Source organism: Talpa occidentalis, unplaced genomic scaffold (assembly GCF_014898055.3).
Source record: "Talpa occidentalis isolate TD23 unplaced genomic scaffold, MPIMG_talOcc4v2.1 talOcc4.11, whole genome shotgun sequence".
NCBI lineage: Eukaryota > Metazoa > Chordata > Mammalia > Eulipotyphla > Talpidae > Talpa > Talpa occidentalis.
Window position 1 is genome coordinate 100,859,570 of NW_023601104.1, and position 121,896 is coordinate 100,981,465.

The 121,896-nt window shown below is 55.8% G+C and overlaps 1 protein-coding gene across 1 annotated transcript; it reads left to right on the forward strand.

Moving 5' to 3' along the window:
- The first annotated feature begins 38,772 nt into the window (after positions 1 to 38,772).
- RCOR1 (REST corepressor 1) lies at positions 38,773 to 112,698 on the forward strand. The gene is made up of 12 exons (XM_037504050.2): positions 38,773 to 39,040; positions 39,208 to 39,267; positions 83,986 to 84,069; positions 92,959 to 93,011; positions 94,426 to 94,587; positions 95,229 to 95,347; positions 97,660 to 97,738; positions 100,295 to 100,489; positions 105,693 to 105,770; positions 105,980 to 106,037; positions 106,575 to 106,804; positions 109,490 to 112,698. Exons 1-12 carry the CDS (start codon positions 38,773 to 38,775, stop codon positions 109,529 to 109,531), a joined length of 1,428 nt encoding a protein of 475 aa, XP_037359947.1. The 3' UTR covers positions 109,532 to 112,698.
- The last annotated feature ends 9,198 nt before the right edge of the window (positions 112,699 to 121,896 follow it).

Consider the following 121,896-nt stretch of genomic DNA (forward strand, 5'->3'; position numbering starts at 1 on the left):
ACCTCCAAACTCCTGGGCCACCTCCAAAGCGCAGATGCCCGCCTTGCTCCAGCAGGGGGCACTCAGGAGCTCCCCCTTTCAGGGAAGTGGAGACTGAGGCCCAGGCCTTTGGAGAGGGTCAGGGACCGGGTCCAGGGTGCCTCTGGGCAGGGGCCAGGGAGTGGGGTGACCATCCACGACCCAAGCCAGCGCCTCCCTCCCGCGTCAGTGGGGGCCTGGCTCGCGCTTGGAGGCCACTGCCTTTCAGGCCGACTTGTGCTCTCCGGGCTGGAGGGGACAGGCCCTACCTAGGGAGCCTGGGCTGCGTGCTCCCGCCCCCAGAGCGGGCTGCGAACCCGCCATCTCCTCCCCAGAGCTGGGCCTGGCTGGCTCTGCCAGGAACGCCCACGGGGGGGCGCACGCAGGCCAGGCCCCACCCCCACCTCCAAGCTTCCCAGCTTCCGGCTGGTCTTCCTGGGAGAAACTGGCAGAGGGAGAGTCGGGGTGACCCCTGGCCCCTGAGGACCACGAGGGGCTGTGCCTCAGCAGGGTACCCCTCCCCCAGCCCCCACCCTCTTTTTCGCCCTGAGGGGGTGGGACACAGCCAGGCCCAAGCTGGCTGGGTGGAGGGGAGCTGGCAGGGGACCGGGCAAGGGGCCGGGCTGGGAAAGAGACGAGGGCCCCTCTCCGTGCTGCTCCCCTCGCCCCACCCCTCCACGCCCGCATCTCCGGGCTGCTCTGGGGAGTCCGGTGGGAGGGAGCAGGCTGGAGCGCAGGGCCCGGACACATCCGCGCTGAGCCTGCGTGTCCCCAGCCCGCGCAGGTGGCCGGCAGGCTGACGGGGTCTGGGCGCGGCAGGCTCCGTGTGCGGGGCAGGGTGTGGACAGGGGGTTTCCACAGGGGGTCGCGCTCGGCGGCACACCCCGGGGTTCAGGATATCCTTCCTGCCCAAACGCGGCCCTCCAGCGCCTGGCCCGGCATCTTCAGGGCAGAGCAAGAGGAGGCCGCGCCCCAGCCTGAGCGGCAACTTGGACAGCGCCCAGCCCACCTTAGCCTCTCCCACTGGCGCCGCCCGGGGGTGACGCAGGTGAGGGACCTGCTCGTGCCGCAGCCAGCCAGGCTCAGGTCCCAGCGCTGCTGCTGCTGCTGCTGCTACGACTTGGGGGCATCTGTCTGCCTCTGGCCGGCTCTGCCCCTCCCTTGGGAGGCTGCCCCCAGCCTGCGCTGCGGCCCCACTCCTTCCCCAGGCTGCAGGAAGAAGAGGGTTTCCCCAGAGCCCGCCCTGCCCCGGGCTTCTCCCAGCGCCTCCTCTTCTCACCCCCCCCCAGCTGTGGCAGCAGGGCAGGGCCCGGGTGGGGGCAGGGGCACCTCCCTGCTGAGGGCCGGACCGGGCTCTCCAGGCTCTCGGGCTCTCCGTCTGTCAGGGAGCGGCCAGGAGGACAGGCTGGGACCCCGCTGGAAGGCTGGAGCAACAAGGGCGGGGCCCACTGCAGCCCCCGGGAGGCGCTGGGCTGGGGGTGGGGGAGATCTGGGAGGCTGACGGGATGTGGCGCCTGGGGGCTTGAAGGGGGGGTTCCCTGCATTTGGGCGTCTGGAGGCCCTGGAGCCGAAAACACCTGCAGCTGCAGGTCATTTTACAACAATCTGGCAGGAACTTCCCCCCATGCCTGCGCCCGGCCGCTGCGGGCCTGCCCGCCCTCCAGCCCACCCTCCAGGCCCCCTGCAGGCCTGCCCACCCTCCAGGCCACCCTCCAGGCCCCCTGCGGGCCTGCCCACCCTCCAGCCCACCCTCCAGGCCACCCTCCAGGCCCCCTACGGGCCTGCCCACCCTCCAGGCCCCCTGCAGGCCTGCCCACCCTCCAGGCCACCCTCCAGGCCACCCTCCAGGCCCCCTGCAGGCCTGCCCACCCTCCAGGCCACCCTCCAAGACCCCTGGGAGCCGGCCCACCCTCTAGCCCACCCTCCAGGCCCCCTGCGGGCAGGCCCACCCTCCAGGCCACCCTCCAAGACCCCTGGGAGCCGGCCCACCCTCTAGCCCACCCTCCAGGCCCCCTGCGGGCAGGCCCACCCTCCAGGCGGGGGCAGTCGCCCTCGGGAGCCCCCGCACCCCCCAGCGTCTGGGGGCCCCAGGGGGCCGCAGCCCGTGGAGTGGGCCGGTGGAGAGCGTCAGAAACTGCTCCCAACTGCGGTGTGGATGGTGTGGACGGCGTGGGCGGTGTGGACTGGTGGACGGTGTGGACGGGTGGACGGCGTGGACGGTGCGGAGGTGTGGACGGGTGGACGGCGCGGACGTGTGGACAGGTGGACGGCGTGGGCGGTGTGGACGGCGCAGACGGGTGGACGGTGTGGACTGGTGGACAGTGTGGACGGGTGGACGGTGCAGACGTGTGGACGGTGTGGACGGGTGGATGTGTGGACGGCGCGGGCGGGTGGACGAGCCCCTCGCCGGCCGGCGCGGGCCCTCTGCTTCCGGCCGCACCAGGGGGCGGGGGAGGGGGGCGCACAGGGTCCCCCAGGGGCTCCCGGGAGAGGCGGGCCCGGCCCCGTGTGGCGTGGGGGGCCTCCGAGGCCACCGCCCCTCGCTTCGCCCCCTCCCTACACGGGCGGCGGCCCCGGTGCCCACTCAGGTTGGCTCAGGCGCCGAGCCGGGGCTGCCACCCCTGGCGCCGCGTCCCCGACGGGCTGCGAGCGCGGGGCGCCTCCCGGGGCCGCCCCCCGGAGCCTCCCGGCCGGCAGGGACCGGGCCTGTCCCGGCCCACAGCCCAGGCCCGGAGCCGGCGCCTCGAGGGGCGAGCCCGGGCCTGGCACCAGCCCTGCGGGCCCCGAGGCGGGGCTCTTGGGGCGGGGGTGGGGGGGGGGGGGGGGGGGTGGGGGGGGCGGGGTCAGAGCTGGCGCCGCGGGAAACCCATGGGGGGGGTGGCGCCGAGTCCCGCGGGGACCCGGGGAAGCAGGTCCGGGGGCCACACGAGGCCGAGGCGCCGCGGGGGGGCGGGGGTCACCTCGGGCGGCCCGACTCTGGAAGTGGGGGGCGGGCTGGGGGCGCGGGGGTGGGGGGGGCAGGCCCGCCCCGGGCCGCGCCGGGTCCGGATGTGGCTCCCAGCCCCGCCCCGCGGGGCCCCTGGAGGCCGTGCCCCCTCCGCGCCCCCCCCCCCCCCCGCGCCCCGGCCCCCCCCAACGCCCGGTCCAACCCGTTCCGCCCGGCGCCCCGCTGGCTGCCTCACCCCACACCCTGCCACGGAGCCGGCCCCTCAGGGCGCCCTGCGCCGCCGTCACACGGCCAGGCCCCGCCTCCAGGGAGCCCCCCCCCCCCCCCCCCCGTGTTCCCGCACCCCTGAAGGTGCCCGTGAAGCCTGCACCTGGGCGGGGTGCGCAGCAAGAGGCCGGCCTCCCACCACCCCAACAAATGCGGATGTTTGGTTTCTCCTCAAAACCCGCTCCTGGCTGAGGCCTGTGCTTCGGGCCTCCTGTCCCTCTTGACCAGCCTCAAAAGCTCCAGGGAACATGACAGCCCCCATCTCACCACTCGCTCAGCCCCCGACCCCGCCCTGGGGCTGGCCTCCCCCTCCCTCTCTGCTCCCCTGGTCTCTCCAGTTGCCCGGCCAAGCCGCTCCCCTGCCCAGGGCCATCCTCGCGCCCCAGAATGCCCACAGCGTTTTCCCTCCTTTAAGGCTCGGCTTCAAAAAGTGACCCAATTCCTCTGGGCCTCGGCTTCCTGACAGTAACCGCAGGGGACTCGTTCTCTGGGTTGGGGGAGGGAAGCCGAGAGAGGGGCCCACCTGTAGGGGCCCTGGCACACAGGGTGCCCCGCCCCCCTCCCGCTGGCCAGCCCACCCATCCACCCAGTGTCTCCCCCTCCCATCACTGGGCCTCCCCAGGTGGCGACCATGTGGTGCCCCCCTCCAGAAGCAGCCCCAGAGGCCCAGCGGGGTAACATCTGGAGGAGCTGCTGGGGTGGGGGCAGAAGAGACACCCCACCCAGGGGGCAGGCCAGCCAAGGCCACACAGGAGGCCCTGTGCTGGGGGACAGTGGGAACTGGGGTAACTTGGGGTACTCAGTCCACATGGTCCAGGTGCTTTTCCCCCTCCCGTGTGGAGCCTGGGTTTCCCTGTCAGGAAAGTGGGTGCAGGGCCCAGCTCCCTGCCAGGGTGCCCTGAGGACACTTGATGTCCAGAAGTAACTGTAAGGCCAGGTCACTGGAAACTCCTCGGGGGCAGAGGCTTCTGTGACCTCCATCCACCACTGTGATGGCCTCTGTGGCCCCCACCCCTTGGAAAGCCCTAGGGAGCCCCTTGGGGAGCTCAGGCTGGGCAGGGGAACCTCCCTGCAAGGCAGCTGGCCAGACAGCTGGGAGCATGAGCCCAGGTTCCGGGCGCGGACAGCAGACACCCAGGGACTTGGGGGCCGCCTAGGGCTCCGGGGGTGGGTGCCGTAAGGTTAGAGCCCTGACCTCACGAGCCTCGGTCACCTGCCCCACCCTGGGCGCCTCCTGAGTAAGGATGCCCAGCTTGGGCCTGGGGGATGCCTGCTGCTGGCGGGACAGGCACCCGTTCGGACTCCCCAGGGTGCACAGGTGGGCGGCAGAAGCTCTGCGCCCGGGTTGGAGCTCCCCAGACCCTCTTCCTCACACCCCAGGAGATTAAGGGGGAGCTTTGAACCCTATCCCACAAGGGAAGACTAATCCAGTTGCCTTGCAAATTACTGGCCTCCCTTTTTTTTTATGATTTATTTTTTTAAAGATTTATTTATGCCTACAAGAGCTGGGGTACAGGCCAGAGGTGTGGGGGTGAGAGGACTCACCAGAGACAGAGTGGGGAGCAGAACAGACTGACTGAAACCCACTGCTGCGGGGAGCGGCGGGGAGACAGGAGGGGTCTGCTGCGCTGGGTGGGTAGCTCCTCCCTGGCCGGGATTGAACATGTGCCGCAGTGGCTGGCAAAGGCTTGACAGGGCTGTGTCTTTAACTCCTGCACCACCAGGGAGACCCCCACCCCCCCACCCCAGCCTCATTTTTTTTTTTTTTTTTTTTTTTGCAAGGCCTCAGCTGCCCTCCTCCAACTCCTCAACTCCTCCCTCTAACTGTTCCTGGGCTTGTAAGGACTGGGTTTGTTGACCCATTTTACAGGCAGCAGATGGGGTCGGGAGGCCCTGCACTGGGGAACCCCTCCTGGCTCCCTCCTCTGCATGTGCCCCAGCCCCACCCCACCTTAGAGACTCTGCTCCCCAGGCCCATCTTGCCCCAGAATCTCTCTAGTCTCACTCACTTCCTGCCTGGGTGCCCTGGGTGCCCAGCGGGGAGGGCACCCACGTGCCTGCTTCTTTCTCCCCCTCCTCAGCCCTGCTGGCCAGTGAGGCCGGAGGGCAGCCCGCAGCCTGGGTTTCCCAGCACCCTGACAGGTCTCCAGGGCTGGAACTCCTGGGACCTGAGGTCTGTTCCCCTTCCTCTGGGGTCCCCTCAACTGGAGGTCCTCACCCAACTTCCAAGGTTTCCTGGGGTACCTCCACCCCAGCCTGAGGCAGGAGGTTTGTCCTCCCAGCTCTGGGCCTGTGAGCCTGCATCCACCCCTAACTTTGGGGCCTTGAGGCTGCTGAGCTGGGGCTGCCAGGGCCGCCTCGGGCAGGAAACTTTTGGGGGTGGGGGAGGGGTGGAAAGAAAGAACATGAGGCAGAGAATGTCCTGGTGTCAGGGGAGACCTGGCCTGAGGCTAGCTCAGGGCCAAGGCCTGACTTTTCAGCCTCGGGCTTCTTAGAGCCCTCAAGGGCCTCCTACTCAGTGGCCCCCTGAGGGCTGGTGGTCTGGCTTTCTCTGCCTCTACTGATCCTTCCTGGTCTGCCAGGGGCCCATCCCTGGGGGCAGCAGCGAGGGCTTGAATCACAGGATGACCTGTGCTGCCTTGAGCAGGAGGACCTGTGGGGTGGGGCTGGCCCTGAGGGGTTGGAGGGGTGAGGGAAAGAAAGTTGTCCAAGCAACTGACCCCGGGAAGGAGAGGACTGGGGGGTGTGGGGGTGGGGTGGGGACTCGGCACTAGGGCCTTTGGATTTGAGTCAGCGCAACTAGGAGTCTCGGTGGACCTTCCGTAGGGGTGCGCCAGGGCTAAGTGGCATCTTAGTAGACCCTCTGGTCCCCATGCCAGCTTGGGAAGAGCGTTCTTTGCTCGGTCAAGCCATGCCCCTCACTCTGGAGTGGCTTCCTGGAGAGGACACGGGAAAAGGAACCACATCGGTTGGCAGGTGTTGCAGATGTGAGGTCCTGGCTGAAACAGGTTGGGCAGGGAGAGACCAGCTTCTCCTTGCACCAGGGAGAGACTTTGGGGGGCGGCGCCCCAGGCTACCAGTGCATGGGAGCCACCTGGGCAGTGCTCCAGGAATCTAGGAGGCAGAGGGGCAAGGCCCCAAGGGAGGGGCCAGCACGTGCCAGGAAGGAAGCGGCTGGCATGCCTGGAAGAGTCCTTTTTTTTTTCTTTTTTTTTTAAAGATATATTTATTTATTTATACAAGCACTGGGTACAGTCAGAAGCACAGGAGGGCGAGAGGATTCACCAGAGCCAGAGAGGGGAGCACAACAGGAAGACTGATGAAGTACACTGCTGAGGGGAGCAGCGGGCGAGACAGGAGAGGTCTGTGCACCATGTGGGACCCTCGCCAGTGGCCGAGGATTGAACTCAACCGCTGCACTCAACCGCTGCGCCACCAGAGGAGGCCCTGGAAGAGTCCTGAACAGAACTTGGGTGTCAAGACTTCGGGGTCAGTCTGCCCATCTGTCAGGTCTCTCTCTGAGGCTGTTAAGGTACCAGCAAGGAGCCAAGAGAGGCCTTTGTGTGTCCTAGGGGGGCTTGGTGGTGGCAGGAGGCGCGCGGTGGTGCGGGTGGGCAGGGAGAGGCAGGAGCCACATGGGAGCTCAGGCTGGGGACAGAGGGAGGAGGCAGCTGGCAGGGAGGAGGAGAAGCTGTCTCTCTCCTGCGACCTCTGCTTCCTCTGCAGGAGCCAGAGTGACACAAAGAAGGGCGTGGACACAGGAGACCGGCCATGGGGGGAGGGGGAGCAGCACCTTTGAGGCAGATAGAAACCAAGGGGACTCAGTAGAGGACTCAGCCTCTTGGGACTCCCACGAAAAGCACCCCTAAAGCACAGGGCCCAGGGGCTCTGGCTGGGCTTGGGGAGGCAGGGTGGGGCGGGAGCCCAGGGTCACTCCAGTGATTTCCTGCCCCCTCCCCCACCCAGCTCAGGCAGGGCCTGTGACTTGCTTTTAACCCACCCAGCACCGCAAGGAGCGGTCCCTGGGCTGGCGAGTTGTTTAGACTCTGCACACACTGACTGGAGTGAGGCGCTCCCCGCCGGCTGTGGAGGAAGCCCCTGGGACAAGGGCCTGCGGCTTCCGCCAGCCACAGGCCACTAGAAGCCGGGCCCCGGGTCACATGGCCACAGGACAGGGGCCTGCCAGCAGTCATGTGGCCTAGTGACGTGGTGATCCCTAACAGGTATGTACTTGACGTTTGCGCCCCCACCCCCACCCCCTGGTACAGCCCTCCTCACCCCTTGGGGTTCCCTAAGGGAGAGCAGAAAGGTGCGTGCTGTTGGGAGTGAATGACTGGGCTTTCAGAAGCCCCTAAAGATGGGGGCTGGCAGGGGATTCCAGTCCCTCCCTCCCGGCTTCTAGGGCGGGGCCGATGAGATTGCATCAGTTGTAGAAGGCCAGTGATTTCATCGGTGCTGGAGGCCTGTTTTACGCATCCTCCATAAACCCAAAAGCAAAAGGAGGAGGTTGGTAGAAATCCCTGGTGGGTGCACAAGAAGCCGTGCCCTCCTCACCCCCAAACCTTGCCGTGCTTCCACCTGGGTGTTCCTGAGTCAAATCCTTTTATTTTTTATTATTTTTAAAAAGATTGATTTATTTATGCATACAAGAACTGAGGGGTGAGAGGTGTGTGGGGGTGTGAGAGGATTCACCAGAGATTGGGGAACAGAACAGGCAGATTAACTGAAATACACTGCTGAGGGGAGCAGCGGGCGAGTCAGGAGAGGTCTGCTGTGCCCTGTGGGTAGCTCCCTGGCCGGGGATCAAACTCATGCTGCAGAGGCTGCGGATTTCTTCATAGGCTGCGTCTTAACCCCTTGCACCACCAGGGAGGCCCCTCAATTCAAATCCTTTTTTTTTTTTTTAAAGATTTATTTATTTATTTATTTATACAAACACTGGGTACAGTCAGAAGAGCCAGAGCGGGGAACAGAACAGGCAGACAGATGGAGGGCACTGCTGAGGGGAGCAGCGGGCGGCAGGAGAGGTCTGCACACCATGTGGGACCCTCGCCGGTGGCCGGGGATGGAACTGGCACTGCAGAGGCTGCGGGCAGCTTGGCAGCCCCGCGCTCAACCACTGTACCAGCAGGGGAGGCCCTCAAATCCCTTTAGAACAAAGTAGTGATCTAGTAAGTAATAGGCTTCTCAGAGTTCTGTGAGCTGCTGCGGTAGCAAATTCATCAAATCCAAGGACGGCTTGAGGGCACCCCTGATTTGTTGTCAGTACATCAGAAGCAGAGGGGGCAATCTGGGCTTGCAGTTGGCATGGGGGGCAGTCCTGTGGGGCTGAGCCCTTTAACCTGCGGGATCTCACACGTCTGAAATGAGTTGAATCATGGGACACCCAGCTGGTGCTGGCGAATTGCTAGATTGTGTGGGAACCCTCACTTTAGAATTGGTTGAGCAAAACTAGGTGCAGAAGCCTTTAACTTGGAGGCAGATTTTTCCCCTGCTGGCCTTCCAGATGAGCCCGTGGCTGATGACACCTTGATGGTAGCCTCGTGGGATCCTGAGAGAGGGCAGCCAGCTGGAAGTCTCAAGCCACCAGGCTAGGCAGTGCCTCATGCAGCGTGGGGAAGAGCACTCCCAGGTCCTCCTGCAGCGCCTCAGCCAAACAGGTTCGTCCACTTTCCCAGCTCTGTGCTCTGGCCTAATCTCTGGGGAAAGAGTCCCCAATCCGGGCTCCAGGCATGGCAGGGGCAGGGAGGAGCGAGGGGCTAAAAAAGTGCTGGAGAGATTGCGGCTCCGTGGCCCTCCCCGGCCCTGCTCTGGGCATGTCGGGAGCCGAGCACACCAAGGGGCCTGCTATGGAGTCCCCTGAGCAAATGAAATACAGGGTGGGAGAAAAAGGGACTCCCCTGAAGAGCAGACCTTAATGACCAGAACATAGAAAACAGGAGCGGAAGAGACAGCAGAATCAGAGGATGAGGCCAGGAGTGCGGAAGTGCCAGTGCTGGTGCCAGAGTTTTGGAAGGAGGTTCCCAAAGGGCGTGATTCCCCGTGGTGTAGAGGCCACTGCTCCGGCACACACCCCAGGCACAGCGTGGTGCTTTGTGGGAGCCTTTTCCAGAGCACAGGGATAAGCCAAAGATTCTAAACGCTTCCTAGGTGGAAAGACAAGTTTGATGGAAAAGGCTGAGGGTGACAAAGGCCATGGTATCGCAAAGACAGCACTGGAAGCTGGACGGTGGAGGAGATGCCTTCAGAACGCCAGCACAAGTAACTTCCAAGCTGAAATCTTATACCCAACCGAGCTATCCACAAGCGTGAGGCCGGACGAGGATCTGGCAGACAGGCAGGGTTACATCCGTGTCTCCCACAGCTTTTTCTCAGGAGCTGTTGGAAGATGAGCTCTAGCAAAAAGAGGAATTTAAGAAAGAGAAACACACGGGATCCCTGGAAGCTGAGCCAGGACCCGGGCAGCAGGGAGGTGCAGGTCGAATCTCACTGTGCCAGGGCGAGGAGAACAGCCAGCCAGCAGGGTTCCTAGAAGGGCACTTCAGGGTGGAAGTCAAGGGTGCGATACTCGGGGTGTGTAGGAAATGGTACGGAGAGATAGCCGGAGCACTGGGAAGTCTTCACGGTTGGAACAAAGAAAGTTATTAGTTATCTATTGTTGCAGAACCAACTACTACAACTTGTCTTATCATTTCCACGGGTCGGGTGGGGAGTCTGGGCGCGTAGCTGTGTCCTCTCTATAGGGTTTCACAGGCTACACCCAGGGTGCCTGTTGGGACTGCAGTGTCCCCTGAGGCTCCACCAGGGAAGATATGCCTCCAAGATCTTGGAAGCTGCTGCTGCTTTCATTCCTGGCCACAGGGGGCTGAGGGCTTCTGATTCTTGCTGACTGTTGACCCAGGGCTGCCCTCAGCTCCTGGGGAGACCACGCGTGGCTCCTTGCCACAAGGGCCTCTCCACAGAGGCAGCCTGAAGCACAGCAACTTGCTTCTTCCAAGCCAGGGAGGGAGCAACAGCAAGATGGTTACCGCAGTTTTACGTCATGTAATCGTGGATATTCCTTGCCAGGTTCCCCAGGCCAGGCCTGCAGGATGCAAGCGTGAACACCAGGTGACAAGGTCATTTGGGAACCATGTTTAATGCAGCCTTTAAAAAGGTAATTATTAACTTCATACTAAAAGTTAAACCGAAAGGAAAGACAGGTTTCCTTCACTCTCTGAAAATAGAACATTCCTAGGAAAACTTTTGTAACCTGAAATGGCATGAGGAAGCAATTTAGGGCCTCCCTGGTGCCCTGGGGTTAAGTCTCAGGCCATCACACGGCCTGAGTTCGACCCCAGGCCAGGGAGCTACCCACAGTGTACAGCAGACCTCTCCTATCTCCCCGCTGCTCCCCTCAGCAGTGGATTTCAGTGGATCCACCTGTTCTGCACCCCACTGTCTCTGGTGAGTCTCCCCCCTCCCCCGCCCCGCACCTCTGGCCTACTTACACCCTGGTTCTTCACACACACACACACACACACACACACACACACACACAAAGAAGTAACTTATTTATACGGAAATTGTTTGAGCATTCCAGACACAAATAACACCTATAACCGGAACTAGCCCTAAGTCACAGCAAACCAGGAGGCTGCCCCAGGCACACAGCTTCTGGGAGAGGCCAGGCTGGTGCCACTGGCTCTAGTCCAGTTCTGCAAAACCAACACATAAAAGCAAAAATCCTCTTGGAGTTTCTTGTGGATAGTGAAAACAGGCACTAATGTAGGACTTTTTATTTATTTATTTATTTATTAAACTTTTTTTTTTTTAATTATTATTGTTTTTTTAGAGGCATGTATTTGTTTGTTTGTTTTGTTTATACAAGCACTGGGCACAGTCAGAAGCGCGGGAGGGTGAGAGAATTCACCAGAGCCAGAGCGGGGAGCAGAGCAGGCAGAAGGACCGAAGTACACTACTGAGGGGAGCAGCGGGCGGCAGGAGAGGTCTGCGCGCCATGTGGGACCCTCCTCCGGTGGCCGGGGAGCAGCCGGGGATCGAACTGGCACCAAAGAGGCCGCGGGCAGCTTCGCAGCCCAGCGCTCAACCGCTGCGCCACCGGGGAGGCCCTATTTATTTATTTTTTAATTTATTTATGCATACAAGAACTGGGGTGCCGGCCAGAGGTGTGGGGCAGACAGACTCACGAGAGACAGAGTGCGGGGCAGAACAGGTGGATCCACTGAAACCCACTGCTGAGGGGAGCTTTGGGGAGACAGGAGAGGGCTGCTGCGCCCTGTGGGTCAGCTCCCCGGCCTGGAGTGGAACTCAGGCCACCGTGCTGTGGAGAGCTTCATGGTGCTGAGACTTAACCCCTGCGCCACCAGGGAGGCTCTAATGTAGGACTTCTTAAAACACCAGGCGACTCGCGTCCCTGCACCGCCGAGCGGGAGGCCCCAGCCCGAGAGTGGCGGTGGGAAGCCGAGAGCGCTGGTGGGAGCAGGAGGTGCTGCGCGCAGGCGAGGAGAGGTGACACAGGCCGAGAGCGTGGTGTGGGCGCGTTGCGGGGGCGGTGAGGAAACCAAACTCCGGGTTCCACAGGAGGAAGACCCCAGATGACGGCTGCATCAGGTGACGGCGCGGAAGCCCGAAGCAGCCAGAGAACTGAACGCGGTGGTCTCTGGCGTGGGGTGGGGGTGTCCTCTGGGGTGGGGTGGGGGTGTCCTCTGGCGTGGGGTGGGGGTGTCCTCTGGCGTGGGGTGGGGCAGGCCTGAGGCTTCTCACCCGGCCTGTTTACCTTCTTAAAGTCTGCGCGGGTCGTGCGCTCTTTAGACCACTGCGCCGCTTGCATAGAAGTACACGCTAATGGAGAAAGGCGGGGCCCAACATCCAACATCCCCAGGACCCAGCGGCCAAGTCCCCAGCAACCCCGGACCACCTCCCTGGGGAGGGGCTGGGGGACGGGACCGACAGACACACACACACACACACACACACACACACACACACACGAGGGAATATGGTGGCGGCACTTCCCCCGGGGGAATAGGGCAGCTGCCAAGGGAACCAGGGATGGGGTGGGGAGCCACCCCTCTCCAGGGTGGGGGAGCCACAGGCTCAGGTGAATGGACGTGGCCTGGCCACCTCGGGGCAGGGCACATTGGCCTGGCCACCTCCGGGCCGGGGCGCATGCCTCTTCTCCAAGCCTCCGTTTCCTCAACTAAATAATGGGCATGGCAGCCTCGTCCAGAGGGTCGTGGTGGTCAACTGACAACCAGATCATCCCTACCCTGTGAGCCCAGGAGCCCCTGGAGCCCGGGGCAGAGGCGGGGGAGTGGGGGGGGCGGGGGGCCCCGCTTACTCCGCCGGGAGAGTCCCAGTGTCTCTTCCTCATCCGGAAGCCCAATTCTGACAAGGGGCACGTCTCCAGAGCTGAGGCATGTGACCGGGCCCTGGCCCCTGTGGTTAGTGTCCTGGTTGCTCGTTTGAAAGCTGCTGAGAGTAAATCTTAAAAGTTCTCTTCGCAAGAAAACAAACCGTGGGGATGGATGTTGGCTCAAAACGACCACTTTGCAATACGCACAAAAAGCAAATCACTCTGTGGTTCGTGCAGGTTATACCTCCATATAAAACCAATCAAAATAGAGGCCTCTCTGGGGCGCAGGTGCTAACTCTCAGCACTATGAAGCTATCGATCTACAGCCACCTTGGCCTGAGTTTGATCCCCAGCCAGGGAGTTACCCACAGGGCACAGCGGACCTCTTCTGTCTCCCCTCTGCTCCCCTCCGCTGTGGATTTCAGACAATCTGCCGGCTCTGCGCCCCATTCTGTCTCTGGCGAATCCTCTTACCCTCCACACCTGTAGCCTACACCCCAGTTCTTGTATGCATAAATAAATAAACCTTTAAGAAATAAATAAAATCAATCAAAATAAAATACTCCCAATGAACAAAGATGTGTCCCCAAGTCTGAGCGCTAGGGAGTGTCTGGCCTCTGCCCCCATCCTGGCTCAGGCCCTGGCAGGGGGGAAGTTCTGACTTTATGTGGCTCTTTAGCAGCCCTTCCCCCACCTCGGATTCCCTGGCCCTACAAGGAGCCAGGGTCGGGTGTGGGGGCTCCGAGCAGTGACAAGCAGACACCCACCCAGGTCTCTGGGCCATAGTGGAGATTTCCTTCTAGGCCAGGCCACCTCCCCACTCCTGCCCTTGCTCAGAACCACCTGGCGCGGACCGCATGTCCCGGCCTGAGCTTCAGAGCTGGGTGCTCCCAGGAGGGCAGGAAGGGTTCTCTTCAGCCCAGCACCCCATGCACATACCCAACTGCAGAAATGAAACTGAACTTACGGGACAGAGCTTACCCTTCCCAGGCGTGATGGTCTGGCCTATCTGATTTAATTTTTTTAATGCCCATAGCTTTATTCGTAATTGTCCCAGACGGAGAAACAACCCGGCGAGCATCGCTGGCCAACGGATCAACAAGCGTGGTGTGTGGGTGAAAAAGCGCCACTTTGCAGTGCAGTAAACTGGGGTGCACAGTGTCGCGGGTGAATCTCACAGACGTCACAGTGGGTGGAAGAATCCTTACACAATGACTGCAGATGGTGAGCATCCATTCGGAGGAATGGATGGCAGTTAATCTATGGTGAAAAAGTGGATCGGAGGTTGCCTGGGACGGGGGTTTGGCTGAAAGGATGAAAATGTTCTGTTGGGGGGAAAAGGCTGTCCTAAAGCTGATTCCGTGCAGGCTTCGTGGACTCCACCCCCACCCCAGGCCAAAGCCAAAGCCACTGGGAACTCCAAATCCCGTCACCACCCAAGGGAAGGTGGCTGGGACCTGAGGGTGGGGTTCAGCAGCCAGGTGGATAGAAAAGGCAGACACGTAGGCTTTGGAGGATCCCCCATTTTGGCTCCCCGCCAGCTCGCAGCGTCCGGCCAGCTCTGAGAGTGCCTTTGGGTTTCCAGGTCGGCGGATTGGGTAGGACGCATGAAAGACTTTATTTCCCTATTTTCTCCCTGAGTTGTCCATTTTCCTTATTTCCATTTCCCTTGTGAATAAACCTTTTATGAACCTGTTGTGTGTCCTGCCGTGGAGTATTCATAAGTCCCTTGTAAGCACGCGGGTGAGGACCCACAGCCAGGAACCCGTTCAATATCGGGGCTGCCCTATAACAGTTCTGCCTCATGACTGATGCATTCACTGGTCAAGACTCTAGAACTAGAGACTTAACCTGGGTGCATCGCACTGCATGATGGTTTTGCACAAAGGGTTTTGCACAAAAGGAAGAAAATGCTGGTCGTTTGGTGGCCACCGTGGGGCTATGCTCACAGCTGCGGGAAGAACAGCAGGAAAGAGCCACGTGCACAAAAGGGCACGCCTTGCTGGCTGGTGGGGACTGCTCTGGGGAGGAGGAACCTGAAACTTCCCCCTTTTCGTGGGGACCACCCTATTACAGTTTGAGGCTGGGAGCATGAGAAAAATCAAAATGCACAAGGGAAGCACTCCGGGGGCGCTGGAGGTCCTGGGAGCCTCTGGCGGTGACTCCTTGTGCTTCTTCCTGTGAAGTCCTGTGGCCAGAGGTGTAGGTGTGTACTGGGGTGAATGAGAGAAGGGGTGCGAAGGGAGGGAGGGAGTGGGGCGGGGTGGGCCAGGCGGGAAGGGCTCCAGGCCACTTGGATCCCACTGGTTTGTTCGTCCTGGGACTCTGGAACCCTCGCTGGACTGGCTGCTCTGGGTGGTTTCTCCTCCTCCTCCTGACCCAGTGTGGTATTAGGGTGCCTCAGCTGATCACTGAGGCCTGATTAGTTGGAAGGAGACCCACCCACCCTGGGGCTGAGGTCACTCCCACCCCCACTGCTGCAGCTACCTCCTCTTGCCAGGCCCCACCCCACTCTGAGTGGCATGGACCTTGTGACAGGCTTTGAGCTCCTCCACATGCAGAAAGCAGAATGAAGCAAATAAAACACCCCAGGATGGCTCTGGGTGGCCACTGCTCCCTGCATGGCCCCCCACCCCCAGGCCTGAGAGTCTGCGCCCATGTGTGGGAACATGCTCTAGTTCGGCTGGAAGCTGTCAGGTCCCCAACAAATTGGCATGCCTTGCCTGGGGGTGAGGACTGTGACGGGTTCCCCCAATTTTGAACCTTGAAGCACAAACAGACTGGAGGAAAAGCCTGCACCTTGCTGGCACAGTCCCAGGCAGCCCCGGGGGCCTCTGCCCTCCTGCCAGGGTGGAGCCTGTGCAGTGGGGCAGCTGTGCCCAGCCCCTCCACAGAAAGCCCTGCCCAGCGGCCTTTGCTTCCACCCCTGCTCCCCACCTCCACAGGGTCCAACTTCTCCCCAACAAAGGTCCCAATCCTGGAATAACAATGGACTGATTGCAGCCTGCTCCAGCTGCCCTGAGGCTCCCTGCAGTAATCCTTTAATCCCCTGAAACAGCGGGTTCTAGTGCAGTCACTCCCACTTACTCAGGGCTCCCCAGTCAGGGCAGGACTGAGTTCACCCCAGACTCTGGTCCCCAGTGGAGGCTCCCACCACCACCACGGGGCTATCAGCCTCCCTGGCGACTGCCTCCAGCCAGGAGGTCTGCTGGACTCAAGTCCTGCTCGCTGGCCCGCTCACTGACCCGCTTGCCTGGCGCTCTCCTGCTGGAGACTCTCCTGGACAGAAATGCCTCAGGACCCAGCTGTTCCGCCTCAGGGTGGCCACCCCCAGGAACTGAAAGCAGGGACATGAGCTCTGCACCTGTGCCACTGGCGGCATTACAGCAGCCCAAAGGTGGAAAAAAAAACCCCAAACGTCCAGCATCAGATAAACGGGTAAACAGGAGTGGCCAGCCACACAAGGGGGTGTTTTCAGCCTTGAAAAGGAAAGAATTCTCACACACGCGCTGCGTGCTGCAACACGGAAGAACCTTGGGAGCAGCGGGTTGAGGGAAATGAAAACCAGCCACACAGGACAGAACTGGGGTTCTGCTTGAGGCTCTGCCCCGATATAAAAACGGGGTGCCTGGCTGTGGGTCCTCACCCGCGTGCTTAAAAGGGACTTATGAATACTCCACGGCAGGCACACACAGAAGGTTCATAAAAGGTTTATTTACAAGGGAAAGAGAAATGAGGAAATGTACAACTCGGAAAAAATAGGGAAATAAAGTCTTTAATGCGTCCTACTGATAGCGGAATTGTCAGGCCTAGTCTCCCAGCCAGGGACGGATCCCAGGCTGCAGGGGCCGCGCTGAGCCCCGGCCACGAGACCCCCACGGGCTGGTGCCCCACGGAGCCACAGCAGGAACTTCGCAGACGCTCAGGCCAGCAAGTGAGAAGAGGCAGGTTTGTTTAGAGAAAGAAAAAGTTTATTGAGGAGAAAAAGAAGAGAAATAAAGCGGGACTCCCAGGCCAGGAAACTGTTAGGGAGAAATGATGTCCTGAGCTAATCCCATACAGGCTTTGTGGACGCCACCCCCACTCCAGACTAAAGCCATCAGGACACTGGGAAAGACAAATCCCATCACCACCAAGGGGAAGGTGGCTGGGACCCGAGGGTGGGGTTAAGCAGCCAGGTTGGGTATAAAAACCAAACACGTGGGCCTTGGTGGGGGGCTCGCTGTCGCTCGCCTCCTGGCTTCACCGCTCCTGGCTTGCGGGCGGCTCTCAGAGCGCCTTTTGGGATTCCAGATCGGCGGATCGGGTAGGACGCATTTAAAACTTTGTCTCCCACTTTTCTCCCTGAGCTGTCCATTTCCTCATTTCCCTTCCCTTGTCAATAAACCTTTTATGAACCTTTCGCGTGTGCCTGCAGTGGAGCATGGATAAGTCCTTTTTCGGCGCAGGTGAGGACCCACAGTCAGGCACCCCGTTTTGTATCGGGGCTGCTCTACAACAAAACCAGGCCAGGGAGGGGCAAGGAAGCCAAAGTGGAGTCGTGTCCCAAGGAATATAGACCTTCTTTCCCTCATTATTCTGAAGCCCCCTCAGTCTCTCTGCGATGGGTTAGTTCTCAGCTGTTTCACTTAATTTGCTACTGGGCGGGGGATCTTCACATTCCTTATCTAACAGCTTTCTCTTTCCCCATTTGTTGCATCTTTATCTTTATGGCCCAGTCCTTGGATGCGCATCTCTGCATTGAAGTTAAACAGCTGCCCTTTTAAGTTGTCCATAAATTAAACCATTTCTCCAATCTCTGCCTCCCTTTACCATCTGAGGGAAACCAAGGCCAGCGTTAACAATGTTGTCCTTGGTCCTGGGATGTTTGTTTTTCCAGGTGGAATTAGTTACACTCCTCTTGCTGCCTGTATCTCTGAAGCCTTCCTCAATTCTCCAAGGTCCCCTCCTGCAGTGTCCCTAAAACTGCCTAATTACCCTGATTTGCCCTGTGTCTCACTACCCAATCTGCCGACCTGGAAACCCAAAGGCACTCCGAGAGCTGGCCGAGCTGCAAACAGGCGGAGAGCCACAAAAAAGGGACCCCCCAAAGCCCACGTGTTTGGTTTTATACCCAACCTGGCTGCTTAACTCCACCCTCAGGTCCCAGCCACCTTCCCTTTGGTGGTGATGGGATTTGTCTTTCCCAATGTCCTAATGGCGTTGGTCTGGCGTGGGGGTGGCGTCCACAAAGCCCGTATGGAATTAGCTTTAGGACATACTTTTCCCCTAACAGCCCTAGTTCCTTACCTAGAGACAGAGTAGAACGGGGTGCTGCGGGGCTGGCGAGTGGGGAGCTGTCTAGTGGGGTAGAATTGTGTTTTTGCAAGGTGAGAAGGGTTCTGGGGATGGGCAGCGATGGCCACAGCGCATATTTCACACCCCTGAGCTGTGCACTTGGATACTAGTGTGTTTGAAAAACAAGGGGTCTCCCTGGTGGTGCGGGGGTTAAGTCTCAGCACTATGAAGCTGTCCGCAGCCACTGTGGCCTGAGTTCCATCCCCGGCCAGGGAGCAGCCCACATGGCGCAGCAGACCTCTCCCCTCTCCCCACTGCTCCCCTCAGCAGTGCATTTCAGTGGATCTGCCTGTTCTGCTCCCCACTCTGTCTCCGGTGAGTCCTCTTACCTTCTCCCCAGCACCTCTGACCTGCACCCCAGCTCTTGTATGCATATATAAATAAAAAAAAACAACAAAAAAGAAAAACAATTAGTCCTGGCTGAGCCAGTGCTGGGGGTGGTATTAGGCCGCCCTCATGCTGCAGACGCCTGCCCTGGACCCCTAGGCGCCTGGGAACGCTCCCGCAGTCACCACATCGTCCTGGTGAGGACCTCGAGGCCGCCAGGTGACAGGCTCAGGCTGACAAGGTAACAGGTGGGAGAGACAGCCAGTTTACAATGGACGCGGGGCCATTCACAGGCCGGGCAACTCAGATACCGGCCGGCTGGCCAAGGTGGACGGCAGGCCTCTCTTAACCCCTGAGGGAAGGGCCATGGATGGGGAATATTTGTCATAAACAAACAGTGAAAAACAAGTTGAAAAGTAAAAGGTAAATAAACTCTCCCGGCCCGCATGGCCCCTGGGCAGCACCAGCTACTTATGATGGTGCTTGACTGGTGGGGCTTAGGGTAAAACAATACTGTGGGGTCCCTTGTTCAACAATTAAGAGTTGCAAGAAGTCAGCAGCCTCTGCTGGGCTCAGGTCCCTTGGAGACCAAGCAGGGGCAGCTGGAGGCTCCAGTGGGGGTGGGCTGCGCAGGGGCAGGGCCCCCGATCCTGACCCTGGGACTGACTGTCCCCTCAGAGCAGTTCCGGGCCCAGTGCCCAGTCAGTCCCCCAGGGGTCAGTGTGGGCCGGTCTGCTTGGGCGGGGCCGCTGGGGTTCTCCGGCCGCACCCGCCTGGGCCTGGGCCTGCCGGCTGCCTGGCCTTGGACCGAGACCCCCGCCCCACCCGCGCCCCACCCGCACCTCCGGCGAGGCTCTGCGCCCTTGGGGGGGGGGGGAACGGGGGCCGGGGGACTCGCCCGTGGGCGAGTCTGGCCTAGGGTGGGTGCCCGCCGGGTGCCCGCGGACCGCCCGGGCCCCTCTCCCCTCCCGAGGCCGAGGCCGGGCGGGGCTGGGCGCGACTGGACAACACGCCCGGCGGGCGCCGGGGGCAGCGCCCCGACCTCGCAGGCGCCCCGCCCCCCACCCCCTCTAGCCCCCCCCACCCCCTGGGTCCTCGGGGCCTCCTCCTCCAGGCCCGGCCTCCGGCTGCCAGAAACCCGGTGGGCAGCGGAGGAGGAGGAGGCCGGCAGACGCCAGCCGTCGTCATGGCGACCGCGGGAGCTCCCGCAGCCGGGGCGAGACAGCCGGGCCGGGCCAGGGCCGCAGGGCAGGGCCCCGGGGCCAGCGCCGCCCGCCCGCCTTGCGTTCTCTGAGCCTCAGTTTCCCCAGCCGGACAGGAGGGCCGGGTCCGGCAGCTGCTCCGCGCTTGGCTGTTTTTTCCTCCTCTACGTGCCCCGCGCGGAGGGTCCTCCTAAGGGAGAGCTGCTGAGCTCTGGGGCCCGCTCGCCTTTCCCCAGAGAGAGGAGGCTGGGAGGGGTGCGCTGGGAGGGGGGCAGCGGCTCTGGCCCTCAGGGGCCCTCCCAGCTGGGGACTGGGGTCCTGGAACAGACAGGGATGAGCCCCGCGCCCCTGTCTGGCTTCAGCACCCCACCACCCTGGGGCCCAGGACCAGGCACCGTTGCCCTGGTGGTCGAGGCCCACGGCACCCTGCTCCCCTGACACTTGTGCCCTCACCTGCTGGTCTGAGGTCGCAGGGCCAGGCCTCATGGGCTGCGCCTGTGTGGGGCCTCTGCACTGGGGTCCCGGGGGCTCATCTGCGGGTGCAGGAAATCTCCTTAGGCAGGACTCACCCAGGGTCCGCGGCGCGGGATGGTCCAGCCCCAGTGCCCAGAACCCATGGGCCCTGGACCAGGCCGGTAGGCCCACTTGTAGGTGAGCCAGCTCCTCAGCACCCTTGGGGGTCTGGGGTGATCTCCTCGGTGACACTGCTGTGGCCCCAACTCCTCCCGTTGGGTAGCTGAGCAGGGGCGTGGAGTGGGCCTACTGAATGGGGCAAGGAGGGGGTGCCCCACTGCAGCCTCCTCCCCCAGCCCGCCCTCCCCAGTCAGGTGTGAAGGCCTGATGGCCTCCCTGGGGGCGACCTCGGGACCTCTGGCCAACTGAGGCACTGCGTGGTGTCGGTGTGGATAAAACACACCAGACGGTGCTGTGTCCTCGCCCTACCGACTCCCCGCCCACCCCGGCCTGGCTGGGGAAGCTGGGGGCTTTGTGGGGAGAGGAGCGTTTCTCCACCTGAGCCTGAGGCCCGGAACAAGACTGGTTGGAAAGAGCCAGAAGACGCTGAGGTGGGAGCACGGCCTGGGCTGCGGTGCCTCGGTCCGGGGTCAGTGGCTGGGCGTCGTGTCCAGTCGGGCTGAGCCACAGGATGCAGGGCTGTGGGAAGGAGGGTCTCCTGCTGCTTCTGCCCTGCTCAGCCAGGCAGTTCCGGAACTTGTTTGGGGGCTCAAATGTATCTGTTGGGTTTTCCTCATGGATAGGTTGTGTGTCACACCCCTGGGCCTTCTGAGGATTCCCAACAGCCCACAGGAAGTCGGAAACCATCCACTTAGGGCCTTGGGGAGACAGGACACAGAGCAGTTGTGCGGCTTTGCATTCTCCCCCATCGGGAACATTCCAGAGCCTCGCTGGGCCTGGGGGTGGCTCTGCTTCCCTGAGAATGTGCTGAAGGACCCCCTCACCCCCCAACCCCCACTCCCCCAACCCCCAACCCCCACCCAGGGGCCATAGGAGACCTACTTTTAGGCCCAGAAAGAAGCTCTCCAGTGAGCTTCTACTCCAGAGCTGGGCAGCAGCTGTTTCTGCGGGAGGGTCTTGGGGACAGGCCAGAGTCAGCTGTGCACTGGGCAGGCCCTCGGGTGGCGGACGCTGGGTGTCCTGCCCTCTCTGGGCCTCTGGGCCAAGGCTAACCTACCTCACAGCCCCAGGAGCTCAATGGTAGGTCAGGAAGGGGGGCCTGGCTCTCACAGTCACCCCACTCCACCCCTACTCCCCAGTGGCTCTGGGGGAGGTGTCTGGTCTCAACCCCCACCTCCCACCTTGCATGTGCCCTTCCCCCCTTGGGTGCCCTTCCCTGCCTTGTTGGCCCAGTCCTCCATTGTTCCTCATACAAGCTGGCCCCTCCTCCAGCCTGGGAGGGGACACGCCTCTGGGTGGGGACAAGGTCTCTGTTCCTCTAGGTCCCAAGCTCAGGCCAGGCTGCCCCGGGTCAGCTATTTGTGGAACATCTGGTAGACAGTGTCCTCTGAACAGGAAAAGACCCTGGGTTCACTGGCCTTATTGTGCAGGTGGGAGACTGAGGCTCCACCTTGGAAAGTGATGAGGCCCCAGGCAGCCCTGGAGCCAGAGCTGGGGCTGCAGCCAGGGCAGCCCCCCCCACCCCCCACCCCATTGCAGGGAGTTCACGGAGGGTCAGGGGCAGCTCAAGAGTCTGGCTCTGGGCTCAGTCCTTGCTCTGACCCCCAGTAGGTCACTTCTGCCTCTCAGCCACCCACGAGCCTGCAGATGTTTTTATGCGCTAACCTTGCTGAGATATGATCATTGTGTTGAGACGTGACCCGCATGTCCGGGGACAAGGAGGGACGGTGGCTCTGTGGGAGCTGAGGGTTTAGTCCATGGCATCTTTGGCACGTGCTCAGCTGGGTCAGTCTGATTCTAGAGCCTTGTTACCACCAACTTGACCTCCAGCCTCCTCCCCCGGCCAGAGCAGGGCCCAGAGTGGTGGGAAGTGGGGGAAGATGACCTTGGCTCCTTCCTGCCTTGGCCCCGCAGCAGGGACTTGGGCCAGTCAGAGAAGCAGGGGAGGGGCACTCCAGGGGAGGGCTGGTCGGTGCCAGGCCCTTCCTGAACAGGCTGGGATGGGGTTCCTTCTTCAGGGGTCCCAACATCCAGATGGTGGGAGAAGCTGGCAGGGACCATGCAGGGTCTGGGCTTGGGTGTCAGACTGAGGAGCTGGTCGTTAGCCCGGAAGTAGCTGGGAGCCGAAGGAGGGTTGGTGCTGGCCTGGCTCTAGTCAGGCGGTTTGGGGGCTGGACTAGAAGCGCTGGTGAGGATGAGACTCCCGGCCAGGAACAAGCTGTAGTCCTTGCTGTGAATGCCCCCAGGTGGGGGTGTCCACAGCAGCTCCCAGGACTGGCCAGGCAGGTTCGTGCTGAATGAATGAATGTTGCAGGAGGAGCAAGGCCTATGCTCAGGACTAGAGCCACGTAGGAGGCAGGCCCGGTCCTGCGTGTGCTGCTGATGGTCAGCCTGGCTGGGAAGGGGCTCTGCATGTGGGCCTGCCTTGGCCGGGAACTGGAGAGGGAGGCTCTGGGGCCCTGGCTGAGCTGGGGAGTCCCCGGGGCTGTGTCCTAGCTGCACTTGTGTTTGGGGAGTCAGCTGTCCCCTGCAGTAGCAGCTACCAGGCAGCCTCTCCGGGACCCCACAGTTGTCCTTCGGGGGAGACAGGTGGAGTTGAGGAGCAGCTGTGCATTCAGGAGCCCTCTGAGACCACCAGGCGCCCTGGACCCAAGACCCATGAAGCCAGGATCTTCCAGCACACGGCCAGGGCGATGAGGCCAGGGGTGGCTGGACACCTGCTGCCCGCTGACCGTATGGCTTGGGCTTCCTCTCTGAGTTAGAGTGCACTGGATGGGCTAGGAAATGTGGTAGCAATGGCACCCCAGGATCTTTTCTAAATTTTAATTGTCTGCAGACTTTTTATACACTAACCTTATTGAGATATGATCATTGTGTTGAGCTGTGACCCACATGTCCCAAGCCCGCCCGCTTGGAGCACCCGGTCAGGGGTTGTGAGTGTGCTCACGGGGCTGAGCAACTACTCCCCAGTTTTAAAATATTTTTATTACCCAGAAAGGAATGCCACACCTAGAGACACCCTGCATGTCCCCGCCACCCGCAGCTGCTGGCCTTTCTGCTTCTACGGGCCTGTCCCTTGCGGTGTTTCATACCCACGGAGTCATGACACGTGGCCTCGCGTCACAAATTTCTTTCATTTACTGGAAGGTTTTCAAGGTTCGTCCACATTGTGCTTCATTTCTTTGTATGACGGAAGAATATTCCAGGGAAGGACAGACCACCTTCTCCAGTGGACGGGTTTAAGCTGTCCGTTTCCTGGCTCTTAGGGGACATGCTCGTCCGGCCTCTCGTGCGCGTGCTTCTGGTGGGCAGAGCCTTCGGTTCTCTCACGTGGACACCTGGAGGTGGGATTTCTGGGACTCTGGTAAGTCTTTTTGGGGAGTGGCCAAAATGCTTTTCAAAATGCTTCACAGCCCCAGCAGCGGGGGGAGAGTCTCTGTTTCTCCACCTGCTGCCAGCCTGTTGCTTGTCCGTTGTGGACGGCCCCCCGGCTGGCGGCCTCACTGTGGTCTTGCAGCACCCTGCTGCCCAGTGGCGCCAAGTGTCTTCTTGTCAACTTGTTTGTCATTATGGGTCTTCTTAGGGAAATGCCTGTTCAGATCCTCTGAACCTCTTTTTAAAAATTGACTATAAGGTTTCCATGGTGGTGCGGGGGTTAAGTCTCAGTGCTATGAAGCTGTCCACAGCCACTGTGGCCTGAGTTTGATCCCCGGCCAGGGAGCTGCCCACAGGGCGCCGCAGACCTCTGCTGTCTCGCCCACTGCTCCCCTCCGCAGTGGATTTCAGTGGATCCACCTGTTATGTTCCCCACTCTGTCTCTGGTGAGTCCTCCCACCCCCTCACCTCTGTCCTGCACCCCAGCTCTTGTATGCATGAAATAAATAAAATAAGTCTTTAAAAAATAAAATAAAAAGACTGTAGTTTTTAGGTTCACAAAAAATGGAGCAAAGGGGAGTGGTTTCTCCTAGTCCCAGTGCTCAGCCATGTTTTCATGGCACATTCTTTTGAAGGGTCATTTTCTTGCTCTTGCTTCATGTCCATCACAGGCCAGCAGGGCCTCTGCTACAAGTCCCCCCACTCCAGGACCCAGCCTGGTGGTCACCATGGCAGGACAGAGAGGAGAGGAAGCATCAAGTCACCCAGTGCTTCTTAAAGCTTTTCCCGGGGGCCTCCCCGGTGGCGCAGCGGTTGAGCGCTGGGTTGCAAGGCTGCCCGCGGCCTCTGCGGCGCCGGTTCGATTCCCGGCTGCTCCCCGGCCACCGGAGGAGGGTCCCACATGGCGCGCAGACCTCTCCTGCCGCCCGCTGCTCCCCTCAGCGGTGTCCTTCGGTCCTTCTGCCTGCTCTGCTCCCTGTTCTGGCTCTGGTGAATCCTCTCACCCTCCCGCGCTTCTGACTGTACCCAGTGCTTGTATAAACAAAACAAAGGAACAAACAAATAAATAAATAAATAAAACATGCCTCTATAAAAGAAAAAAAAAATTTAAAATTTAAAGCTTTTCCCGGGAGGTGACACACGACGCTACTCACTCAGCACGGCAAAGCAAGGCCCAGCCGCACCAGCCTCCAGGGAGACGTGCGCTCTTCCGTGTGCCTGGAGGGGGTCTCCAGATTGTGTGAACCCCAAGCGACTCAGGACAGTTCAGTTGGGCTGGCCCTGTAGGATCTCGGAGACTTCGTGCCCCAGCGCTCATTGCCCTGGTCTGGAGGGAGCAGGTGGCACCTGGCAGGAAGTCCCAGACTTACTCAAGTAACAGCATCTCGAGGGATGAGTGTTCCCTGGAATCCCCTTTGGGAACCGCCGCCTTGGCTGGTGGCCAGCTGCTGGAGCAGGGCAGGACAACTTTGGAAAGCTCTGGATAATAAATATTTTAGGCTTTGCAGGCCACAGGCCCGGCTGCTCAGCTCGGCTGTTGTGGTGCCAACAGCCTCACGTGACACACAGGGGACGGGCGTGTCAGGGCCCAGCAAAACAGCGTTCATGGACACTGACGCCTGAGTCCTTCCATATCATTTTCCTGAGTTCTCCCAGCCATTCACAAATATGAAACCTCTCTCATCTCATGGCCTGCACGAAGAGGACGGTGGGCTGGATGTGGCGGGTGGGAGTTTGCGAGCCCCTCTCCTGGCGGCCTGGCCCAGCACCCCGCCTGCCTCACCCGCGGCCTCAGGGGCCCCCCAGGCGCAGCCATGTTCTCTCACTCCAGCCCGTGCAGCGGCTCCTGCATGTGGCCTCACAGTCCTCTCAGTTTGGGGACCTTGAGGCCTGTCTCTGCCTGGGCAGAATCAGGGGGCCCCCCAGGCTGCCGACTCCTCGTGCCTCAGGAGTCCTTGCCACGCATCATATCTGATCTTTTGTGAGTGTATCTGCTTCTTCGAACTTCTGGAAAGTGGTGACCTCGGCCCCCAGACCCTGATCTCCAAGCCACGGAGGAGGACCTGCCCGGAGCAGACTCTGAGGGGTGAAGGAAACGGGAGCAGGTGGGCAGGGGTTCTGCCTGAGCCCCGCCTGGGGTGGGTGCCCAGATGGGGAGGGTGGTTTGGAACACGCGGGGACCAAGGCCAGTCTGCTGCAGCTGTGTTGGAGGAGGGTGAGAGACACAGCTGGGGCTCTCAGGGGGTGCTGGGGAAGGAAGTCCAGGCATGTCAGCAGTAGGAGGCCGTGCGGTTCTGGAGCAGAGGAGTAGCTTAATGAATTGATGTTTGGGGTGAGGTCGCTTGGGGACACCCACTCCCACCTCTGTGCCGGCCAGCGCCAGCCCCTCTGGCCACTGTCTGTGACTCTGAGCCTGGACTCGGGCCACCTGTCTGTGACTGAGAAGAGGGAGCCCTTCCCAGTCTAGAGGCCCCCTGTGTGCCCCTCAGAGGTGTCCGTGAACGCCCTAGCAGTAGTGGCAAGGTCTGGGTCGAGTTCCGGTTCTGCTCCTGCAACTTCCTGGAGTGTCTTGAACAAACAAGCCCCTTTCCCTCTGGAGGCCTTTCTGGCCACATCTCTCAAATAGGAACAGTCACCCCTACCCTCGAGGCCTCTTGGGGTGCCCTGAGGGTTGAATGCAGCCTAGCTTCGAGGGACTGGCCGACAGAGAGGTGACCCTGATGGGAAGCCCAGTGTGTGGCCCCACACCTGGCCCATCATGTGCCCCCACACCTGGCCCATTGTGTACTCCCAGTTTGTGGAGCTGCCGTAAAGCAGGAGAGCGGCCTGAGTGGAGCTGAGGGAGCACGGGCGTCTCCATACTTCCCCCAGCACCGCATGAGCCAGCAGTCCCGCCCAGGCTGCACCCCAGCCCGTTCTTCAGGATCAGCCCGGAGGATTCCTGTGCAGGTGACATTCTCCCCGAATCTGAGCCAAGTACCCCTCATTTTACAAGTGGGGAGACTGAGGCCCAGAGAGGTTCAGGGGCTCATTCAGGCTGGCCAGAGGTGGAGTCCATCCTGGCGGAGACACAAGGCTCTGCCATCCTCTCCCCTGGGGGCCCACCCGACACCCCCTTGCAGCGACCCCTCCCCAGGAGACACAGATGCCAGGACAGACAGGTGCGGGGAGTCAGAGCCACTAATTAGTCATGTCATTTTTGGCATTTCACGCAGCCGCCGGGAACTGGAGAATGTCATTGTCAAAGTATTTTTGAATATTTGCCTTCTCAGCAAGAAGATACTGTGAGTACACTCAGTCTTCTATACAGACAGATCCTAGTGGCAACAAGTGCCATCAACTGGCAGGATCTGGGAGCTTGGAGAGAGATCTGGAGGAAGCAGGTGCTGTGGTCTCAGCTGCATGCTGCCCCCAGGCCCAGGCCCTCACCCTGAAGGGCTCACTCATTGCTCAGGTATTTGTGGGTGCTCGCTGTGCACCAGGCCCCACTCTACACTCTGGAGCAAAAACGTGAACAGAATTTGGAAATCCCTGCCCCCAGGAAGCCGCCTTCCTAAGAGGGAGCTGCATGGTACCAGTCAAGAAGGTATGCAAGCAGGGCACATGTGCAAAGGAGAAAATAAAGTGTTTGGGGGTATGTGTGTGTAGAGGGGGGTAATTTTTCAAAAGGGTGGTCAGGGATGGCTCAATGAGCAGGGGGGGCCTTAGTCAGGCTCTGAAGGAGTGAGCCCAGGAGATATGGGGAAAGAGCATTCCTGCCACAGGAGTCAGCAGGTGCAAAGGCCCTGAGATCTGGGTGTGTTTGGTCTGCTCAAGGCGCAGCAGGAACAGTGGGCAAGAGCTGGGTGGAGAATGCAAGACGTCAAGCCGGTCTGAGAGGCCACTGTGGGGCCCTGTAAACCACTGGGCAATCAGTTTTCCTTTGGAGCAAAGTGGGGGCTTTGGAGGCTGCCGGCCAGGAGATGTGCACCATCAGACGTCTGTCTTAACCAGATTCCTCTGTGCCTGTGGGCCCGTGGCCGAGGCAGAGACCTCCTTTAAGTGAGCGTCTGGAAGGACGTCTGCCTTGAGGAGCCAGGACTAGGAGTAGGAGAACAGACTTCAAGTGCTCTGACCAGATCTGGGTGCGCCTTTGGGCCCAGTGGCTGAGATTTCACTTTGCTGGAGGCTGGGCATCTCCCTGGGGGCTGCAGCTTCCTGCAAGTCAGGCATGCAGATTTCTACAGATAAGATGAGGCAGGCTGATATTTTTGAGTACAGAGTGATTTTTGGAATGTAGGGAATTTCTTTGGGTTGGCTTCTGTGGAAGCTTGTCACTGCTCTGTGCTTCTGAGTGGGGCAAAAGCTAGGTAGGAAACATGAATATTTGGCTAAGTTGTAGTTTCTCTTCACAAATAAACAATTAACAGATGCAAAAAAAGAATGAAAAAAGAATAAAGCTGAGAGGTGAGGACCCCCCCACCCCCCAGGGAGCAAGGCAGCCCCCAGGGTGCTGGGCAGCAGGAGGGAGGTGCTGGGTTCCCTGTGCCTGAGGCAGAGGACGTGGGATGTGGCCTGAGGAGAGCTGAGATGAGCTTGCGGGAGAAGAGAGCCTTGTCCCCTCAATGGGGCAGGGGTGGGGTCAGCGCCTAGCAGGCCTCCTGGAGTGAAGGGTGAGTCTTGGCCAGAGACACAGTTGGGGAGTTGGGAGGTGGTGCTGTTGCTTGAAGTCACAAGCCTGCCTGTGTCACCATCACAAACAGAGAAGAGAGAAGATGCTCTGGGGCCAGAGGGGACAGGGTGTGTCTACACAGGTGGTCGTGAGTGGGCCTGGGGCCTGGGGTTGTCCAGCCCAGAGCAGTCACTTCACTTTCCTGCTCCAGTCTCACCAGGCCCCGGGTCTCTCCATCACGGGCCACTTCCTCTGCTGGGACCTTGGCTTGGGCTGCAGGGACAGGGCTGGTGCTGAGGGACACAGGGCAGGTGTATTGCTGTGACCAGATGCAGGTCCCCCTGGGCGCCCAATTGGTCCTCTCTGGTTCTGTAGGTGGCCCTGGCCTTGAATCTGAAAGCTGGGTTCCAACTTTGCTCCTTCAGTTCTGTGTGTGTGTGTGTGGGGGGTGAAGTATAAAGTCTGTCACTTTTGCCACTTGAAATTCACAATTCAGTGGCTTTAAGTGTATCACAAGGTTGGGGGGCCATCTTCAGCTGCAGAGCTTTTGTGACCCCGAGGGCTCCCTGTACCAGCCAACAGTGGCCCCAGGCCCGCTTCTGCCCAGACTTACAGCTCTCTGTGCCTGTGGATGTGCCATTCGAGGCACTTTATGATCAGACCCTCTGTGACCCTCGGTGGCTGCGTGTTTGCAAGGTTCCAAGGTTGGCCCACCTGGAGCCTGAGCCCCTACTCTGTTTGCTCCTTTTCTAGGCGTGGCCCACCGCCCTTGGCCAAGTCCGTGTTGCGAGTGGGGATCCCCCACTCCATCATGTGGTCCTCAGGACGCAGCACCAGCACCTTCCGCTCCTTTGGAGGATTTCTGAGCTTTACAAGCAGCCTCTGGGACAGGTGTCCTCTTCTCTCGGGGCCAGCAGGGCAGGGTGTCCACACCCAGGAAGAATAAGGGGGTCCCCAGGGTGGCCAAGCCCTCTGCAGGCCCTCAAAAGGCCAGGCTCATCTTAGGAGTCCGATGTTATTCCTGCCATCCCTGCCTCATAGGAGGCCTCCCACGGGCCCACCCAGGGGACACAGCCCCTACCCAGCCGCCTGGCCTGCATACGGCTGGCCCCAGGTGCCCAGAGTCAGGTGCTGGGGAGGGAGAGGCGGGGAGAAGCTGGGCTACTAGAGAGGGAGAGATAACAAATAAGAACAAAGAGTCTATAACTGTCGTGAGATAAGCTGAGCCTGGGGCCTGACAGGGAGGAGGCCCTGGGGGCCTGAGGGAGTGGGGTGTGGGGAAGGTCCCTTGAGGAGGAGTCTGAATTAGGGGGAGGAGGAGGGGGAGAGGGGCTGCAGCTGAACAACAGCCTGTGCAAAGTCCCCGGCAGGTGGGAAGGAGGAGGCCGGGAGTGGAGGTTGAGGAGGGAGGCCCGGTCAGCTGGGGGATTTGACTCTTACCCTTAGGGCAGCGGTAGCCCTTGGCTGGTGTCAGCCCAGAAGGATCCTCGGCTGAGTCCTCCTTTCAAAGGTGACCTGACCACCGACTGTCCTGAGGAGAGGGGATGGCGGAACAATGAAGCTGGGGTGGGGGCAGCCCAGGTGCGCGCTGTGCCACCCTGCCCTGGGGCAGGCCCCGAGTGACTCTCTGGACTGAATGTCAGTGCTCCCCATTGACCAGTCCAGTCTCCACTGTGGGCCTCAGGGAGCCCCCTGGCCTGCTGGCAGGCCTTCCTGGCCCAGGGGCCTATGGGGATAGAAGGCCAGGTCGTCTCTCACTGAGTCCGTGGGTGACAGTCACAGCCCTCGCTGGTGCTGTCTACAGTCATAATGGAAGGAAATGGTGGATTTCAGTTCATGAAGGCCTGTGGCCAAGGGCCAGTCCTCAGCTGGGAAACGACTCGTGAAAGCCTTCTCTCCAGGAGGAAAGGAACATTCCCCTCTCTGTGGGGCTGTAGTGGGCCGGAGGTTGGCCTGAGAGCCGCAAGCACTGCTCAGGGCCACTTGGACAGCTGAGCCAGTGTTGTTTCTGGTGGGGTCACTCTGAGCAGGTTTTGGTTAAAGATCCAGCCTAACTCCACGGCAGTCAGCAGTACGGTGTCTTGAGTCCCTGATGTGTTGGGGGGCTCTGTGCTGGGACACCCCCAAGTCAGATGCACCTCTAGGTTCACGCAGAGGTCAGACACTGGTGCTGTCACCGCGGGGCTGTGTGGGGACTGTGTGGGGATGGGCCCTGAGATGGCCAGTGGCCAGGAGGCCCTGGGGTAGAGGACCCGCTGAGAGGCCTGAAGGGCGAGCACACACGATTTGGGCAACAAGGGCTGAGGGGAGCAGCGGGGCCTGGGCCCAGCTCAGAAAAGGCCCCAACAAAGCGAGGCTTCCCTCCAGGCGCTTGGGGGTGGGGCGAGGCCTATCTCAGCGGCTCCTCCAGTGTGCTGTGGGCCCTGGAGGGAGTGATCCAGGAGGCTCCAGGCTCATCTCAGACCTGCGCTTTGAATCCTCTTGGGGAGGCTTCTTAGATAACAAGTAGCTGCTCTTGAAGGTATTGAAATGCAGGCTGGGGCATACTGCGCCTGAGGGGCCAGGGCCTGGGGTCCTCTCCCAGCTACTTTGGCGGCAGACTCTGGCCACATCTACAAAGTAGATCATGATTCCAAGGCTGGGGTTGAGGCTGATGAGACCATACAACAGGGACCTGACCTAACTGAGCTTGTAGTACTGGGACCCGTCAATGGCCTTCGGGGGGGTCACCTTGCTGCGGGCATCCTGGCCAGGCAGTAGAAGTCAGCAGCATTGCCCAGGGAGGCCAGTGTAGAGGCCCAGCCTGAAATCTCAAGACTTGGCAGGAGGCTGATGTTCCCCGCCCTGGGCAGACGAGAATGCAAACAAATGACATAGAAGTGGAACCCATGTGTGATGCCTTCTTCCTCTCAGCTCTTCTGATAATCACCTCTATTTTTATTTACTTATTTATGTATTTATTAATTTTAAAAAGATTTATTTATTTATTTATACAAGCACCGGGTACAGTCAGAAGCGCGGGAGGGTGAGAGGATTCACCAGAGCCAGAGCAGGGAGCAGAGCAGGCAGACTGACGAAGTACACTGCTGAGGGGAGCAGCGGGCGGCAGGAGAGATCTGCACATCATGTGTGTCCCTCGCCCAGTGGCCCGGGATCGAACCGGCACTACAGAGGCTGCGGGCAGTTTGCAACCCAGCACTCAACTGCTGAGCCACCAGGGAGGCCCTAATCACCTCTATTTTTAAACAGCTTTATTAAGATAGTATACGTATACCATGAACGTATACCATGAACGCACCCATTTACAGTGTGTGATTCATGGCTTGTATAGATATTCATGTAACAGGGGGTCTCCAGGAGAAGGTTCCCTGCCCCACCCAAGGGAGGGTGGAGCTGAGCTGGAGGCGAAGCTGCAGAGGAGGCTGGGAAGGAAGGAAGGGAGCAGGATGGGAGCCCAGAGGAGCCTGGAGGAAGCACGCGGAGCAGAGACGTGTGAAGAAGCTGCACTTGCTTCTGGTCCTGGACTGGCTGGAACAGACGTCGGGGAGAGACCCGTGGGCAGCTTTTATCTTGATTTTGATTTTGCTCTTTTCCTCCCAGACTTGTCTGCCTGTTTCTGACCCTTTTCTGTGGGTCCCCGCCGGAAGGTGCTTCACACTGCAGCAGCTTTCGGGCCTTGCTCTGGGCCAATCCTGTTTGGCTGGACTTTTACCCACGAGGGACGGGTAACTTCAGGTGCTTAACTTGGAAAATGTATTTTTTGTCTTCCCTGTGTTGCACACTAATTGTATTAAAGTTCCTTTCCATTAAGGTCTATATGTTTGTCTTGATGTGGCAGATGGCAGAACCTATTTTGAACAGGCAGGTTTGGGGGTTCTGGGGTGACCCTCTCCCTGCCCTGTAACATCCAGACATATGCAGCCTTCAGCACCCTCCATGCTAGGACATAGTATCTCCTTAAAGAGAAACCCGTCCCCCTTAGCAGTCACTCCTTAGTCCCCTACTCCCTCAATCCCTGAATCCAACAATCTACTTACTGCCCTGTATATACACCTACTTTGTTTTATTTTTTAAAGATTTATTTACTTATGCATACAAGAATTGGGGTACAGGCCAGAGGTGGGGGGGTGAGAGGACTCACCAGAGACAGTGGGGAACAGAACAGGAAGATTGAAACACAGTGCTGAGGGGAGCAGCAGGCGAGTTAGGAGAGGTCTGCTGCACTATGTGGGCAGCTCCCTGGCCGGGGATTGAACTCATGCTGAAGTGGCTTCATATAGCTTCATAGTGCTGTGTCTTAACCCCTTGCACCACCGGGAAGGCCCCATGTGCCTACTTTGGACGTTTCATTAAATGAGATGGTAGAAGATGAGGTTTTTTTTTTTTAAAGATTTATTTATTTATGCATACAACAGCTGGGCTACAGACCAGAGGTGCGGAGGTGAGAGGACTCCCCAGAGACAGACTGGGGAGCAGAGCAGGTGGATCCACTGAAATCCACCGCTGAGGGGAGCAGTGGGCGAGATAGGAGAGGTCGGCTGCGCCCTGTGGGTCAACGACCTGGCCAGGGATTGAACTCGTGCTGCAGTGGCTATGGATACCTCATAGTGTTGCATCTTAACCCCTTGTGCCATCAGGGAGGTCCCGAAGATGTGGTCTTTTGAGACAGATTTCTTTCATTTAAGGTGTTTTCAAGGTTCATCTATTTTGTTTTAGTACTTTGTTCCTTTTCATGGCCAAATAATATTCCTTCATATGGATACACCACATTTTATTAATCCATTCACCCTTGGTGGATGCGAAATTGTTTCTTTTTGGCTAGTGTGAATGATATTGTTGTGAACATTTATGTACACGTTTTCATGTGGACATGTTTTCAATTCTTTGGGTTATATATCTAAAAGTGGTATTGCTGGGTCATATGGTAACTATGTTTAACTTTTTGAGAACCTGCCAGACTGTCCTCTAAAGCAGCTGCACCATTTCACATTCCCACCAGCAGTGTGTGAGGGTTCCAATTTCTCCACATCTTTTGCAAACACTATCATTATCTCTTTTATTCTAGCCATACTAGTGGGCAGGCAGTACTATCTCATTGTGATTTTCATTTTTATTTCCCCGATGGCTAGTGTTGAGTACTTCATCACGTAATTATCGGTCATTGGTATAAAGTCTTTGGAAAAAATGTCTTCAAGTACTTTACCCATTTTAAAATTAGATTATTCTTGTTTTAAATATCGAGTTATGAGAAATTATATGAATTGTCTTTTTGTTACAGGGTAAGGGGTACCTGGGGACCCCCAAACTTGTCTGCTCTAATAGGTTCTGCCAGCTGCTGCATAAGACAAAACATACTGTAGTGCAGAAGGCTGTCAATGGAAAGGAACTTTAATACAATTAGCGTGTGACACAGAGAAGAGACAGAGTGTAGTTCTAAACAGTTTCCAAATCAAGCACCCAAAGTCACCCTCCTCTCGTGGGTAAACGCTCAACCAAACAGGGTTGGCCCAAGCAGGCCCACTGAGGCCTGGAAGTTGCCTCATCTAAGGCACCTTCTGGGGGGACCCACTGAAAAGGCGTAGAAGGGGCCAGGCAAGTCTGGAAGGAAAAGAGCAAAATGAAAATTACCCCAGCCAAGATAAAGGCCGCCATGGTCAGCCTCCCCACGGCTCTCTCCCGATGTCTCTGTCTCTTTTGAGTGTCTCCTTTCGTATCCCCCAAGTCCCTGGTGCAAGTCCAAGGGTGAGAAGAAAGCGCAGCTTCTGCACATGTCTCTCTGTGCTTCCTCCGGTCTTCTTGTACCCCTTCCTTCTCCCAGGCTTCTCCCATTTCTTTTCCCTACTCGGCTCTACCCTTCCTTAGGGTGGGGCAGGAACCTGAAACCCCCTCTTTCCCTGGGGACCACCCTGTTATATTTTCACTTTTTTGATGGTATCATTTGCAGCACAAGTTTTTAATTTTGATGAAGTCCAATTTATCTATTTTTTCTTTTGTTTCTCATGTTCTTGTAATTGCACCTGAGATGTCTTTGCCTAAGTTAAGGTCATGAAGAGTTAGTTCCATGTTTTTTTGAACTCATAAGAGTTTCATAGCTCTATGGTTAGGTTTATGACCCATTTTCAGTTATTTGTCGAATTTTTCAAAAAAAAGATTTATTTTTATTTACACATACAAGAACTGGGGTGCAGGCCAGAGGTGAAGGCGGGTGAGAGGATTCACCAGAAACAGAGTGGGGAGCAGAACAGGCAGATCTATTAAAATACACTGCTGAGGGGAACAGCAGGGTGACAAGAGAGGTCTGCTGCACCCTGTGGGTCAGCTTCCTGGCCAGGCATCGAACTCAGGCCACAGTGGCTAGCAATAGCTTAATGGTGTGAGATTTAACCCTTGCGCCACCAGGGATGCACTATTTGTTGAGTTATTAACATGTTAGGTTACAAGATCTGTGTTGGGGTTAATATTTTCTCTGATTTTGGAGGTGAGTGTACATTGCTATTCAGAAAATTTTTTTTAAAGATTTGTTTATTTATGTATACAAGAACTGGGGTACAGGCCAGAGGTGAGGTGGGGGGTGAGAGGATTCACCAGAGACAGAGTGGAGAACAGAACAGGCACATCGACTGAAGTACACTGCTAAGGGGAGCAGTGGGCGAGACAGGAGAGGTCTGCTGTGCCATGTGGGTAGCTTCCTGGCCAGCCGGGGATCGAACTCATGCTGCATTGGCTACAGATAGCTTCATAGTTTGCGTCTTAACCCCTTCCGCCACCAGGGAGGCCCTATTCTGAGATTTCTTCAACTGTAATGTGTCGAGACAGTATCATGAGTCTATGGGTGACAGAGTCGCAGCCATTGCTAACACCGCCTACATTCATAATTGAAGAAAATGTTAGATTTCAGCTAAACGTTAATTTCAATAAAGATGTAATTACCCTCCTAGGTTGATGGTTTCCCTGAATTCTATCCAGAGAGCAGGCTAAGAACTGCTAAAAATCCTAATCAAAGTGTCTGTTTCTCTGTAGTCTTTTTGGGGTTTCATCCCTCCCAGGACCAGCTTCCAGCCCCAGTCCACAGTCTGGCCTCTGCTTTGCTCCACCACTGGGGAAACCATTCTTACCTAGCAGAATTTTCTACAAGTCATGTAACAATAACACTAATACAAATCTAGCGGTAAGAATTACAAACACTATGTGTGGAACCAGACATTTGATGCTCGTCCTGGCCCCTTGCCTCCCAGCACTCTGAGGAGGACTCTGGCAGGGCTAGGGTGGCAGGGCTTTGCGGTTTAGACAGGCTGCTTCCTCCACTGGCCAACCACGTGGTTTACGCAGATTAGTTCGCTTACAGGTGCCTCAGTTTCCGTTTCAACAAGGTGAGGATGAACAGGTCAAAACTGTGTTCGCCTGATGGGACTATGGGGCCAAATAAAAGAGCTCACAGTTTCAGTGCTGAGAGCAGAAGCAGGCATCGTTACGCCCTAAAACATTAGTGATGATTGTTAAGTCTTTCACGGGCACATATGCCCATATACTGCTGGCACATGCTTTCCCTAGTTCTGAATCAGATTAATGCCTAATTACTAGTATCATTCAAGAGTCTTTCAAGTTCTCAGAAACTGAAATTTCTCAACTTAAAAGGCCAGGATCTCAGGTGTGGCTTGGGGGTGTGAGACAGTTCTGAGGATCCTACCAGGCTCTGCCTCCGCCTCAACCCTTCTTTTCCCACATCCGTGGGGTACAGACGGCTCCTTTTCTCACACCGGTGGGGTAGGATGGGCAGCGTGGCGAGGGGGGGGCCCTTTTTGCACATCTCAGAACCTGAACTAAGCATCCCCGGTTCTGACCCCCACCAGGAGCCCTGCCCTAGAAGGAGTCAAGTTCCCAGCTTTCCTGGCCCCTTAGAGCCTGATTTATGGAAAACAGGCTCCACCTGAGAGTTACAGAAAAAATTCCAGGGCAGATCCTGATTGGCCCGCTTAGGTCATGTGGCCACACCAGAGCCAATCACCGCAGCAGAGGGCTCAGGGACCTCTGATCGGCCAGACCTGGGCCACATGCCAGGGGCTGGGTGGAGAGAACCGCGCGGCCCCGCCCCTTCGTGGACGGGCTGCGGCTGGCGCCTCTTGCCCAGCTGTCCTGCAGGGGTGCTCAGCGGGTGATGCTGTGTGCCTGGTGCAGGAAGGGGAGGGGCCGGGGCAACCCCGAAAATTGCGGGTGGAGGGATGAGGGTGGAGGCTGCAGGGGGAACCGAGTTGGTTTGTCTGTGAGGTAGGAGGAGAACCAGGTCAAGGTGGGCATCCCGGGTGCAGAGGGGAGGGGGTTTCCGGAAGGAGGGGTGCTCCTGTGCGGCTGGGAAGGGACCTCCGCGAGGGGCAGCAGGGAGGCGGTGCTGGGGTGTCTTGGCAAGAGTGGGGAAAGAGGACCGCCGAGTGGGATGGGGAGGGCAGCGGTGGAGGGAGTAGAGGTAAGGGGGGAGGCAGAAGGGGGCTTGTGCAGAAGGGGAGGAGGCAGAAGACAGGGACGCCCCCCACTTTTTTTTTTTTGTTTTTGGTAAATGCTCCATTTTCTGGACAAATGGAGCAGAGAGGCTGATGGCACGATAGTAGCGAGTCTTCTCACTAAAGAACGAGGCGCGGCCATCGGCTGGGAAGGCGGGCGGGGGTCGAGGTGGAGGAGAGGAGGCGGGGGTCCGCTCTCCGAGTGGGAGAGCACAAGGGGGTTTGAGATCCCCAAGTCCCAATCTGAAGGGCTGTGGGCGACCCCCTCCCCACCGAGGTGATTGGCAGGGGCAGGTCGGCGGGTTTCTAGCCGGCTGGAGGGTTCCCTGTGTCGGAAGGAGCGAGGGGCCCTAACTTGAAGCTGGTAAAAGCCCTGGCCTTGGGGAGCGCCCATTGTTATGTGATTTTCAGGTGAGGCAGCTGAGAGGTTCAAGGTCAATGCAGCATCCGTGTGGCCTTGGGCTCGGACTAGAGCTGTGTCTGTATTAGATGTTAATAAATATTTGTTGAAAAACGTGAATGGTTGGAAGGACCAGGGGCCACCCCCATGCGCCCGGCGTGTCCCACCATCGCCTGCCGCCTCTGCCCTTGCGGGCGCGTCTCTCGTGGACACCGAGGGCCGGCAGGAGGCTGGGGCCGCCGCCCGCGCTCGCTCCACCCCAGCTGCGCCGGCCCCGCACGGCCCCCCGGCTCCTAGCCCCGCGCTGGGAGGTCTGCACCCTACCCGGGCCGGCAGGCGGGGTGCACCCCGGGGCTCCCCAAGGCGAGGGCCTGCCTTTTCGAAGGGAGGCCAGGAGGGGCGCCCCCGACCTCGGCCGGGCCCCTGCGGGCGGCCCGGGCCCTGCTGCTCGAAGGCCGCCTCAGCCCGCGGTCACTCCCCGAGGTGGTGACACGGCGCCCGCCGCCGCCGCCGCCGTGGACGCGCGGCCCGCGTGCTCAGGCTTCAAAGCCCAGACACTCCAGCTTTGTCCCCGCAGCTGTTCCCACCCCCGCGGGGGCGAAGGGCCCCACGCGAGGCTCAGGCTTGAAGAGCAACTTCCGAGCCCGGGCGCCGCCGCACCCACCACCCACCCACCCACCGCCGCGGCCGCCCGCCCCGGCCTCCCAGGCGTGCCCGACGGCGGGGCACGGGGGGGGGCACCGGGCGGCCCGGCGGGCTCTCCCGGGGCCGGGGCCGGGGAGCGGCGCCGGCCTCGGGGAAGTTGCTTCCTCCCCACCCGGGGCGCGGGCTGGGCACAGCCGCTTCCTCTTTACCCCCCACACCCCCGGCCCGCCCGCTTCCGAGCCCCGCGCCCCTTCCCCGAGCCGCCGCCCAGGGCAGGCCCCCCGCGCCCCGCCTCCGCCGCGCCCCGCAACTCGGGCGCGGGAGCCCCCCAATTAGCAGGAACCTCCACGCCCGACGCTCGGCGCCTGCTCCCTCCCGGGACACGGTCACCCGGGGCCCGGCCCCCCGCGCCGGCCCCGCCCCGCGCCCCGGGGCGGCTGGGGGTGCGACTAGCTCCTCGCAGCGGGTGTCCCCCTTTGTACGGCCCGCGGCCGCGCCTGTAGCCCTCCGCGCGGGCAAGTAGTCCCGGCCCGGCCTCAGGCGGCGCGCCGGGCTCCCGAGCGGGCGGGCGCGCGGGACCCCAGGGTGCGGGGGCCGCGGCGCGGGGGCGCCCAAGGCGGCGGGGCCGTGCGGCCCAGGGGGCGGGGGCGGGGGGCGGCGCGCGCCCCGCCGTCGCGCGGAGAGAGGGATCATGGGGCGTCGAGCGACGGCGCGCCTCAAACACGTACGGCGGGCGGTGCGCGTCAACCGAACCTGCCCAACGGAAGCCCGGCCCCGCCCCCGGCCGGCCGTCCCGCCCCGGCCCCGCGGATCGACGGGGCGCCGAGCCAACCCGGCGGCCGCTGGCCGGCCCGGCCCCGCCAGAGCCAATGGGCGCGCGCGGGGGCGGGGCCTCGGCCGCCGGGTTAGGCTGCGCCCCCGCCCGCGCAGCCCCGCCCTCCCCGCTCGGGCGCCGAGGAGTTGGGCCCGGGAAGTCGGGCCGTGGGAGCCCAAGTTGCGCGGGGTCGGGCTGGGGCCTGGAGCGGCTCCGCGCGCCCGCCCGCCGCCCGCCCGCCGCCCGCCCGCCCCGGCGCCGCGGGCCCGCGCCCGCCCGCCGCCCGCCCGCCGGGCGCCGCCGATGCCGGCCATGGTGGAGAAGGGCCCCGAGGTCTCCGGGAAGCGGCGCGGCAGGAACAACGCGGCCAGCGCGGCCGCCGCCTCCGCCGCCGCCGCCTCGGCCGCCTCGGCCGCCGCGGCCGCCGCCGCCTCCGCCGCCGCCTCGGCCGCCGCCGCCCCCAATAACGGGCAGAATAAAAGTTTGGCGGCGGCGGCCGCGGCCAATGGCAACAGCAGCAGCAACTCCTGGGAGGAGGGCAGCTCGGGCTCGTCCAGCGACGAGGAGCACGGTAGGGGCCCCCCGCCCCGCGCCCCGCGCCCCCCGCGCCCCAAGCCTCCCGAGCGCCCCAAGCCCCCCGCGCCCCAAGCCTCCCGCGCCCCCATCCTCCCGCGCCCCCCGCCTCGCGCCCCCCAAGCCTCCCGCGCCCCCCGCCCCCGCTGACCCCTCTCCCCGCAGGCGGCGGCGGCATGCGCGTCGGACCCCAGTACCAGGCGGCCGTGCCCGACTTCGACCCCGGTGAGTAGCCGGGGCGGCCGCCGCAACTTGCGGGGTGCGGGGCGGGGCGGGGGGCCGGGCTGCGCCCGCGGAGAGCCCGGCCCGCCGCGAGCCTGTCCGGCCGGAGCGCGCCCTGGCCCGGGGCGCGGGGCGTGGGGCGCGGGCGGCCGCGGCCCCTCCCCGCCGGCCCCGGCCCCGCCGGCCCCGCGGAAGCGCGGGGTCCGGTCCTCGCGGGGTCCGGTCCTCGCGGGGCGTGGCCGGCAGGGCCCGCGTCGGCCTGACGGGCGCGTCCACCGCCCGCGACCTCGGGGCGCTGCGGCCGCCAGACAAAGGCGCCCGCGGGGTGGGGGCGCGTTTCGGGGCCGCGGGGGCCGCGGGCTGGGGGCGCCGGGCCGGCTCCGCGGGGGAGCAGCGAGCGCCGGCGTGCGCGGGGGAGGGGCGCGGGGGGGCCCCCACTCCGGCCGCCCCGCCCCGGGGTCCTCTCCCGCCGCCCCGCGGGCGCCCCGTCCCCAGGACGTCCCCAGGCCCGCTGTCCGCGCGGAGCTGGGCGTGCCCGCGGGGGTCGGCGCCCCGCCCGGGGGCTCGGGAGGCCTCGGGGCGCCGGAGTAATCCCCCCCCCCCCGGGCTGCGGGGCCACCCGGCTCGGTCCCGGGGCGCGGGGTGCGGTGCCCGCGGGGGCGGCCGGCGTGGGGCGAGCGCCGGGGCCGTCCGCTGAGGCGCCGGGGTTCGCCTCGTCTTCGCGGGAGCTGGAACGGCCGGATGCCCCGGAGCGCCCCAGCTCTTCCCCAGCCGGGGGCGGGGCGAGGCGCGGGGTGACGGCCGCTGGGAGCCCCGCCCGCCCCGCCGCTGTGGAAGCGGGGCTCGGGCGCCCGGGGCCGGGCAGGGGGCGCCGGCTGGGGCACGACCTGGCGTTTCCCGCCGTCTGTTTCCGGCCGAAGCGGCTCCGCGGCCGCGACGGGACGGGACGGGACGGGACGGGAGGACGGGGTCGGGGCCGCTGCCCTGGCCCAGGCCCGTCTCTCGGCGTCCGCGGCTTCCCAGCCGGCGTCGCGGATCAGGGGACGCTCCCCCCGCGCCCCGGGGCCGGGCCTGGCCGAGCGGGGCCGACCCTGCGCGTCCCGGGCCCCCCGCGGCGAGGAGGCCACGGCTGGGCCTCAGGCGCGGGGCGGGCGCTGCGGGTCGGGCGCCTCGCGGGAGAGCGGCTGTCGGGCGGCTGTGAGCCCGGGTCTCCCAGAGCAGCAGCCGTGGGGCCTGAACCTCGTCTCAGGGCTTGTGCATTCGTGGGTGTCCTGGCTCAGCTGTCGCCTCAGGGGGCTTGAGCGTCCGGGCGCGGCGCTCTTCTTGGACGGGAGGGTTTAGGCTTCTCCCCGCAGGGCCGCTTCCTCGCGTCTGGGGTGAGGGCGTCCGACCTGCCCCTCCTCGCTGTCCCTGGCGGCTCCTCGTTCCTCTTGGAGCACACTGTTTTCCGTGTTTTGGTTTCATTGTGGAAGTGAAATCCGCAGGGATCCTGGGAAGTCACGGTGATGTGAACATTTTCTGAGACGGCTCAAGAGAGCCCGTTGGTGGTCCCTGTGCCCGCGGGTGGCGCGAGGGAGCGCTGGGGCGCCTCCTGGCCCAGCAGCCTGGGTCTCCTCATCACCCTGGGGCTCTTGGCGAGGGCAGGGGTCGTCTGTGAGCGTGTCAGTCACAGTCGTGCTTTTAATTTCGTGGTTTTTTCCCCAGAAGCAGTGTAGAATAGGCTGGGCTTGGCCTGTGTTGGCGGAGGAACCCGAGTTCCGGTCCTGGCCGGTCTCTTGCCCGCTGTGTGCGACCCCGAGCACGTTCCTCCGTTCTTGCCTGTGTGTAGAATGGAGAGAATGAGCTTCCTCAAGAGAGGGAGCTGACTGAGCTGCACCTGGTAGATGCCCAGCACAGGGCCTGGCACACACGGCGAGGGCAGACATTTCCTGTGTCATAATTCTGATTACCACGAGTGTGATGTGAGTTGCCAAGCAGTGACCCCTGCATCGCCTGCTTTTGCCTTGGTGACCTGAGCTGTGTGAAAGAGGAACGCCTAGAAGTTACATGTATCTGCTACACTTCAGATAAAAACCTTTTCCTGGAAGATCCAGAACTAGTCCTTATGGTGGACAAAGAACACTGAGGTCCAGAGAGAAGAACCTTGTTCGGATCAGGTTTCTGGATGGTACAAAAGAAACCTTGACTCCATTCCTGGGGCTTGAGACCTTCAGTAGGTTCTGAGTTGGGAGTGTTGGTGCCGACTCTCCAGGCCTGCCTCCCGGAGCTGAGACTGTCCAGGGGGTCTGTCCAGAGCTGGGCTCCAAGGCTCACTGGTTGAGGCTGCCCAGAGCAGCGCTGCTTCAAAAGGAACATCACAGGCTCACTCTCAGCTATCTTCCTTGGTGTTTATGTATAAAGTCGAAAAAAAAGTCTTAGTTTTGCGAGATAAAACACCGCATTCCCTCGGAGTCACTGTGTCTCCCTGGGGGGTGGTACTTTTCTATATCCTCTCTGCTCCGGGATTGCTGATTAATCTGTAGCTTGGCCCTCACCTTCCTCCCAGCCTTTCTCCAGAGGCTCCACTCAGGCTGTAGACATAAGAAATAGTGTCCTTCTCGACACTAATAGAAAACAGTGACTTTTTGCTAAAGAGTATGTATTCAGTTAATATTTGTAGTCCACGCAGAGAACTGGAAATCATTTTTGGGGAGAAGGCATCTTTAGCAAAGCAGTGAAAGTCTGGATAAGGTAGGAATTGGGGATTTAGTGCTGATTCAGTGATTTGTTATTTCTGTAACTGTTAATTCCTGTGACTTTAAATAGCAATTATGGAAACTATGACCTTGTTAGGAATGATAGAGTATAGTTGTAATAATTTTTTTTTTTATTTTGTGTTCTGGAAGTTTTATCAATACATATTATCTAATGCCTGAGTTTTATGCTTTTCTGTTGTTGATTTCTACAAGTGGAATATTTAAAAATTGGTTTAAGGTGGCACAAAGTGTTTTGCCCGCTGCTCCCTTCAGTAGTGGATTTCGGTAGATCCACCTGTTCTGCTCCCCACTCTGTCTTTCATGAGTCCTGTCATCCCCCGCACCTCTGGCCTACATCTCAGTTCTTGTATGCATTTAAAAAAAGGTCACTTAATTAAATGATAACAGAAACTCCTATTTTTCCAAAATAGTCAAATTCTTTAAAGATCTGGATTTTTTTTTCTTTAAAGATTTATTTATTTATGCCTACAAGAGCTGGGGTACAGGCCAGAGGCATGGGGTTGAGAGGACTCACCAGAGACAGTGGGGAACAGAACAGGCAGACTGATTGAAATCCACTGCTGAGGGGAGCAGTGGGCAAATCAGGAGAGGTCTGCTGTGCCATGTGGGTAGCTCCCTGGCCGGCCGGGGATCGAACTCGTGCTGCAGAGGCTGCGGATTGCTTCATAGTGTGATGCTTAACCCCTTGCGCCACCAGGGAGGCCCAAGATCTGGATTTTAATAAAATGACACACTGGACATAATTCTTTGAAGTTTCTGGGTTTTCCTTCTCTCCTAGTCATCAGAGAAAAATTGTGATGTCCATTTAGTCTAACCTTCTTGTGTTCTGGATGAAGAAAGTAAGCTCTTTTTTGTTATCTTCCATTAAAAATTCTTTGAGGTGTGCCTCCCCTGGTGGCGCAGGCTGTTGAGCGCAGCGCTGTGAAGCTGTCCGCAGCCTCTGCAGCACTGGTTCGATCCTGGCCGGTTGACAAGGGTCCCACATGGCACGCAGACCTCTCCTGCCGCCCGCTGCTCCCCTCAGCAGTGTGCTTCGTCAGTCTGCCTGTTCTGCTCCCCACTCTGGCTCTGGTGAATCCTCTCACCCTCCCACGCATCTGGCCTGTACCCTGGTTCTTGTATAAATAAATAAATCTTCAAAAAAAAAATTCTTTGAGGTGGCCTTGAGGCCATGTGCTGCCCAACTTCAGACTTCTGTTTCAGAGCTTGTTTTGATCGCAGTGATTGGGAATGGTAATGTGTGTTCATAATTTCAGAACCAGAAATAAAAGAGAAACTTTAAAAAATTGTCCAGAATGGTGCATAATTTGAATGTGTTTATAAATTACAATAAGGCAGGATGGAATTGTAAAGACAAAGTTATTAGAAAAAGTTAAGCATTTCAAATACAGCAAGATAATAGTTTTGTCCCCCACTGTCAGTCAGCACCATTACATACCTGCTGCAGGCGCAGCCAAGACTGGTCTCCCTCCTTCCCTCACCCGATGTGGTCAGTGCTGTGCTGTGATGGTTTGTGTCCTCTGCAGCGCGGATGTTGCGGTACTCTCAGAAGCGCACAGATTCACAAAGGTGAATGCTTGGGAAGGGTAAAGAGGAGGTGCTTGGCTCAGTTGCAGAAGCCTTCAGAGTGCCGCAGGTGTGGCGCCCGTGCATGAACAGTACTGGGAGAATGATGGGTGCCCTGGGCGGCTGAGATTGCAGTGCCACTGGGAGAAAGTCTTGTCAAAGCAGAGGCGGTCTGTTGAAAGAGTCCGTTGGTCTGGACTGCCCCTGCTGCAGTGCCTGTCTTCAGCCACTGGCCTGGCTGTGGCAGGGGTGCTGCAGTGGGTCCCTGCTGACGGCTCTGCTTTCAGTACTTTGTCTCTCTCTTTTTTTTTAAAGATTTATTTATTTATTTGTTTGTTTTTTATTTATTTATACAAGCACCGGGTACAGTCAGAAGCGCGGGAGGGTGAGAGAATTCACCAGAGCAGGCAGAAGGACCGAAGTACACTGCTGAGGGGAGCAGCGGGCGGCAGGAGAGGTCTGCGCACCATGTGGGACCCTCCTCCGGTGGCCGGGGATCGAACCGGCGCTGCAGAGGCTGCGGGCAGCTTCGCAACCCAGCACTCAACTGCTGCGCCACCAGGGAGGCCCCCAGTACTTTGTCTCTTGAAGGGAACTCAGTGACAGCCTGCAGAATCCCCGTGCGTGTTTTGTACTTAAGTGCATACTGTCGGGGGCAAGCGATCTGTCTTGTGATCGTCAGGGTCTTAGGAAGTGGGTTTATTTGCATTGATGCTTCCCAAACAAGTCTTCACCGCGGCATTCAGTTTTTTGTTTTTGTTTTAGATTATTTATGCGTTCATACAAGAGCATGCATACAAGGGGTGTAGGCCAGAGGTGCGGGGAATGAGAGGATGCACCAGAGACAGAGTGGGGAGCAGAGCAGTTGGATTCATTGAAATCCACTGCTGAGGGGAGCAGCGGGCGAGACAGGAGAGGTCTGCTGCGCCATGTGGGAATCTCCCTGGCTGGCGGGCATTGAACTGGCACTGCAGAGGCTGCAGACAGCTTCACAGTGCTGCGCTCAACCGCCTGCACTACCAGGAAGGCCCTTATGTGTTTTTTTTTGGCTACTTGGGTTCTTCCTATATCTTTAATTATTTTTCTGTAGGGTACTGGTCTTTTTCTTTCTGATTTGTGTGAGTTCTTTATATAATTGGATACTAAAATTGCATGTGTAGCATTTTATTTCCTCTTTAGTATGGGAGTTCACTGGTTTTCTTTGATTAGAAAGGAATAAGAATATATCCTTGACTGGATATGTGTTTCTGGCCCTGGTGCCCAGCCGGTAACACTTGTCACCTAATTTCTAACATGAAAGTCACTGAGAATTGACAGATCTTTTTTTTTTTTTTCGTTGTTTTAATGCTATTCAATTCACTTGGTGCACTATTAGCCAGTTAACCCAAATTACGGTACCAGGTGACTTGAAAAATGAAAAATTTCAGATTTAACTTGTCACATGCAGTTACAGTTGCACGCCAGAGCTTAGAGTTATGGCTTTAGTTTCCCACAGAAGGTTAGGGTGCTATGGAGTGAAACTAAATTCAGCTGTCCTAGGGATTTGCCAGCAGCCCAAGGGAGGGGTGGGGAGTATGAGGGTGGGGTGTGTGTCTTGTCATCACTAACAGAAACCTCAAGGGCTGGCCTGTGCCTGTGCTTGTGCTGGCCAGTGTAGCTCCCACCCACTGGGAGCCAGGCTGGTTTGAGCACTTTCTGGCTACGCAGTAATTTAACCCAACAGTCACCCGAGGTGGGTAAAGTTGTTCTTTGCAGATAAGGAAACTGGCAAGAGAGGCGTGTTGTTAGGGTTCAGCCTGACACCTCACCCAAGGAGACCCCGTCTAAGATGCCATCCATTGTAAGAACCATCATTGTTTTTTGTCTGTCACTAAGAAAGGACACATAGGAAGCTGCTAGGTTGCAGTATTTCAGGGAGCGCTAGTAATCTCCTTTAAGGGAAAGCCCTTAGCTAGGAGTAGAGCTTCATTGGAGCTCCCCGGTGCTGTGGAGTTACGTTCACGCTGCGGCTGCGGAGCGACCTCGGCTGCCTTCCTCTGCCCCTGCAGAGGTGGTGGAGGGCAGAGTGGGGGAGTTGCTTGGCTCTTGCAGGTGTGTTGGAGTAGTCATCTTCAGAGCTTAAAACAGAATTGTTATTTGAGGGGTACAGTTTCTTGTGACCATGTGACTTCAGGTTACGAAGGGCAGTGGCATGTTGGCTCGCCTTGGGTTGCACAGACACCGCATTTCAGCACCTCCTGGCCCCCCGTTTTTTTCTATAGAGTCACATTGGCCTTGAGCTGTGGAATGTGCTAAGTGCCATGTTCTGAGTAAGGTGTGAAGTGATGCACAAAATACTGAGTTTATTTGAAACCCTGGATTTCACCTGTGCAGCTGTTAATACTGTTGAGCCACTAATTTCCCTCCTGTGCAAGAGTTCCTCTCCTCTTCCTTCCCGGCGCAAGCATATATTTCCTGGTATTATTAGTTACTTTTGTCTTTATTTCAAAGGCCAGAGTATACCTAAAGAAAATTGCAAGCCGTATTCTGCTTGACTCAGATGTGAGACTTGTTGTTGATGTGATCATAGTGTAATTGAGCTAAGGCCTAACTTTATTAAGGACTGATTTTTGCCCAGAAGCTTGAGGCTTGCTTTGTCCTTAAACCGAAGCCTCTCCTGGGAGTCTGTTGTACCTGACGTTTGGCTGTGGTTGTCCTTTAGCAGTTTTGTGTGTGGCCAGGAGAGACGACGACCTGATGGTCTTGTTTTGGAAAAGGCCCAGCTCCGTGGGGCTGCTCAGCGGCTGGGAAGCCTTCCTGTGCTGGTGTGCGTGCACTTCCTTGCTCTGAAGGTTACAGTTCCTGTTTAACCTCTGCTGGCATAGAAGCTTTGGGCTTGGGGTATGTTCCTCTTTTAAACTTAGAATGGATATGGGGAGACCAGGAGAGCAGGGAGAGTAAGACAAGCACTCAGCCTGCCTGCACTTACTCAGTGTAAAGTCGTGGGGTAGCGGTGTTGCCGAATCCTTCCTGTGGTGGAAGGTGGAAGTTGAAGAAACTCTTAAAATGAAGCTTTAGATGAAATGGTCCTTTGAGCCAGGCCTCAAAAATGGGAGCATTTCAGGGCTTCCCTGGGGGCCTAGGGGTCGAGTCTCAGTGCTGTCACCACTGTGGCTTGAGTTCAACCCCGGCCAGGGAGCTGACCCGCAGGATGCAGCAGACCTCTTCTGTCTCCCCGCTGATCCCCACTCTGTCCCTGATGAATCCTCTCACCCCCACACCTCTGGCCTACAGTGTACCCGGTTCTTCTGCACACACAAAATTGTTTTTAAAGATTTATTTATTTATGCATACAAGAGCTGGGGTACAGGCCAGAGACGTGGGGGGTGAGAGGATTCACCAGAGTCAGAGTGGGGAGCAGAACAGGCAGATCTACTGAAATACACTGTTGAGGGGAGCAGCAGGTGAGACAGGAGAGGCCTGCTGTGCCATGTGGGTTGCTCCCTGGCCGGGGATCGAACTTGTGCTGCAGAGGCTGCGGATTGCCTCATAGTGCGTTGCTTAACTCCTTGCGCCACCAGGGAGGCCCTGCCAAAAAAAAAAAAAAAAAAAAAAAAAAACTTACAATAAGTGAATAATTCTTTTTTTAAAAGGGAACTTTCCAGTGTTTATGACTTTGTGGTTTTTCTTAATTTAAAAATTAATATATATTTGGGCTATCAAATATGAAAATTCTAATTTTAAGCTTTTTTTTTTTTTAAAAAGATTTATTTATGCAAGAACTGGGGTACAGTCAGAGGCAGGGGAGGGTGAGAGGACTCACCAGAGACAGAGCGGGGAACAGAACAGGCAGACTGATGGAAGTACACTGCTGAGGGGAGCAGCGGGTGAGGCAGGAGAGGTCTACCGCCCCATGTGGGTTTCTCCCTGGTCAGCAGGGAATCGAACCTGTGCTGCAGAGGCTGCAGACAGACAGCTTCACAGCGCGGAGCTCAACCCACTGCGCCACCGGGGAGGCCCTTCTTAAGCATTTTCAATCTAGATTTTTGAAATTGTCTTGAGCTGTGCTGTCTGATGTTGCCACGTGCAGTATGAAGCTATTTAAATTAATTAAGATTAAATAAAATGTTCCATCTTGTCACACTGGCCACATTTCCAGTGCTCAGGAGCCTGTGCAGTGACTGGCTACCAGATTCACTGGAAGCTGCTGTTGCAGAGCACAGAGCCGGGGGTTTGGTGGGCTGGGAGCGCCGTTGTTATTAATTTTTTATAACTGCTTCAGAGGTTTTGCCTCTTTAATCTGGGTGTGTGGGGAAATGTGATACTGGGACAGCTGATAAATACCTTGGTACCTGTGTACTCAGTTTCTCTGGTGGAGTGTTTGTTGAAATAGTGCTGTTAAGATACTCAAATTAGGACCTCTTGAGATGGCAAGAAAACATGGAAAACTTTGGAGAGCTTTGTTTTTCAAAGTGGTTATTAGTACCTAATAAACCAAAAAGATGATTAAGATGTATGATTATAGCGAAGATAATTGTAGGGCTTAAAAGATTAATAGTATGAAGACTCAGCTTTGTCTTAAAAGATTAAATCAGCCCTGGGCCTCCCTGGTGGCGCAGCGGTTGAGCGCTGGGTTGCGAAGCTGCCCCCAGCCTCTGCAGGGCCGGTTCGATCCCCGGCTGCTCCCCGGCCACCGGAGGAGGGTCCCACATGGCGCGCAGACCTCTCCTGCCGCCCGCTGCTCCCCTCAGCAGTGTACTTCGGTCCTTCTGCCTGCTCTGCTCCCCGCTCTGGCTCTGGTGAATTCTCTCACCTTCCCGCGGTTCTGACTGTACCCAGTGCTTGTATGTATGTATGTATAAATCAATCAATCAATCAATAAATAAATAAATCTTTAAAAAAAAAAAAAAAAAAGATTAAATCAGCCCTAGTGAGGTATAATTGGCATAAAATAAACTGGACATATTTCAAGGGTAGAGTGGGCTGCTGAAGTCCATTGCTTGCTAAAGCTCTGTTCAGTCTATATTTGCTGAATTTTGTTTTTTTTAAAGCAGTGTAACTTTTAACTTAGATTATGTAGACATACACAAAGCTAAATAAAACTTCAACTATTCTTTTTTTTTTTTAAAAGATTTATTTATTTATACAAGAATTGGGGTACAGGCCAGACGTGGGGGAAGGTGAGAGGATCCACCAGACACTGAGTGGGGAGCAGAAACACACTGCTGAGGGGAGCAGCGCGAGACAGGAGAGGTGTGCCGCACCATGTGGGTTGCTCTGTGGCCGCGGGGATTGAACTGGCACCGCGGAGGCTGCGGACAGCTTCACAGCGCGGCGCTCAACCGCCTGCACCACCAGGGAGGCCCTTTTGCTGAATTTTGAACACTTTGTTTTATATCTAGACATTTGAGTTGGGTATTTTAATTTTTTTATTCATTTTTAAGGAAGGACCATTATTCTACATCCTTGTTAATTTTTTTACAGTATAGGATGTCCCCCTCAGGTGTGGCCCCTGGAGCGCTCCCACCACCAAAGCACCCTAGTCCTTCGGCACAGCCTGTTGGGCTCGCCTCGCCTGCTTTGTTTCTTAGTGCCTGTTTCTGCACCTATCCAAGAGTTTGGTATGATTCGGTGGGCTTGGTTTTGGGTTTGGGAATGCTTCAAATTTATTCCATACAAATTAATGGTAATATTGTTTCCAGACACCCTGCATAACCTACCAACTTTTTTTTTTTTTTTTTGAGGCATGTTTATTTATTTATTTGTTTGTTTGTTTGTTTGTCTTGTTTATACAAGCACTGGGCACAGTCAGAAGCGCGGGAGGGTGAGAGAATTCACCAGAGCGGGGAGCAGAGCAGGCAGAAGGACCGAAGTACACTGCTGAGGGGAGCAGCGGGCGGCAGGAGAGGTCTGCGCGCCATGTGGGACCCTCCTCTGGTGGCCGGGGAGCAGCCGGGGATCGAACTGGCGCCGCCGAGGCTGCGGGCAGCTTCACAACCCAGCGCTCAACCGCTGCGCCACCAGGGAGGCCCCCAACTTTTTTTTTTTAAAAGATTGATTTTTGTTTACTCCTATAAGAACTGGGGTGCAGGCCAGAGGTGCAGGAGGTGAGAGGATTCACCAGAGGCAGAGTGGGGAGCAGAGCGGGCGGATCTTCTGGAATCCACTGCTGAGGGGAGCAGCAGGGAGACCGGAGAGGTCTGCAGCACCCCATGGGTAGCTCCCTGGCGTGGGTCAGACTCAGGCTGCAGTGGCTGCGATAGCGCAGACTTAACCCCTGCGTCCCCAAGGGAAGCCCATGACATTCACTCTTAACAGATAGAATTTTTTTTAGTATATTTGCTGAGTCACAGCGCTTACCACTAGTTTCGTCTCCATTACCCTAAAGGAAACCTTGTGTGTCCCAGCACTGGTCCCCCAGTGTTTTCTTCAAATGCTGAGATGATTTTTGGCAACAACTAAAGACTCACATGTCTAGCGTGCCACGCCTCCCTTCAGCCTCTGTGTGGTGAAGGCAGTCGTGCCATACTCCGCGGACTTCGCAATCCGCGAGCCGTGAGGCCCGGCGCTCTGCCACCGTGCGCTCTGGGAAGGCCTCGGAGACGGGTCCAGGCGCCTGGTCCGCGTGTTCATCAGAACGGTCACGTGTCGCGGCAGGAAGGGCCGGAGCAGGTTCTCTGTGACCCGAGCAGACGGGTGAAGGGGTTGTGCTTGGAGCCCTGGGTGGCTTCTGCAGGCTTTTATTGGGATTTACCAGGCACACGGCAGGCGGGGGTGGGGTGGGGGGGGCAGGCCTCCCGGCCCCCTCCTTCTTTCTGGGCGCCCCGGCGTTCTCTCGTGGCCTTGTTCTCTGCTCCTTTCGCTCTCTTCTGCTGGCGTCCCTGTGACGCTGCCCTTATAAGCCCAAGTGAACCCACTTACGCATGCCCACACCCCACTTCAGGGTTCGCCCTCAGGCATGCATGCAGGACCGCAGATCCAGATCCGTCATCAGTCCTCATGGTGGAGGGTGGAAAAGCCTGATACTTTATCTTACATCACACAAGTGTCGCTTAGGCGAGACACTTCTAGGCACTGTGCGCCAACTGGACACCTCACGCAGCTCTGGTGGGAGTAAGTTGTGGCGAGGGCACGCTGGGAGAAAGTGGCTCAGGAGGGGAGCGAGGACGGAGTTCTCAGGCTGTTGGGCTGCGGTGATTGCCACAACAGATTGGATGCGGGGCACCGGGAGGCCACAGCGGGTCTTGGATTTCCGGCTTCAATGACTCGCTGATTAACGGTACCGTTGGCTGCGTAGGGGATGCAGGAGTTTGGGATTCGGTGAGATACCTGCAAGTGCTAATTGGGTCCATGCTTATTGGGGATTGTGGACTCTCCAGCGTCTCCCCCAAGTTCGACTCACCTCTCCTGTCTCCCTGTTCTGTCTCTTGCTGATCTTACAACATGTCTCGTCTTCACATAATGATTAGCTTTGAGGTCATCTCCGCTGCCCGCTGAGGGTGGGGATTACCAGTATCATTTTTGTATCCCTGGCTATGGATTAGCTGTAGAAGTTTTTTTTTTTTTTTTAAGATTTATTTATTTATACATACAAGAGCTGGGGCACAGGCCAGAGGTGTGGGGGGTGAGAGGATTCGCCAGAGACAGAGTGGGGAGCAGAACAGGCAGACTGAAATACACTGCTGAGGGGAGCAGCAGGTGAGACAGGAGAGGTCTGCGGTGCCATGTGCATTGCTCCCTGGCTGGCTGGGGATAGAACTCGTGCTGCAGTGGACAGCTTCATAGGTTGCGTCTTAACCCCTTGTGCCGCCAGGGAGGCCCCAAGTTTGGAGAAGAGAATTGCTTCTCATTGCCTGCACTGTTACTATCCTCCTATAAGAAAGGCATCGTATCTGTTATTTAAATGAACACCTACTAAGCCTCCTGCTTCTGTGTATTGAAACTCAAGCCAGTCTGCTGCCACAGACCTTGCAGTGGCCTGCATTTCACTTAGGGAAAAATTGCCCCTGGCTTTTTAAGACCGCCTCAGTCTACTCTTGAGTTTTCTTTGACGGTATCGCCTCATCTTCCAATTCATCGTTCACACGTCACCTTCTCAGCGAGGCCTGCCTTGACCTCCCTCCTGTCCATCTGTAAGTGCCCTCAAGTGTGCCCTAACATCCAGCTGCGTACCGTGTGACTGCCACTATATGTCATTCTGGAAAAGGCAAAACTGTAAACTGTAAAAAAAGTGAATGGTCCCCAGGGTTAGCGTGGGAGGAGGGTGTCCAGGCTGAGCAAGGTTTTCAGGCCTGGGAGAACACACCGCGTGTGACCTTGATGCTGCGTGTGACCTTGATGGTGGACACACGTCATCCTGTCTGTGTCTAGAGCCACATGATGCGCAGCCCCCCAAATGAACCCAAGGTCAGCAGTGGACTGTGTGTTATGGTTTGTCAATGTTGATTCATCAGTGATGACAATGTCCATTTTTGGGGGGGATGGTTAAAATGGGGAGGTTGTTCATGTGTGGGTGCTGAGGGTAGGGAAGCAGAACTTCTCAGTTTTGCTGTGAATGTAAAACTACTCTAAACAATGTCTTTAAATATAAAACAGTGCCAGTTTTATATTTAAAAATTAAATAAAGGGGGCCTCCCCGGTGGCGCAGCGGTTGAGCGCTGGGCTGCGAAGCTGTGCGGCCTCTGCGGCACCGGTGGTTCGATCCCTGGCTGCTCCCTGGCCACCAGAGGAGGGTCCCACATGGCGCGCAGACCTCTCCTGCCGCCCGCTGCTCCCCTCAGCAGTGTACCTCGGTCCTTCTGCCTGCTCTGCTCCCCGCTCTGGCTCTGGTGAATTCTCTCACCCTCCCGCGTTTCTGACTGTACCCAGTGCTTGTATAAATAAATAAATCTTAAAATAAATAAATAAATAAATGCCACCTAAAAAAAAAAAATTAAATAAAGGTAATTATTTCTTAGTATAATTATATCTCCAGTCAATCAATTGATTTTTTTTTTTTTTTAAAGATTTACTTATTGGGCCTCCCCGGTGGCGCAGCGGTTGAGCGCTAGGTTGCGAAGCTGCCTGCAGCCTCTGCAGCGCCGGTTCAATCCCCGGCTGCTCCCCGGCCACCGGAGGAGAGTCCCACATGGTGCGCAGACCTCTCCTGCCGCCCGCTGCTCCCCTCAGCAGTGTACCTCGGTCCTTCTGCCTGCTCTACTCCCTGCTCTGGCTCTGGTGAATTCTCTCACCCTCCCGCGCTTCTGACTGTACCCAGTGCTCGTATAAATAAATAAATAAATCTTAAAAAAAAAAAAAGATTGAATGCTTTAAAAAAAAAAAAATTTACTTATTCATGCATACAAGAATTGGGGTACAGGCCAGAGGTGGCAGAGGGTAAGAGGACTCACCAGAGATAGAGTGGGGAACAAACAGGCAGGCGGACTGAAATCACTGCTAAGGGGAGTAGCAGGCCTGCTGCGCCCTGTGCGTCAGCTCCCTGGCCGGGGCTTGAACTCTTGCAGCAGTGGCTGCCCATAGCTTGATAGCACCGAGACTTAACCCCTGCACCACGAGGGAGGTCCTTGTTCAGATATTTTGTTTGTCATTTTGACTATTTCCAGGAAGGGTAGATCTAGCCTCTTGTGACTCTGTCTTGGCCAGGAGCACCCATGCTGAGCTTTAAGGTATTGATTTGCTTCTTTTTGTTCTTCCTGTGGAAACCACTAGAACCTGGGGTTGCCTCTTCCTCGCTATGTATTTGCTGATCGTTCTTCTGTGTTGTTTTTAAACATTTTTCTTTGCCCTCTGTATTTTTTATAAACTGGTAGTTAGACTTAGAGGGTTGATTCATTTCTGATTAACATTTATTTTTATTTTTATTTTTTTAAAGATTTATTTATACAAGCACTGGGTACAGTCAGAAGTGTGGGAGGGTGAGGGAACCCACCAGAGCCAGAGCGGGGAGCAGAGCAGGCAGAAGGACCGAAGGACACTGCTGAGGGGAGCAGCGGGCGGCAGGAGGGGTCTGTGCACCATGTGGGACCCTTCTCTGGTGGCCAGGGAGCAGCTGAGGATCGAACCGGCGCTGCAGAGGCTGCGGGCAGCTTCGCAACCCAGCGCTCAACCGCTGCGCCACCGGGGAGGCCCAACATTTATTTATTTATTTTTTTTGCAAAAATGATTCCTAGGGGCTGCTTGGCCCATCCTACTCACAAAGTCAGCCCCTGCTGCACTCCAGTTCCCCTGAGCCTCTGCTGCTGTTTCTTTTTTGCCACAATAAATTTACATGTTTGTTTAAGGTCTGTTTTAAAATATAAATCCCTAAAGGCCACAAGCAACTATAAACCAGAGACACAACCACGGGGGGTGCGGGGAGGGAAGGGGAGAGGGAGGACTAGGGTCAAAATAAGGGGGGGTGCAATTGTACGGGGAATATAACAAAATGATAATGCATACATTGTGCAAAAATGAAAAATGATGTAAGAATTATATAAAATAAAATATTAAAAAAAAGAAAGAACAAAAAAATAAATAAATAACTCCCTAAAGGCCATGGGTCTTTAGTGTATTGCTCTGCCTTGAATACATGAATGAATAGAACACAAAGGCACAACACTGGCTCGCCTCAGTACCACCACAGGAAAGGAACGTTTTCTTTTATTAGAATAGTTGCGCTTAACGGCAGTTACTAAAATCTGTAAAATCCTCTGGAATTCTGGCAGTTAGAAATTCCAGAGGTGGATTTTGGGGGCGAGACTATGTTACCGGCCCTACTTCCTCTGCGGATGGGGCACCGTGGCTCAGCTTGTGTGCTTGTTGGCCGTGAGCAGGACCCGGATCCTGCGGCTCAGGGGTCCCCTGTCCGTGTCCATTCCATCTTCACTGGAAACCTGCACACTGAGCCTTCCAGCTCCGGCACGGCAGCTTAGGAATTTCCCGTATGTTCTTGTTCTCCTCAAGAGTAGTTGTCTCCCACGAACTGCCCTCCCTGTGGCCTGGCCTGTAGGTGGGGGTCCCTCAGTTCTTTTTTTTATTTTTTTTAATTATTTTTTTTTTATTTATACATGCACTGGGTACAGTCAGAAGCGTGGGAGGGTGAGAGAATCCACCAGAGCCAGAGCGGGGAGCAGAGCAGGCAGAAGGACCGAAGCACACTGCTGAGGGGAGCAGCGGGCGGCAGGAGAGGTCTGCGCGCCATGTGGGACCCTCCTCCTGCGGCCGGGGAGCAGCCGGGGATCGAACCGGCGCTGCAGAGGCTGCAGGCAGCTTCATAACCCAGCGCTCAACCGCTGCGCCACCGGGGAGGCCCAAGGGGTCCCTCAGTTCTTAACTGCCATCTCTGCACCGTTCTTCTCGCTTCCCCCAAAACACCCCACTACAAATGTGTCACCACCGCTTGCGGCTGTGACCTGCCTTTCAGCAGAAGGCCCTGGAAGAGCTGTGCCGCAAGCGCCCCGCACCTGCGCCTCGCCTCGCCCCTGCGGGCTGTCTGCCTGGTGTCTTGTCATCACCCTGTGCCCTCACCGCTTTATTCTGGGGCTGTAGGTGTGTCCAGCAGGTTCTCACCCACGCCTGGAAGCATCTTTGTTTTCACCCAGGGCACTCGGTTTTGGAGCATTCACAATTTCATGTAAATCTTCCCTCGTGGGGGTGCGTTTTGATCTGACCGAGCTCACTGCTTGTGTGACCCACCTGCTTTTTTTTTTTTTAAGATTTATTTATTCATACAAGAAATGGGGTACAGGTCAGACGCGCGGGAGGATGAGAGAATTCACCAGAGCCAGAGCGGGGAGCAGAACAGGCAGAAGGACCGAAGTACACTGCTGAGGGGAGCAGCGGGGAGACAGGAGAGGTCTGCTGTGCTGTGTGGGTAGCTCCTTGGCCAGGGATTGCACTCATGCTGCAGTGGCTTCGGCATAGTTTCATAGTGCTTGCGCGTAACCCCTTGAGCCACCAGGGAGGCCCCCCCTTTCTTTTTAAAGATTTATGCATATAAGAGCTGGGATATAGGCCAGAGGTGGGGTGGTTGTGAGAGGATTCACCAGAGACAGAGTGGGGAACAGAACAGGCAGATTGACTGAAATACGCTGCTGAGGGGAGCAGAGGGCGAGGCAGAAGAGGTCTGCTGTGCCATGTGGGGTTCTCCCTGGCTGGCAGGGAATCGAACCGGCGCTGCAGAGGCTGCGGACAGCTTCGCAGCATGGCGCTTAACCGCTGGGCCACCAGGGAGGCCCTACCTGCACCACTGGGGAGGCCCATCTTTAACCATTTTTAAGTGTTGTTAAATGCATTCATAGGGGCCTCCATGAAGGCCAGTGCTGTCACACTGTCACAGCCACTGGGGCCTGAGTGCGACCCTTGGCCAGGGAGCTACCCACAGGGTGCAGCAGATCTCTCCTGGCTTCCCGCGGCTCCCCTCAGCAGTGGGTTTCGGTGGATCCGCCTGTTTTGCTCCCCACTCTGTCTCTGGGGAGTCCTCTCACCCCCCACCCCTCCACTCCTGTACCTTTGGCCTGCACCCCAGCTCTTGTATGCATAGATAAAAATAAATCTTTAAATGCATTCATAATGTACAGCCATCACCAAGCTTGGAGAGTTTGCATTGCTCTATCTTCAAGGTCGCCGATTCTGCCTGCCTGAAACCTGCCTTGACTCCCATCAGGCAGCTGCTCAGCTGGTCAGCTCTTGCGCTTTTCAGCTCCCGAAGTTCTTCTTAGATTTTCTCTTCAGTGATTCTTCTGTTTTGCTCATCGCATTTTCTTGACTTTCTCTACATCTTCACTCAGTTCTTTGAGCATCTTTAAGACTCTGCTTTAGTCTTTGTGCAGTGCATCTGCTGTCCGCTCATTCGGGGATAGTTTTTGGTGAAAATTTTCCTTTGCTTGGGTCATACTTTCCTGTTTCTTTGTATGTTTCGTTTCTGGTTGAAGACTGGACATTTGAAGCTCATGTGTTTGCCCCCTTTTCCGGGACTTGCTGGGGTTTTTTTTTTCCTTCCTGATGTTTTGTGGGCTGCTTCTGTGCGAGGATCATCCGGAGGTGTCCACCTAAGGTCTTCCCTGATCTTCCTGAGTGCACGCCTGTTTCTGAGCAGGTAGGTGGTCTCTCCGGTTTCCCTCATGTACATCGCTGCTTTGCAGTGGCCTGACCGTCAGTGTCTGCCTCTCAAGAGGGGAAAAAGAAAAATGAAGGGCGGTGGGGAAAGTATCCTGAAAGTTGCGTGAATCACAGTCTGAAGGTGTGTGTATGTGGTGGGGGCGGGGGGGGGTGCGGTGTGCCTCTGAGGCTGCAGGCAGAGCACAGCCCTCCAAGATTTGGAGAACTGGCTCTTTTTCACCCCCTGCCCCTGGCTGGGATGGGGCACCTCAGCTGCCCTGTGCCCAGAGCTGAGATTAGTAGCCTCGCCACCCCACCCATAGCCTTACCCTGCAGGCCGCCAACCTTCAGTAACTCCTGCGTCAGGAGCAGCCACATCAGACTGTTGCTGCCCGTGCAGGTGTTGTCTAGGTGGGGAGGCACATGTCACTGCTTCCCACGCTGCCCTCTTCCCAGAATCCTCTGCCCTAGAGATGATAATTTGCAGCAAGTGAATGTTAACTGGATGTTTCTCTCCTCTTGAAGGGCCATGTGCAGGGGAGGGAAGAACACAAGAGAATGTAGCTACGGTTCATGGGTGAGATGGTAGCTGGAGAACTCTGGGGACTACATGATTAATAACGGAAAAAGGGCCATGCAGGGACTGACCTAGAAGTTTGGCTTCTGTTACCCCTTGTGCTCCCTTGCTGCCTCTGTTTTTTTTTTTTTTAAAGGTTTTCTTTATCTTTGCATAGACAAAATGTGGTTAGGCCAGAGGTCCGGGGTGGGGGGGGCCGGTAAGAGGACTCCCCAGAGACAGAGTGGGGAGCAGAACAGGTGGATCCACTGAAACCCACTGCTGAGGGGAGCAGCAGGGAGACAGGAGAGGTCTTCTGCGCCATGTGGGTGGCTCCCTGGCCGGGGATCGCACTCAAGCCGCAGTGGCTGCGATAGTGTGATAGCGCTGAGACTGACCTCTGCGCCACCAGGGAGGCCCTGACATTTTTATCTTTTATTGCAGTAACTGCGTTATCGCGGTACATGAGGTTCAGGTGTGCCCACGCCGCACTGTGCGTTCCCTGCTGCCTCCCGCCCCATCAGGGCCTGAGTTCATCAATCCTTGCCCCTTTCCCTCCATCCTGCTCAGTCTGCGCTCACCGGAACCGCAGCGCCGCAGCAGATCTGCCTCTTCTCCGCCCCCTCTCAGCTCTTCTGCAGCCTCAGCTCAGCCCGGAGCGTCTTGGCCTGGCTCTGCAGAACCAGGGGCATAAGGGTCAGCTTAGGTGCTACAGCTTTCTTTAAAATTAGAGTTGGGGGGCCTCCCCAGTGGCGCAGCTGTTGAGTGCTGGGCGAGGGTCCCACATGGCGCAGACCTCTCCTGCCGCCCGCTGCTCCCCTCAGCAGTGTGCTTCGGTCCTTCTGCCTGCTCTGCTCCCCACTCTGGCTCTGGTGAATTCTCTCACCCTCCCGCCCTTCTGACTGTACCCAGTGCTTGCATAAATAAATCTTTAAAAAAAATAAATAAAATTAGAGTTGGGGCAGAGGAAGAGAGGCAGAGGAGCACAGACAGAGGTCAAGCTGGTCACGGCTGCCTGAGAACCTTAGTTGGCTGCTGGATCTTGCTGGAGACTTCCAGGGAGCCCTGGCATTTTCCAGAACGTTCTTGAAAGTAGGGCTGTGGGCAGGACAGAGAGGTGGATTTGTTGGTTCCACCCCATCTCCATCCCCATCTTCGCCCCATCTCTGCCCCATCTTCTGCCCCAGTTGTGCCACAGGCCTAACTGTTCTATGCTTTCAGTTCGTTGCTTTGCCTCTGGGCAGCTGCTGGAGAAGCAGTTGCATTTGGGCATTGGAGCCGCTGTGCAGCCAGGTGGGCGTGGTGGAGGCCACCACAACCTTAACCTCTGGGGCAGGGAGCGGCAGCAACCGTGCCAGGAACTTGGGGTGTGGGCTTTTTGATCATGAGATGCTTGCGAACAGCTTTGCTGGGCCTGGTGGGGCTGCTCCAGTTGGGCAGCGGAGCTGCTGGCAAGTCGGGTTTGGGGAGAGCATGCGCTGTGCCATCTGTTGTGACCTGTGTCACCCAGCCCTGGCCTCTTACAGCTGAAACATGGCAGGAGGAACTACTGACCAGCCTCGCTTTAAAGTCACGATCACCAAAATCGCTTGAGCCCATCGTGGGTCATGTTCTGTTTTCTTGTTCCACCCGCTTTCCTAGATGGGGTTGGAATGTCATTTCTTTTCTACCCTTTCTGTATTTCACTGGAAAAGCATTGTTGCAGGTGGAAGAGAACTTCCACTGCCCCAGCTGCAGCTCCCGGCGCCTGTGTCTGACCCTCTGACTTACCTCCTGAGACTGTTCGTGCCCCAGGCTGAGACCAGCTCCATCAGCCTGACTGCTCAGAGACGCCAGTCCACGCTTCATCTTCACCCGCCCCATCAGACTTTTCTTTATTTCATGCTCAGTACTTTGCAAACAGACTGTTACTTCCCCTTGTTCAGAGAAAGTTTCTTTTGCTATTCATTCTGGTCTCCTTTTTTTCCCTCTCTTAAATTCTCTGGGGCACAGTCCATCTAGGCTTTGCCCCCGCTGTTCCTTTTTTTTTTTTTTTTTTTTAAGATTTATTTATGCATACAAGAACTGGGGTGCAGGCCAGAGGTGAGGGGGTAAGAGGACTCCCCAGAGACAGAGTGGGGGGCAGAACAGGCAGATCCACTGAAATCCACCGCTGAGGGGAGCAGCGGGGAGATAGGAGAAGTCTGCCGCAGCATGGGGGTAGCTCCCTGGCCCGGGGTCGAACGTGTGCTGTAGTGGTTGGGAAGCTTCATAGCGCTGAGACTAACACCTGCGCCACCAGGGAGGCCCCTGCCCCCGCCATCCCTCTGTGAGTTTGTGTGGCATCAGCAGTGGCTGCCATGATGCCTGGGTGCCACGGCCAATGTGCGCTCCTCACCTGCTGTGACCTGCCTGCCCCACAATGCCCCGTAGGTCACTCCTCTTTGAAACTGGATTACCCAGGGTTCTCCAGAGAAACCGAGCTGAGCTAACAGCGTATATTTCTTCATGCTCCCTGGCCGGGGTGGAACTGGTGACAACTTGATAGCACTGAGACTTTAACCCCTGCGCTACCAGGGAGGCCCTGACATCTATTTCTATATCCACGTTTGTATAGATTGGATGTGGATATGTATAAAAGAGATTGATTTTATAAGGAATTGGTTCATGTGACTATGGAGGCTGAGAAGTTCCAGGACCTGCAGTCAGATGCCCAAGACTTGATGGCATAAGCTCTAGACTGAGTCTGAAGGCCCAGAGCCAAGAGACCCAATGTCCAGCGCAAGCCTTCAGGCAGAAGTCCCCTCCTTCTCAGCCTTTTTGTTTACTTGAAGCCTTCACCTGATTGGATGAGACCCCCCCACATTGGGTAGGGTCTTCCTCTTTATTTGGTCTGCCAACTCGCGTGTGAATCTCATCCAGCCACTCTCTCGTGGACATACCCAGAGGAGCGTTTAAGCAGATTCCTGGGCGCCCTTTCGCCTGGTTTGGTCGACACCTTAAATTAAGCATCACGAACCCTTTCTTCCGGTGACATGGAGAACGAGATGCTGATTTAGCCCCTGCAAATTCTCCTGGGTCACCCCTGAACTTGGCTTCAACTACTTTCCCTTCTCTATGGCGACAGGCGCTGCGTGCTGTTTCTTGACCACTGCGACAGGCTCCTGCCTTCGGGTCTCTGCACTCATTTTCCTTCCGCTTGGAGTGCTTTGGCCTGTTCCTCTGCCCCCCATACCCTAATGCGTATAAATTAGGCCCTTATGTCTTTCCTTCTGCTTTGAAAAGTCACATTCTCATTGAGACTCTTCCTGGTTAGTCTATCTAAAAATTGCAGCTACATCCCTGGTATTTCTTGTTCCCCTTCCTTGGTTTATTTTTTTCCTCATTTACTCTTCACATTCTCCACGGTACTTCCTTATTTATCTTATCATCTGAGTCGTCCAACTATAGTAGAAAGTAAGCTCTGTGAGGTGAAGGGTCTTTAGTCTTGTTAGTCTTTCCAACCCCCAATTTCTAGAACAGTGCCCAGTGCAGAGTTGTCTCAGTAACAGTTTTCCATATAAAAAACATGGTCAGGCCTTTTGGCCGGAAACGCCATCTCCAGTGAGCTGCCGAGGCGCCCAGTTGGGGGGGACAGAGCAGAGGCCTACTGTGTGTCCTCTGGGCCTCTTAGAAAACCGGGAGTTGCTCCTTTGGCCACAGACATGTGAATCTACAAGAAAGGTGAGACTGTAGACATCAAGGGGATGGGCGCTGTTCAAAACCCAGTGCCCCCACACGTTACCATGGCAACACTGAAAGAGTCTATGATGTTACCCAGCATGCAGTTGGCATTGTTGGGAACAAACAAGTAAAGGGCAGGATTCTTGCCAGGAGAACTCATGCTAGCATTGAGCACTTCAAGCCCCAGAGGAGTCGAGCGGGGGTCCTGAGAGCCGAGGGGAGGGCCCCGGGTACAGTGGAGGCGCAGCCTGCCCCACCCTGGGAAGCATGGTGCGAGAACCGCGGAGGGGGCCTGCCGCTGGAACCGTCCTGTAAGGTGGTGGCTAACAGACCTCTGGCCTAGAAAACTAAACAAAAAACCAGGAACAAAGCCACGGACAGAAATTGCCATGACAGAAAAGCCAGGAAGTTTGCCAAATGTAAATCTCCAGTTCGGGAGTCTCAGTTGTGAGCACCTTTATTGCCTTATGAGGGCCCATCACATGTAGCATGTCTTCACACATGGGCCTTCACAGTCTGACTGGACGAACTGGAATAATCCTGAAGACACCTTGCCAATATTCCCACCTCCTTCTTGCCAGCATGTGTGTAAGAACCAGAGTTGTGCTGAAGACCTTACAAACTAGATCTTATTTAACCCGTGTGACAGCCCTACATAACGCGAGTGGTGTCTCCGTTTGGACAGGCGACGGAGCTGAGGTTCGGAGACTAAAGCTCTTGCCTGCGGCGAGTCCAGCTTAGTGCAGAGTCCAGCTGGGTGTGTCTTGGTGTAGATGCCGATCACAGTGTAGGCTGTTTTCCAGATGGAGCGATGTCATCTGTCATGTCATGCAAGAACTTAGGGGTTTGGGGCAGCTGTTTCATGCCCCTGCCTCGTCGGTGCTTCTGCTGGGCATGTCCTCAGTACTGAACCTCAGAGCTGGGAATCCCCCGTGTAAGATCAGGGAGAAGCACCACTCCTGACGCCTCTCTCAGCTCCTCCTCCCAGAGCCTCCCAGGCTCTTCCTGGCGCCTGCCTGTATCCGATGGTGACAGCCACACATGGGGGTGCTTGCTCTTCCTGGCTCCGGCGGCCAGTGTGCCCACCTCTGCAGTGTCGCACGAGGAAGTGTGGGCGTCCCCTTCTCCCTCAGGAAAGTGGGACACACCACTCACATCTCACGGCTTAGAGTAACCATTTCATGATTCCCGCGCTGCCGGGCAGTTCTGCCGGGTGTCCTTGGAGCGTCTCCCATGGCCGCGGTCTGGGAGTGATTGGTGTCATCTGGTGGCTTCTGTGAGGCGCTGGAGCAGCTGGACGCTCGCTTTCTCCCTGTAGCTCAGGGCCTGTTGCTTTTCCAGTGGGAGAGATCTCCAGTGGGGGCCAGATTTCCTGCTCAGTGCTCCCAAAAGCAGCTTTCTAAGAAGGGGAAGCAGAAGCTGCTAGTCATTTGAAAGTGTAGGGCCAGAGCCGGCACGTACCGCTTCCGCCACGTGAGTCACAGCCCAGCCCAGATCGGCTGTGGGCACTGACGCCCCAGGCGCGTGAGAGGGCGGTTGGGAGCAGACGAGTCCTGACTCGTGCTGGGAGCAGCGCACGGGCGCCAGTTAGACTGGTGCTGGGTCGACAGCTGTAAGCTGGGCGGTCGCGGGCTGACCTAGAGCGAGGCCACTGCTGTCATATTTGCGCCCTGGAGCAAGCCGGAGACCCGGACCCCGCCTTCACTCCTCCTTGTGGCCCTCCTGTGTGAGGATACGTGTTAGACAAGCGCGTGTGTTTGAGATTGAACTTGACTTCTAAATACAAGCCAATCCTTTTTTTTTTTTTTAAATTTATACATAGAAGAACTGGGGTACAGGCCAGATGTGCAGGTGGGTGACAGGATTCACCAGAGACAGAGTGGGGAGCACAGGCAGATCCACTGAAACCCACTGAGGGGAGCAGCAGCAGACAGGAGAGGTCTGCTGCGCCATATGTGGGTCAGTTCCCTGGCCGGCAGGGGATGGAACTCATGCAGCAGTGGCTGGCGATGGCTTGATAGCGCTGAGACTTTAACCCCTGCGCCACCAGGGAGGCCTCTAAAATATTTTTTCAGTTAAATGTTTGTTTTCTTTTCCACATGCTTCTATCTAATTTCTTTTTTTTTTTTTTATAGAGGCATGTTTGTTTATTTGTTTGTTTTGTTTATACAAGCACTGGGTACAGTCAGAAGTGCAGGAGGGTGAGAGAATTCACCAGAGCCAGAGCGGGGAGCAGAGCAGGCAGAAGGACCGAAGCACACTGCTGAGGGGAGCAGCGGGCGGCAGGAGAGGTCTGCGCGCCATGGGACCCTCCTCCCGGTGGCCGGGGAGCAGCGGGGGATCGAACCGGCGCTGCAGAGGCCGCGGGCAGCTTCGCGACCCAGCGCTCAACCGCTGCGCCACTGGGGAGGCCCTTCTATCTAATTTCTAAGCCCTTGTCCCATTCCTTAGTTTTTCTTGTGCAGACTTAAAAAATTTTTCCTCTGTATTTCTGTAATATTCTAATATGAAACATACTGATTGCTTTATGCATGTATTACAATGTACATATACAGACATGCGCGTAAGGCAGCTACATATTTATTCATAGTGATTGTGGAGAGTGCTTGCATAGATTTCATCATCATTTCACCCTGGGGAAGGACGTCTTGTTTCCAGTATTCTCAGTTACGAGTTACGGCTAAGTCTGCATCTAGGTTCTGCTCACTCAGGTTGCTTTTCTGGAGCGTAGATTCCTAATGGTGGAATTATTGCGTTGAAATAAAGGCATGAACTACCAGATTGCCTTCTGCAAGAACTGTTTTTTACCACATGCAGATTTGGAAAGTGTCTTTCCTTTGAATTCTCAAAAAAAAAGTCATCACCGGTTCTTTTTAAGTGCCGAGCGCGGGGCCCGCGCATGTGTTGATGGGCCGCTCTCTCCCTCTGCGCGCCCCGTGGCAGCCCTTGCCGCGTCCACTTGCCCGGAATGCTACGGGAGCACGTGCTTTGATAACACTTTTTTGGAATGTTTTTTTTTTTTTCAAGGATGTGTGGATGATTTGTACAAGAGTTCTACATTTCGTGTAGACGCATCACTTTGTTCATGGCTTCTGCACTTGTTAATTGTTGGTTTTCATCAGACTTGAGGAGGGGACGATTATAAAAGGGCTTCTGTTGTGAGTGGCACACGCGGGCCGCTCTGCTGCTGTGTGCGCAGCCTCGACACAGGGCTGGGGAGTGTGCTTTCTTGGGGTCGGGGCAGCTGGTCTTGGCCTGGGGTGGGGGTGTTTGTGTGTGTCAGGAGGGCAGGAGGGGGTCTCTAAAGAACACTTGCCTTTTTTGGTGCTCTCAGAAGTTCTACAATCTAGGGAAAAGTTACTGCAACTAAAGAAGAGTGTCCTTCAATTGCTGTGAGGGCGTGTGGCTTCATTCCTAGCTGCAGTGCGCCTAGACTGTTTACAGAACGCTTCTCACTGGAGTATTTAGATACTGGCAGAAACATCCACGGAGAAAGTAACTGTCTTCTCCACAGTTTGGGTCATGCATTTCTTTTTCTGCTGATGTCAGTGCTTAGAAAGTGTAGGTTTATTTATTTATTTATTTATTTATTTATTTTAAAGATGTATGTATTTATTTATACAAGCACTGGGTACAGTCAGAAGCGTGGGAGGGTGAGAGGATTCACCAGAACCAGAGCGGGGAGCAGAACAGGCAGACTGAGGAAGTACACCGCTGAGGGGAGCAGCAGGCGCAGCAGGAGAGGTCTGTGCACCATGTGGGACCGTCGCCAGCGGGCGGCCGGGGATGGAACCGGCGCCACAGAGGCTGTGGGCAGCTTCACAGTCCAGCGCTCAACCGTTGCGCCACCGGGGAGGCCCAGAAAGTGTTGGTTTATAAAAGCAGTAAGAACATCAACTGTCCCTGGACTGCAGATTTAACACACAGCCTGGGTCCCCACCTTGTGGTCACGCCAGTTTGCCAGATCTGCTGTGTTAGGGAGAACTGTGCCCCTATCCCGAGAATGACACAGGCCAGCGGCCCAGGTGGTCGTCAGCTTAGATGCAGGGGTTGCTGCTGAAATCTTATTTACAGTCGTTTTTAGAAACACTGGGTGGGGCAGACAGATTTGAAGAAGGCTGTTTGGGACTTGGAGAGTGTGGAGAGGTGGGTTTTAATGGGAGGATACTAGACAGCGTTCCTACCTTTAAAGTGGTATCTTCTGTCCAAGTTTCAAATATGATTCTCTTGGGCTTCTTTTTTTGATTTGTGCAGCTGTCACCGTACTGTTCATGACTGTATCCATGGGAACGTAAGTAGGATGACACGAGTTTATAACTTGCTGCTAGGCAGATCTAGCTTGGAATGTATTAAAATTTTCTCATTAAAATGTGTTTGGATGTTTTACCTTCTGTTGGGGAGGTAGCTGAACAGGGTAGGTTGGAATTACAGCTGTGACATGCACGGACCCTCGATAGTAGAAAGGACTGGTCATGTTTTTAACTCATTGAATGTTTGAAATGGAAAAGAATTAGTTGAAACAACTGTTACAATACCCAGGGATTAAATGTGGGTGCCATCCTAGAGCATAATTCGGGCTCCAGAATGCTGGCCTAGTGTGGGTCATCCTGGTTCTGAAAGACATGGGGGACTCGCCAAGGAAGCCCCACGGAGACTGAGACTGAGGTACCTGCTTCTCATTTTTGTTGTAATTTTATTTAAAGATTTAAAGAGGTCATGTGTCAGGTATAAAGCAGCTACATTTCGGAAAGCTGTGCAATGAAAGGTGGTCCGTCTCTTACCTTTGTCCTCCAGGTCACACATTTCCCCAGCGACTGCTGTTCGCCCCAACTACTTGTCTGATTATATTTTAAAGTGTCACTTGAGTTAATGCTAGCAGGTAGTAGTGCCTTCCTGTGTGCCAGCTGTCAGAGGAGCCCAGAAGCCAGCATGGGGTGGAAAGCCGACCCATCTGATCGGGGCTCCTGGCTTCAGTTTTGCCGCCCAGCCTCGGTATAGGCGAGGTTGGGCACAGTGGCGCAGCTTGACGGGCACCGGTCAAACCATTGAGATTGTAACAGACTAATTGGTGCTTTCGTGGGTGCCAGTCCACTAAAATGGACCCATCAGGTTTGAAAGGCGGACACCCTGAAGAGTGTCTAAGTGGGGCTCCAGCCAGCTTCCAGTCAGTCAGATTGGTCTGGCTTTTCTCCCAGGAAGACCTTTGTTGCGCTGTCACGCTGGTCTCTGTCCCTTGGCTCCACGCCTTCGCAGGCCTGACCTCTGACTCTGCCTCCAGCATTGCCTGCTGATGACCCCCTCGGGCCCGGGCTAGGTGTCTCTGTCTCTGAGAGAGCTCTTTGTGCTTGGCTTTGTGCCTGGCACCTCTGGGAGCTGTAGTTCTGTTCCTTGCCTCCGACGTATCCACCACAAACCCCTGGCGCTGCCGTTTTCGGCACTGGCCAGTGTGGTGTCCAGTGCCGCTCATCCTGGCCTTGGGACTGCTGTTGCTGATTGCTGTGCCACCTTTGCAGAGGCCTTCAACCTGGGAGACCGCCCATGTCTGATCCTTTCGACCACCGCCTGACCATCACTGCTGCCTCTGGCCCTGCCTCTGTTTCCCCTCTCCCACCTTTTCTCTCTCTCGCCCCCTTTTGTAAATGAACCCTGTAGCTGCTGAACCCTGAGCCTGAGGCTTGTCCTGGGGTCAGTGTGTGGGACAATCTCAGGAGCAGCTTCCATGACTGCCACCGCACTGGTCAGGAGACCGAGGCCTACAGAAGCTAAGTAACTTGCTCAGGATTTTGAGTTTCTTGCCCTCTAGGTTGTGCTCCCAGAAAGCAGGCACCATCTTTTAGCTCTGCTTTACCCCGTCCCCATAGTTCCCGGGCCTTGGGTGGTGTGCCAGATGAGGCTGGGTGATGAGCTTTGACCTTGTATAGCTGTGACTCCGACTTTTCTTTGTAGAACATTCTCATGCAGGATCGGAGCAGCAGTCAGTGTACATTCCTGTCTAGGTGGGTCTCGTGGGGCCGGTCTCGAGCTTGCCCTGTCGTGCACAGGTGCTCCGCGCGGCACTCCCTGCGCGTCCTCCCAGCGAGTGCACATTTAGTGTGGCTCCTTTCCTGACGACCCAGTCTCCTGTCAGGTCCCTGCGCTAAGAGGAGTGTGTCGGAATAGAGGCACACGCATCTCTGTTAGTGCTGCCAGCAAGTGTCCTTGAAAATCCGCGTTTGGTATGTCGTGTGTCGTGCACCACCAGGCCGGGAGGATCATCGAGATTGTCTGGCAAAAGGAAATTACAGGTCCAGTTCGTTTCTACGGATGGTTGTTGAAGGCATTTTCTTCTTAAGTGGGGATAATGTTGCTCTTGTAGGGTTGCTGTGAGGATTAAAAGATCCTTGTATAAGTCTTGGGTTGGTAATTAAACTTGCCGAGTACTTGGTGTGTGCCAGCGTTGCGTGGGCAGGGAGAACGCAGGAGGGCGTGGCGTGGGGGTGCCGTCAGGAAGGTCCCCCGGGAGAGCTGACAGTACTTACAGTGTTCAGGCCTCATGGCAAAGGCCTTTGTGGGCCAGCTAAGCATTGGGAATGGGAAAGAGGTCAGATTGGAGAGGCGGGGCCAGCAGAAAGGCAGGGAGGTAGAGAGATTGAGTTTCGGTGCCTTGGGTAATGGGACATTGTGGGCCCCAGAGCAGTCTGCAGATGTCGCTGATGTTTTGGAAACTAAAAAAATAGGTTAATGCAGTTGCCTTGGCAGAACTGAGAAAGCTGAAACCGGAGGGCAGTGGTAGTGGTGCTGGTGGGAACAGAGCAAATGGAAGACAGAAAGGCCTGGAAGTACGGGACCCAGGGCCTCCAAAGGCTCAGTGGGAGTGATAGGCCGTGCCTGAAAGTCTGTGGCAAGCCCTTGGGTTCCTGGTTCCTGCCTCACTCCTGCAGCCCAGGCCACCTTCCTCCCGAGCCCAGCAGAGGGCGCGTTTGCCGCCAGCAGAGTTGGAGCCAGAGGGGCACTAGGTTTGGGGGGAGGGGTGCACGGGACTGGACGCGACTGGGCTGGAAGGGGGCTCTGGTGTCACACTCCGCCCAGTGGTGCATGACGGGTGCCAGCGCTGGTCACTGCATTCCCGGGGTGGGGCGGGGGCTGTCCTGGGGGCTGGGTCTCCGGAAGGGCTCCGAGGGCAGTGGTCACCTAGTGGCTGGAGCTGGCACAGCATGGGCATAGACCGGCAAATACCAGGGGCCCCAAAGGGAAATAAACGGTGGCCTCTTCGGACCTGGCCACAGGACTCACACAGCGTCACTTGTGCGAGAGCCACCGTCGGCTCCGCTCTCGGGGCAGGTGGCACAGACCCATCTCCAGCTCAACATGCAACAGTTGCACCGGGGAGAACACGTGGCAAGATAGCGCATCCATCCCTGGAAGACGCCAAACCTGCTCTGCGTGCGCCCTGGGTTGTCAGCGTCCTGAGCATGCTTGTCACCCCCCATCCCAGCCCGGCGCCAGCCCCAAGTTCAGGGTCTTGTCATCCTAATCAGTCCGGCTGTGGCCACGTGAGACCCCCTCAGGTGCAGCTCGCTGAACGTGGGTGCGTGCAGGAGACAGGCCAGCTGCCATTCCTTCAGTTTCAGCAGCAGGTCAGGCCGAGGATAGCTGTGGGCTCCTGTGCAGAAAGGGGACAGCAGGAGGCTGTGCACCCTCTGAAGTTGAGCCAGGCACAACTTGCTGCCTCCTGCCGAGGCCTAGTTCTGTGGCGGGGAATGGTTCTCCGGCCTGGGCGCTCTTCCTGAGTTGTGTTTTGCCCCCTGAATCATCCTTTTCCATAGGAACGGTTGCTCAAAAAATGTGTTCAAATACACACAACACAACAACGGCCACCTTCGTCATTTTTTTTTAAGATTTATTTATGCATACAAGAACTGGGGTACAGGCCAGCGGTGCGGGGGGTGAGAGGATCCACCAGAAACAGAGTGGGGAACAGAGCAGGTAGATTGACCTAAATCCACTGCTGAGGGGAGCAGCGGGAAGACAGGAGAGGTCTGCTGCGCCGAGTGGGCAGCTCCCTGGCCCGCCGGGGATCGAACCTGTGCTGCAGAGGCTGTGGATTGCTTCGTAGTGCAGTGCTTTAACCCCTTGCGCCAGCAGAGAGGCCCTAAAATTCTTTTTAATTAATATCTAAATAGATGATGTACTCTTATGATTATAATATCGAAATGTCTATGAACAAAGTACGTAAACTTTTGATCCAGCTCCTAGGGAAGCTAATCGGCTCCCTGCAGGTTTTCAGCAGCCGCATCTACAAGCCAGTGCAGCCAGTGATTAGGGCCAGAGGTCAGTATTGTCCCTTTGGCTCCTGCTTCAGTGCTGCTGCCCCCCCGCTGCTGCTGCTGGACGGTTCTCTTCGTAAATCCTTATGACTCCGCTTGGGTCCATGGGCCTTACCAGCCTCCTTGCAGTGGTGGTGACTTTGACAGCTGCAGCTCGAGGAAACGTTTCTTTATGGATTTGGGGTGAGTTTGTGCTCCCGCTCAGTCTGTGAGGCCAGTGTCTGCTGGCACAGCAGACAGGAGGGGCTGTGGGCCGGAGCACGGCGGCGCTGCTGTGGCTGTGTGGCTTATTTTGGAATGGGGTTATTTTTTTGATGTTGAGTTTAGTTGCCCTCTGTAGGGTTCGGGTCTTCCTCCCTCATCAGGTATATCCTTTGCCTATGTTCTCTCTAAGGAATGGTTGGTTTTCGTAGCGGAGTGGTTTTCTCAGCCTGCTTCCAGGGCACCGTGTCTTGGAGGAGCAAAGGCTGCCTCTGCGCTGGGCCGGGCTTTCCCTGGCTGCTTCTCAAGGCCGCAGGTTCCCTCCTGTTTCCCAGTCCCAAAGCCAGGGCCCCTGGCTCCGGGTTTTGTGGCAGCACTTTGATCTTAGTTTTTGGAAGCCAGAGCCTGTTCCACTTACTCTTTCTGGCTTAAAAAAGTAACTTAAAATAATTTAATTTTTTCTGGTAGCTCAGGATTTGGGCAGAGCTTGGCTGGGCAGTGCTGACTCAGTCTTTTCTGCAGTGGCCATTGGTGGTGGAGCTGGAGGAGTGCGCAGGGCAGGTGAGGCAGGTGAGCAGCTGGGCATGGTGGGGCACCTGGCGCTTCTGTGGACGCTGGCTGCCCAAAGGTACGTGTTCCAAGAGACCAGGCAGCTGCTGTGTCATCTCTGTGACTTTGACCTGGAAGTCATGTTGCACCATTACTGTAGTCACAAACTTGACCAGGCTTAAGGGGCAGGGAACATAGACCTTACTCTTGAAGGCAGGCGTTCAGTTGGCAACACTGTGAGAAGGTCCTGTGAGATGGAGATAATGTGGATTATTCTAGAAAAGACAGTCTGCTCTAGCTTTTTGTGAAACAGGTAGAGCGCTGAGCATCGCGCGGGGAAGCCTTGCTACTCCATCAGCCCTGTCCAGGCACATGAGTTAAGGCCTGTGTCCCAATTAGGGCCTCTCTTCCCGTGACTGGACAGTCTCGACCCACCGCACACAGGAGGAAGGACTCTGGGATGACAAATGCAGAGCCAGACACAGCCTGGGAATGGGGCTGCAGTTACCAGAAGTGCCACGGACTGGGGGGGAGGGCTGCTGGTTCCGGGGTGGGGGTGACGCACACTTGAAGATGTGGGAATGTGCTCCCCTAAATCATTTACAGTGTTGTGAATCAGCGTGACTTTAGTAAACACAATAATAAAACAAAGTGTCTAGTGGTCAAACATACAGAAGAAACTGAATAAAAAGTAGGGAACAAATTAGAGAAGGAAAGTTAAAATTTCAAAACAAAAGGCTTCAAGAACTAAAAGTAGCTGCTATTTCATGTCACAAAAAATAGGATGGTATAAAACAGGGAACCATTCTGAGAACAAGAAAGAACTCTTAGAAAATAAGCTGGCAGGGAAATGTTTCAATAGGAAACTTCCAGAAAGTGGTAGGCAGAGCTCACTGGAAAAGAGAAGGCACAGTGCCTGAGCCGTGATGGGGTCCTCGGCTGACTGAGCAGTTGCTTGAGTTGGGGGGGCGTGTGGGCTGTGCAGGCGGCCTGTGTCTTAAGTGGTGAGTCAGTGTTCATGTTCTCTGGGTGGGCGGTGGCGCTAGTTCTGCAGGCGATGGTCTTCCAGGAGAGGCGTGTGGAGGAACTGGGGTTCACATCTGTGTGGGCAGGAGGGAGAAGGGCATGCTCGGGGGCAGCAGGCAGTCGAGGCAGTGGTGGCGTGACGTCAGTGCGTGACAGAGAACAAGGAACACAGCAGAGGACGTGGCCACCTGTCAGTGGGGCAGTCCGGTGGTGTAGAGAGAGGGAGAAAGGAAACCAGAGGGCGCTGTGGCTAGTGTTTTTGTTTTTTTAATTGAGGTACGTGGGCTTCCCGTGGCATCTGTGCTTTGGAGGCACAGCGTTTCCCCCTTCAGGCGGGTACTGACAGTGTTCAGCACCCATCGTCAGGATCCTCCAGATGGAGCAGGTCCACAGGTGAGCACCCCCGGCACGGTGACTGAAAGAAGATATAGTTGGCCTGTCACAAAGGGCTTCAGAACACTGGGAATAGAGGGGACTCCGGAATGTTCCCTCGGGAACAGATCACCTAGAACTGAAGTGTGTGTGACCCTGGAATCAAGGTGATGGGGGTGTTGCCCTCCGTCTTAGGGGTGTTATTCCAGGCTGGGGCTCTGCGCCCTCTGGGGTGGGACGTATGAGCACAAAGACTGTTTCAGACACCCCGGGCTTTTTTTGTGTGTGTGAAGATTTATTTATTTATGCATACAAGAACTGGGGTATAAGCCAGAGGTGCGGGGGCGGGGTGGTGGGGGTGGTGAGAGGATTCACCCGAGAGAGTGGGGAGCAGAACAGGCAAATCCACGGAAACACACTGCTGAGGGGAGCAGCGGGAAGACAGGAGAGGGCTGCTGTGTCCTGTGGGTAGCTCCCTGGCCAGCTGGGGAGCCAACTCGAGCTGCAGAGACTGGCGATTGCTTGATGGCGTTGTCATTAACCCCTGTGCTACAAGGGAGGCCCCACTCCAGGCTTTTTTTAGGGGTGAGGGGTTGTCCTCCCCTCCCCTCTCTTCCATCCTATCCCCATACATGACATCTAGATAGTGGGGTGTGTGAAGCCTTTCTTTGGGATTCCGAGAGCAGCTTGTCTGCAGTGGGGCTCAGCCAGGAACAGGGTTGATGGGCCAGACGGTGCCCACTGCGCGCTGAGCACGTTGTGGGGTGAGGCGCACAGAGAATCACGCCGCACCGGTGCCCTGCTGTGACAGGCCAGGGAGTCAAGCTGCGGGGAACCCCTGGGAATCAGCACCTCCAGCCGCAGACCCTGGCAACTGCTCCCAGGGCGGGCAGCGGGCCTGCGCGCCGACCTCTGGACCACTAGGGAGGCCTGGAAGAGGCTCGCGTGGCCTGGCTTGCGGGTCATCTGTTCTGCTTTTTGGCCCTCGGCACTTGTTGAGGACCTGTCTTTGGGGCGTTCTCCACATTATTGGGCCTGGAGTAGGCGTCTGTAGTGGCCTTTCCTGTCCGGCCCTGCCCAGCGGCAGGGTGCAGCCCTGTGGTGGCAGTGAGTCTTGGGGTGCTGGGGAGCGGCCGGGACGGCCCTGGGACGCCTGCCTGCGGGGTCTGGCAGTGCGCCGGCGGCAGCGCCGGGACCGTCCGCCTTGAAGCCCCGAGTGATGGTGTCCCGGCGCCTCCACCGGCTGTGCAGGGGATGGGGTGCCTGAGCTCCAGACACTCTCAAGTTTCTGCATTTTGCCGAGGGTTTGGCTGCTGTGAGGTTGCCCGCAGGGCGCAGGCCGAGGGCCGTGGCCCTGGACCAGTTACCCCATTGGAGGAACCACTCATGGCCACGGTGAATGGAGCACCTTCGTCTGCTGGGATCTGTCTGAATGACCCAGCAGTAGGTTTGGAGCAGGGTTGCTAGTGAGGAGCTGAGAATTTAAAAAGAGTTGAAGAGACTGGAGTAGGCCTCCCTGGTGGCGCAAGGGGTTGAGCACCGCACTGTGAAGCTGTCTGCAGCCTCTGCAGCACGAGTTCGAGCCCCGGCCAGGGAGCTACCCACATGGTGCAGCAGACCTCTCCTGTCTCCCTGCTGCTCCAGGGCCTCCCTGGTGGTGCAAAGGGTTAAGTCTCAGCACTATGAAGCAATCCATGGCCACTTCGAGGCAGCTGTGGCTGCAGTTTGATCCCCAGCCACGGAGCTACCCACAGGGTGCAGCAGACCTCTCCTGTCTTGCCCACTGCTCCCCTCAGCAGGGTATTGCAGTCAGTCACCTGGTCTGCTCCCCACTCTGTCTCTGGTGAATCCTCTCACCCCCACTTCCCTGGCCTGTACCCCAGTTCTTGTATGCATAAATAAGTAAATCCTTAAAAAAAAAAAACCTAAAAATAAATAAATGAATTATTGTTCTAATCTCCTGTTACGGTCTTTTTTTTTTTTTTTTTAAAGATATTTATTTATTTATTTATTTATTTATTTATTTATTTATTTATTTATTTATGCAAGCACTAGGTACAGTCAGAAGCGTGGGAGGGTGAGAGAATCCACCAGAGCCAGAGCGGGGAACAGAACAGGCAGAGGGACCGAAGTACACTGCTGAGGGGAGCAGCGGGCGGCAGGAGAGGTCTGCGCGCCATGCGGGACCCTCCTCCGGTGGCCGGGGAGCAGCCGGGGATCGAACCGGCGCAGAGTCTGCGGACAGCTTCGCAACCCAGGGCTCAACCGCTGCGCCACCGGGGAGGCCCTCCTGTTACGTTCTTTACCTTTTTCAAAATGCTGTTTACTCAATCTCTATGAGGAGGGTGCTGGCTCCATTTTACAGAAGAGAAAATCAGGCCCTGTAGAGACTGGACAGCTGCTCCTGTTCAGCTGGGGTTCCGTCCCCAGACTGAGGCTCTAGGCCCAGGAGATGTTTGCTGCGTGAAGAATGGGCGCACCAAGCTGTCCACTTGCCCGGACGGAAGAAGGAACGCTGAGGAGTGCATTGTGGGTGCCCGTCGCCTCGGCATTCCTCTCTCAGCTCTTCGTCTAATCCCTGTGTTCTCGCGCTCAGTGTTTTGTGGGATTATATTATTTCCTTTTCTTTCTAGCATTAAGCTTGGTTATCTCCTCGCCCCTCTGAACGGCTCTTTCAAGTATTGTACCATCCCCCGGCCTCTGTATTTTAAGTATTTCACTGTGTCCTTTCACTGAGACCCTCACCCGGGTGAAAGTTCTACAAATTGCATTTCTTTCTAGCATTCCGTTTTGATCACCTAGGGCCAGCCTGCCATCTGAGATCTTTTTTTGATACATAATGGCCACCTACTTTTAGCTGCTGCTTCTTTTTTTTTTTGTGGGACCCTCTCCAGCGGGCAGCCTCGCAGCCCAGCGCTCAACTGCTGCGCCACCGGGGAGGCCCCTGCTTTCAGCATTTTCTATCATCCCGGTGATAACAGTGATCCTTGGTAAATAATGAAAGCACTTGGGGCGTGTGACGGTCCACAGAGAGCGGGCAGGGGCGTCCACAAGGCTCGAGGGCAGCAGCGGGAGAAGCCATGTGAAAATACGAGCCGCTGAACTTACAATGTTATTCCCTGATCATTCCTTAAAGGCTGACTGCTGCCCTGTGACGCTGGATCTGTTCTGATCGGGGCGCTTAGGTGCAGCTGACGAGGAGGTAGGACAGGCTGTGGCTCTGACCGAGTCGGTCCTGTCCCCTGAGGACCGCTGTGTGGTGCGGCTTAGGGCTCTGGCAACATGCCCTCTCTGTGGCCCGTGTGTTGGGAGAGCGGCCCGTGGCCCAGGAGGCCCGCCGGTGTGACCATGCCATTTACAGTCGGCGGCCCCGGCCGCACTTGCCCTGTAGTTGGCTTTTTTTTTTTTCTCCAATGAAACTTTACCGAATGTCGGTACAGGCCAACAAAGGTGCAGGGTGCCCAGGGGGACGATGCGGAGAGCGTGCACGGTGCCAGCAGTGCCTCCCGCAGCCTCCCGGCGGGGCCAGGACTCGCGGGTGCTTTTCTTTGTGTGGCGCTCAGGGCCGCGCTTCCTCCTGGCACCTTCCTCCTGGCACCTTGCCTTTGGCAAGTTTTGTCCTTTGCTTTATTGGCACGGTTTTCTTTATTTTTATTTTCTTTATTTTCAGTTTTTAAGCCTTTGCACTCCGAACCATTTTACGATATTTTGATTTAATTTCTTGTGCCATTTCTAGACAAAACTTCAGGGAAACATGCATGTCTCAAAAAGTTGCGTTGAAATAACCTCAGTTCCCCATAATCACTAATAAATTGCAATGTCCCCTGAGAGGGGACATCCGAGTGATATGCTAGAATTCCGCTGTCCCCTGAGAGGGGACAGCAGAGTGCAAAGGGTTAAAGCTGACATTGGTCTCTTTCTGAAAGTTGTGATGGTCACAGGCTGAGGCTGGGGGTGGTGTCGGCCGGGCACACGAGTCCATCTGTAACTGTTTCCTTATGGCTGTCCCCTGCCCCACTTGTGTGGGTGCACAGATGGGCCCAGAAAAATCTCTGTATACCTCTCTCTGTTTGCACCAGGTAACACAGTGGGTTCCAAAGTTAAGGTTGAGCCTGTATTAGTTGTCATATTTCTTGGCGAGCCCCCTTTACTGTGAGAAGAAATAATTGTTATTACTTGAATTCACTTTGTGCAGATATTTTTAAAAAACCCTCAACGTGAGGCTTCCCTCCCCCTGGCATTACTTGGGCTCCCTCAGTAACCCACACAAAAATGGCCGCCCATGAGAGAGGCTCTTGAAGATCTCTTTGCAAAATGGCACCTGTCCAAGCGCAATGGTGTCCCCATCCATGTACCCTCACGCAGAGCCCAGTCAGGCCGCCGTGCGCACCTGTCCTGCCTCCAGCCTCTTGGGGACTGGCAGCACCTCAGTCTCTCCCTATTCGTTACCAACTTGAGCTCTGAGAAGCTGTGGACAGGCGTTCCGTGGGCCGGCCCTCGAGTTATCTGATCTTTTCCCTTGTGATGAGACTGGGTTGTGGGTTTCAGGAGGACTCCCAGGGCGGCAGCACTGCAGTCCCTCGTGCTGGGGCGGGGTGGTGAGTGTGCTGTCTGCTTGAGCTTTCGCTGGCGATGTCCATCTGCCTACCTAGAAAATGTAATATCTGCAGGTTTCCTGCCAGTACCACCTCACCCTTCTGTGTGCCAGTAAGTTCAGCCAGCACACAAGAAGACAGAATTAAGCCCCGCCTCCTGCGGGAATGGAAACATTTGAAATTCTTTTTCTTTTTAAAGATTTATTTATGCATGTAAGAATGGGGGTATAGGCCAGAGGTGTGTGTGTGGGGGGAGAGGATGCACCAGAGACAGAGTGGGGGGCAGAGCAGGTGGATCCACCGGAATCCACTGCTGAGGGGAGCAGCAGGGAGACCTGAGAGGTCTGCTGTGTCCTGTGGGTAGCTCCCTGTCCGGGGTTGGAACTCAGGCTGCAGTGGCTGCAGATAGCTTCATAGCTGAGACTTTAACCCCTGCGCCACCAGGGAGGCTCCTTTGAAATTCTTATGCAGGATATATTTCTAGGATATATCTTCTCTGCTATATTGAGCTTTTTATTTGATCTTAAAAACAAGCTCTTGACACAGGATCTCCCTAAATATTTGCAAAAATTATTGAATTTAGCTAGTTGCATATGAACGTGTCATGCAGGATTGTTTTGTTGATAGAAAGTATATGAGAGCTAAACTAGGGGCCTCCCTGGTGGCGCAAGGGGTTAACTCTCAGCATCTTCAAGCTATCGCCAACCACCCGGCCAGGGAGAGCTGCCCCTTCATATTTTGCATGATAAAATTAAGTTTTTCAATCTATTCTAAATTAAGAAAAAGATGTGCCTTTTCTGTAACTAATATCAAGAAATTGGCTTGCACACAGTGATGGTGTATCGGTGCGAAAGTGAGTTGGTTCAGTTGGTAATATGGAGGAAACGTGTTTTCTTCCTTTCTTTCTTTTTTTTAAAGATTTATTTATTTATTTATTTATACAAGCACTGGGTACAGTCAGAAGTGTGGGAGGGTGAGAGGATTCACCAGAGCCAGAGCTGGGAACAGAACAGGCAGACTGACGAAATACGCTGCTGAGGGGAGCAGCGGGCGGCAGGAGATCCTGTGGCTGGGGCTCGAGCCAGCGCTGCAGAGGCTGCGGGCAGCTTCACAGCCCAGTGCTCAACCACTGGGGAGGCCCCTTTGGTTTTTTTATTTTTTTATTTTTATTTTTTTTAATGATTGATTTATTTGTTTATAAAAGCACTGGGTACAGTCAGAAGCGCGGGAGGGAGAGAGAATTCACCAGAGCCAGAGTGGGGAACAGAACAGGCAGACTGACGAAGTACACTGCTGAGGGGAGCAGTGGGTGAGGCAGGAGAGGTCTGCGCGCCATGTGGGACCCTCGCTGGTGGCTAGGGATCGAAGTGGCGCTGCATAGGCTACAGGCAGCTTCCAGCCCAGCGCTCAACTGCTGCATCACCAGGGGAGGCCCCCCTTTGGTTTTTTTAAATAAAGATTTATTTATTTTTGCATACAAGACTGGGGTGCAGGCCAGAGGAGCAGGGTGGGGGGGTGAGAGGACTCCCCAGAGACAGGGTAGGGAGCAGAGCGGGTGGATCCACTGAAACCCATTGCTGAGGGGAGCATCGGGGAGACAGAAGAGGTCTGTGCTCTGTGGGTCAGCACCTTGACCAGGGATCAAACTCATGCTGCAGTGGCTGGTGATAGCTTGATTGCCCGAGACTAACCCCTGCGCCACCAGGGAGGCCTGCTTCTTTGTCAACCTTAAGTTGTAGGTATTTTGTGCTCTGTGCTCTCTGCACCCTTAGTAAAAGAAGTATCATTTCAGTATTCTTAATATTTGGGTTGTGGTGGTAAACATTTCCTTCTACTGGATTTTAGTAATCAAAATTGTTGATATTGGTGGTTCTGATTAATTTTATTTCCTGAAAGAGAAATATTTTCTGGAGGTGCTGCCTATGCACATGCTATTATGTAGCCAGGGCCTGTTGGACTTTTTTTTTTTTTTTTTTTTAAGAATTTCATGTTTCAGACCATGGGTGTAGTTAAGCAGCCCTGTCAGGACTCTACGGAGAAACCGAACCAATGGGGGTGGGGTGGGGTGTGTGTGTGTGTGTGTGTGTAATTGGCTTATGTCATTGCAGGTGCCTGACAAGTATAAATTTCATAGTGGAAGCAAGGAGGCTTTAGTCTTGAGGCCCAGTTTCTTCTGGAAAACCTCAATTTTTGCTTTGAAGGTTTTCATTATATTTTTGTCATTCACCATATATACAGCAGAATGAGCTAGTTTTGTGTTTCGTTTTGTGTAGCCGCCACCAGAACTGGCGTGCAGAACAGTGCCATCTCCTCAAGAAATTGTTCTTAGCCTTCCTCTGACTCCTGACCCCTGGAACCTTGACCTGCCCTTGTCCTTGCACCTTCGCCTGCTCTGGAAGGCCACGAGAATGGTACCAGACTTCTGTAGCCCCCGAGACACAGTCCGGTGCTCTGGAGCTGTGGTGCCCTTGTCGCCTGGGCGTGTTATTGACATGCATTGCTTGTCCAAGTGCTCCTGTTTGTGGGCGCATCACGGGAGGTTTAGCCACTTAGTCCTGAGGCCACTTGTCCTGTCCACCCCCCAACCCCCATTTTTGGTGATGTCACTGAAACTGCTGCAAATCATCGTGTGTGAGCTTTACGGGGAACTGTCATCTGTAGGGCATGGGCCTACCCTTGCCTGTTGGGTCAGTTATTTGTTGAGTATAGTCATATCTTTGTAAAAACCACAGAACTCTTTCTGAGTGACTGTGTGTGCGTATGCCAGTGACGCCGGTGTGTGCTGTTAATTTAGCCTTTGAACTACCACAGGTTCTTGCCCCATGAAGCTGTAAAAAGGAATTTGCAGACCTTTTAGATATGGAGGCAGAGAGAAACAGGCTTTGTTTAAGAAAGCAAAATTTGGGCCACCCTGGTGGAGCACTATGGTGCTATCAGCATCCGCTACAGCACGAGTTAGATCCCCAGCCAGGGAGCTACCCACATGGTGCGGCAGACCTCTCCCCTCTCCCTGATGCCCCCCTCAGCAGTGGGTTTCAGTGGATCTGCCTGTTCTGTGCTCCTCACTCTGTCTCTGGTGGATCCTCTCACCCCCACACCTCTGGCCTGTACCCCAGCTCTTGTATGCATAAATAAATCTTTAAAAAAAAAAAAGAGAAAGTAAAGTTTATTTAAAGGAAGGAAGTGAGGACGCCGGGTCTGTACTTGGGAGGGGCAGGGAAGCTGTTGTGGGCCAGTGTGTAGGGGTATTTAAACTTTTTTTCTCTGTCCTCACATCTCATCATCCTACTTTGTGACTGGCTCTTGCCCCTACTCCCAGCTCTGCCTCCCCTGTCCAGGGTTTTATTCTCTCAAGTTTTACTGACTTTGTTTAGTGCTCCTGGACTTTCTGACCACTCAGTGAGAGTGGTTCTTTCATTTGTTTTCTTCTTGCTCAGATAGTTCCAGATTTGGCCAATGGGAGATCCTGTCATCATTTCAGTGCTTTCTTCTGCATGATAGGATGTTCTAGGATCCCCTTGCATGTTTCCTTTCCTAGCCCTGGGATCGTCTGTTTCTCCAGGGAGACCTGGTTTCTAGTATTTAGAAGCCAAGATCTGGGAGCTGGCAGTGCTCACTGTTGCTGGGTTGTCATTGTGTCGAGATGCTCCCAGTGGGCGGGGCTGGAATGAGCACACGCCCGTGGTGTCCACGGGGCACACGCTGGCTGCCTGTGTTCAAAGCCCGTCTCCACCAGGTCCCCCGTCGCGCACCACAGTCCTCTCTGCCGCCACCTCCTCTCTGTGGGAAACACCTTAGCTCTGCACACTTGCTTCAGCACTCATGCTGTGTGCTCAGTTTATTCCTTTCATTGCAGAGTTTTATTTCATCGAGCAGATCTGTAGTGCACCCCATTCTCAGGATGCGGCCAGACCTGACCCCCACTGCAGGGTGGCCTCCTGTTCTCCGGGCCGCAGAGTTGGCCTCACGTCTTTGCGACTGTTTCTTCGCCTCTCCCGCCCTTGAGTGGTGCCTGCGCTGCTGCCTGTGTTGGGTGTGCGTGTTCTCCATGTGCTCTGGATGCAGGTCTCTACCAGACACGTGGCTTGGGATTTTCTCTCCACCTCTGACTCGGGTTTTCATTTTTCACTTCCTCAGTGTGATTTAAGGAGTGAAAGTTCTCACTTTGAAGTCCAGCTGACAGATTTTTTTTCTCTTACGGAGCATGCTTTTGGTATTGTATCTGAGGTTTTCTCGTGTTTCCCTGTAGAAGTTTTTGTAATTGTCTGTGTCATCAGTTTTTTTTTTTTTGAGTTTTTAATTTTTTTTAATAGAGGCATGTTTTTTTATTTATTTATTTGTTTGTTTTGTCTGTTTGTTTGTTTATACAAGCACTGGGTACAGTCAGAAGCGCGGGAGGGTGAGAGAATTCACCAGAGCCAGAGCGGGGAGCAGAGCAGGCAGAAGGACCGAAGTACACTGCTGAGGGGAGCAGCGGGCGGCAGGAGAGGTCTGCGCGCCATGTGGGACCCTCCTCCGGTGGCCGGGGAGCAGCCGGGGATCGAACCGGCGCCGCAGAAGCCGCGGGCAGCTTCGCAACCCAGCGCTCAACCGCTGCGCCACCGGGGATGCCCTCTGTGTCATCAGTTTTGAGTTAATTTTTGTTTAAGGTGAGAGCTGTGGATCCAGATTAATGTTGTTTGTTTTTGGGGCCTCCCTGGTGGCGCAGAGGGTAAGCACCGCACTACGAAGCAATCCGCAGCTTCTGCAGCACGAGTTCAATCCCCGGCCAGGGAGCTGACCCAGAGGGCACAGCAGACCTCTCCTGTCTCCCCGCTGCTCCCCTCAGCAGTGTGCTTCAGTCAATCTGCCTGTTCTGCTCCTCACTCTGTCTCTGGTGAATCCTCTCACCCCCCACATCTCTGGCCTGCACCCCAGCTCTTGTATGCATAAATAAATAAATCTTTTTAAAAAATGTTGTTTGGTTTTGGTTTTGTTGTTTTTGTTTTTAAGATTTATTTTATTTATTTATACAAGCACTGGGTACAGTCAGACGCGCGGGGAGGTGAGAAAATTCACCAGAGCCAGAACAGGGAGCAGAGCAGGCAGACTGACGAAGCACACTGCTGAGGGGAGCAGCGGGCGGCAGGAGAGGTCTGTGTCATGTGAGACCCTCGCCAGCGGCCGGGGATCGAACTGGCGCTGCAGAGGCTGTGGGCAGCTTGCAACCCAGCGCTCAACCGCTGCGCCACCAGGGAGGCCCTGTTTTTGTTTTTTGATATGGGATATGGTGAGTGCCCATGTGTTCTGGCATCGTTTGTTGAAATGGTGATTTTTTTTTCCCCACTGATCTTGTGTTTGCGCCTCTGTGGAGAATCAGCTCCTGCCCGCGTAGGTCTGTCTTTGGACTTCACCCATCACATGTGTTCCCCACATGCCTGCGCCACATCATCTTGGTTTCTGACTCTTTGTAATTGGTTTTGCCTCCATCTTTCTTTTCTCTCAGGATTGCTTTGGGGCCCTTGTGGGTTCACGTAATAGATAGTGTAAGCCTTCCGCGTTCTTCTTTTTGAAAGTTGTTTGACTATTGTAGGTATGCTGTCTACAAAAACTGTAACCTCCAGGAAGGTTAGACTCTCTCTTAACCAAAAAACCATGGTGGTATTGGTGTTGGGGTTGTTTTGAATCTGTAGAGCTATTTGGGGAGAAAGCTATCTTTTTTTTTATGCAAGCCCTGGATACAGTGAGAAGCACGGGAGGGCGAGAGAATTCACCAGAGCCATAGCAGAGAACAGAGCAGGCAGACTGACGAAATACACTGCTGAGGGGAGCAGCGGGCAGCAGGGAGGTCTGCGCACCATGTGGAACCCTCACCCGGCAACCGGGGATTGAACCGGTGCCTTAGAGGCTGCGGGCAGCTTCGCAACCCAGCGCTCAACCTCTGCGCCTCCGGGGAGGCCCGAGAAAGCTATCTTTAAAAAAAAAAAAACTGTAATTTTTATTTTTATTTTTTTTAATATTTATTTATGCATACAATAGCTGGGGTATAGGCCAGAAGTGTGGCGGGTGGTGGTGAGAGGATTCACCAGAGACAGAGTGGGGCACAGAACAGGCAGATGGACTGAAATACACTGCCGAGGGGAGCAGTGGGTGAGACAGGAGAGGTCTGCCGCACCATGCGGGCAGTTCCTTGGCTGGGGATTGAACTCATGCTGCAGAGGTTGTGGATTGCTTCATAGTTTGCGTCTTGACCCTTTGTGCCACCAGGGAGGTCCTCAAAATTGTATTTTTTAATGGAGTCTTTTCGTACATACACATGGGTATGTCTCTCCATTTATTTAGATCTTTAGTTCTCTCAGCAATGTTTCATAGTTTTCAGTGTGCATCTATCAGATTTAACTTTAAGTATTTCATATTTATTGATGATTTTGAAAGAAGTATTCCTTATTTCTGATTTTTAAGTGCTGGTGTATAGAAATACACTTGGCATTTTACCTCCCCCCCCCCCAAAGATTTATTTATTTATTTATTTATTTATTTATGCAAGCACTGGGTACAGTCAGAAGCGCGGGAGGGTGAGAGAATTCACCAGAGCCAGAGCGGGGAGCAGAGCAGGCAGAAGGACCGAAGTACACTGCTGAGGGGAGCAGCGGGCGGCAGGAGAGGTCTGCGCGCCATGTGGGACCCTCTCCCGGTGGCTGGGGATCGAACTGGCACTGCAGAGGCTGTGGGCAGCTTTACAACCCAGCGCTCAACTGCTGTGCCACCGGGGAGGCCCTACCTTTTTTTTTTTTTTTAAGATATTTTTATTTATGCATACAAGAACTGAGGTGTAGGCCAGAAGTGTGGAGGGGTAAGAGGATTCACCAAAGACAGAGTGGGGAGCAGAACAGGCCGATCCACTGAAATCCACTGCTTGGGGGAACAGCGGGGAGACAGGAGAGGTCTGCTGTGCCATGGGGGGTCAGCTCCCGGGTGTGGGGGGGGGTGGGGATCGAACTCAGGCCATAGCAGTGATAGAGCGCAGACTTAACCCCTGGGCCACCAGGAAGGCCCCATCCAATTGTATTTCTTTAAAGCAGTTGCCCCACAGATTTTACAAGAGTGTAGAAATTATTATTTATAAAACCTGGAACACAGTGTTGCAAGGCAGGCGAATGAATTTTCTGAGTGTCTTTCATTTGGGCGGGGTGTCCATTCATGCGCTTTTATTTAGTTGAGGTTTTTTATTAGTTTTTTTTACTGGAAAGTAGAGCTTGTAAGTTTCACCAGAGGAGCAGATTTAAAGAAAACAAAGACGCCTTTAGATGAATGAGTGGGCCTGGCCAGTATCAAGTGAGCCTCATGTCTCTGGAGTCTGCTGTACCTTCTGAAGATGATGGTTTGAGTGTCCCTGTTAGGAAGAGACTGTAGGCCGCACTTCATCCAGGTACGCAGGGAAGCTTGGCGCTGGCACTGGAGAGCTGCCGCTCCGCCCTGTCACAGGCTTTAAAGGACGTGAACATGCTTCAGAAGTCCCGTTCCAGGGTAGCTCTTTCTCACATTTAGTCTTCGCTAAAGTTGTTAAGAATCTTTTGGATTCCTGTTGTCTTGTCGCCAAAAGGTTGCTCTGGCAGAGAAGGTGCTGGTGTTGGGGGGTCCTGCTGAAAGGGGTTTCTGAGCGACTGGGCACATGTAGGTTCCCTTTTGGGTGTCCCATGTCTGATTCCTGGGCGGGCACCACAGGCAGCCCCCCTGCCAAGGTCAGTCCTGACCCCGCCTCCTGCTGGCCACATGACCTGTTCGGTTTCCTCACCTAGCCCCTGAAGCTAAAAACCATACTGACCTCACGTGCTCATGTTAAATAAGTGACAGTACAGTAGAAAAAATAGAGACAGACAGACAGACAGACAGACACTCCCCACCCCATCTCAACGTACGTGTGTGGTGAGCTGACTTCAGCGCCAGGAGGGTCATGCATCATGGGATGAGGTGCAGAATCATAGTGGTGGTGGTAATCGTATCTTTTTAATCTTTGCTCAATTGTAACAAGCCTTTTCTTTTTTATTTCCTCCCAGCCAAGCTAGCAAGGCGCAGTCAAGAACGAGACAATCTTGGCATGCTGGTCTGGTCACCGAATCAGAACCTGTCAGAAGCGAAATGTAAGTAATTTTTCTTTCTTTCTTTCTTTTTGTTTTTTTTTTAAAGATTTATTTATTTATTATTTATACAAGCACTGGGTACAGTCAGAAGCACGGGAGGGTGAGAGGGTTCACCAGAGCCAGAGCGGGGAGCAGAGCAGGCAGAAGGACCGAAGTACACTGCTGAGGGGAGCAGCGGGCGGCAGGAGAGGTCTGCGCGCCATGTGGGACCCTCCTCCGGTGGCCGGGGAGCAGCCGGGGATCGAACCGGCACCGCAGAGGCTGCGGGCAGCTTCGCAACCCAGCGCTCAACCGCTGGCGCCACCAGGGAGGCCCACATAAGTAATTTTTCATCTTTTCTTTTTTAATGTGAAGTTTTAAAACCACCATAGCTAAAAGTCGGTATAAATATCTTTAAAATAAATAACGTGAAGAGTTTGAAAGTGTGTTTTTCTTTATACCTTGGCCTGTCATATGATTCAAAGATCCTTAACCTGTGGCTTCCTAATCTTCCCCTTTTCCCAAAATGCTGTTCAAGTGAATGCTGAAGTGAGGAGGCCAGACTCGGGATGGAAGGCAGCAGTGCCTGACTCCCTCATCTGGGGGATTATGTTGTTGTGACAATGAAGAGTCGAGAATGTGTGTCACAGGTCTTAATAATAAGCCTTCAGCCGAGCTAGAAGGCACTTTTAGTGGCTATTTGTTTTGGGCTGCCTTGGATTTTAGATGTGGGAGGGCCAGGAGTCCTGTAGTTGGCAGTAATATTAATTGTATTTTCAGAGTTGGGTTTAGGTTTAGGTTTGTCCTCTGTTCAAGTGATACTATAAGAATAGTTTTATCGCTGCTATATTACTATTAGTCTTCATTAATTTCAAAGTTTATTTTCTTCATGACATGAAAGAAGGAAAATTAAATCCCTCTTTGGAAAACTTTTCATTGAGAGTCCATGGGCAGAATTTATAGGGGCTTGCGCATTTGGAAATCACATGCAGAGTGTTCTGGTACATACATGGTTTTCTGGAGGTAAGAACATTGGCCTTCCAATGGGATCTTTCAGAAGAGTGGATCAGGAGTCCGTCCTCTACACAGGCTGAGAACGCCATCAGCGGGACGTGTCCGTCGGAAGCGCCGGGAGCCGAGAGAAGAGGCCCTCTTCCTCTTGTGCCATGCGCGACGGGGTTGCCCTGCCCACCAAGTGTCAGAGATGGTGTATATGAAAGAGTCTCTTCTTCTTGTACAGTCAGCACCTGCATTAACATATTTCAGGCGCAAACACTCACGGGGGAAAGAAACCTGTTCAGTTCTGACCAAGAAGGATTCCCCTGCTTTTTTGTACAAAACTCTCCATGAAACCAGGGGAATCTGATTACTCTCAGTAACAGTGGCCGTGGAGGTGCTGAATAGTCTGTCTGGCCTGATTTTAAGGGTGTCTCGACTCTGCCCCGTTGGGCTGCTGTTTGGTGAGTTGTGATGAACAGAGGGCCGGAGGGGCGGGGGCATTGGCCTTTACGAGGCCTTTGCTGTGCTGGGGGAGGCCTTTTAAGTGTTTCCTGTTTGTTTTTTGGTTCCTCCTTTTGAGCACTTGCTGACTTCCAAAAGCAATCTGTTCCATTTTTGAACATGTTGTTCTTTCTACCAGAGAGCTGAAAAATCTGACTCCTGTAATATTTAAAGCCTGGTTTCCTGAACTCTGCTTCAGGGAGTGCGTGTGCAGCCGTCCCTGAGGTTGCACAGCCTGCCTCCCTTCCCGCCCCCGCGTGGGGCCTGCCGAGTTGCTTTCAGCGTTTGCCGGTGGCTGAGTCGGGCCTCTGGCCATTGTGGCGCCCTCCAGGACGTGCTCCATGGGCCACGTGTCGTCTGAAGTCGTGGTGTCCAGAGCCGCATAGCCAGAGCAGAGAGCGCTCGTCCAGCCTTTGTGCTGAGCGCTGTGCCGAGAGGTTCCCAGGCCTTGTCAGTCAGTCGGCACGATAGCCCAGGAAGAAATTTTTACCCCCATTTTTCAGGTGGCTCTTCACAGTTCAGAGAGGGTTGTGAAGCTACCCCAGAGGAGCGGGAGGGGGCCTCCCCCCACCCTGGTGCGCCAGCTGTCCTGGAGGGGCGCTCCGGCCTCAGCTCAGGATTGCGTTGGCACCTTCACTCTCGTATTGCCCGCTGGCATCTTTGCAGCAGGCGTTTAGGGTTAGTATTATGTTGATGTTGCCTTTTCTGGACCTGGAAGAAAAGAGTAGAATATGAGAAATTAATACGTTTTTAAAAAGTGGTACTGGCTAAGCAGGTTTGCAGTTTACTGCAGGCCCTGCCGGTTTTGGTAAAACTTTGAATCGACTAGTAACATTTATATTTTGTTGAAAGTTCAGAAGACCCATAAAGGTGTGTGGAAGGAACAATTTGCCCAGGATTCCATGACCCAGCTAGGGAACCTTTTCCCAGTTACTTTGCTATGCATGCGTTACCCACGAGAGGAGCTGTGTGTGTGGCGCGCGCCCATGCCCCAGTGCTGGGTGGAGGGGCTGCGGGCACATGCGGGCCCGCGGCAGCCTGTCCCGCGCTTACCTGTAACTGGCACTCTGTTGCTTTTGGAAAAGAAGGCGCTAGTGAAAACTGAATCACAAAGCTTTGTTCTCTTTGTTTTTTGGTTATTTTTGATGTTTCCTCTCGTGGTTTTGTTGTTTTAGCTGCATCCCTAGGAACAGAGCTGGCAGGGCCTTGCAACTGCCTCAAGCGTGGAACGGCCACGGGCGCTCCCTCATGCGAGTTGGGCTCTCACCAGGCACCACCTGCGGGCTCTGGGGCCCTGTTCCTCTCTGATGACCTGGGGTGGCCCTGCTGCCAGCACCCGTCCCTCCTCCACGCCCCTCCCCCAGCACATAGAAGGGGCTGCCACTTGTCTTTGTTCTTTATTTTATTTATTTTTAAAGATTTTATTCATTTATGCATATAAGAACTGGGGTACAGGCCAGAGATGCGGGGGGTGAGAGGGTTCACCAGAGCCAGAGTGGGGAACAGAGCAGGCAGAAGGACCGAAGTACACTGCTGAGGGGAGCAGCGGGGAGACAGGAGAGGTCTGCCTGCCATGTGGGTTGCTCCCTGGCCGGGGATTGAACTCGTGCTGCAGAGGCTGCGAATTGCTTCGTAGTGCGGTGCTTAACCTCTTGCGCCACCAGTGAGGCCCCTCTTCAGAAAGTTCCCAACGGCCTCGGTTTAGGGAGCTCCGTTCCAGGTGAGGGAATTGGCGCCCAGGGGGACTGGATGCAGACCTAGGGAGTCTAGTTGCCATCGCCGCAGTCGGAACTGCCCCCAAACAGACACAGGTCATGGCACGTGGCCTCGGTGGATCCTGGGGCACCCGCGCGGTCCCAGCCTTTGCTCCCCTTGGTGTTGACGAAGAGTCTGCCAGGCGCTCTGCGAGACGCCAGCTCCCTGGTGCCCCCCCCCCATGCCCATGTGATGTGTGCGGCCCTCCTCCTGCCCCACGCCCCTCCTCTCCCGCCTGGGGCCCTCTCCTCACCCCATTCCCGGCTGCCCCCTCTTAGGGGCGCTCTCCTCGTGTGCCCTGGCCCCCTGGCCTGGCCAGCTGACGACCTCAGGGCAGTCTTTCCCGCAGTCTGCTCTTAGGTAGACACATGCGAGGTTTGGGGTCTGTGGAGAAGCAGCTGAAAGCCAGCACGACAAAGTGGACGTGTTAGTACAGGAAATTTTAAGTATTTTTTTTTTAAAACGAATTTTTTCTTCTTTGAAATGTGTGTAGAGCTAGGCTCGATCTTATTCTCAGTCTGGTTCGCTCTACTATTGTAAGGAAAATAAAGAGCTGACCAAGGCAGGAGTGGTCCCGTGCCATGCGGAATTGTGGCCTGGGGGTGCCTAGAGGGGGCTGAGGAGAGCCGAGCCGTTGGGGCCGGGAATAAAATAATCCGAGGCCCAGTTTCTATTGTGAGTCTCTGAGGTAGGGCTTGAAAGGTGGAACTTTGGGGCTGGAGGGGAGGCCTGTGTGGCCATCCACACCCGGGGACGGGGGTCTGCAAGGGGCGGGTGCGGGAAGCCAGCTCTGCTGCTGGGAGTGAGGACGCAGCGGATTCCCTCGTTTGTGCGTTCGTGTCTTGTAGGTTCTGTGTGGTAAGTGCTTTTGCAGCTCTTTAAGAGGGGATTACATTTCGCTTTTATTTCATAAAAATGAGGATAAGCTGGTACGGTGGTAAGAAGTGTGGGTCTCAGACACACAGGACAACGGCCTTATTTCTAAGCTGGGTGCCTGCTGGATAGGAAGGAAAACTGAGCACACCCCGGTTCGCCAGCCATGCAGAATTCTGTCAAAAGGCAAAGTTTGTCAAAAGACAGAGTCAAATGAAGGGTTTTAAAATGAGTTGCCGCTTTCTTGGAGTGCGAGCCTTCCTTAGACACACACACGGCGTTGTGGGTTAAGGTCACTGGACTTCATTACGCGTATTTCGGGTTGACTTGCTGGGGACTCCAGGGTAGGCAGTGGGCGCGCCCGGCGGGGTGCCTGGGGGTGGCCCCCCCAGTCTGCGCACCGCCTCCCGGAAGTGCCACCCCACAGGCGCTCCAGGCCCTGCTCAGCCTGACCCAGTCTCTGCCCCTGGAAGCTGTCCATGCCTGCTCCCAGAGCCGTTTCTCTTCCCTCTGGGGACACTTCCCGGGTGGCTACATGGTTCCCTTGGCCCTTCCTGGTCACCCATCAAGTGTTACTGCCAGGGACGCCTTCCTTGGCCACAGCAGGAAGCGGTGGATGCAGCTGCGTCATGTGGTTTGACTTCCTTCGCCTGTTTGCTGCCCCCCCACACACACGTAGTAGTAGCTGCTGCTTGTACGGCGTGAACTGTACGAAGTGCCTCCAACTGAACCCCACCTGTGACTGCAGGAATTCACATTAATGCCGCTCGGCAGCAGGTGTTCCTTGGAGAGAGGCCGGTGGTCTCACCTGCTGCTCCTCCTGGACGAGAGGGAGGAGTCAGGTCCAGCATGCAAAGTCCCTGGTTGAGGCCAGATCATTGGTGGTGGCCCCTTCCAGCCCACCGTAGGGCTGTAGGGCTGTGGGGGACCCCACAGCACCCCACTCCAACCCCCATGCTGGGCTGGCTGGTGTTTGCAGCCTGGCCCCTTCCTGTGGCTCACAGAATCCAGGGCAAAACATGAGAGCAGGAGGACCTCCCCTGGTGGCACAGCAGTTGAGCGCTGCGCGCAGCCTCAGCAGCACCGGTTCGATCCCCAGCCACCAGGCGAGGGTCCCACATGGCGCGCAGACCTCTCCTGCCCTCAGCAGTGTATTTCATCGGTCTGCCTGTTCTGTTCCCCGCTCTGGCTCTGGTGAATCCTCTCACCCTCCCGCGCTTCTGACTATACCCAGTGGTTGTTAAATAAATAAATAAATCTTTAAAAAAAAAAAAAAAAAAAAAACACGAGAGCAGGAGCATATCCTGAGGATACGGTGCCGAGGGACTCGCTTGCTGGTCAGTTGACTTGACGTGCGTGCCCTGAGCTTGTCTGCACAGGCGTTGCTGCGTGGGAGGGTCCCTGCAGGCCGCCCAATCCCGGGCGCCATGTGTGTGGCTGGAGTGTGGTGGTGGGCGGCGCCCTTGGTCGTCAGGGTGACGGTGGAAGGGGGTTCGTGAGCTGGCTGGAGCCCATGGCCCCCAGGAGGGCGCCTTGTCTGCGCCTGGGTGAGCATTTGTGGTGGTTCCCGGGGTACCAGGGCATAGAAGGCGCTGCTCCTGTAAAGTGGGGTTTTGACCAAACCGCACCAAGAAATAGCATTTTCACAGTAAAGTGCGTCTTACCCCGGCCAGGCCTATCCTCGCGGGCGGCCTGGGAAACGCCCGTCCAGTGGAGCCTGCGCCCGCGGGGGCTCCACACCCGCTCAAATCCCGAACCCGCGTCCCTTGCTAGTGATACAGTGGGCACCGCGCTGTTGGCTGCGTCCTGGATGAGCTGCAGGCACGGGAGGGCAGTGCCCAGGACTCGTGCAGACCTGACAGTGAAACACGCAAACCTGCACCGAGACTGCGGCTTGTCCTCGCCCGCCTGCTGGGTCAGCCTCGCTCGCAGGGACGCAGGGTCACTGGGTGTGGGCTCGCCGCGTCCCGGGAGGGGAGGGGGCGGCGGGGCTCCTGGGCGCTGGCCCCACGGTCCGCATTCTTCCTCCTGTTTCCGTTGACTTGGAGGCTGGCTGCGGGCACCGGGGCAGTTCCTCCCCTGGACGGCAACGTGAACGCAGAACAAGGCAGGCGCCTCAGTGGGAGAGCCTTGGCCCGCCACAGCGCGGCCCACCCCGTGCTCCCCTTGCGGGCCAGCCCCCCATCGGCTGTCAGCCTGTTTCTGTGGTTGCCGGCCGGCCTGGCCAAGCGGCCTGACTTTTCTGACCCTTGCTTTCTCCATTCTCGAGTGGGAGCCATCACGGAACGATCAGGGAAGGCTAGAGAGACTGTCTGTGTGCCCCGCTCCGAGCACCGGAGGCACGGCAGACTCCCGGATGTGGCAGCTGTCAGGACCTGAGGAGGCGTGCCCGCCCCTCCCCCTGTGTCGCTCCTCCCCCCTGCCCTTGCTCTCCATCCCTGGGTATCTTCCTGTGTCTGGGGCCTGCCAGCCAGTGCCCAGGCTCTGGGCACAGGAAGCGCAGGTCAGCAGGAGCTGTCCAGACTGTAGGGGTTCCGCCTGCTTTCTCGGGGATCTGGCACACCCACCTTTGACACTGTGCTCTCCCGGTTGCGGCGTCCTCTACCCCTCCCTGGTGCAATGGTGGGGCTGGTGCACAAGCCCCTGTGCTGGGCATGGTGGCTGCAGGGCCCTCTGCCTACTTCTGCAAGGTGACCCTCCGCTCCCGCAGCATTTCCCTGTCCCCTTCCATGTCTGGGCTCTCGTGCCGCCCGTTACTGCGTCTGTCGTGTGCCCCGGCGCATCCCTGGGGTCTCCTTGCTGGCCTCTCCCAAGTGCCCCACGATGCCCTGCCTTTCCCCTGCTATTCAGATCACCCGCCGTGTCGTGAGGGGCTAAGAAAGGTGTGTGCTCTGGCATAGTTTCCTCCCCGTTCTTAAAACGATCACTTTCCACTTTTGTGGCAAACCAGGACCCTCTGGGTGGTTACTGATTCTCAGGAAAATGGCGTGTCCCCGTGTCCGGGGTGCAGTGACCAGTCAGTCTGAAAGCGCCCAAGGCCGGGGGCCTGGACCTGCACCTAGGTGGGGGCGCGCCAGAAGGCGCTGCCTTTCGGCAGCACGGAACCCCGGTATGGGCCTGTGTGCCTACAAAGTCCTCAATTCCAGAACTGCCTCCGCCCGGGCCAGTGTTCCCTGCCTGCACCTGGGCGGGGAGTGCCCTGGGCCCGCCTCAGGGATGGGGCGTGTGGGGAGTCCAGGGCTCCCTGTACTCTGGGCTACTTGTTTTTCTGTTTTTGTGATCAACTTTTTTTTGTAATCAGTAAAGAAAGGCCCTAAGTGAAGCTGAGGAAGTGCTGCTGGCTACAAAGTAGCCTCTTGTTTTTCAGGTAGGACATGGAGAAAAGAGGAGAACATGCAGGGAGGATGTAGACTCCTGGCCCCGGTCAGCTGCCTTCCCGGCACTCCTCAGTGCTTGAGAGGTGTCCCTGGCCACAGTGGGCGGCAGGCTGGAGGCCTGTGCCAGGCTTGGGTGACCTCGCTGATGGCTTAGCTTTTTCTTGACATAAACCTTGGCTGCTTTTTCATCACCCTCAGCTGAGACTAAAAATGAACCCAAATTTAATACTTGATTCTAAATCATTTTTTGAAAGATTTTATTTATTTATGCATACAAGAGCTGGGGTACAGGCCAGAGGTGTGGGGGGTGAGAGAGGGTTCACCAGAGACATTGGGGAACAGAACAGGCAGACTGACCGAAGTACACTGCTGAGGGGAGCAGTGGGTGAGACAGGAGAGGTCTGCTGTGCCGTGTGGGTAGCTCCCTGGCCTGCCAGGGATCGAACTCATGCTGCAGAGGCTGTGGATTGCTTCATAGTGCGGTGATTAACCCCTTCACCACCAGGGAGGCCCACTAAATCATTTTTCAAAATACCAAAGTGGTACTTGTTTGTCATGGCAAATTTAAGTAGAGCCAAGTTTTAAAAAAAAAAATAAGAGTTATGGGGCCTCCCTGGTGGCACAGCGGTTGAGTGCTGGGCTGCAAAGCTGTCCCCAGCCTCTGCAGCGCCAGTTCTATTCCCCCGCCGCCAGCGAGGGTCCCACATGGCGCGCAGACCTCTCCTGTCTTGCCTGCTGCTGCTCCCCTCAGCGGTGTATTTCAGTCAGTCTGCATGTTCTGCTCCCTGCTCTGGCTCTGGTGAATTCTCTCACCCTCCTGCACTTCTGACTGTACCCAGTGCTTGTATAAATAAATATATGTCTTTAAAAAAAAAAATGAGAGGGCCTCCCCGGTGGCGCAGCGGTTGAGCGCTGGGTTGCGAAGCTGCCCGCAGCCTCCTCAGTGCCGGTTCAATCCCCGGCTGCTCCCCGGCCACCGGGAGGAGGGTCCCACATGGCGCGCAGACCTCTCCTGCCGCCCGCTGCTCCCCTCAGCAGTGTCCTTCGGTCCTTCTGCCTGCTCTGCTCCCCGCTCTGGCTCTGGTGAATCCTCTCACCCTCCCGCGCTTTTAACTGTACCCAGTGCTTGTATGAATAAATAAATAATAAAATAAAATCTTTAAAAAAAAAAAATGAGAGTCATGATCTCGCCAACCACAGGTAAGTACTGTTAGCACTTGAGTCTCCTTCCAGTCACTTCTCTGGGGTTTAGGTGTGTAAGAGCCACAGTGGGTCCTCCTCAAGACTTCAGGGCTGTTACCACCCTGTCTCCTCTTATTGGGGCGGGGGCTGCGGTGCCTGTGCAGGGTGGGGAGGGTGTGGACGGCCTGCGTCCCCCTCAGCCCCCTGCCTTTTTGCCTTTCAGTGGACGAGTACATCGCCATCGCCAAGGAGAAGCACGGCTACAACATGGAACAGGTGAGCCCGCCCACTTGTTCTGGGCCCTGCTTACAGGGGTCCCGCAGCTCTGTCCCCCATGGCTCTCTTGGGTGGTCACTGGCAGGGTAGCCAGGGGCTGGCTGCAGCAGCGGGTGTGTGCGCTGGGCCTCGCGCTGGGCCGCAGGGGGTCTGTGCCACTGCGATGTGGGTGCCCCCGACTTGGCTACCGCCCCGGGCCTGCAGCTGCATCTTGGTGCCATGTTGCTTGTGTTGCGTCACTCATCCTTGAACATTTGACCAAGTTTAAGTTATTTGGAGCCTGTTAATGAGAAGCCTACGAGAGTATTTCTCCTCCGGAAGCGTGGCATCTCTTTCAGTCCTGTCGCTGGGGCCTGCTTCTGCAGTGAGTGGGTCGGGCTGGTACTTCCTGGCGTGCAGGTCCAGGTGCTCAGCCTCAAGCGGCTCGCCTGCCCTGGTGCCCAGCACGCCCCTCGCGGCCTGGCAGGGACACACTGGCTCCAGCCTTGGCCTTCTCAGTCAGTTGATCTGGTAGAATTGCTAGACAATTACAGTAAGGTGATCTTTCTTGCTGCTTTTTTAAAAGATTTATTTATGCTACAAGAACTGGGGTACAGGCCAGGAGTGTGGGATGAGTGAGAGAACTCCCCAGAGACAGAGTGGGGAACAGAACAGGCAGATCCACTGAGATCCACTGCTGAGGGGGGGCAGAGGGAGACAGGAGAGATCTGCTGCGCCCTGTGGGTCAGCTCCCTGGCCAGGGGTCACTCTCAGGCCACAGTGGCCTGATAGCTTGATAGCGCTGAGACTGACCCCTGCGCCCCCAGGGAGGGCCTCTTGCTTCTCTTTTTCCAAACTGTGCTCACAAACTTCACAAGGTTGCTCAGAAAAATCCTCCAATTTTATCTGTTTAGCAAATGTAAATATTATTGGGTGATTGATAAATGTATTTGTATGAATGTTTAAGGATTTTGTTTTTCAAAAATATGAACATTTTCATGTTCATAATACAGGTGTTTTCTCAGGAAAATATTCCTTAATTTATGTCTCATTTCTAGTTACCCATTTGTGTATTTTCTCCTGAGATTAAAAAACAAACAAACTGTATTTTTGAGTTTTTGGGCAAAAGAACAATAAAGCAGTTACTGTCTCCTTCCGTGCAGCGGCATCAAGAGCCCAGTTTCTTGCTTGCCCCACCCCCTACCCCCCGCCACTAGCCCACCTGAGGCTTCTGTCCCCCGCACTGGCACTGGGGAAGTCGCTCCTCAGCTCTGTGTCCGGACCGGAGAAGGCCGTGCGGGGCCGGGGCTGCTGAGGAGGAGCAGGGCCAGGCGCTCGCTTGTCTGTGCGCAGCCACGCGCGTCCTCTCACCTCATTTCTTTTAATGTTTCATTCATGTCTTTGATCTAAAATGTCACTGATACTGTTTTTCTAGGCTCTTGGAATGCTATTTTGGCATAAGCATAATATTGAAAAGTCATTGGCTGATTTGCCCAACTTTACCCCCTTCCCAGATGAGTGGACTGTGGAAGATAAAGTCTTATTTGAGCAAGCCTTTAGTTTTCACGGGAAAACTTTTCATAGAATCCAACAAATGGTGAGTAGATGAGACCACCGTCACCCCCGCAGCCTAAGGGGAAGGATCACGACCTCACGTGTGGGCCCCTCCTGACAGCACTCCCTAGAAGCAGCTCGGTGCCGGTCGCTGGCCGGGAAGGAAGGTGCCCACTGCACAAGTGACACTCCCCAGCTCTCCCTGCTTGGCGGTGTCACGCCTGCCCTCCCTGGTGGGACTCCCCCAGAAGATGAGTCCTATAGGAAGGGTCTTTGGGGATTATCTGAGGTGGCGTGTCAGAGACCTGCCTACCTGGGGAAGACCTGCCTGCCTTTCACCTTCTAGAAAGTTCTTCGGTGGGCTCCTTCCATGAATGCTTGTGGACAGCTGTGTCAGGGCTTGAAGTGAATTTGAAAATAAAATCCAAAAGTTACGCTAGAACTTTAGGTGCATGAGATTCGGATTCTTCTTAAATGGACTCATGAGCTAAGTGTACAGTTGGAACATTAGTAACTTGGAGTTGCAGGGAGGAAAGTTCTTCAGCAGTTGTCTTCTTTAGAGGAAAGGCTCTGAGGCCCAGGCCTTTCATAATGTGGGTGCGTGATCTTTATTACATGTACCTAAACACGCTTGATTTGTAAAGATTAGGTTTAAACCTAAATCGACTCGTCTTTGACGTGCAGCTTCCTGACAAGTCGATCGCCAGCCTCGTCAAGTTCTACTATTCTTGGAAGAAGACCAGGACCAAGACCAGCGTGATGGACCGCCACGCTCGGAAGCAGAAGCGGGAGCGTGAGGAGAGGTCAGTGTGCTGGGGGCTGTCCCGAGCTGCAGCGGTTCTAAAGACCTGGGGAGCCCGACTAGGAAAGGTGGGGTGATTGCATTTTCCCGCACCGTCCCCGGAGCCCAGGCTGGCACACACCCCGGCTCAGCGCTCGTGAGCTGTTCAGCACGTGAGCCTGCTCCATGCTGGTGGTGTTCTCACCACCGCCAGCTGCGGGTAGACCTGTGACTCGAGAGAGGCCTTGCCCGAGCGCATCCTCATGCTGCCGCAGGGCGTCTCCTGCTAGAGGGGGCACCTGGGTGTCCAGGGCTGAAATTAATGTGGTTTGCTTATGCAGCACTGACAAGCTTGTATGTTGGGTTTATTAGGAGAGATCACAGAACAGTTTGGGTTTCCTTCCTGTTTCTGATCATCTGTTTTGTGACTGTGAGGGGAGGAGGGGACATTTTGTGATTTCTTAGTAAAAATATGAGTTTCACGGACAGAGCAGCGCGCATACTGCGTCTTATGGTCTGAAAGGTGGGCTGAGGGGCTGAGCTCCGCTCGGAAGTGGCTGTAGCCTCCAGCAGAGGTCCAGCTTAGACCCTCCTGGGCAAGGCCGGTCAGCACTTTCCACCCCCGGCCTTAATTTCCTCTGTTCTTAGACGATGGTGTTTATTAAAGTCCAGAAAGCCATACACCAACGTGACCCTTTTTTAGGTTGGGGGAAAATGTTGGTGGTTTTTAAAACCTATTTTCCACACTTTTAATTTAAAAAAAAAAAATGTTAAATGAAGGAAGAGGAACTGTGTAATCTCTATAGCCCCATCTCAGAGGAGCTTTTGTGATTTCGAGTGAAAGAGGACCTGGAACAGGCCGGGGGGCGCGCGGCTGTTGGAGAGCCTGGACTCTGGGCCACGTCTGAAAGGGCAGCGGTGCTGAGGATGCCCCACCCACGCTCGGGCTGTAGGAGTCTGGGGACGCCACCCTTGACGCAGCCGTGTGCTTTTGCTCTGCAGCATCCATCTGAGGTCTGGGTGGGGTCCGCGCTTTTACTAGCTGGGGAAGGGCTCAGGCAGCTTGGATTTAGACTTGGCATTTCCGCTACGTGCAGGTCTTATTCACTGTCTCTCAGTTGAGCCTGTCACTGCAGGCAGGTGCATCCTTCTGCACTGAAGTCAGGCTTAAATGAGGAAGTAAACTGGGGTTTGTTATCCTTCAGGGGATCAGAGGCCAGGCTGCAGCATCACCGTGCGGGGAACCGCGGTACGGGCAGGGCGAGCCCTGGGAAGGAAGAACAGGGACCGGGACGGAACCCTCTCCTGCCCCAAGACGGAGCCCTCTCAGCCCCAGGGTGCCTCCTCGGGCGCTCTCTCCCCGGCCACAACCTGTCACTCCTGGGGTGAGGAGGGTGGCTGGAAGGCGAGCCTCGTGCAGGGGCTGTGGTCTCGCTGAGCCTTGGGGCTCTTCCTGGATGTGGTGAAGGTCCTACCTGCCACACCGTGGCTTTTGTTTTTGTTTCAAAATGAATATTACATAGGTGAATGTAGGTAAAAATACCTGAAGTGCCGTACAGCGCAAGTGTTCTAAAATTTAATTAATTTAAAATACCAGTTATCCCGACCGCAAGCTGGGCCCTCCCACTCTCAGGCTTGTGTTTCTGTGAGGAGGCAGGTGGGCCCAAGCATGGCGTCGCTCCCTAGTCTGTGCCTGACTTCTCTGTCGGCCTGGTCCCCCTGTCCTGGTCCTCCACCGGGCAGTCATGGGGAAATGTAAGAAACAGTGTAAAGATACTTCAGTTGAGTCGAGAGAAAGCACTTCACAAGTATAAAGTAGTGGTGTTCTAGACCGGGTTTAGGAGTTGGAAACCTACTTTACTGGTATTTTTATCATTTAGAATGAAAGAACCATGGAGTCATTATTTTATTTTTAAAGATTTATTTATTTATGCATACAAGAGATGGGGTACAGGCCAGAGGTGTGGAGGGGAGGTGAGAGGATTCACCAGAGATAGAGTGGGGAGCAGAACAGGCAGACTGACTGAAATCCACTGCTGAGGGGAGCAGCGGGGAGACAGGAGGGGTCTGCTGCGCCATGTGGGTCGGCTCCCTGGGTGGGGATTGAACTCGTGCTGCAGTGGCTGTGGACAGCTGCGTAGGTTGCGTCTTAACCCCTTGCACCACCAGGGAGGCCCTCATTATTTTAATTTTAAAGATGTTTTTATCTCAGCATTCTGAAAACAAATACTGATTTCCTATTATATCTGTCGTTGAGTCATTTTATTGCTTATGTTTGTGTATTAAATAGAATTAGTATAAAGTAACCTGTAGTAACCTGTTCTTGTCTTCCAGTGAGGATGAACTGGAAGAAACAAATGGAAATAACCCCATTGACATTGAGATTGATCAAAACAAGGAAAGCAAAAAGGAGGTATTTTTTCCCCTGGTATTGTTTAGGCAAATACATGTCATTACTAGTTCCTTCAGTAAAACGTTCCCCTTCCTCTACCCTACGTAATATAGTAAGTGCTGTGTCCAAGGGGTCATAATATGGTTTTTAAACAATACTCACTTCGCTTTATAGAACTTAGAGTTTTGTTGACCAAGAAACATGAGTAAAGGGAAGCCTTCGAGGACAAGGCAGCCGCAGCGAGCGCGGGGCTTGCCGGGGGAAGCAGGGCCCTGGCTGCCTTCCTTCCTGAGGCGCCCAGCCTGGTGGTCTTCCTGGCACTGGCAGAGCCAGCGGCCTGGGTCATACCCAGGGACGCTGCACCACGGTGAACGTTGGTCTCGCCCGTCTTCAGAATCACCCAGGTGTTTTTAGTCTCTGGATTTAAAGGACCCATGAATCTCTGCAGTTGCATGTGACTGTTTTATTTGTAACATTTGTTTATATGTAACATTTGTTTATTGTGACTTTCCCACTGAGAACAGTGGGGTGTGAGGATGGGGGTTGCATGGTGGATCATGGTACCCATAATTTAGTAAAGCATGTGTGGGAACCTCAGGCTTCTCCAGGGAGACCCAGGACTCCATGGAACAGGTTGGACACCCCAAGCCAAGCCTCACCTGCACAGACCCCCCCAGGGATATCACCAGGGCTCCCCCCAGGAAAGGGCTGCTGAGCACCCTGGAGCCCTTCAGCCCTTAGCTCTAACTGGAGGACCAGTCCAGCATGGACATGCCCAGTGCATGCTCACCGCTGCTGCTCAGACAGCGCCCGCAGCTGTAGTAGAGCCTCCGAGGAGTCTCTCGTTCAAAAGGGCATTATAGGAGAACAGCTGTATTAGGCTGGGAAGAGCGGAGGTGTCTGGATGTACCTCGACCTTAACACTCTGCCATGATACACGTGTCACAGAGCGGGAGCCCCACGCTTGCATGTGGCAGTGAGCACGGCACCCACAGCACTGCGGCTGCTTAGCAGGCGGCGGCCCCTGTCCACACACTCATATCAGTGCTCTTAATTTTTTCCATTAGAATTAATTTCTGGCAGTTGAATTGCTGGGTCAGAGTGTTCTAGAAACATCTTTAAGATGTCTTTTGGTGCGTGTCACCACCTTGGAGCTAGTGACTGCTGGGTGGCAGCAGCTTGCCAGGACCCAGAAGGGCTCGCTACATTGGATTGTTTGGGAAACCAGATCACATTTACAATTTTTAATAAGCTTTGTTTTGATGCATTTTTATTTGTAAGGTTCTTTCAATAGAACATTTTTAATGAAAGAAGGCTGGGTTTTATATTAATTTCTGTAATTCTTATTTATATAAAACAATGTCTGATTCAAAAATAATGGTTGAATCTTGGTTTCTTCAACTACTAAAATGTTGCCCAAGCAGATATGTGGCCAGCGGGTGGGCAGCACGGTGCGGCACAGTACTGGACTGGCCGCCCGTGGTATGTCCATGTACTGCATGTGCCTGCTGTCAGGCGTGGTGGCTGCGCCATGGAGCGGAGAGGCCTGGCATGTCCAGCCGTGCTGGCCATGCTAATGCACGCAGCAGAAGGTGGCTGCGAACAGTCACAAGCCCTTTCCTCTCAAAGCAGGGGCCAGTGAGTGGTCACTCTTTCCTGGCGAGCGTTTACTGCATTCCATTGCTGGAGGTTTTGATTTTAGAGAAAGCACTTTTAAGAAAGTTAATCAGCCATGCATTTTAAGATTACACGTATACTGTTTGAAGTAAGTCACACAGTTGCCCTAAACGTTGTGTCATCTCCAAAAAAAAGTATAAACCAGTCATAATTTCACATTGAAGTTTATATTTTTGTGGACTTCTGAGAAGATTTACAGGACTTGAATGTATATTTTATACATGTGCAGAATCATTTTTTCCTTACAGTGGTCATCTGTCCTCTGTATTGTTAGGGCCTGTTAGGATAAAATAGTTCCTTATTCACAAAGCTCCCCAGGGGAGAATACAGATTTCCCCAATTACTGCAGGCAGGTGAGCGTGCTTACTGCTACAGTCTTAAAGTGATAGAATGAGGATGTGTCTGTACAAGAAGGAAATGGAGTACACTTTGAAGTGTTTTCCCAAATTCACTAGCCAGTGTTCCTGCCTGTTAACTGCCTGCTGCGCTCTGGAGCTGGTGACTGTGGCATGCACGTTACTGGGCTTAGACTGGACCCTGTTAAGGAGATAGCACTTTCTCACCTTTGCTGGGCATTTCGTTTATTTGTTTATGCACAGTATCTCTCTCTTTTTCTTGTTTTTGGTAGAACTGGGGTTAGGCCAGAGGGGTGGGGGTGAAAGGACTCACCAGAGATGGTGGGGAGCAGAACAGGTGGATCCATTGAAAACCACTGCTGAGGGGAGCAGCGGGGAGACAGGAGAGGGCTGGTGCACCCTGTGGGTAGCTCCCTGGCCGGGGATCGAACTCAGGCCACAGCAGTGACAGCCTGAGACTAATGCCTGTGTCATCAAGGAGGCCCACATTGGGCATTTTAATTTTTTTTTTCAGTTTCATTTATCAAACACATGTATCACGCAGGTGCCCCCCACTGAGACAGTTCCTCAGATTAAAAAAGAAAAGCACAGCACACAAGCGAAGAATAGAGCGAAAAGGAAGCCTCCGAGAGGGATGTTCCTTTCTCAAGAAGATGTGGAGGCCGTTTCTGCCAATGCCACAGCGGCTACCACCGTGCTTCGACACCTGGACATGGAGCTGGTTTCCATCAAGCGCCAGGTACCCACAGCCATGTCAGCGAAGTCAGCAGTGGGCGTTCTGTCTCCACAAATGGCAAAGGGCATTTTGTTTCTATTTTAATTTATTTCTTTCTTAATTTATTAATGCATGCAAGAATTGCGATGCAGGCCAGAGATGCAGGGTGCGAGGACTCCCCAGAGACAGAGTGGGGAGCAGAGCAGGCGGATCCACTGAGATCTTCTGCAGAGGGGAACAGCGGGGAGACAGGAGAGGTCTTGCTGCGTCCTGTGGGTAGCTCCCTTGCCAGGAATCGAACTCAGGCCGCAGTGGCTGGCCATCGCTTCATAACACTGAGACTAACCCCTGTGCCACCAGAGAGGCCCTTGTGCATTTTGTTTCTATGAAATTGGCTGGAACAGTTTAGGTGCTGGTCCATTGATTTATTTTTCCCTTAAATTATTTTCAAAATTGGAGTGTTCGCTGTGTGAGAGCCGGAGCGCATGGCCAGGTAGCTGGGTCGCAGGCCACCCTGGGGCTTGCCGCATCCTTGCCCGCCTCCCACTAGGTGGCCTGGTCTTGGCTTTTCCATCACGTGTCGTTCTCCCCATTTTGAGTTTGTATAGACAGAGTCTTGTGAAGTGGCTTCTTTCATGGCTGGTTTGTCCAGTACATGAGGCACACGGAGTAGTGAGTGGCCATGTGCATCTTCCTCGCTGTGTGGGCGAAGCACCCTCAGGCCACCTTCTCCCTCGGGGCTGCGCATGACTCTGCCAGCAGCGTGTCCTGGGGCGTCTGCCTGAGGGGCTGCTGGCTGGGTGCCCATGCCCAGTAGTGCGAGCAGGGCTGACGGTTCCACGGCACGCGGCAGAACAGTTTGGGCCGTACATCGGGCTTTCCTGGCGGCAGCAGCGCTGACATTGGGCTGGGTCAGCCTGTGGTGGCAGCATCTTTGCCTTGGCTCAGCAAATGTCCGCGGCACCTCCCCGGCAGGCCTAGGCATCACCATGTTTGCCAGGCCCCGCCCTACTCTGAGTCCTGCCTGTCTGCTTTCTCAGCAGTGTCTTGTGACGGACAGACTTTCCCCGTGGAAGCCCCCCAGGCCCCCTCTGGTCTTTCGCGTTAGGAGCCCATGTCGGGTGCACGGAGGTCCCGCTTCTGGGAGTCTCAGCCGCCTTCGCTTCTGGAACCTCGGCCCTGCTGGGGTGCTGTGTGTGTTGTGGTGGGGAGGGGCGTGTCTGCCCGGCCGGCGGCCTCCGGCAGTGGTGTGGGCACATAGAGTGCCTGCTGTCTTAGAGACCATCCTTCCCCGCCGCGGCTTGGTCTCGGCCGGGCCCCGGGTCTGTGATCCTAGTGGGACGGAAGTGCCCCCGGCAAGAGCCGTCTGGCCCTGCTGCTGCAGCCTCCGGGGTGCTCGCCCCCGTTCCAGACCCTTTCTATTTTCTGTACAATTTAGAACCACCTGACCTTCCAGAAGTATCATTTTCTTAGAGTTTTGATTGAGGCTGTAGTGACCGTATAGACCAGAACCTCCACCCTAAGGGCAGCCCTGGACACGGCACACGAGGCCGTCTGGCCTCCCCAGGGCCCGTGGTCCTCAGGGCTTTTTGTTCTGGTACTTTATGTCATTCTTAGGAAAAAACATTGTTTTTCAAAGTGATTCTTCTAGTGACGTGTGCCCTGCAGGAGAGCTCGCTGGTCGCGTGTCTGGCTTTGCCCCGCGGTTTAGTGTTGCTCTTTCATTCGTGCCCGCTGCCCGCCGGGGCGCCGTGGCCAGGCGGCTGACTTCCGGTTGTCTGCCCAGCGCGTGTTGATCCAGATGCTTTCCTTGGGAGGTGAAAGTGGCCTCGTGTGGCTTGGTCGCTGAGGGAGTGGGGTCTGGTGAGGCGGCCCAGGGCCAGCCTCTTGCCCAGCAGCCGGCTCGGTTGTGCTCTCATCTTAGGAGAATCACTTTATCTTCTGGGCTTTTTTCCATACGAGGAGCTTTATCCTCTCCCTCCCGATCTCCCAGGATGTGTGAGGCTGCGGCGCGAGCGGTTTCAGCTCTTGTGAAGCGTGGGTGAGCTCTGATCAGGGCCGCGTGGCGCTTCTCGTCCTCCGCAAGGGCCTCGGGGCAGCGCTCTGCCGGGTCCCTGCCGCCGGCTGTCGGAAGTGACTGTGCTAAAGCGCTTCCACAAAGCTGTTACTCATCCTCTAGCATGACAGATGAAAGAGTCTCTGGTTTTCAGAACGAGGGTTCTGGTTGTGGGTCTGGCTGGAAGAAGGGGCCTTACCTTCTGCGGTCTCGCCCGTGGCCTCTTCCACACGTGCATGTCTGCCTGGCTGTCTGCAGCGGAGACCTGTCGCCTCACCCGTCACGCTCCAGCTGGCCGTGTGGTGCCAGGGCAGGGGCTTCACGATGCAAAGGGAGCAGGTCAGGACGGCACAAGGTGGGCGTGTCTTGTGGTCCATTGGTCCAGGAGCCTCGTGCCTGCTGGTCTGTCACAAACATTGTCGCCTGAAAACCTGATCACCGAGAGCTTAAGTAATCGAGGATTTGTTTCTCTCAAATAGCTAGAAGTCCCAGCCTCAGTGGCTGGCAGCCTGGCCTCGAGGGCTGGGCATCTCGTCGTGCCTGTTGCTGGCAATGGGCGCTCCGGAAGCCATCTTGCAGCTTCGCATCTCATCCCCAGCAGGTGGGGGAGGTGGAGGCAGAGCTGGCCATCTGCCCCTCTTAGCAGGAAGGGCTTTGGCCTTCCCCGAGGTTCTGGGGCCATGGCCAGCGCTTCCCAGGGCTGCTCCTGGCCGCAGGGATGTCGTCACCTAGAAAGCAATGCCAGGTCCCTGGGCCTCAGGGAGAGTGGGCACCTGACGTCTGAGAGCAGCCTCTGAGCACCCACCCCCAGGTCAAGGATCGGAGGCTGTGTCCAGCCCGGGGGTGGGGGCGGCTGGGCAGCGCTGCTTGGTCTGCGTGCTGCTGCTGCCATCTCCTTAAATGCCGCTTCCACGGCGGCCAGTGTCTTCCCCAGCACAGGGTCACTTGCGCGGTTGGGTGCTGGCAGCTCGCCCTCCGCTCCTGGACTGGCGCCCCACTAGCTGCCCCTGGTAGGGTCAGCGTCACTAGCAGACGTGGGTCTACGGTGCTCCGAGGCCGGTGGTTGCTTTCTGGCCTCGGAAAGACCCTCCATGCCCCTCTCTCGATCGTGGGGAGCAGGCGTGTGTGCAGACACGTCGCCGGCCTGTGGACGACAGCGCTCCATCAGCGGCAGTGTAGGCCTGGCTCTGCCCACAGGAGCATGGCTAAGCGGTGAGAGGGAGCAGAGGACACATCCGACAGGCTGCCAGGGCTGGGCGTTCTCCAGACTCCCGACTTGAGAATTTGCTGATTCCCTGACAGAAGTTTCTAGGCCGGGCTCTTCACTGAGGGAGAATTCCGTGACCTGCGTCCCTGCTCTGCACAGGCGTGGGCGCGGCTGCGCGGTGGCAAAAACCCACATATGGACATTTGTGTCTGAGCTTGTTAAAACCCAAGTCCTCGGGACCAGGGCCACTGCGTTGGCAGCGGCGCTGTCTCCAGTGCCCGCCAGAGTGAGCTCCGGGCCAGTTTCTTTCTTGTACATTTTCAAAATAAACTAACGCAAATTTCTGTAAACCAAGGTCCCCATTTGTGGTTTACTCTACATTTTGAGCACGTTTCCTGCATTTTCCTTCTCACTTGTCTTTAAGGCCGACTTGGCACTACCCAGATAGGCCTGGGGGCTGGCTCTGCGGCTGGCGCCCTTGACCACAGGGACCTCTTCTCAGCCCATCTACTTCCCTTTAAAAGCCCTGAGAAGAAGCGGCACTTGGGAGGACGGGGCATGAGGCGGAGATTCTGCGAGCTGTCGGCGCTCGGCGCTGTGGAGTTAGAAGAGAGTTTGTTACGCACGTCTCAGCCTTGTACAAGACGGCAGGCTGAAGATGGCCCACCGTTCCTGAGATTTAGCCCATATCCAAAAATAAAACTTGATAAATTGAAAAAAAAAAAAGAGGAGAGTTTGTTAAAGAGGGTGAGCGTGCTTCCTCGCCCTGCTTCTCCTCACCTGCCTCAGTGGGACTTCTGCTTGGGGGCACCATCTGCCGGAGAGAGACGCGGACGCCTCGCTCAGGAGGATGAGCCTGGTTCTCTCCTTGTTTCTTTTTTTTTTATTATTATTATTTTTAAGATTTATTTATTTATTTATACAAGCACTGGGTACAGTCAGAAGCACGGGAGGGTGAGAGAATTCACCAGAGCCAGAGCGGGGAGCAGAGCAGGCAGAAGGACCGAAGCACACTGCTGAGGGGAGCAGCGGGCGGCAGGAGAGGTCTGCGCACCATGTGGGACCCTCCTCCGGTGGCCGGGGAGCAGCCGGGGATCGAACCAGCGCTGCAGAGGCTGTGAGCAGCTTCGCAACCCAGCGCTCAACCGCTGCGCCACCGGGAAGGCCCCTCTCCTTGTTTCTTAACTCGCGAGCCTGGGTGCCCGCGCCCACAGTCTGCCCTCAGGCGCACCCCTGCTGCGTGTGGGGACAGGTGCGCCCAAGCCCGTGCAGGGCGGAGGCCCGGTGGGACGTGGGCTGAGCGAGCAGTTTGTGGTGTTCGTTTGTGTCCTTTCGATTGGCCGAGGGCAGTGGAAGTGTAGTTTTGTTGAATCAAAGCAACGATACGGGAAAAGATAATTCGTGAGAAACAGAAGTTACAGTTGGTCCAAATGAGCTTTGTGGGAAACAGGCCCGTTGCTTTCCTGTCTTCCTCCCCATCAAGAAGGCCGTGGTGCATGTGGACCTGCCTGGGGCCCTCTGGGCCTGGAGTCCGAGGCTCCCCGCTCGGCGCCTGCTCCAGCCCCAGCTCCTCCTGCTTCTCGCCGCCCACCTGCCGTCACTTGGGGTCGTGGGCCTAGAAGCCCTGGCCTTGCGCCATGTCTTCCGTGTCAGAGCCCCGGGGCTAGTTCTGCTGCTCAGGCGACCAGCTGTGACCACAGGGGGCTTTGGGCTGCGAGCAAACTCCTTCCCGCCCTCCCTCCCTTGCTGCGGCCCCTTGTCTGCAGCTGCGCGCGCCAGTTAGGGCCAGGCAGATGTCTCTGAGGACGCGGTTGGGCCTCCATTTTGGGCTGCCATGGAGCTCAGCGACGTCTTTGCTCTTGGTCTTTTGTTTCTTTTAGTTTTTTTAGTTCTATTTTCTTTTTAAACCTTTGGGAATTTTTTTTTTCATTTTGTAAATTAAAATGTTTTCTTCTGTCTCTTAGATTCAGAACATTAAGCAGACAAACAGTGCTCTCAAAGAAAAACTTGATGGTGGGATAGAACCATATCGACTGCCAGAGGTGAGGAGATGCTAAGGCCATCTTGGAGGTGACACCCGAGCTGTGTGTGTCCAAGAAAACAGCCATGAATGTACATCCTTTAGCAGGCATAGGCGCGAGTTTATGTGCCTAGTTGATGTTGATGCTCTAGTGTGAGAAAAAGCCTCACCCGCCCTGTTTGGGACAGCTCCTTTCACTGCAGTGTGCTAATGCAGTCCTTTGCTGCCCAGGTCGCCCAGAAGTGTAACGCGCGCTGGACCACGGAGGAGCAGCTCCTCGCCGTACAAGGTGAGGGGCCTTCTCCTTAGAACACGCTCTGGAAAAGGCTGCCCCACCTGCTCCCCACGCCGCATTCCCAGAGAGCCCCCCTTGGCGAGCATCACTGTAGCCAGTGACCGCGTTCCCTGTGGGCCTTCCCTCTGCCTCCCCGTGTCTCCAGGATGTGACATTAACCTGGAGCCTGGTTTCCTGAAGGTGTGAGTGTCCTCCCTGAGCAGGAGCGCAGCAGGCCCAAGGCTGCGGCTCTGCGGTCAGGTGCTCTGGGCTTGGGGCCTTAAAGAGACACTGTGGAGTAGCCACAGCCCTCGGGGGACGTTGCCGGGCCCGGGGCCATCTGCAACCTGAGGGGCGTGATGGGGTCAGGCTGGGCAGCTGGATGGCTGTCGGTGGGAGAACCATGCTGGCTATTCTCTCCGCCGGCCTCGCGCTAAGGGCCTGCCCGCTGCTGAGGCCTGTGGCTTTCATACCTGGACGTGGGGTGTCAGTTGTGTGTTTGGAAAATGGTTTTCCTCTTCTGTTGATAAAAATGCTCTCTTGTGTCCTCAGCCATCAGGAAATATGGCCGAGATTTTCAGGCCATCTCAGATGTGATTGGGAACAAGTCAGTAGTACAAGTGAAAAACTTTTTCGTGAACTATCGACGCCGCTTCAACATCGATGAGGTCCTGCAAGAGTGGGAGGCGGAGCACGGGAAGGAGGCGGCCAACGGGCCCAGTAGCCAGAAGCCCGTGAAGTCCCCGGATAACTCCATCAAGGTGCCTGAAGAGGAGGACGAGGTACGTGTGCAACAAGCCCTTCTCTTTCGCTGGTGCCAGTCTCTTCAGGGAGGGCAGCTTTCAGCTGTGGAAATACCTTTGGGCTCAGTAACTTGACTCTTACCTTAAACGCCACACGGTCTGACTCCAGTCAGTTTTTGTCACTATGTGTTGCTCACATTTTAATTCCTAGGCAGATTCTGAATTCCACCCGGGTTTACTTAAACCAGTGCTGTCTGAACGCAGAAAGACTGTGCACGTCAGGGGTGGGCCCTGGAGGCTTGTGAGAGCTCAGTCACGTCAGCGTGCTGTGGGCTCATGGCAGGCCACAGGCTCCCCAGCCAGGGCTTGCGCCAGTCCCGCTGGCCACACCATCCACCCTTTGGTGTGTCTGCAGATGGCTGGCTCAAGTGTTGAGGGGCACGGCTCCAGGCCATGGCTGCATGGTGGTGGACATTCTGGTCGACTCCAGGACCCGGCAGGGGATTACTAAAGCCGCGGGGCCGCCTGCTCCCTCCCTGTGTCCTGTGGCTGATGGGCTGGCCATTCCCTCCTTTAGGCTGGCCTGCCCTGCTGTGCACTCCCCACACCCACGGACAAGTGAGTGGCACTGGCCCAGGTCAGGGGCCACTCACAGCCACCCTGGACTTTGGAGTTTGTCTCTGACATGAAAAGGGATGAGTTGAGCTCTGCAGGCAAAGTCACCACTTCATCAGACTCGCGGGCGGGGCAGCACTGCCTGGAAATGGCCTGTTTTGTGTTGTCTATGCGACCCCTTTGTGCTCAGAGCCTGTTGCAGGGGCAGCCAGGCCCTGCCCCGGTCAGGTGAGCAGGGTGGCCCTGGGGAGCTGACCTCGGTGGTTAGGCTCTGCCTTGGCCGCGGCCAACAGGAGCATGCACATGCTGATGGTGACATACTTTGACTCTCTGGAGGCTTCTGCCAGAGGCCCTTGTGAGGAGGGAGCAGAGTGTCTGCCCTGGCAGCGACAGTAGCCCCTGAGGCCTGGCTGTGCATGGCCTAGCCCTGGCGCAGGCAGTGACACTCGTCTGTTTTCCCGAGCCGGTCATACCTTCCCAGCCAGTCGGCGTCTAGGCCTGGACACAGCTCACAGGCTGGAAGTACAAAGGGCCTTCACAAACTTGCCAGGGCAGAAGCCTCCCTCGGCCTGTGGGAGCGCCGGCCCCTCTGCTGCACACATGGCCATGGCGCTCCGTCAAAGGAAGGGATGGTCAGGCCGGGACCCAGACACCCCAGTTCCTCGTGCGTCCCTCTGTTAAGACACCTCATGCCCTGACTGGCCCTAGTAGCCAGTGACTTCATTTCCGGCTTGTCAGGAAGGTCCGTCCCTGATGATCCCCCTCCATGGCGACCGCACAGCAGCGCACCTCAGGACTCTTTCCCAGCTGACTGCCCCATCCTCCTGGCCTAGGCCTTCCCCCGCCACCAAGCAGGTCCTTGGAGGGCGACCGGTTGTCCCCTGGGGCCCGCCATTGTCTGCCTCGCCAGCCATCTGCATCTCGCCCTCTCCCCATGTTTTCTTTGTCACTGGCCCCTGCCTCTCTTAGAGTCACCCTGGCTTTCTGTCTTCCGGTTGCTCTGCAGCAGGAAATTCATCTGTGAGGACCGGCTGCTCCTCTCCGTCCACCAAGGTTGGGCACGCTGGCCAGCTGGCTGGATCACTGCTCTGCTCGGGGCTCGAGCCTGGTGTCCTTGTCGGCTGGCCTCTGGGTCATCCCCTGCCTGCCAGCTGCCCGCCCCACCCTGGGTGTTCTCTGCGCAGTGCACAGAGGGAGGGGCATCAGGTGGCCAGAAGCTTGGGGGCCTAAGGCCTGTCCACCAGAGACTTTCTCCCTTCAGGTCTGGGAGGGAAGGGGAGCCCGAGCAGGGCGCTCAGGGCCGGGCTGGAGTCCAGCCGGGGTGGGGGGGGCCTGAGCAAGCACAAGGCCGGACTGGAGTTGCTGACGACATGGACGGTGAGTGTGCTTAGTGAGGAAAGGTTTGCTGCGATGGGGACTGCCGCCCTGCGCTGTGATTCTGCCTGAAAGGGACTGCTGTGGTCAGGCTCTGGAGCCATCGTCCAGCGCTTTGCCCAGCAGTGACGCCCGGAGGGCTGCTGTGCACCTCAGTGCACCTGGGCCTTGAGATCTGGGTCTGGGAGTCAGCCTTGAGAAGAACAGAGGGGTTAAGAGATGCCTTGCAAGCTTTTTTTTTTTTTTTTTAATTGTACAGTATAGGACTGTATTAAATTTCGAGCTTAGAAAACACCACATTTTAAAAACTGTATCACTAACATAAAAAGTTAAAAGCTTTTAGAGAAGACCCCCACTTGTGCCGGCACCCCTGGCTCCAGCAGGGCCTGTGGCTGAGCGCTAGTCACCATTTTGCCAGTGAGGATGCCCCCGGGGCCGGCCTCCAGCTGGGTACGCTGCTGTGCCCGCTCCAGGGGTTTCCCTTTGTCCCTCGAAGCAGCCCCTGCTGTGGTGCATTCTGCATAAGAACTGATTTTCCAAAGAGACCAGACCCTGCCCAAAGGCACAGAGCCAGAGAGGCTGCAGCCTCCGCGCCCGGGGCCTGTGTCTGTGGAGGCCGCACCTGGCCTGCCCTCTGGCCACCCGGCCGTGGTGCTGGCAGGACAGGCCGTCTGGGCCTCCTCTGTGCAGACCACGCGTGGGGTGTGGCCGTGCTGACTCCTGTTTCCTCCTCAGGCTGCTTCTGTTCTTGACGTCAGATACGCGTCCGCTTCATGAGACGCTGGGGCTTGAGCACCAGTGTGGACGGCGGTGTCACCGGTGCCAGGCGTCACCAGGCGTCACCTTGACAACTGCACCGCACTCTGGACAAGCAGCTGTTACCAAAAAGGCGCAGGTCGCGTCCTGGCTGCGTCTGCCTTAGTCCTCGCTCGTTCCCCATGTTGGCGCCACTTCCCAGGCGCCGGCATCGCCGGGTTCCAAGCGCCTGCCTGCCTCCCGTTGCGGGGCCTCCATGGCTTTCCAGAGCTCCTGGGCCCACCTCGGGCAGCTCCTCCTGGCCAAGCTTCCAAGCAGGCGCTCGGCCCAGCAGCGGCTCTGTCCCCGCATGGCCTGCGACCTCCACTTCGTGCATGACGTGCTTTCCAGAGTGACCGCGACCCTGCTGGCTCTCGGGAAGTTTCTCTTGCTCTCTCCTGAGGCGTCTGCTAGGTGACATCATGCTTCCTGGAAGCCCGACTCTGGCCAACTGCGTGCCAGCCTCTGTGCAAACGCCCGGAGCACCCCGTGGCCCCCGCACCGTCTCTGTGGCCCTCTGCCACCGGCTCGGCCCGCCCTCCCGCCTGCGTGGAACGCTCGTTCACAGCAGCTGTCCTCGACACGACGCTGCAGCTTCAAGGGACCGTGGACCTCGACACCTTCTGCCTTCACCTCTCAGCGCCGCCACCCGCCTGGGCGCACCCACCCTGTCCTGACTTCCCGCCGCCGCCCGACTCCAAGATGCGGTCCACACCACGTACCTGGTGCTTGTACATTGGAATTGGTGCCTTCTCCTTTTGGCAGCCATGTTACCAGTCCCTTTTCTGTTTTAGTGTCTTATTTCTTTGAAGTTTATCGCTTGCCAAAGATGACGTCACTGGGCTGAGGAGGCGAGGGCCACCCTGAGGGTTCTGACCATGGATCAGCTCAACAAAGGGCCTCAGAGTAGCAGGGGAGGGCCGTACAGGAGCCGCAGGCTGTCCGCTCTGGGCGTGCTGACCTCGCCGTGTTGCTGGGAACCTCGTGTTCACCAACCCCCCCACGCCCGCAGTCCGCGCTGCTGCAGGACGGGCAGGGGCGCCGGCGGCTGGGGCCATGGCGGAAAAGCAGCTGCAGAGTTGTGAGGCAGGCCGTCCGGCTCCTCTGGGAACAAGTGAAATTTTCTAATAAACTGGAAGCTTCCAGAATTACTTCTCTTACCAGGTGGGGGGCTGCTGAGGGGGCACCACTAGGACCAGCGTGGTGGCTGAGGAGGCCCGGGGGCAGCCGCCTGGCCAGCCTGCATTGGTACGTCGGCGTAGCTTTCGCGTGGTCGTTCTGTGCATCATCTAAACACCTTTCCGCTCTCAATACCAAAAAGAAAAAACAATGTAGATGCTTTAAGGCACAAGCAGAATTCTTAAGGATTTAAAATATGCAATTAAAATCTACCGTGTCCTGACTCCCAAGCACCTTGCTCCTTTTTTTTATATTTTTGAGTCGGCTGATCTCTAGGAAGGAAGGGCAGCTAGAAGCCTAGAAGGTTGGGAATGGATTTGGTTTTTTGCTTTTAGAAATCTAGGCAAAGGTCATTCAATCAGGGCGTGAAATGGGGCCTGCCCGGCGGGTCACCTCGTGCCTGCTGGGCAAAAAGGACGGGCCCAAGGGCGGCACACCTCCGTGCCCGACGGGTGGCGGAAGAACACTAGGAGCCACATCAGGCTGGATTTTGCTTTTGTCAGCAGCCGACCGTGTCGTTGGAAATCGGCAGGGAAGACTTGGGGCGGAGCTGGCCTCTCCCATCGTGTGAAGCGGACGCGAGGCAGTGCCCGAGCTTCGGTCCTCCCTGCTGTGTCTCGCGCCCTCCGGGTGGCTGGAGCTGGCGCCGAGGCGCCCCTCTCCGCAGCAGCCACGGGCGCCGGCAGCACAGCATGTCGTGGATGCAAGAAACCGCTTGGCTTTCAAAGCCGGGTGGCTCGTCTCCCCTCCGTGAAGACCCTCGTAACATATCAAGACTCGGGCGGCCGCCGGGCAGGCGCGGGGCACGGCCGCGGCTCGGGTGCGGTGCTCATTTCCGCTTTGTCGTCTTCGGTCATCAATGTGAATGTCGTGATTATATATATATTTTTGTGAAAAACTTCTCATAAGTTATTGTGCAAACTCTAGTACCCTTGAAGCAAATGGTAGTTTAACTTTTAGTTTAGAGATCCTGAGAGGCCTGAGTCGTATCTGCATATGCATTAAGAGTTGGTTTTATTTAATTCCGTGTAGCCGTGGGACGTGGTAGGGCCTCCCCGCGCGCTCGGCACCTTGTTACTTGAACGCCGCGCGCCGGGTGGGGCTTGCGTCTGCCAAGACCCCTCACGGCGGCGCGGTGTGGATTCCAGCCCGTGAGACCCATGGACGGTCGCGAACCTCCAATCCAAAGGTGAAAACGGAACGGCCGGGGCCGGGAGCCGCGGTGAGTGCAGCGGGGCTTGTCCCCGCGACGGTCGCCGCCTCCCACCTCTCACTCCCAGTGCTCCTGTCCCTTTGAACCAGACTCCGCCCTGCTGCTGTCCCCGATGGCTGGCGCCCCTTGGTATGCCCCTACCAAAAACAAGCCACCCAGTGCATTACACTAGCTGGCGCCCTGCTCAGGCCGCGGCCCAGGACAAGCTGTTCACGGCAGGTGGAAGCTGGTCTCCAGGAGACTGGAGTCCCGTGAGCCTCCGCAGAGCGCAGCGCCCTGCCCAGCCGCGCCCCCCAAGCACACCCGCAGCCCCGCCCCAGCCCGCGGCCTCTGCTGGGCGCGTGGGGCCGGCCTGGGCCCCCTGTGTCCACCGTGCAGACCTATCAACTTTGCCAAGTGCTTTTTAGATTGCTTAAGCATTTTTCAAGATTTTAAAAGATGTATAAGGTTAAGTTTGCAAATATAATGGAAATGCTGTATATCTTTTGAAGTGATAAGGAAATCCACGTTGGAATTTTAAAGAAAACACGTTGTAATAATGCTGTTGTGTATTTTACTGCCTCTTCCCGCCTGTTTTCTACTTCGCACATTCGTTGTGACGCCCATAGCATTAGCGCTGCGCCGCCATCGAAGACATGTCAGTGGAGGTTGCAAATTTATTTGTGAAATTCTGCAGAATTCATTTTTCTATTTCCAATATTTGCTGAAGTTAAATAAAAAATTTCAAGCCATTGATGTAATAAAACATGAAACAGCATTTTCTGCAACCCGCGCCAGCCCTCTCCCCCCCCCCCGCCCCCCAAGCTCTACCCCACGTGCACGAAGTGGGGTTTTCTCCTCCCTGTTGGCCGCAGAGATCCGGAACGGGCAAGTGCTTACAGCCGCACCCTGCGCGCACAACCGGGGGGCCTCGTTCACAGGTCGGTCATTCATAGGCCGGTCTTATTTGGGGGCGGCTTTTGGGCCTGGGCAAGCTCGTGGCTGGTCCCAACCTGCGCTGTCATCCTGGCCGGGGGGAGCCCATGCCTGGGATGGCCTCCCGGTCCACTTGCCCTCTGACAGGGGAGGGAGGCACAAGCCAGGCCTCCCCCTCCCCTGCGCTCCCTCCCTGGACCTTTCCCCAGGGGCTAGTGATCCAAGACCCTCGGGGGGCTGAGGTCACATTTGCCGTGACCTCAGGACGGCTGGCTCGGGGGTAAGGCCACGTGCCAGCTCCTGCCAGTCCGCTTCCTGGGGCCTGCAGCCCTACCAGCCATGTGGCAGCCGAGTGACCTTAGCCCTCCGGCCCTGGCCCCCTTGCTAGGAGCTCGGTCCGCTGAATAAGAGCTCGGTGAGGTGTCCCCAGCGACCTTAGCACCAATCCCTGCCCCTGGGAGAGGGTTCTGGAAGCACCAGGCATCTCCCCACCTGGACAACAGTCACACTGGCAGAATTTGTTTGATGTACCTGTTTGGGAGCTCTGGAGTCTCCTGGAGCCTTCCAATTTCCAGACAAGCCTTGGACAGTGGATTCCCGTAACTTTACAGCAGCTTCAGCTTCTCGCTGAACAGCTGCGACTGAGGCCGCGCCGGGCCGCGCGTCTGTTCCCAGAGCGGCGTGCGCTCAGCTTCTGGGAACAGGGACTTTGTGCTCCAGACGTGAGGACTTGGGTTCTGATCTCTGCTGGCCACTGCTCATGACAAAGGTGGAGACCCCGGGCGGGCAGTGAGCATTGCAGGCCTCTGACTTGGGGCCCCTCCCCCACAACTGGGGCGTCCTCATGGGGACACGAGGGGTCACCCCCTGTTGTCCCGCCTCCATTTTTATTTTTCTTGCTTTGGGAGCCAGATACGGAAGCGCAGGACATCAAAGAGTAACTGCGTGTTGGAGAGGAGTGAGCGCCGTGCTTACCCAGGAAAAGGCACAGGCGCACAAAAAGTTCCACAAGGCTTGAAAAGCGGAGTCCTCGGGCTCAGCACGCCGCGCTAAGCTCGCCGACAACAGTCAAACAGCAGAGCAGCGGGAGGGGTGCGATCTGATGGTCCGTTCCCACGTTACTAGTTTCAAATGCCCGGTTTTCAATTAAAAGTCACAGGCAAATCAATGACCTGTTCAAAAGGGAATGGGGATGAACAAACAGAAACGGTCCCTCAGAGGGATCAGAAGACAGATCTACGAGGCAACACTGGAAATGCACTTGCTAAAGAGACCCAAAGAACCGAGGAGAAAGTCAAGAGAGTGATGTGGGAGTCAAACGGAATGAATAGGAAAAAGGAAACCAAAAATTTCTAAAGCTGGAAAGTACAATAATGGGAAATTAATTCACTGAAGAGACTCAGCAACATATTTCAGCAGATAGAAGAATTCTGAAGATAGGATAATTGAACAAATCTGAAGATCAAATAGAAAAAGTGAACGAGTCGGGCCTCCCCCGGTGGCGCAGGCGGTTGAGCGCCGCGCTGTGAAGCTGCCCGCAGCCTCTGCAGCGCTGGTTCCACCCCGGCCGGCCGGCGAGGGTCCCACATGGGGGGCAGACCCCACCTGTTTGCCCGCTGCTCCCCTCAGCAGTGTATTTCATCAGTCTGCCTATTCTGCTCCCCGCTCTGTCTCTGGTGAATCCTCTCACCCTCCCGCGCATCTGGCCTGTGCCCAGGTTCTTGTATAAATACTTAAATAGCTGTTTAAAGCGAAGGCAGTCTGGACTGGAAGGCTTAGTACTGTCAAGATGTCGCTAGCAGCCAAGTCCCAGCCAGGGGTCTGTCTGGAGCAGAGGCGCTCTGTCAGGGAGGAGAAGGTGCAGGTAGCAGTCGCCCTGCCTCTGCAGCTGTATGGCGGTGTTAGGGTGGGCCTGGTCCGGCTGTCCCACAGCCCTGCTCTCCAGAGGCCAGACACCCGGCACCTCGGTTCTGGGAGTTCGCCTTTCTTTTCCTCCGATAGATTAGGCGCTCTTCCTGACAACTTATTTTCGTTATATGTATATTTTGGGAAATAACCCCCACCGGAAGGTTGGTTAACACATCCATTGCTACACGTGGCTGCCGCGTTGTGTGGTGAGAATATTGAAGATCGACTCATTTAAAAACTTGCCTGAGGGCCTCCCCGGGGGCGCAGCGGTTGAGCGCTGGGTTGCGAAGCTGCCCGCGGCCTCTGCGATGCCGGTTCGATCCCCGGCTGCTCCCCGGCCACCGGAGGAGGGTCCCACATGGCGCGCAGACCTCTCCTGCCGCCCGCTGCTCCCCTCAGCAGTGTATTTCGTCAGTCTGCCTGCTCTGCTCCCCGCTCTGGCTCTGGTGAACCCTCTCACCCTCCCGTGCTTCTGACTGTTCCCAGTGCTTGTATAAACAAAAACAAACAAACAAACAAATAAACATGCCTCTATTAAAAAAAAAAAAAAAACCCCAAAAAAATTTAAAAAATAAATAAATAAATAAAAATAAAAACTTGCCTGAAAGCCTGGGTAGTCCCAACCTCGTATTTACTATGTTTTTTCCTATACCTGTCTGTGATAAAGTTTAATTAATAAACTAGGCACAGTGAAAGGTGAACAGCAGCAATGGGGCAGTTGAACAAACTACTGTAATAAAAGTTATGTGAACGTCCTTTTCCTCCCCCTCTCGATGTGGCACCTCCATTTTTTGTGGTTTCAGAAATCGCAGAAAGCAGAGCAGTGGTTGAGGTGGGGCTGTGCGTGTGCATGCAGTCTTGTTCTTGTGTGGGGTTGTGAAGTGCTGGGGATGGTTGATTCATCATCTGTGGTCATTCATCATGACCACAAATTATTTGCTGTTCCTCCCATGAAGAGGTAAAGTTTGTATTTCCTCCCTTTGAGCTGCAAGGTGTGATGGGGCTGTCTCTGTGAAAGCTTAACTTTCAGACTATGGCAAAAAGGAAGTGTTGAAAGTATTGTTAACTGTGTTCATCAGGCTGGATTTGCCTCCCTGGGCTGACTCGCCTTGCAGCTCAACCTTTGCCCCCACAAGTCAGCCTTCCGCTTCCTCCGTCCTGTTCCCTGACATGCCATCCTTGGCCTCCCAGTGCCTGCTTCCTGGCCCAGTGCCCATAGCTGTGGCGCCTCCCCAGCAGCCACGGCCAACCCCTGCTGCTCCGGGACCCATTCACACCCAGCTGCTGTCCCCTTGTCTGGGCTTCTCTGTTACTATGGAAACTTGGGACACAACAGGGTCTCAGCCACGCAAATGTGCCCTTGGAACTGCAACCGACAGGATACGAAACCCAATCGTCTCGTCCCGGTTATTCACATCGAGGCTAGACGTGCAGGAGCTTCAGGTATGACCTCAGAGGAAATGTGCCATGAGATTGAGCAGATTCACTTGTCCTGGAATGTGACCTGCTCAGTAACACACACTCTTTGGTTTGCTCTTATTCCTTTTCTCCTCACTCCTGTATCCTTGGGCTGCACTTGGGAGAAGGCCTTTGCCTCTGGCTCTGTTTCCGGGGAGGCTGCTAGTGCACACGCCATAAACTGGATTTGGGCATGTGCATGTGTCAGGACTCACACTGGCTGGGTGGCAGAAACAAACTGGCTGACAGAAGCAAAAAGGGGACTTAGTAAAAGAGTATTGGGTTCCTGAAAAAAGTAGAAGTAGAATTACCTTGTGATCCCTCAATTTTACTTCTGTATTTTAAAAATTGAAAGCATGGTCTTCAAGAAGTTTGTACGCCCATGCTTATAGCAGCATGATTCGTAACAGCCAAGGTGGAAACAACCCAGATGTCCGTCAACAGACCCGTGGATTAAACAAGAAGTGATGTATACATCCATGAACACAGTTGCTTAAACGAAGGGAATCTGACGTACGCTACAACGTGATCTGGTCCATTTGGACTGGTAAACCAAAGTACCATAAACTGGGGGGCTTGTAAACAACAGAAATTTATTTCTAACAGTTCTGGAAGTTGGAAAGTCCAAGATCATAGTTCAAGCAGATTCAGTATTTGGTGGTGATCTGCTTCCCAGATTCCATCTTCTCACTGAATCCTCATCTAGGGTCTCTTTTATATAAGGGCACTAATCTCGTTCAGAGGGCTCCACCCTCATGACAATCATCTTCCCAAAGCCCCACACCCAAATACCATCCACTGGCTGTAGTTTCAAAATGTGAATTTTAAGGAAACACATTCCTTCTATCGGAAAGACATTATCCTATATGAAGTAAGACAATCACAAAAACACATATATGGTGTGACTTCACTTATGTGAGCTACCTAGGGCTGGCAACTTCAAAGGCAGAAAGTGGAATAGAGGGTGTCTAGGTGTCAGGAGGAAATATGAAATTGTTTCGTAAGTACAATGTTTAAGTGTTGCAAGAGTCGTTCTGGAGACGGTTGGCAGTGATGGTTGCACAACAGTGTGAATCTACTTAATACCACTGAACTGTGCACTTAAAATGATTAATTTTTTTATGTGCACTTGAGCACAATTTACAGTCATTGAGGGGCCTCCCTGGTGGTGCAAGGAATCTCAGCACTATGAAGCTATCAGCAGCCACTACAGCACGAGTTCAACCCCCGGCCAGGGAGCTACCCACATGGTGCAGCAGACCTCTCCTGTCTCCCCGCTGCTCCCCTCAGCAGTGGATTTTAGTAGATCTGCCTGTTCTGCTCCCCACTCTGTCTCTGGTCTCCCCCCCACACCTCTGGCCTGTACCCCAATTCTTGTATGCATAAATAAATCTTTAAAGTCATTGAGTGATGGAATGAAGTGATCAGGCCACCCACTGTAAGTAACAATAATAAAATCTGAATAAAATACTAAAATAAAAGCAAATTTCAGCTAATTGAAAGAACTGAAAAGTGCCCCCAAACAGAGAAATTGGAGTATTGTTCCTGAAAAATTACTATATAAAAGGGATAAGAATTGAGAGTTAATTTTTTTCCCTGAGGACACTGCACAATGTCAATCGCCATGAAGGAGTTGAACAGCAGCAGAACATTGCATCTCTCTCACCTTCAAGGAGCAGAGAACAGAGCAGAGCTACATGAGTACCTGGGGTGGTGGGAATCTCTGAAAATAAGAGAACCACAGAAGGGATGAGACCCTAAATTTGAGTCTAAATTCTCAAACCTTGGCTCACCACAAGTTCACACATGCGCTATAGATTTTGGGCAGTCAATGCAAAGACAGAGACATCTACACTAGATGTGTCTTGTGAGCTTACTACTTTTTAACTGAGTGCATTCCCCAACTATGTGCATCAGTAGTAGAAATTTGAAGTTTTAGGGCCTCCCTGGTGGCACAGCGGTTGAGCGCTGGGTTGCGAAGCTGCCTGCGGCCTCTGTGGCGCTGGTTCGATCCCCGGCTGCTCCCCAGCCACCGGAGGAGGGTCCCACATGGCGCGCAGACCTCTCCTGCCGCCCGCTGCTCCCCTCAGCAGTGTCCTTCGGTCCTTCTGCCTGCTCTGCTCCCCGCTCTGGCTCTGGTGAATTCTCTCACCCTCCCGCGCTTCTGACTGTACCCAGTGCTTGTATAAAATAAATAAATAAATAAATAAATCTTTAAAAAAAATTTTTTTTGAAGTTTTAGAGCTCATCACCAGATGCTGACAGAGAAGCTGGACCCCAAAAGCAAGGGAACCACAGAGAATGAGCTCTTTAGTCTAACTGTAAACTTTGCTTTATCCTTGACTGACTTCCAACTATATACAGTTTGGAGTACCCCCAGGGAGCAGGTAACAAGTGCTGCAGCTGGAAAATGAGACTGAGAGGACTCCTCATGACTACACACGGGGTGTGGTGTGGTGAGGGAGACAATGGATATGCAGTTTGAATACAGGCAATTTAACTGTCCCTAGAACAACATCATCATCAGAACACAACAGAATCCAGAGTTGCTACAGTGCGTCATCTAAATTGTCCATTTACAAACAAATTCATAGACAGGCAAAGAATCAGGGGTATGATTCATGATCAGGAAAAATAATATAAATTGATGCCACGTGGACCCAGATGTTGAATTTAGCAATGACTTCAAAACACCTATAACAACATCTTGTATAAACATGTATCAGTAATAAAAGTTGTTTCAATGGGTCAACTTGTAAGGAAACAAGATTAAAAAGCGTGGAAGTAAAGATTCTAAAGTTGAAAATTGAATGAAATTTTTCATTTTTTTAGATGGTTTGAAACAGCATATTAGAGGTGGCAGAAGAACTTAGTAAACTTCAAGATATATCAATAGAAAATAATTCAATGAATGGAGAAAGATTGAAGAAAAATGAACCACCTCAGGGACCGAGTGGGACAATATAAAGCACTAAGATATATGTAAATGTCTCAAGAGAGGAACCAGAGACAGGACAGAAAACACGAAGAATGCAAAATCTACCCAAATGTTGTAGAAAACATTAAATTACAGATCCAAGAGTGCCAGTGAACTTGAAGCAGAATAAAAACAATGGAAACCTCCCCCAGGGACACCGCCATCTAATTGCTGAGTGTCAAGGACAAAGAAGTGGAAAAAAAGTAGCAAGAGAAAATGGCGTGTTGAGGGGACAATTCTGTCAGCAGCGACTTCCCCACAGAAACGACAGAAGATGGAGAACTTTGGAAGAGCATGTTTAGGTGCTAAAGTCCGAAACTGCCCCAAAGAGCTCTACATCCAGCGAAATCTTCAAAATAAAGGCAAATGAGGACAACACACACACAAAACAAGTGTGTCCCGGGCACAGCTCCTCTGTAGGAAATGCTGATGCAGGTTGCTCAGGGTAAAGAGCAGGCGGTCAGGTGACGTCTCAGACCTGCAGGGAGGCAGGGGCAGTGGAGAGGGAAGGATGCGGGTGACAGACGGGAGGGATGTTAAGGTGCCGTCAGAAGACGGAAACCGCTCTCGTCACTGGAACCGGGAAAGCTGAGCAGCGAATGATGGGTTGGTGACGGTTAACGGCGGGGTGCGTGGAAAAGGACACTCGGGACGACAGGCAGGAGGCAGGAGGCCGCTGCTCTCTGCTGTGCGGGGAGAATTAGGAACTTGGAGAGGATGGCGTCCCGCCCCTGCCGTCCCCCAAGCTGAGACCCAGCCCTCCAAGTGCTGTCGTGGCCGCTGCGGGAGCACCCACAGGAGAGACCCTGCTGAAGCTGGCCCCTAGGAAGTCCCCGCTGGTGGCCCCAGGAACTCGCCGGAAGGAGCGCTGTGGGCAGGCCTTCTGGCGGCTGAGCCACGGCGAGACCGACCCGGGGAGGGGCGTCCGGCGTGTCTGCAGCGTCCCTCTACCGATTTTAGCACCTTAAACACCTTCCAACCGTCACCTTCCGCAGCGTGGCTGCGTCTCTCCGGCAGGCCAAGAGATGCTCACGCAGTGGGTCCCAGAATCAGCAAGCAGGGCAGCGGGGCCCGGGTTTGGCTCGGGCCGCGAGCCGACAGCCGCACGCTGCACATGTGCCCCTCTCGCCCCACACATTTGCCCCCCTCGCCCCTTGTTTCTTTAAAGGGCATCACCGCTTAGAGCAGAAACAGCAGAGGGGGCGACCGGGGGCGCCACTGTGGGGGGGGGCAGGGGGCGCGGCTGCCGGATCGCCCCTGAGGTGACTCAGTTGGGCGCAGACCCAGCCACTGCTCAAAAACAGGATCTGCAAAGACGTGGAGCTGGAGATCCAGGAGGAAAATGACGGGTCCTGAAAAACCCGTATTCACACGCAAGAAGGAAGAGGGGACCCGAAGTTGACGCGGCGAGGCAGAGGCGGGACGGCGAACCCCAGCCCGACCGCAAGGGAGCCCAAATCCAGCGACTCCGACACCAAATGCCACGCAGCCAGAGTCGAAGGCGCCAGCTGAAGGGACGTGACGTCGACTGGGTTGAGAGCTCCGGCCTCTGCTCCCGCGCGAGACGCCGAGGCCGGCCGGGCGGGCGCGACGTCTGGGCGAGATCGGCCAGGCCGGGAGCCCGACGGGCCGCGCCACGGGGACTGGGCGGCCCGGCGCGTCCAGAGCCGACGAGGTCAGTGCGGAACGGCCGGGTCGGTGCCCCAGGAGGACGTGCCCAGGCAGCGCCGCAGGGCCACGCGCGAGCTGGGTCTCCGCGCCTCTCCCCAGGAGGCTGGACCCAGGGAGGCGGGAGTGGCCGCCAGCTGCAGAGAAGGAGCTTGGGGGGGGGCGGTCCGGCGGGAGGCCCCCTGCCAGGAAGACACCCCAGTAGGAACTAGAAGCACTTCGTGAGGACACCGGGGCCACGGCGCCGGCGACTCTAGGCTGCACATGCTCTGCCCGGAGGCGGGACACCGGGGCTTGACCAGGGCCCTGGGCCTCCTCCTGGACTGGGCGGACTCTGCTCTCGCCGCTACCCTTCCTGGTCAGACTCAGGGTGTCCAGAGTGGGGGTGAAGAGGCTGCACCCTGAGAGCCAAGGGACTCGCCTGGGCTCCACAGATGATGAAGGAATCAGGGCTCAACCAGCTCTGAAGTCCCACACCCCTTGGGGCTGCAGAGCCTGGGGCAGCCGTCAAGCTGCTGGAGCATGGCCTTCCACCGGGCCTGCTCCCCACCCCAACGCGGGACAGGAGACCAGAGGGGCTGGGAGCCGGGCCCCACCTCCTGGATTGCCCCTCCCTCGAGGCGGGGCTCCTGCCCCACCTCTGCTGGTGGCTAAGGGGTTGGGTGGGGGAGCAAGTCCTCTGGCCCCCGAAATGGCTGTAAACACAGCCCCAGTCTTCTGGGGTCCGGAGACCTGCTCTCCCCCACGACATACCTGTGGCCGTCACGTCCCTTGTCCCTTGTCCCTGCAAGGCCTGGAGGAGACCCCGGGTCCCCTCAGAACTCCTCTCCTGAGGCAGTCAGCGCTGAGTCCCCCACTCCCTGACTCCTCGGTTTCTCCCCGCAGTCTCTGGACCAGACCATGCTGGGGGCTGCAAGGGTGAGAGTCTCAGAGCAGGGCTGTGGGCACCAGTCTGGCACCCTCCTGCCCACAGCAGCCCCCCCAGACCCGCCCCAGGGCCCAGCTATAAGCAGCCGCCAGCCCGTGTCG

What these genes read in the sequence shown, in the direction of transcription:
- RCOR1 (XM_037504050.2), top strand. Translation starts at nt 38,773, where the DNA reads ATGCCGGCCATGGTGGAGAAGGGCCCCGAGGTCTCCGGGAAGCGGCGC. An exon ending in GAACCTGTCAGAAGCGAAAT is followed by an intron (nt 84,070 to 92,958) that starts GTAAGTAATTTT and finishes TTTGCCTTTCAG; the next exon opens with TGGACGAGTACATCGCCATC. An exon ending in TGGTTTCCATCAAGCGCCAG is followed by an intron (nt 100,490 to 105,692) that starts GTACCCACAGCC and finishes TCTGTCTCTTAG; the next exon opens with ATTCAGAACATTAAGCAGAC.